Source organism: Cryptomeria japonica, chromosome 6, assembly GCF_030272615.1.
Source record: "Cryptomeria japonica chromosome 6, Sugi_1.0, whole genome shotgun sequence".
Lineage (NCBI taxonomy): Eukaryota > Viridiplantae > Streptophyta > Pinopsida > Cupressales > Cupressaceae > Cryptomeria > Cryptomeria japonica.
In genome coordinates this window covers 155616308-155760486 of record NC_081410.1, presented here as the reverse complement: position 1 = coordinate 155760486, position 144179 = coordinate 155616308, and the positions used below count along the sequence as shown (strand labels likewise).

Below are 144179 nucleotides of genomic sequence, written 5' to 3'. Positions count from 1 at the left end.
ATTTAAGGGATATAAAAAAAGAAGAAGTTGAAGTTTGGATTTAGGTGGTCAATGGGTTCAACTAATCCCTAAAAATAATACATGGATTTCTCAAGATTTAAAAAGTGCTATGCCTTTTGAACCAATCAATTCATCATTAGGTTGCCTCTCAACATTAAAGTAGACCTCTACAATTGATGAACTCATGTTATTAAGGAAACAAAGATAAAAACTAAGTATAATATAGTATATATTTAACCTCTCTATAGTCTAGAGATGAACATTCATAGAGCACATTGACTAGTAAAAAAACATATCCATGACTATTCATAGGAACCAATAGTATATAACTATACAAGACAAAAAGAAGGCAAATTACTATAGCCAACCCTGTGCCATAGTCAAAGTCACAACAAAACTAAGGAAGCAAGGCAAATTACGCAAGCCATCTCTCGCCACCCAACATATACATACATTTATGACATTTATCACCCTTCTCCAACAATACCTACTTAGCTTCTTCATCTAACTCAAATTCATAACCACAACTAAGAGACTTGACATGACCATTGATATGAAGATTTACCTTGAGATCCTTTGCAACTACTACAACCACCTTGTGGGCCATGTCCATTAAATCATGGAAGTGTTAAAAATGACAACTAAAGAATGACTCCATTTCAATAACAATGCTATCTATATCATTATGGAGAAGATAAGTGTCTACAATAATAGACAAAATAGAGGTGCAAATTAGGGATTGAGCTATGTCAAAAATATTGCATCAACGATTAGAATGGTTGGGAGCTAATGACAACTTCAACATAGCTTCTCTCATGCTCACATAGGGAGTACATTCTATGTTTTTGGCCAATTCCCAAATGTGCAAAATCAATGTCTAGAAATCAAGATCTACGATCTTTTTTTCCAAGTACTTCACAAAGTTGTCGATCATATCTTCACCACACTTCCTCTCCTTCCTCATCTTGCCCCATATGCCTACTTTCCTCTTATTCTCTAGATTATAATTATTTCCTTTGTCATTGCTAGCTAAGGAAGCTATGACAATGAAGCCAAAAGGCTAAAGACGAAGCACCAAAAACACTCCCCCCTAAGCTAGAGATATCATACTATCTTTGTAAAGAAAGAAAACAACTCAACACTTCAGTCAACGATTTCACACTTGGGAAATTAACGATAATGTCTTCTTGACCAACTAGTGCGATTACATAAATGTAATGACCCCTTTATGTGTGCAAGAAAGGTGATGAGTTACGACTATTAAAGAAAATATATCAACTTATAGCTCATTCACGTCTCATCATCTTGTGTATGTCATACTATAACTTGCCCACTATCCATCTACCTATTTGTGTGTATATTTGTGTAAGCACTTACAAATTTAGATTAATTATGCTAAGAGGTATTGCATAATAGAAGTAAGGCATACACCATTATGTACTAATCATGTGAATAAAAACTACTACCACATTAGACAATTTTTCAAAAACTAAGTCTATACAATAACTATTAAGTAAATGGAATAAAATAAAATAACAAAATAAATAAAAATTAACCAATTATTAAATAGCTGTAAAGTAAAATAAAATAGCTCATTAGCAAATAAAAATAAAATAACTCTAAGCAAAAATAGTTCTTTAAATTTTAAAAAAGTAAACAATGTAAATAATGAAGAGCACTCAATTACACTGAGAGGTGGGGTGAATCAGTATAACAATAAACCTTTTCTATTAAAAACATTAGTTAATCATATGAATAATACTTTTAAAAACTTAACCATTAACAACAGTAACACAAATGCAAGATCTAGCAATTAGGGACAAAAGAAGAAAACACGACTTACATGGAAACCCTTATGAGAGAAAACCATAGCAAAATATTGCTAATATTAGAAAATTCTTACAACTTCATACGTACCAACTCATAGGAGACACCAATCCCATTTAGATGATTCGTAGGCACCAACTCAATGCAAACACCAATCCCCACAACTAAGCACCAACTCAATGAGAGACACCAATCTCCTTGAATATGAGGCGCCAACCTCCAAAAGAATGATGTGAGGAGTGTGTCGACTTGGATTTCATCCTTAGAATGCTACCTGTAACAAGTTAGTTTCACAAAATACAAATGGAAATGCTACAGGAAATCCAAACTCAACCAATGAAACTACATGAAATACATATGAAATAAAAATACTAATATTACCTTCATGGTTTATGTCTCATTGTGTCCTAACTCCAGTGTTCCTGGTTGCAGATGGTGTGCTCTCAGACAATGCACTGATAGCTTCCAAGATGGCATATGAAGAATGGACTAATAACCGGTAGTTAACTGATGCTATGATATGCAATACTACATGATTTTGCTAAAATGATTATGATAAATGATAATTGCTATTTTGCTTCAAGATTAAAACTCACGGATGCATAAGTTTTACAAATGATTTGCTTGAAAATGCACGTGAAGTCTCTTGAAGTCTAACTCTCTCTCAACTGAAGCTCTTGATTTTATAGACTTTGAGAGGATGAGATGATGTGGCTTAGATCAACGGTCATGATCAAATCTACAGATTTGGATGGTTGTGAGCAAAGGTGAAGGTTGAGAGAAAGGTGGAAGGAGAAGACAAGTGTCACTCATCTCACCTTGACTGGGTTGCTGACTGAGGGAATCTAGGGATGGTTGGAGAAGATTTAGGCATGATAGGACAAGTGGACTCAAGTCCTTCCTAAGATGTAGGGGGTGTTGGAGAGAATATAGGAGATGGTTATGAAATATGTGTACGTACATAATATTCATTAATTTTGGAAGTTGGAGATAAATGATGAATTAATATTTAAGAAATATTAATTTCCTTAGCCACATGTTTGATGAGTTGGCAAAGGGAAGATGAAGTGGAGATGGAAGGTGAGTTGGAAAAGGGATTTAAATAATTTAAGAAATTATTTAATATTTGAGACTATAGGATAGAAGAATAACTATTAAATATTAGATATTTAATTGTTTGGAAAAGATAATTAAATATTAAATATTAAATTAACTTGGTTAGAAGAATAGATATTTAATTATTTTAGAGGAATAGAATAGATGAATTAATTAATAAAATATTTCAATTAAATTAAATAATAGAAAGACATGAAATGAATTAAATAAATTAATCTTTTCAAATTAACTATTTAATAGAAGAATAATTATTAAATAAATATATAATATTTATTTAATCGCTCATAGCCATTTTTATGTGTATACAAGGAGTACTCGATCTTCTTCTTAAATTAGACATAACTCTCCTCCACAAATCTACTTAGAAATCATCTTCAAATATGCTTATAATCTACAATAATTTTCTGCTCATAAGTTGTAATGATTCACCTTACAATCTACTCATAATATTCATTAATTCCTGCCCATAGGTTTCCAATAATTCACCTTAAAATCTTCTCATACATGCACCTGAGATTTGCTCCAAGGTCTCCTCTAAATGAGAAAAATATTCAATGAATGCTTGATAAGAAGAAAATCCAAATGATTTTTTTATACATGTAAATGCACCCCTTCATGCAATAGATGCAACCCTTAGTTATATTGGTAGATCAAAGAACATATTTAAATATTTTGTTTAATTTATGTTTGCTTGCCCAAAGCGGGTGCTCTAACCAAGGGGGGTTAGCAACAAGAAAACTATTTTTATTTAATTTTATTGCAACCCAGTTTAGGGCACACACCTCTCAAGGGGTTGTCCCGTATTAAATAATATTTAAATACATTTTTGGTTCCTATAAATGGGTTAGACCAAGAGGGGGGTCAACTACAACAAGGAATAATTATTTTGCAATTTTGAACTCAATAATAGATATGCAATTTGTCTCCTCCTTGCTTGATGACATCTCGATAATGGTGTCATAAATTTGACACAATCTAACCTCTATCAAATACGTCATAAAATACACTTTTTGACATCAATGACAATAATCCAACAATCTCCTTCTTTGTCATTTATGACAACCTTGTAAAGAAATAATCTTGGAATGCAACAAACTTCTCGCCCTAACTGAATGCTCCCCCTGACTCTACTCCCCCACCTTTGACATCAATGGAAAAGGATTGCCATAGTTAAAAGGTAAGAAAATGAATAGCTTACCCTAAATACATGTTCTTCCTGAAGAACTTAGTGACTAAATGAGAGTGATATCATTCCCAATTTCTGCCTTAGATACTCAAAAGTCTCTTTTGAAATAGGCTTTGTGAAGATATCCACAATTTGTTCATTTGTAGAAATATATTCCAACTTTATTTGTTGATTGACCACATGCTCCCTTAAGAAGTGATAATGAGAATATGCTTTGTTTTGGAGTGAATGATTGGATTCTTTGACATGTTGATTGTACTTATATTGTCACTGAATATAGATATAGGATTGTCATACTCTACTTTGAGATATTTCAAAGTTTGCTTCATCCACAAAACCTTAGTGCAACAAGTTGTTGCTGAAATATATTTTGCATCTATTGTAGGTAAAGAAACTAACGCTTTTTTATTTCTAAACCAAGAGACAAGATTATCTCCTAGAAATAATGTATTGTCACTTGTACTCTTTCTATCGTCAATGCAACCAGCCCAATTTGCATTTGTATATGATGTTAAGGTGAAATATTCAGCTTGTGGATACCATAAGCCAAAATCCAATGTGCCTTTCAAATATTTGAGTATTATTTTATTGCTTGCACATGATTTGTTTTAGGTGTAGGTTAATTAACCTTGCTACCATACCAATTGCCTATATAATATTAGGCCTTGGAACTATCATGTATAAAAGGCTTCCAATCATCAACCTATAGAGTGTCTATTTTTTCTCATGTAATTCATCATCCTAACTTTACATCATATTACCATCGGTATGCTAACAAGATTACAATCCTCCATTCTGGACATCTTCAACATTTCCTTAATATACTTGGTTTGTGTAATGAAAATCCCTTTGTCTGATTGAGAAATTTGTAGCCCAAGGAAGAAAGATAACTTGCCAAGCATAGACATTTTGAATTCTTTTAGTATCTCCTTAGCAAAGTCTTGCCACATATTATCATTACTTCCCTCAAATATAATATCATCCATGTAAACTACAACTATCAACTAGTCTTAATCAATAGTTTTGACATATAGGTCGCTATCCACAACTCCTTTCTTAAATCCTTGTTGTTTTAGGTATTTAGATAGTTTTGCATCCCAATGTCTTGGAGCTTGTTTGAGTCTATAGGGTCCTTTCTTTAATTTGCACACATAATCCTTCTTTTCTAACAACAAGAAACCTTCTTGTTGTTCCATGCAAACTTGTTCCTCTAGATTGTCATTAAGAAAAGTAGACTTCTCATCCATTTGATAGACTTTAAAATTCTTGAAGTTAGCAAGATCTAAAAACATCCTTATTGCCTCCATACGAGCAATAGGACTAGAGGTTTCTTCGAAATCAATTTCTTCAACTTGAGCATACCCCTTACAAAGTAGTATTGCCTTGTTTTTTCACAATTTGTCCATCCTCGTTTATCTTGTTCCTAAGTACCCACTTGGTTCCAATCTTGAATTCTTATCCTTGGGTCTAGGGACAAGTTCCCTAGTTTCATTCTTTTCGATTTTATCTAGTTCCTCTTCCATATCCTTTATCTAATGCTTGTCTTCACTTACTTTTGTAAAGTCCTTTGGTTCTATGTTGGACAACATGTGTATGTTTGTATCTTTTGATGTACTAGTAAATCTCCTTCTCATGTGAATCTTTGTATCTTTGTCCCCAATAATGAAGTCTTCTATATGATTCTTTTGGACAAATTTGGATTGAGTCTTGAGTGGTGCTCTTTATGGTGTCTTTGAGTTCCCTTGCTCAACTATCTCTTTCTTAGTTTATTCCTCAATTTTCTCTTCTTTGTAAACTTCCTCATTTTGAGAAACATATTCTTGTACTTTTTCTTTGTAGTATCTTCCTTCATCTACTTTCACATTAGCACTTTCAATAACCTTGCCCAACCTGTTATTATAAAATTTATATACATTTTACTTCTTATGGAGTAGCCTAGTAATATTTCTTCATCAGCTCTAGTATCAGACTCTTCTAGATCTTCTTCTTCATCTCTCCTTGTCTAACATGTGCTTCCAAACACTTTGAAATACTTCACAATTGCAGACCTTTCTTTCCATAACTCATATGGTGTTTTTCTATCACTTACTCTGATATATGGATGATTTAAAATATAGATTGTTGTATGAACCACATTTCTCCAAAAAGGGTTAGATAACTTCGACTCATTTGACATGGATCTAGCCATTTCTTGGACTATTCTATTCTTTCTTTCTACAACTCTTTATTTTGTGGGGTTATTGTAGATGAAAATTGTATTCTTATCCCATAATAGAAGTCTTCAAATTCATTGCAATTGAATTATCCTCCTCTATCTAATCTAAGACATTTGATCTTCAAACTTGATTCATTCTCCACTAAGGCTTTAAATTCTTCGAACTTGTCAAGTTCTTCATATTTTTCTTTTAAAAATGCGACCCAAGTCTTTCTATAATAATTATAAATAAAAAACATAAAATACCTTTCTCTTTGCATGCTTCTAGTTTTGGTTGGACCACAAAGATTTTTGTGTATAAGCTCCAACAATTTTGATGCAATCTTTTTTTTGATTTAGAACTCACTCTAGTCTATTTCCCAAGTTGGAATTGCTTATAGGTGATTTTTGCGAGCTTTAAAATACTTGTCATGTCTCTCACAGTTTCCATATGAATAATCTTGACAAGATTGTCAAAGTTTAGGTGCCTTATTCTCTTATGCCATAACCAACTCCCATCTTCTTCCACCATATAACATTTTTTCTCATTTTATTTCACTAAGAATGTAGAGATTATTTCTTGTTTTGAATGCATCTATTATCAATTTCCCATCCTTCTTGATTTCACATCCTTGAAGGTTAAATGTGAGAATGTGTCCTAGGTCACTCATTTGACTCACATTTAGGAGATTTTACATATAGGACATTAATAGTTCTTGTTTTCCCATTATCTATATTAAGAGTGTCTTTTCCTTTTATATTTGTCTTACTCTTGTCTCCAAATTTCAGTATTCCTTCATCTACTTGTTCAAAAGTAAGAAATTTACTCTTATCACTTGTCATGTGTCTTGAACAAGTGCTATCAACATACCATTTATCTTCTTTGTTCATTGCATGTAGAGCTATTTGAAAAAAGACATGGATTATTTTTTGTTTTCTTTCTCATGCTTTTTCTTCTTCCAAACCTTTATTGATTCATCCTTCCTTTTGTCATGAACATCCACCTTGTTTTGTCTTAGAGGCTCGACAAAAGTAGTTTTGCAAAGCATGTTCTGTGCCAAAAACTGTTGCACCTATAGCATATAATGTTATAAATCATTAAAGGAGAAAATGAATTGAAGTTCCTTTTGAAGAAACCAATATTGTCATTTGTATGGATTTTTCAATCTATTGCTTTATGACAAAAATGATTGCATGAAAACAATAACTATGAAAGGAATAATGGAACCTAGTTATATTTGGTTTTCTTTGACAAAAGGGCTTTTGGAAGTTGACCTTGTTCTCCTTTGGAGATGGATTGTTCTTTTATGGGACTTTATTCTCCTCCTTCTTGTTGCCTTCTCTTTTGGTGGAACTCTTAAGAGCCTTAATGTAGTTTTTTGGCTTTTCTTCAATTGTCTTTTGTGGAAAATCTACATAATTGGAATTTGTAGTGTCCTTTTTTTTTTTTTTTCAACAAAACCAAGATTAGTTGTAATAAACAGTGACCTTTGTAAATTGGTGATATTATGCAACATTTCAATGATTTTGTCAAACTTCAAGCTTTGATTCAATTGTTCAATAAATTTCACCAACTCATTTCTTAAAGAAATTATTTGAAGTGCTAGCTTTCACAATTAGATTCTTTTGCCTTAAGCCAATCTCTTGTAACCTCCTCAATCTATTTTGCCTCTTCTAGTTGTACTTTCAGATCTATAATCATTTAATCTAATTTTTCAAGACTCTATTTTAGTTTATCTTGGGCATCAACATCCGATTGAATTCATACATTTTGTTTTGAAATTATTTTCTTAAGCTTTTCATTCTCTTTATATGCACAATGGAGTTCTTCTTACACCCCACTGTGACATTACTATTTACTATTACTTGTTTGAGTTAGAATGGGAATCGATACTCTGACCAAACATTGACCCATTTCACAATGCTGATAAGCATAGTTAGACTTGGTCGATAGGAATGTATTAATTGGGATAGAAGTCTAAGTCAAATAGGTAATAGGTAAGCTAGTTAATCATATCTGACTAACCATAATATTAAGGATGATTCATAGTAATATTTGATAGGATTATTTATGTGTTGACTTTGTGATTAGTAGAGAAGCCACAAAGTATTGGTGGTGGCGATAAAAGGGAGATTGGTGGCAATTCATACAACTTAATTATAGCTTTAAGTCTCTCATACTTTTGTATAAATAGAGGAGCTCTCTTAGAGCATAAAGCATTCCATCTCATTTTATCATGTCTCATTTTTTCATTCCCATAATCATTTGTCATTTTGCTTATTGTTCTTATTTTCATTCTTTTTCATTGAGAGAAGGAAATAGTTCATTATTGTGAGGGAATATGATAGTTTCTATTATCGAAGGCTTGGGAATTTCTAAGCTAGTGGAATAGTGGTGAAGCTAGCATCATTGGAGGAAGGAATCGATATTACATAATAGCTATATTATAGGCATGAGGATTCTTCCTTTCTTTTATATTGATATGTTATGTATAGATTAAGATGTTGTATAGGCCCAATCGAAGCAATGATAGAAATTGTGTTCCTTGAAGTGCATGTGTTCTTGAATGAGAGGAACTTATAATCTTATGAATCGATTCATGTATGTGATTGATAAGTTAGAATTATGCTATGATGTGATTCTTAGTAAATATGAATGATTGAGTTGGTTAATCCTGGGGTTAGGACAATTCATGGATGAGAATAACCTAGACCATCATTCTATTATTATCTCATGGGATAAATATGGGTTTAATAAAATGGTTAGTTTACCAAATAGAATAATTAAGTGGGTGGACATACGACTCTCACTCGAAGTACTGGGTGATGAATTATTTGGCCAAAGTAATGTAGGTTGCCTCTGTCTATATTGTGGATTCACTATGATCTTGGTTTTTATACTAGCCAAGGAATGTCATACATGTAGGTTGTAGCCAATGTATGATAGCTCTAGTTATGTAGGACACAACACTATGCTCATAAGGCTATATTATTGTGAGCTCACCAAACCAAACTCTTCGTCAAAGGGTCGAGCCACTTTAGTTAGAAGAGGCACAAGGGACTGTAAAGTCTTGGTTGGGTGGAAAATCTCTTGAGTGATGCTCTTCCTCATGTAGATGGCAGCCAATATTTGAGGATGTATGCCATGAATGAAATCTGGACCACTTTGTATAACTTATGTTTTCATTAAGCTCCTAGAAGCTTATGTGTATTCAAATATTCCTAAAGTAAATGGAAGTTTGAAAAGGATAGTGTAAATGCATTCATATGTTTATGAATATGATGTTGTATATGTTTCATGATGAAATGAAAATTGAAAAGAGATTTATTTCAAATATGCATCTTGTTTTGAAAAGAAAAGGGAAATTTTTTATTACTTGTATTTTGAAAGTGTATTTCTTTTACTTGTGGGTTAAAACTTAGTAAATCGAAAGGGTGGAATTTTGGGCTTGTTACGGTTTCTCTTCAAGATCTACTTCTTCTTCCTCTTCATTGCAAACCTTCTTTAATCATTTTTTTCTTTCTCAAGTCATCTCTATCATTCTTTACTCCCATTACCATGAAGAGTATTTCTTCTCCATCACTGCTATAACTTTCCCCATTGCTTCCCTCTGATAAGATATCAACTTTCCTTGAATAAATGACTTTTTTATTTGCGAGAATCCCTCTTCTTGTTTTCATATTGACCTCTCTTGTGACTCTTCTTTTGATAATTATTTCTTCCTTTATTTATGTAGTGATCCTCTTCATCCTCACTAATTTCATTCTTATCAAATAGACATTTAGAAGAAAAATGTCATATTTTGCCACAATTAAAGCATTTGAACAGTAACTTACCTTGATATTTCTTGAATCCTTTTTTTAGCTTTTTGAGAATGTGAGCTTCTTCCTCATCTATTTCACTACTTGAATTCTTACTTGGTTCACAAAATCCATTCTTTCCCTTCCTTTATACTTTAAAGGATACCACCCTGTTTATGGCTTGTCTTCAATCATCATTTCATAGGCAGTAAGAATTTCATGCAACTTGTTCTTTATCATTTTGTCTAGATCTTTCATTTCTTCAATTGTTGAAACTTTGGAATCAAATCTTAAAGGAAAGGACCTTAATTTACCTTTTGAACAATCACAACTTCATCAACTTCTCCACCAAGACTTATTATAGTATTTACGACCGCATTAACATGAAGCAAAGAAGAGGCTATGTTATCTTCTTCTTTCATCTTGAGGCTTTCAAATTGTCTTTGATGGGTTTGAAGGTTTGTCTTCTTCACTTTATCATCTCCCTCACAAATATTCTTCAACTTATCCTAGGTATGATTGGTTGAATTGTAATGCATAACAGTGACAAAATTTGATTTAGATTATCCATACAAAATTGCATGCTTGGATTTTGCATTGTTCTTACTTTCTTTCTTTTCAATCTAATCCATTGGGGGAGTTGAAGGGGCTCGGTAGTCATTTAAAATTAATTTCCAAATATCATACCCTAGGCCATTCAAATAAGTTTCCATCCTTATGCTCCAAAAGACATAATTTGTTCCATCAAACAATGACATCATATGAGAATCCATATCCTTCTTGCTTGGCTATTTGTGCTCTTTTAGACATTCCTTCAAGTGGTTAGGTTATATTTAAAGGACTAGATCTAATACTAGTTGAAGAGAATTTAGTTATAGGATCACCTTTTCTCTCGTACTTGTCAATATTAGGGGGAAATGGTGGCATGGGTATAGTTGTATCGAAAGGACAAGGACAAATATCATGAAGTGTGTAATTCTTGATAGGAGTATGCATACTAGCCATTTGTTGTTGCAATTACCTCAATTGTTGTTGTAAACCATTGTTAGGTGGTATTGTATTCCTTCAATTTATCCCTGTGCTCGAACCATAAGGCGGAGAAGGAGGGGGAATGAAATTAATGTAATGATCATTGGGAGGATGAACATAAGCATGATATTGAGTATTAGGTGGAGGAATGTAACTATGTGGGTCTTAAGTATATGGTGGAGGAGGAATGTAGTTGTTGTGTTGACCACTTGGGATACAAATTTGATACTGATTAAAAGGTCTTGAATGGGTATGAGCATCCTAATCATGAGTATGATTGGTATTGAAAGCATGACCTTGGTTGTGATCATCAAATGGAACATGAGGTTGTCTAGTGGAAGCATGACCAGGATTATGACCTTGATTAGGATCCTGATGTTGACATTGGTTGTGACCTTGGTGTTGGGAATTAGTATTTCTTCAATCATGAAGGTTATTGGCATGAGATTGGTCATGGTTTAGTCGGGTATAAATCTGCCAGGTACGCATTTGCATATGAATATCTAGTTTTTCCAAAATGGATGAAGGTTACTCATGCACATGGATAGCTCCATATCTATTTCCACTAGCACTAGCACCATTTCGGTTTTCCTTTGCAAGTTGAGACACATCAAAATCAAGAGGTAACTTAACACCATCTTGAGAAAGCATTAGGAAATAATTCTAGGGTTCCTTGCGTAAAACTGCCTCAAGCAACTTATTGAATTTTGAGCTGGACATGTGATCTTCAAGACCTGTTAAGATTAAGGACTCATTATTTGAATCTTGCACACTATTGTGGTTTTTGAAAGTCTCGGTGTTGAAAAATCATCCTCATCATATATTATTTCATATTTTGAGATCTTTGAGCTTCCTAGGCTTCTCTTCTAAGCCTTTGGGCTTTAGTTTCAAACATACAAGGGAAAATGTTTGACTTGGGTGAACATAAAGATGATAAAAGGGTAATGATGGAGTTAAAATATGACAATGACCAGGATAGAAAAAAATATGGGTATAACCTAGGCTCCTCAAAGTCCAAAATTTAACTGGTCTTATCATAAAAACGAGACACACTCAATATTTCCTATGCCTAAGGGCAATGTCTAATGAAAACTAACTTAGGCCCACACTTGGAGTCTCCTTCGACACAAATGCATAATGCCTTAAGGAGTGCTTTGCAATCTTGTCTTTGTGAGAAAGGACATGTAGTTGCCTCTAGGATTGGAAAGATGACCCAATCACCCTCTCCCTGGAAAACTATGGGAAAAATATGTATAGCTTATGCAAAATTAAGGATTTTTGTCTCATCTCAAGGGAGCCATATGGTGAGTAACTTCAAGGTGCGATGCTACACCTTTGCACTAAGCAAGGCACCAACAATCTCAATCAAAAGGTTGTTCCTCTAAACTAAGGTTTTTAGTCGTTGTTCGGGGACTTAACGTCTTACTAGTGCCCATTAAGCTACTTAAGGCTATAACTAATTCCACTTGGATCTTTATATACCTCACATATGTAAGGAATATAATCCTTAAACTAAATTTCATCGTTAAATAATAATTCATAATTACAATAATAAAAATAAATGATAGATAGTATCTAAATATCCACAATTGATTTCATTACATCTGAATAAAGTAGTGTTTAATCCAAGTGTTAACACATGTACAAGAGATAATTAATAATTACATCACATGCCCTCATGCCTAAGAGATAACTCAATACAAGAATTTTATACACTATACTAGCATATACAAAGAATAATAAAGATATGAAAAGTAATCATGTGCCTTTGAGTGCCATCGACCACATCCCTTATCCGCAATTCGAGAGTCGAGAACATGGTTCAGGCGCTTTTCCATCCAACCATGAAGCTTACGCTTCCCCAACATCTTTCATAGTATGAAAGATACCCATCCCTTCATGAAATACCTAGCTACCTGGAAACAATAGGCAAGAGGGAAACCCGATGCAACTTGATATACCTACATGCATTTGTTTCTATGAAATGCAATGTCCTACTATCAAGATATGGCAAAGAAATATATATTAATAAATTTTGCTAGGCTAATTCATCTATTTCAATGAATACATGACTTTGGCCAAAGTACTTTAATATTTTGGGCAAGGTCTTGAAAAGATGACCGACCTTCTCTGTTATTCCATATTTGACACTCATTCCCAAAAGCGTAAACTCATAACTCAAAGATAAAGAAAACTTCTCTCTTGAAAGGAAACACTCAAACAAACTTGTATTTTGCATAATTTTATATGTTCAATAATGATGCAATTAACAAACATGCATGTGATAAATAACAATCTCTCCTTTTGATGGGATTATATATCTACATGCATCCTTTTTCCTATTGTGAATCATGCACAATTTTTTAAAATGAATACCTCTTAACTATCTATCTTTCATGCTTTTGAGGAATCTACATGGTTGTATGCATTTAATCATTTATAAAGATTAGCTTAATTTAACCATCCCTACATCCAATGATATATACACATGTCAATCAAATCCCATTGATACATTCATGTTTATTTTTATACCCATTGAAAAGTTTTTCAACTATAAAGCAACAAAAACTAGTATGTACCAAACAACATAAGTGTTCATATGCATATATATAGTTATGTGTATATATTTCACGTAAAATAAAAGAAAATGAAGTATTCCACATGTCTTTATGCTCTTATCTAAAATTACTAATCCATTTTTCCAAGCAAGTTTGGTTTATAAAATACAGTCACATAAATCTGAGAATAAAAGTCTATGAGATTATTTTTTTATTCATTGTATATAATTGTAGAATTATATGGAACTGTGTATTTCATTATTTTTCATAATGCTTGAAGCATCAAGGGTGCTTGGTTTAATTTATGCACACATATGAATATACTCTTGTATATATATACATAAATTTGAGAAAAATAAAAATAATGAATATCTACCCATAATTTTAGTTTTCTTATTTTAAACCATATTTCCACTCCAAAATGAAATAAATTCAAGAAAATAATAAGAAACAAGGGATAAATTAACTTCTTTCAAATTTGATATTTGGTGGAAGAGGGCTTGGAATTGATGTTTCATCTCCTCCGAAAACCCCCAAACAACTGGTATTTAAACCCCCAAAGCTAAAACTAATACTCCCAATAAAAACCCTTCAAGAATGCTTAAATATTTAATGTAAATAAACTCTAGAGAGTGCTGTAAATTTCAAACATAATACTGATGTAATGTTCCCAATCTATCCTTCTAAACCCAATAAGAAAAACTCTTTCTAAAATAATGGTTCTGCTCTGTAAAAGAAATTTGATATTTTGTGTATTATCATTCCCAAAATATGCTCTCCTTCTGTGTTTTAAACATATTAGGCACTAATAATAAACCCCCAAAAGAAATATTGGTTGGATGCATGCATGAGAGTTGATTTCTCATAAAGAAAGAGCTCAAGGCTACTTCTTTTACTCTTGAGATCAATTTAGATTTTATTTGGAAGGACTCGATTAAAATTTACACTAACCACCCCAAAGGTCGAGGAGGAGCAACCCTCCTCATTCACCCCAACTGGGAGCCCTTCATAACTTAAAAAGGTGCCTCCCCCTGCAATAGAGCTGCTTGGGTTATCATTAAACATAATAGCTCCATATTCGAGGTTTGTTCTCTGTATGCCCCCAACGATCATAGGGAGAGGGCCGAATTTTGGCAGTTCCTGGCCTCCCTCCCTGATGTGCCCTAGATCTTTGCTGGGGACTTCAATATGATTGAATATCCTATGGATAAGATTGGTGGTAATAGATTCTGTTGGAAGGCTGATGAAAAGCCTAACTGGGATAGCTTTAAGCATAGTATGCATCTTTTTGACCCCCTCCCCACCAATAAGGCTAACAATGTTGGCATCTGGCATACTTGGTGCAACTTCCAACAGGGAGCTAACAGGATTTACTCCAGATTGGACCGGTTCTATGTGGATAGAAACCACTTTTCTTTTCCCCTGGGGCTGATGGGAATTTTGTCTCCACTTCCCCCTCCTCCCTATCTGATCACCACCCCATCTCCGCCCTCATTAACCTCTCTGCCCCCCCCCCCCCCCCCTTCCCCTCCCGATCACCGGGAATAAGTTCATTCTCAACACTTCCCTCCTTAAGGACCCCACTACTGTGGCTGCCATTAAGATGGTTAGATTCCTTAACACCCATAACCGCTCTCCCACCCCCCACATCTCCAGATGGAACACTAATATCACCTCTTGGCAAAATATGCTTAAAACTATTGGTCAGCAGCAAGCTAAGGCTGCCAGATCTGTGGAGAAGTCTCTCTCTATCCTCCTTTCCCGGCTTGAGGCTGAGGCCCAGTGTTCCCCTGATGACACCTCTCTTTCCCTTCTCCTCTCCAAGACTAGAGATGCTCTCCGAAATCATCAAAATGTCAAGATTAGAGGGGCCATGATTCGTGGGCACCACCAATGGCTGCAATTTGGAGACAAAGGTTCCAAATTCTTCTTTAACCTTCTCAAGCAGAAGAATATTAGGGAGAACATTGATACTTTACTTGTTGATGGTGTTCCCATCACCAACCTCGGGGATATCTCTGAGGCTTTTGCCTCCTTCTATCAGAACCTTTTCTCCTCCGAAGACAATAGCCACTCCAAGGCTCGTAGGAGTAGGTTTCTCTCTATCATCCCCCAAAGAATTTCTAGGGAGGATGTTGTTTCTTTGGATCAGGCCATCAATATTGGGGAAATTGTTAGGGCTATTCACTCCCTTAAAGATGGTAAAGCCCCGGGACCCTATGGTCTCCTGGCTGAATTCTACAAATCTAACATTGACTGGATTGCCCAAGATCTCCTTGATGTCTATACTGAGTCCCTTGTGTATGGTTCCCTTGGATCTGACATTAACAGAGGCATCATCAAACTTATTCCCAAGCATGGAGATATAACCCTTATGAAAAACTGGTGCCCTATTACCCTTCTCAACGTCTCCTATAAAATCCTTGCTAAAGCCCTTGCTACGAGGTTAGAAAATATCCTCCCTAAGGTCATCTCTTCCACCCAAACTGGCTTCATCAAAGGCCGCTACATCCTAGAAAACCTCATCACTAGTTGGGAGGCCATGGAGTGGGGACGGTTCTCTGAACAAAACTCTGCTATGCTCCTACTGGACTTTGAAAAGGCCTATGACCAAATTGAGTGGGACTTTGTCCTATCCATGCTCAAGGCCTTTGGCTTCCCTGCTTCTTTTTGTAACATGGTTAAGGTCCTCTTCCAAGATGCCTCTGCCCTCATTGAAATCAATGGCTCCATCTCTTCTACTATCAGCCTTTCCCGGTCTATTAGACAAGGATGCCCTTTGGCCCCGACTCTCTTCGTCATTGCTTCGGAAGCCCTTGGCTTCCTTCTGAAAGACAATTCCCTCTCCCCTTGTATTCGGGGCATCATGCTCCCTGATGACTCCCAACTCCTCAACTTGCAGTTCGCTGATGATACCTCTCTTTTTCTTGAGCTTTCTAAGACCAACTTTGAGAACTTGTGCCTTAAATTTCAAGACTTTAGTGACATCTCTGGAGCCAAAATCTCGCAAGCTAAATCTATTCTCCTCGAGTGGGATGATACTCCTCTTGATTGGATCCCCCAAATTGGGTTTCAATGGGGGGGCCCTAACAAGATTGTCAGATACCTGGGTATACCCTTTGCCATCTCTCCCTCCCTTAAAGACATGTGGTCCTGGATCAAGGAAAAAATCTTTAAGAAACTCCTCAAATGGAACTAGAGGTATTTATCTCTCGCTGGCAGATTCCAAGTCTATCAAATTTTTTTATCTTCCTATAGCATTTATTACTCTTCTACTTGGATGTTCCCTAACTACCAAATCTACGAAATCCAAAAGGCTATCAGGCGGTTCCTCTGGTCCGATGGTAAAGGTGGGAGGAAAAAACAGGCTGTCAACTGGAAATGGTGCTCTACTAGCAAATCTCTTGGAGGCCTGGGGTTGAAAGACCTCCATCTCCAAGGTATCTCCCTCGCGGCCAAATGGATCTTCCATGCACTTGATGGAGATGAACCCTGGAAAATCCTCATTCGCAATAATCTTGAAAAGGCTGTCCCTAGGAAAGCTAAAACATGGAAAGGCCTCCCTCTCAGTGACATCATTACTGGGAAGTTCCCTGTGAGCGTCCATGGCTCCCCCATTTTCAAATCTATCTGGAAATCTTGGGAGGTTGTTAGGGGTCTCCTTAAAGATACTGAGTTCTTTAATGATAAGATTAACCATGGGGAGAGATCTATCTGGTGGAACCTTGAGTATAACTCCAAACCTCTTGCTCTCACCAGGGGCTGTTCGACCCGCCTATGGGCTCAGAAAGGCATCAAGCAACTTGTCTCTATTCTTGAAGATGGCTATCTCATCCCTTGGGAAGACCTCAGAGATACCTTTAACCTCCCCTCTTCGCAGAAAAGAACCTACAAGCTTATTCAGATCGCCTGCTCTAACATTGGCCTCCCCAAACTCTGTGAGGTTGACTCCCATAGCTTTCTTGAGTTTAAATAGCCCCAGGGGACTCTCCTTCACAAAACTAAAGCTAAACAAATATACTCCGCCCTTTCTTACAATGACTCCATCATCAAGCATGTCAACGACCTCTGGTATATGGACCTAACCCGCCCTCAATGGCACAAAAGACTTGACAGATTCTGGAAAAGGCCTATTGCCCCTAAGATCAAATGCTTTAATTGGCTGATTCTTCTTGATAGGCTCCCCCTGAGAAAGGACTCTATTGATTATAATATTTGCACTATTTGCAAGTTACCTGAGACTGCTAGACATATTTTTTTTGACTGTGTTATTGCTAAGGAAGCGTGGCTTATGTTTGGTTTACAGATTCCCTATGCCGTGCAGACTTTTGATATTATATCTGGCTTCATTCACGATCTTAAAAAGGATGCTAATCTTCTCTGGTCTATTCTTTCTGCCCATATTCTGTGGTATCTCTGGGATATTAGGAACAAAGAGCTTTTTCAAGGTCATGTGAGGGTTCTTACTAAGTCTTTTTGAAGATTGACTCTATCATATTGCTATGTAGGTCTCTATAATACTGGATCTGGAAAGAGACAAGTTGTTCAGGTTCCTTCAAGATGGAGCTGCTACAATGTTTGTATTCGAGATGCGGGATGGCTACGAGTGGATGAGGTGCGCTAAAGACCTCGACAAATTCAACCAAGCTCTCACTAAGTTGATACGTGAGATCCATGGATCCAATGCTCCCTCATATGAACAACCTCATATGCTTGTTAAGATAATGGAAAGTAAGGAGATAGCTTGGATGGAAGGCCCTGCTGGATGGACTTCTTGGGTGGATAAACTTAGTCATTGGTTATCCTAGTTGTAGGATCACTAATCTGATCAGGGAGTTAGCCACCCAGGGAGATCAAGCAGGGAGTTCTAGCCATAGCAGGGAGAGCCCTAAACTAATATCAGGGACTTAGCCGCCCTAATCTGATCAGGGACCGGGGGTGTAGGATAGGGAAACTAATCACCGCCCTACGGGGAAAGCTATTTCTCGAAGTTTATGTGACCTTGTTTGGAAAGCTATCTAGAAGAGGAGATCGAGAAACGGGGAGAGCCATCTTTGTGCTTGCTTTTGTCTCTTGACTCTACTTTTGTCCGTTGTGCATACTCGGCTGATCAGTGATTAGGCCTTCTTTTTGATGTAATTTTTGTCTATACTTGATATGAGGCAGTGCCTCCCCCTTTGAACTTATTGTATTTTGATACTTTTACTCTCGATTTCCAATACAAAAAAAAAAAGAAGTATTATTTTAATAATAAAATATTTATTTAGTAAAAAAAAAAAATTCTTTTTTTTTTAATAATAAATAAAAATCATTTTTATAAATGTTTTATAATAGTATATTCTTAAATGAAAAGAATGTATTTAAAATGTACTTTTAAACAAAGAATTTTGTTATTGAATAATTTTTTTTGTTTCATCTAATATTCAATATATATATATTTTCACTAAGTAAAAGTGAATATATACATATTATTTATTTCATTTTTCTAGCTTTATAGAAAACAATTAAGATTATAAGTATTTGATTTCATACATAACAATAACATTAATGCATAAAAGTAGCAATTTTGTAATCATGCAAAATTATGATGTATTCTAAAGGTGGCAATTTAATTTTTCTACCATACCATTTTAAAACAAAACATAACGTAAACACGACATCTTCATAAATATCATTTGCATTCTACATTCAAATTACACATTAAGATTACCAAGAATGCAAAACTTAAACATCTCAAATGCAATTATGAATATAGTACATGAGTGTGTGCAAGTACGTCAGGTTTCATCATGCATATTCTTACCAAGTGGCTAGGGCACTTCTACCTCAACCAAGTTCTCGTCTTTGACTTGTACTTGCACTCAGATTTGCACTAGTGGGTCAATACAATAAACCATGTATTCAAAGCATGTGTAAGATATTAAGCTCATAATCATAATTTAACTTTATTTTAATTTCAATTTTATTTTCATGCATTTGAATTCAACCATCTAGTTTTACCAATCACACTCATGTTAAAATCAAAATAACCAAACAACATGAATTATGTCTAATAGTCTATCAATTATACTACTAATAATGTAAGCATAGGATTGAGATGTGACAACATGAATGTGGATATCTCCCCTTTTAGATTGACATTGTCGACAAGGTACTTGCCAATTAGACCTTAGCTTTTGCCTTAATCTTTTATATAGCGGTTGAAAGGAAAAACCACTATGGGTCATTCCCCTTGGAGTGATCACTTTTCCAAAGGTAGTCCCTCTACAAAGAAAAATAATATGTTTAGTGATTTCTTTTACAACCAAGATCCATGAAGGTGAGAGGAGAGGACACTTTCATAAACACCTTAGGGTTATGCAACATAAAGCATGCAAGTGCACAAGACACTTCAAACAAGGGATCTTTTTAATACACCAAACCCAAATGTGAGCTAATCTATGAAATCACAAGCACACACAACTATATATGCAAAACTATAGATTAGTAGTTTCAATAATAATCCCACAACCTACAACACAAGGATTAAAATCAAGGTAATAAAAACAAGGAAGGAAAAGGGGGCCTTCTATAAGTGAATGAACAAGTGCACCACTTCTAAAAATGTAGACAAAATTAATTGGTAACTTGCAAAATCAGAAAACCTTGCAAAACCACACATGTCAAAAAATAACATATATGTGAGAATAGCTGACCACAGATGCGTCATAATAGATTGTAGAGAGGACATAAATTACCACACACACGGTTAAAAAAAAGTTCAACAAAATTTGTTAGAATTAATATGTAACGAGAAACACAACTCTATTGACCATAGACACAACAAATAGATACCATATACGTTGCAATAAAAATCCAATACGTGCCAAAACAAAACAAAAAGTTGTTAGATTTGCAAAAACTCCTAATCAACCACAAATGTAATGAAAACTACTATATAGACATGTTGACAAAGACCATAGATGCACCAACAACAACCAAGTACACAATGACATAAAATTTCGGCATAAAACACATAAACATAACAAAATTTCCAAAAATGCTAATTTGTCAAAGATTCGACCTGCAACTTTCGAAAAATGCTACAAAATTGCAACAAATGATTAGAAATAAAAAGGGACAAGAGTGCCATCGAGCATGCTAAAATGTCCATGTTGAATTGTAACCCTATTGTACACCTTACAGTTCCAGCCACAAAACCCTAGATCTACAATGAAATTCAACAAAGCATTACTGAAGAACCATTAAACATGTAAAATCATAAACGAAACCAAATGATACCTTCACACATTCAATGGTTTTGATCTTCATTGTTCTCCTATATCCATTGATCTTGCTTTCATGGGTTGCTCTTAGATTTTTATGAATGCACAAGAGCTCATTGAAGAATGGATGTGGTTGTGATGATGTAGACTATAATTTCAACAGAGTGTAGATACTATTGCTATGATATCTCCCGCGATGAAAGAGAAATGTTGCTTTTATAGAGATCCTCATGAGAATGAAGGGTAGAGATTAAGAGGTGAGATAAAGATGGATGGCTAAGATTAAAGAGAGTAGTTAGGAAGAAATAATGTAATAAAGGAGATGGATTAGGACATGTATCCCACTTATCATTTGGATAATGGAAATAGGAAAAAGTTAAATGAAAATTAAATAAATTAAAGAATTTATTTACTTAATAGAGAAAAGACCACATATATTAAATAAGAAAAATATTTATTTAATAGACATTAAGTTTCCACAATCAATGAGATATTAATTAGTTGTTTCTGTATTAGATCGTGTTTAAATTGTTGTAAAAAATTACACACAATGTATTCCAGAAACAACTGATTAATATATTTATTTAGTTTAAGAAAAAAAGAAATTTAAATAAATAAAAATATTCATTTAAATTAGGATAGAATAGGTTTAGTGAATAAATTAAATAAATTAGAATATTTATTTTAATTAATAGAAGGAAAGGTTAATGAATTAATTAAATATTCATTTAATTAATAGAAGAATATAGAAGAATATAGAAGAATATTTAAATAATAATAAATATTTATTTAATTGGGCTAGGACAATTTTAGGGGTCTACACATTCATTTCAGTATGGTAAATAAAATGCAAAGCAATGTACAAGATGATGTAGCAGTTCACATATTTATTTATATGCTATTTATTTGCTCTATAAACTTGATAAGAATTTTTAATAAAATAATTTTATTGGCATGTAGAGTCGTTATTGTTAATTTTATAATTTAATTTTTATGCTACTTTTTATTTTTATTGTATTTGTTATGTTTTTACTATATGTTAATCTTCATTATTAATGTTATGATATGAAATGGTCTCTGTCCTTTCTGCACTTAAAATCTCAATTTGTGTGTTTTGTCAAACACTTGGCATGAATTCTCCTCTGGACAAATTTCCGAGTTTTTTCATTTGTTTCAAGGGTTAGTTTGTAAAAAGTCGTAGCAATGCCTAAAGCTAACAATGCAAGATTAATGATAATAATCATAAGCCCTTTCTTATTTCAGATTTGATCCTAACTAGTAAACATGAAAATCACAGTTTTTAGGCAACAAGTCATAGTAAATTGCTTCCAGAAACTAAGTATAGGTTTAATAATACTTTTATCCTCCTTTAGAAAACATCTCTTCAAGATATTGCATTTACAAGTCAATGTTTGACATATCCATTAGGAAGTGTTGTAGAAATGATTATCAATCTCCAATGAGCATACAAACCTCGGGTGCAGCTCTCTAAGGACTGATTCGACTGTAGTAATCTTCTAGCAGCAACTTCAGTGTTTTTCAAGAAACCCCTACTGTAAATGATCAACTAGCTCAACTCATTCTGATTGGAGTGGTCTTCTAGTTTTGACAAATACGACCCAACAAATGACACACACAATCAACGGATAGAAAGTACAACCCAACAACTCGAAGTACGTCCTCCTTGCAGTAATAGTATGACTAGAAAAGGTATACAACCATAGTAAATACTCAACACATTAGATAGCATCTTTACACTCTTCCCAAGTCATTCCTTAAGTTGAGGATGAAGTCATTAACCACAAACTTGGAACCTCTAAGAAATCTTTAAACCTTCCAGACTATATCTTCCAATGGCGTAGAAAGTGTTACTAATGAGGCACAACATCCTCAAAAGCCTTGCATTAATCTGTTGCGATTACACATATGAAATCTCCAACCAAGCATATTAGCAAACAAATGGCCAACATAGGAAAGCTTTATTTTACCAATATCAGCTCAAACCTAGCTCTCATATCCTCAAATCGATCCTTCCCAAAATATCTGAAAAAAAACTTGAAAATGCAAACAGATTATACCTTTTTCTTTCACCATACAAATCTCCATGTTGTATCATTCAACAATGTAGAGATTGTCAACCAAGAGGGATTTTGTCATCCAAGCCCTATGATTAGATTCTCCAGCAAAAATCCAATAGAATAGAAATATAAATCAACCAAGGATATCAAGAATGAGCTCTTCAATTCATTTTATAACTTCATCTTGGAAGTTGCCCATTCGCCTTGCTAATGCGAGAAAAATAACTTTTCCTTTATTTTATTTCCCCTTTTTAGTCACCCACTTAAGTGTCTCTTTAATAAATATAAAGAAACATTAACTTATGTCTCCCAAAACCCCCTTTATAAAATAAACTCCTTTAAAGCTCTGAAAATGATCTCTTCATTAAAATAATGAAAATTCGATATGCAAGGTCCTTGTTTTATGCTTCCAAGATTTTAAACTCCTTCCTTTGGTTCCGACGAGCTATCACATTTAGGTGCATTTTAAACATTTTAATTAATTTTTGTGACCTTAGTAAAATACTTAAAAAATAAGCTATTAATGCACCACTTTGACGAAAATTCTTGAAAAGCATTGAAATTGAAATCTGATTGCACTGAAGTGACCCCGATGAAGAATAATGACAAATGAAGCCAATTGGGTGACTTACTAAAAAAAAAACGCTCCCTCTAATAATCTCGAAGCCCAAACCAAAAACTGAAAATAACATTTGAAAGCGTCATATGACTCCTCTAAACCATCTGAGCTCTTGGTCACATCAAATTACCTCCTTGAACAAGTTGACACAAACCCCGAAAGTTAGCGACAACAACACTGCTAGAGAACTTGAAAATTGGGAAATTACATGATATGTAAACTGTCATAATGGTTAAGTAATGTAATTTCATTTCTGATATTCGTTATTTAAAAGAAGGTTTTAAAGGAAAGGAAATAAAATAATTTTAAAATCTAGACTATAATGAAACTGAAAATAAGACAATATTGTGAAAAGCAATGCCAAATTTGGAGATAAATTAATTGGATGTATAATTCTAAATTTATGTATTTCTTTGTTCATTCCAAATAAATTTGGAAGTGTCTACCATATAATATTATATTTCTTTATGTACATTTTTTTACATCCTACTATGTATATTTGTGTCCTCTTTTTAAACTACTTTTGCTTTATGTAAATTGGTACATGTGCTCAATATATTTGTTAATTGAAATATAATAGTAGAATTTGTATTGGAAGCTCTTCATTGCGGTTTGTCATCGTGAGATTTTATGATTATGTTCAATTTGGACCTTAGAAATATCATTTGCCTGGTATAATTGAAATTGTACGTTAATAATTCAATTTATATTTGCAATAGAACTTCATCTAATGTAATGTTAAAATACATTTAAATTTTACCTTTAATTTCTTATGAGCGTATCCCTTGATTCTCCTATAGATACAAGTGCTAGTTAGTATTTAATAAATATCATGTCACCATATATTTATTGGACTTTTTAAACTTAAAAAAAATTAAAAAGTAAATTAATATCAGATTTAAAAATATAAAATAATTCTTAACTAAAAAATAAATTTACATGTTCATAATAAATTAAATTGTTTTTAAGATATTGATATATGTATGTATTTTTTAATTTTTAAATTTAATTTGTTTTTTATTAGATATTGCTGAAATAAGCTCGACAAATTAAAAAATATGATAGCACTCTGCAAATCATTCAAAATTGAATTCAATAGTGCCGTTTGGGAGTAATTTGGAAGGACTCCGTTTTAATCAATCAGAGAAAATTGGACTTCCACGATGATTCGAGCTGTAATAGTGATGAATACCCAGGGCAAGCCCCGTATCACCAAATTTTACGAGTACCAGGTTAGGTTTTTCTTTAGCTTTTCTATACATGTACTTCAATTTAGGTTTTTCAGTAGTTTTTCTACACGTCCTTCAATTTAGGTTTTGATCTGCAAAACAGATCAGCTAGGTATGGGCGTTTGAATGTCGACTTTTCGTTACTGCACATGAGTTAATTATACGATTGTTATGGTTTACTGCTTTGTTGTTAGTATTATTTTTGGCCCATTGTTGTTTGAATTTTTTGGACTGAGCTAGTTTTAAATTCGCTGAATCATTCGTAGAGAAGATGAAGAAATTAGTATTATTTTTGGCCCATTGTTGATTGAATTTCTTTGACTGAGCTAATTCAAATTTCTCTCTAAATCATTCTTAGAGAAGATGAAGAAATTCATAGGGCATCGAAAACGTCGATTTCATTTTATAAGGATTCTATCTAAGGGTGCCAAACTATGTATGATTATTTTAGAAATGTTTGCTGTAATCATTTACTCTTTCTTGCTGTCGGTTTTGCAAAATGTGTAGAAATGGCACCAACGACGGTGTCAAGCTTTGTAGTCGTGGTCCTATAGACTGTTTGTATTTTCATCGATGAAAATTAAATAAATTCATTTAATTTCAATACACTATGGGCAAGATCTGAAAGCATTGTTTGCAACTTTGCACTAAGGACTTTGTATCACCTACTGCATCACCCAATTTGCAAAATCTAGAACTGAGAGTGCGGCGAAAAGAGGCCTTCAAACTTTATTCAGAGTCACAATGAAATTGCTTATGCAACAGAATTGAAGCTTCCATCTGCTCATGCAAAATCAATTAATAAACCAAAACGCTGCATTCTGTGCAAAAGATGAAACAACTCTAAATTATTACTCATGCTTAGTATAATTATGTCTGATCTTTTGATAAATACAGTGCTCAAGTTTAGATGTTCTTGGGCCTCATTCAAACTTTAGCAAAAACATGATCTATAAATAAAGACAGAAAATTTCCACATTCCTTAATGTTTGCTTGTTGATTTCTAGATTAGACTATGTGATCATTTTTCACCATCTAGAAGTCTTCAATTGGACATGATATGTAATGTAATTGAAGCCAGTGCTTAATCATGTAGAAATGTTTTACTGATTACCATATCTGAAATTTCAAATTGTCATTCCAACTGAACTCTGAATTTTTTTTTCTTTCAAAAACTGTTCTAGAAAGAGGAAGCGTGCATATGTTTAGGTCTGATTGATCTTCATTATCCATTTGGATGGATCTTGCTTCATGTATTTAATTGAAGAGATTCTTCAGTGTTTACCACACTTCTTTTGGAGTTTGCTTTCCTGGAATGCAAATCTCAGCTTCTTAGCAATATGAGAAGTGATGTAACTGTCCTTAAGTGGTATGGCCCACTAATCTTCAGTACTTTATGCTTGATATTTTTTGGAATTTTGTTAGAAACTGCCCTGTAGCTGTTGGAGTGATCATTTGGTGCCATTGCCATTTTCTAGTTTTTTCAGTTTGTTTTATGAGGGGGTGTGTTGCTGTTCTCGAGTGGTGGTCTAAAGTTTTGGGTGAGACAGTAAATTTAATAGATCAAAATGCTCAGCAGTATTTCTTGTGTATCTGGGTTGGTTCTGTCTTCTGGTAGAAAAAAGAAATGGTTGGTACAGTGAATAAATTGAGTATTTGTCTCCTATGGCTATGCTGTATTTTTCTGTTGTCTGTTTTGACTTATTATCAGCTAGGATAGAGTTGATGCAGGCAGCTTTAGAGAAAATATTCACCAGTTTTAACATTGGATCAGTCTGTGATGGCCCAAAGGAGAGTCCACATGAACTGGGAAAGAAGGGCAGGGGAAATACAGGCCTCAAAGGTATGTTGTTTGAGGCTAGATTACATGTGGATGAGTCTAAAGAGGAACATGAGAACTTGGGAAATGCTGCTAGGTCAGTAGAGCCTATGGAGAGGTTCATTGAAGCCTTGACCAGACAAAGCTCCAATTTAAAAGTCAATATTGCAGAGTTTAAGGGTGAATTCAATCCAGATTTATTCCTAGATTGGGTCAAAGAGTTGGCAAAATATTTCTAGATACAAGACATTGATGCGGATGATCCTAAAAGAGTGGAAATTGATTCATCCAAATTGAAGTCTCATGTAGCTTGAGAATGAGACAAGGAAAACAAAAAATCAGACTATAGTCTAAGATGCTGAAATATTGAAGAGCCCGATTCTTGCCTTTTGATTACTAGAAAAATATAGTTAAAGAGTTTTAGAACTTAAAATAAAGGGATAGTCAGTGTAGGCCTATCCTGAGCAGTTTATGAGGCTTCCAATTTGAACAGATATATAAGAGAGTGAAGGGCAAGCAGCATCCAGGTATGTTAATGGTTTAAAGCAGAGTTACAGGACTCGCAGAGTCTGGCCTAGACTCGGCGAGTCTTGAGGCGGGTCGCCTATGCTGAGGCTAGAGGGCCCTTGACTCAGACTCGGCCGAGTTTGGCTGGGTCTGCACAGACTCGGTAGACTTGCCGAGTCCTGAGCCCCAGACTTTGCCACCCAGCAAGTAAAAAAAAGGCAAAAAAACTTAAAAAGTCAGTGTAGTCTCCATTAGAGACAAATTTCAAGGACGTGAGGAGTGATAAAGCCAACGCAAACCTTGGACTTTGATAGATATTCTACAAATATTATTTTCTGAGCATTAGATATCATCCAATAGAAAAAATAAATCCCGCCGCCTATATAAAATAATAAAAGTCGTTTGAGCTTTCGGGGGCATTGCCCCTTGACCCCGCCCAGTACCACAACAGGGAGCGCAGCAGGGGTGCTGCCGCCAAACCCCCGTTGAATAATTTGGGGTGAAACTGCGCAGATAAAAGTGGGGAAAATTTAACCTTCGAGTCTGATTAGGCTCCATATAACAACATTGGTCAATATTTATATCAAACTCAGATTTATGAAATTCTCTATTAAAGTTATTTCTACAAATCTGTCCAGTAATTGTTGTTCATTTATTATGATCTAGTTGCTATTCAGTGTGCAAATATCTTTGTTTAGTTGAATAAGATTGGATGCAAATATGTTGGAAGACACAGCTGAGAAGGTGCACCATGTTGTAATACTCCGAGTTCTTATAAAATGTCAAGCTGGTTACAAACCAAATCTGCTTTGCAAATATTATTTTCTGAGTATTAGACATTTTGCACATGTTTGTTATAATTGTTTGGAATATATGACAAGGACTCGGGGTGAAATCAGTAAGGGTATCTCACAGTGGTATCAGAGATTTGACCTGCTAGCCTGTTGGGTTAAGAGTTGCAGTTGTTAGACAAAGATGAAGTCCAATCAGAATCACATTGAGGAATTCATTACAGAGTTTATAAAGTGTTTGCAGGTGTTCCACAAATATCAAGAAGATTTTATGAATTAGATTCATCAGATTTCCATAGTTCATGTTGTTGATTTGCATTTATACTTATGTGATCAGTGTAAAGTGTAAACTTGTGTATGTGCTTCTATTTGATGAGATTATTGTGTCTTTAATGTTTATTTATTAAAGGATGCATGAAACAAGTTTTAAATCCTCGAAATTTTTTGAATTTCTTGGGTTTTTCAATTTACCGAGTCTTGGCCGAGTCTAGGCATTGAGTCCAAGTCCGAGTCAAAAATCAGCTTGCCGAGTCCAAGTCTTGTAACTGTGGTTTAAAGTTTAAGCTTCAAGATGAGCTTGCCTTGGCGAAGGTATTAATACTTAATTGTGGATAAGGCATATTAATATGCAAGGCAAAGAAGATATTGAACCAAAAAAGCAAGATGGTGAGTAAAAGAGGTGATAGTAACTAGAGTAGAGGGAAAGAAGTTTCCTTAGAGACTGCCATGAGTGAAGAGCTATAAGAAGACAAGAATGTGAAGGCCTACTTTAGAGGAAAGGAGGCTATGAAGGTAGAGGACAAGGATGTTGATTTTCTTGAGATTGGAAGCTCTTGAGATGTTTTATTTGTTATGAGGCCCATAAGGCTATAGACTGCCCTCAAAACCTTAAGGGTGGTGGTAGTCCAAGAAGAAGAGAAACCTCTGATAAAGGAAGTTGAAGCAGAGATGGGAGAGAATTTGATGTTGCAAAGAATTTTGATGCTTGGGAGCAAAGAGGCCCCAGAAATTTGATTGGAGGAGAAAGGGTGTCTTCTGAAAAAAATGCAAATGTAAGGACAATGTGCAAGGTGGTCATAGATGGTGGTTCTACTAACAATTTGGCGACTATAGAAATGGTTAATAAATTGTAGCTTGCTTGCATTCCAAAATCTAACCCTGACAAGATTGCATGGTTGAAGAAGTTTCATTGTGTACTTGTGGATAATCTTGTCTTGTCTTGTTGCTTTCAAAATTGGCCCTTATGTGGATGAAGGGTGTGAACAAGATGACAATGAATTTGGTGTGCATATTTTACAACCATCAAAAGTTCATGTCTCCAAAATCTGTTTTCCCTTAAAATTCAAAATTGCAGAAAGTACACTTGATTCTGTTGGTATTTTGTTTCCTGCTGATTTTGTAGCCACTTGTTAAAATTTCATTGGCTGATTGATTCTGATTGGGCACCCCACTGGATCCCCTTAAATATATATTTTTAATTTTTCAGCCAATTGCCATGTAACACATGTTGGCTGCATGAATGCAACTTTGATGGCCAAGCTAAAGTCGTCGCTGATGTCAGTAGTGGAATGCAAAAAACAGGCCTAGCTTGAACCCAAGACCTCCTTTTGCTAGCATCATGACCTACCCGAGTCTGCTAGTTGGTGACTTTACCCCTCCGGTAAGGTCTGCTTGGGGGCAAAGCCAGTGGCACTTTTGCTGCTTTATTCCTCTTGAGTGGCACAACTTTGGTTGTCTGCTGCCCATCATGCCTGCTTTTGAGTGGATTGGCTGGTCATGGGAACCTTTCACCTCCACCAGTAGATTTTGATGCATACTTTTGTTAGTCTTTGCTTGCACACTGCTTCTTTGCAGTTCTGACTGGTGGAGTTGAGCCTTTGCTTCTGCTGTGTCTGACTTTTATAGTTGCAGTGACCTGCTTGGCTGATCATAATGACCTGCTGCTTAGGTCATCTGTCCCTTCAATCATATAGATACATCGACCTTTGATTTGTGAGACAAAGTAGCATTTCTAGAACAAATGTGAAAAATGGACATTTGGCCCATTTCTTTGTAAGGAACCTAAATATGCTAACAGATTTAGAAAATTCTACCCCAAACTCAATATTTTAGGATGTTTGTGAGAAAATCCCATTTTGGCTCCACATCGTAGGATCTAAAATTTGTATCACATTAATGCATTCACTTTCAATCGTCATACACAAATTTGATTTTAGTTCACAAATTATGAAGAGGAACAAATTTCTTCCTCACCCTAGATTAAAGCTCAAATTTTTTCACCATAGTTGAACCTACTCGCCAAAAACAAAAACTTGTCAAGGCCTGAAAAAAAACTCGGTGAAAACTCAGTGAAAACTTGGCAAAAACTCAGCAACTTAAAAAATTGCTTAAATTTGATTAGAAATGCATTTTTTTTGCAAAATTCAGTGAGGAGATGCATCAAATGAGTCATTAAATGAGTACACAAAAAAATCAAGCTGAGTCTAGATATATTTGATTAATTTAAATGCAAATTGGGTACAAAATGGCATCCTCTTGTGGAATGTTGATGGTTGACAGACTGAAACAAAATGAAATAGCAAATTGTTTTTGTAAAACTAAAAGTAAATATTACATCAAAACATTTTACATCTTCCTCTTCCTAGCTTAGTGAAAACCAGGGGAGAGATAGAACTAGAGGGTCTAGTCCCAGGTGTCCAATGTGGCTCCTCCACCTCGTCAAAATGAGGTTGAGGGTAGCATCCCTTGTGGGGGTTTGAGGGTGAGAGAGTGAGGGGTGGAGAGATAGGTCTAGATCTTGAGGGAGAGAGGAGAGATTGAGATAGAGAGTGGTAGAGAGACGGGACAAAGGAAGAGTGATAGGGAGATAGAGAGGTCTAAAATTTGGGGCAGATAAAGTGAGTGAGATAGAGAGAGCGAGAGAATGCTGATAGGAGCCTACTGATTACTAAAATTTGACTAAGTTTGAAAATTTAAAAGATCATCTAAAACTTAGAATTTGCATTATAACTCCTAGAGATCGAAAACCACTCTCAAACATCCTACCAATATATACATGAAATATAACTTAAAGTATAAGAATACTTAAAAGTTATATTTCATGTATATATTCTGATGAAGAGAATGAGACTGACTTGGAAAAAAAATTTGATAGTTTTTTGATGTGTTTTTTATGACATCGCCTAACACAGAATAAAGTTGCCCAACAGTCACTTTACTCTCTCTTGATCAAAGTATGATTGTATGCTAAGATTGCAATAAGTTCAAACAATCAACTCCAAGGTTCCTATATGCAACATATGTGACTTAGTTGGCCGATGTGATTGCTGGTAATCCAAGGGGACTTATGTTTGGATCATTCTTTCACCTCTTTGATGTGGCTGGAACTTCATCATTGGATATAGCAATTTTGCGATGCTTCTGCTTCGAACTGATTGAACTGAAATTAAAGGGGAAAGGGTTAGAGGATCTAAATCTACTCCTAAGGGCAGTGATATCACTGGATAGTGCTCTGGTGGACAAATTCCAAGTAAACCAAGCTCTGCTTCGCCAAGATTAACTACAAATTCGCAAGAACCAGTGCAATCTTTTGAGGATGTTGAAGGATTTTCACATTGAGAAAGTGCATTTGAATAACCAACACGACGCAATCCAAACTACTATTCTCAATCTAAATTAGCATAAATTTGGGGGTTCAGGCTAACTTTACACTGCATCTTATAATCAACAAGATACAAAAAGTATGAACCATGGAAATTCATCAAACACCATTACATACTTCATTGAAATCAAAGCACTTTATCTAACAATTGAGAAAATAAAATTCTACTCTAAGTGAAGAAGGTGAAACCATGTAAGTTTTGAAAAAATAACTTAAGTGGACACCTTCAAAGAACAATGTTTCACTGTTATTATCTCAAAAACTTATCGCAAGAATTTCATACAAATCTCCTTGCTTTACAAATGAGGGGGGTCACCCCTTTATATAGGTTTCATGCCTTGGCTACATGCAAACCCTAATTAGGGGTTTCCTTAAAAGATCCCCACACATGATGCAACAAGGTGGGAATCTACAATAAATACCCATGATGCCCATATACAATTAATTTGTCCATTACAATTTGAATCCCAAAATGCATTAAATGCGCCATCCTCTACTAAATTTTCCTGACATGCAAAGAATATTCCCTCATGCAAAATCACCCATAATGCTTTAAATGCTCCACCATCTTCCCATGTGATGGCTACATGCAAAGGAATATACCATAATGTCATAAATGTGGCGGCTACATGCAAAGGAATCTACCATAATGTCATAAATGTGGCAGCTACATGCAAAGAGGTGCTCCATCAATTCGGCATGTGTTGACCTGGCTGCCACTTGGTGAGAAACCCTTGGAGAGAAAATTTCAGGAGAGAGAAACTTTTGATTCATGAAGAATCTTCTTGAAATTTTGACTTTTCCTTGATCTAAGGAAGCTTTTCCATCGTTTTTACACAGCTCCTATTTTTTAGGGATTTTTCCAAATTAGGGTTCCAGGGTCCAGGAGAGAAAATTCTCTCATGAATCTAAATTTGAAGAAATTTCAAAATTCTTGATGAATTTTGATGCCTGAAAGTGGATTTTTCAAAATTTTTCTTGAGGGGATTTTTTTTGTTCAGTTCATCCTTGACCTTGAATTTCCATGCCTTAGAAAATTTTCTCCAATCCTTGACTTGGGTGTGGAATTCATATTTTGAAGGAAATTTCACCTTTTTTCATTGATTTCCCTGACACCATCATTTTGGCGCCCCTGTATCTCCTTAGGCGCTGAATTGCTATGTAGGAGGAACCTTGGTTTTGACACATTTTCCTTGACCTCTACATTTTGATGCCTGACTTCTACCTTGGGCGCTATTTCCCCTTGAGCTAGGAATTCTACCTTTTCATGTTTTTTCCTTGGCTCTCTCTATTTGGTGCCCTTCTCCTTGTTTGGGCACTAACTCACCTTGGAGGAGGAATTTTTTTAAAATTTTGAGTTTTCCATGACCACCTCTATTTAGCCCCCCAATTTGGTACTTGGGCGATGTTTTGCCAGTGTGAAGGAATTTCAACCTTTTTGATTTGTCCATGGCAACATGAATTTGGCGCCCCATGACTGACCTGGGTGCTGAATTGCTTTAGGGATGGAAATTTGGATTCTCTGATTTTTCCATGCTTACTTCATTTTGGCGCTTTTCTCCTGACTAGGGTGCCATTTGGGCTTGAGGGGGGAATTTCGCCCTTGAATGTTTTTCTATGGTACACTCAATTTGGCACCTTGCTTAGCACTTGGTCACTGAAAACACTTAGGCAAGGAATTTTGCATTTTTGCCCATTTTCCATGGCGACCTTAATTTGGCGCCTCTCCCTATGCATGGGCGCTAGATCACTGTCAAGGAGGAAATTTGACTTGTTTTGAATTTTCCATGACAACCTCCTTTTAGCGCCCTTATTGGGACTTGGGCGCTATTTTGGCACTAAGGAGAAATTTGTGATTTTTTGCATTTTCCATGAGCACCTTGTTTTGGCGCCCATCTTGGCTCTTGGGCGCAAAATAACCATGGGCAAAGAATTTCCCATTTTTTGACTTTTCCATGAGATACTCATTTTGGCGCCTCTTCTTGGGACATGGGCGCCATTTCACCTATGCCAAGGAATTTGGCATTTTTTCATCTTTTCATGACTTAAGGGATTTTTGCACATTTTCTAGATTGGGGTACCACCTTGGGGAATTGAAGTGATTTTTTTCCAGATTTAGAAGATTTTTCATGTTTTCCACTTCTGGAATGGATGCCCACACTTAACCATTTTTGATCCTTTGAGCCTGCTTTTTGACTTTTCCAGATTTAGAAATGTTCAAGAATAATTAGTTTTCAGTGTTTGCCTGTGAGGAACTTGTCAGAATAGGCTTTCCATAAATAGAAAGTGTTTCAAAATCTTAGAGTTAGGGCAAAACAGGATGCAGGGACACTTACTAAAAATAGTAAGTTTGATTTTCGGCAAAATTAGACCAATCCAGGAGGTAGTGAAATCCCTAAAAAATAGGAACTTTCTAAAACTAGAAAGTTGCTTAGAATTCGCTCAAATTTCATGTGTAGGTTCTTTAAAGGACGTCGATTCCAATGCAACACTCAGTTTTTCCAAAACCCTAAAGGAAAGGCCTCAAATCCAAGTCTGAAGGATGAAACCCTAAAATGGACAAAATAGACTCCAGACTTAGCCAAATTTGCTCAAACGAGCTGCTAACTCGATCAAATTAACCCCAAAACACTTGCAAACCATGGAGATCGAAGAGATTGCCGCGAAAAGACCCGAAGAACAAAAGCCAAAAGACCAAGAGGGCCTAAAAGGTAGGGGGTCCCCATTTGCAATGGGGAGATGTGTGTAAACGTCACAACATCTAGACCCCACCCGAATAAATGTTCTTGAATATTTCAAAGATAAAAATACCCAATCCATGTGGGAAGTGTTGAAAAACACTTCAGGGCTAGAACCCAAATTAAAGCACATTCATCTAAGATTGCTTAAGTGTGTGCATATGCATTAATTCCATCTCACAAGACCATCTAGCCTCCTAGAATCAGTCATGGCAAGCTAAAGGTATCTATACTTCAAAAGCATCTTGGACATTGCCTCGCTGCTAGTCAAGTGTCCATAGCTCCGACAAGGTTGTCTTTGAAATTCCCACGAATATTGCTCCATTGCTAGCCAGGCATCCATAGCCCTGGTGGAGTTATCCGCATATTCCCAAAGCCTAAAATTTGATATTTCTTTTCATTTTTTCATCTTTTCTTTCTTTTGATATTGCATTTTTGTTTTTGTCAATTCCTTTGGCTCGTAAGCAGTGAAGCCTACTATGGGCTTGGAAATTTCAGTGGCGCAGAAGCAAAATGTAAGGTTTTCATCGGCCATGACTTCTCCCAGGAAATCTAAATGACTCAAAGTAGTTGATTAGGCGTGTAAAGCATGACAATCTCAAGATTCCTGTGTCAAGACATAGCTTAAGTGGAATATAAGCAGGCTTGCACAAGGGAAACATCATCACCCGACTCACAAATAGGGACTCCAAACATTTACGCCACTCAAAACCCTAAACCTAAGAAAAACCACTTGAGCGGACAAGCTTAAGGGAAACCAGCACCAAAGGCTGAAAACCAAAACCGAAACCCAATTCAAAACAAAACGGAACAAACCAAAACCAAAAAATTAAAGGGAGAACCCAAAACAAAACAAACCAAAACCCACAAAAGGGAAACCTAGTCTAAAATGAACAAAAATTTCGAATGGACAAAACTCACAAGACCTAAATATATACAACTCCGCACATGATTTCTCAGGATGTGTAGGAGCAACATGGCATTAGTCATGGTTCGAAGCCTTGCAAATTTATCTTTAAACTTAGAAAAGTAATCTTTCACAATACAAGTCTCAAACTCAAGCAAAACTTTAGGAATGATTAGCAATTGTGACAACTCATCGGGACCATGATTAATCCATAAACAAGTTGTTCTTCCTAAATTTCCATAATCAAATTCATAGATTTCAATCTTAGGAGCAAGGAGAGAGACAACCTGGTGGTTTTCGTGCGTGGGTGGGAATTCTTGCATATCATCCATTGCTTCATTAGGAGGTCAAAGATGGTGATGTACCATCCCATTTGCATCTGAAACATGCAGATCAAGATCACACTCAATAGCAAACAAACCATGGTGTGAGCTGGATTTGAATGGGAATTTGGAAATATAGGACATTTCTCCAGCTAACTCCTTTTGAATATTTCATAACAAGTTGAGCCCCAACCCAAATAAATCTTCATTCTTTATCACGACAACTTGTTCATCAATCCGCATCTCATGTATCTCAATTTCTTTTAGCAGTTCTTCTTGGATTTTGAGTAGGGGATCAAGCGCTGACCCGAATTGCATTTCACATTCTACTTCCATCTCAGCGGCCCATTGACTATCACACATTCCTTCTTACCTTGAGCTGCTTATCATTTCAGGTGCAAGTTCCTTAAAGGGCCCCGATTCCAATGCAACACCCAATTTTTCCAAAACCCTAAAGGAAAGGCCTCAAATCCAAGTCTGAAGGATGAAACACTAAAACAAACAAAACAGATTCCAGACTTAGCCAAATTTGCTCAAACAAGCTGCAGACTTGATCAAATTAACCCCAAAACACTTGCAAACCACGAAGATCAAAGAGACTGCCGTGAAAAGACCCGAAGAACAAAAGCCAAAAGAGCAAGAGGGCCTAAAAAGTAGGGGGTCCCCATTTGCAATGAGGCGATGTGTGAAAACGTCACAACAGATCTCTTTCAAAAACAGACTCGTCGAGTAATTGCCAAAAACTCGCCAAAAACTGGACGAGTTTTGGTGGTGACTCAATGGTGTTATTTCTCGCTTGAGCCAAAAACTCGCTGAGTTTTCGATGAATAGTGCATCAATGATTTTCACAACAAAACATTGTAGCTTGTCCACAACTTCAATGACACCAAAATCTCGACAACTCCTGCAAAATATTGGATTAAGCCTTAGGGTGCTATCCTGGGCTCTAATACCATGTAAGAACAAGTTCCTATATTTCTTTAAGATCGATTAACTCCAAAAGGTAACATAGTAAAGGTTTGACAGTATGAGAGAGAATAATGCACAAGAGAAGAAAGCATATCTACACAATGTACCAAATTTTCACTTCATCACTTTAGCAAAGTATATCATGTTGTTCTTAATGATTCATGGCTCTCATCTTAGTAACAATGGAAGCGGGGGATAGGTTGTATTGGAGTTAGTGTGTTTAGAAAAATCCCTTGACATAAATTTGATGTCTCTTAACATGTCAAATTAATAATTATAATTTGGACATTTAAATAATATCTTTTACATTATATTCTATTTTAAAATTTTGCACATCGCATAATCTAAAAGATTATTATTTAAATATCTAAATACACTCTATTTAAATTTTAAATACTGATTATTCTATTTAATTATTATATAATAGAATAGCTAATAATTTATATAAATAAATATATTCTATATATAAATTAATAATATATTATTTATATTTCATCTCATAGATGAACACAAGTGCTCAAATTAAGGTCAGAACTTGATGAAATGGCTGAAATATGATTGATGAAGTTGGTTAACTTATATAGAGGTTGAAAGTCTAGCATGGGCCCAAATGTGTTGAATAGGGATTTGAAAGTTTCTTGTATTTTATTGCATTTAACTTAAGGCCATTAATGGCATCCTTGGTCAGCCATGGTGATAGGTGAAATCATTTGTTCAAACGATGAGAGTCACGAGAAAGGCATGTTTGAAGGTCAGGGTGTGTGAAAATGCATACTTAATGATGGAATGGCAAGAGGGATGGGAAATTCAGAATTGAGATGCTACTTAGTTGTATTTTCATTTGGTACATCGACATTATGAACTCCAAAGATTTGAATTAGGGGGTTTGGGGAATGGGATGCAATGATGCCTAGGTGCGAGGGGATGGAAAGGTTTGCAGGCTTGAATAGGTATAGTGGTGAGACAATAGGGATCAAACTTCAAAGAAATTTGATGTTGGAGGGAGTGGGTGTTGAGCTTTAGAGATATTTGACACAAGAGGGAGTGGGGATTAGGATTAAGAGATACACAATGTTGGAGGGAGTGAGGACTAGGAATTGATGATACTTGATGTAGGAAGGAGTCAGAATCAAAATATTGAGTTCATAGGGAAGCAAAGGTGAATGGGGAAGTGAAGGTTTGTGGGTTCGCAAATGGCAAGGGAATGGGAGGCAAGGGATTGAGGCTTTTGCATATCCAATAATAGTGGGAATTGGGGAATCAAGGGAAAGGGTACCAAGGTAAGGAAATCATGGAAAACCATAGATGACAAAGAATTGAGAAAGTGGGGGTGCAAAGAATGAATGGAAGGCATGATAGTATGAGAGAAGTTGAAATCCCATCGAGGGCTTGAAAGTGACTTAGACACCTTCATACTTAGCATTTGGGACATTACAAGTCCACCCTTTCTAAAATTGCTTGCCTGCAATTTACATTTGGATGCTTCAAGTCTTTAGTCCTTCCCAAGTAGCATTTTGTGTAGGTTAATTCTTCCAACAAACTGGATACTCTATAATATCAATAAAAACATTAGGTACCAATATGAGCTTTCCCTAATCATGCAAAGGTGGCAAGTTAATAGAAGGTTTGACATGTTGTCCAAGGTCTTTCTTGAGGTGGGACACATGGAAAACATTATGGACCCTTCTATTTTCTAACAATATTAACTTGTATGCAACTTCATCAACTCTCAAGATCCTATAAGGCCCATAGAACAATGGTTGAAGTTTTTAGACCCATTGCGATTGATGGAGGTTTGCCTATAAGCCTACAATCTTAGAAATACTATCTCCAACTTAAAATGACCTCTTGGTGTGGTTTGATTTTGATCTACATAGAATTTTTGTCAATTTTGGGCTTTTTGGAGGTGATTTTTGAGTGATCTTAATATTTCTTTGCTAGGCCTGGCCTAGTCATTAGTTTTGGCACTCCGCTATCAGTGAACACCAAATCAATAAAACACATCATAACCATATAATTGCATGAACATTGACATACCATGGGACATATGGTGAGTGATGTTGTAGTAGTATTCTCCTAGATTCAGCTATTTAACCCAAGTTGATGGTTGGTCTAAAACATAGTTCGTCAAACACCACTAAAATCACTTGTTCACTATCTATTTTCGTCCATTTGTTTGGGGATGATTGCTTGTGTTGGGAATGAGTTTGTTATTACTTAAATGCGACAACTTTTGCCAAAAAGAGTTGAGGAACCTACTATCTCTATCACTAAAAATATATTAGGCAACCCGTATAGCCTAAACATTTATTTGAAAAATAAATCAACCATGTGACGTGCTTTGAGTTTGAAAAATTAGCAAATATGTGTGCATACTTCGTTAGTATATTCACAACAATATAAATGCAATCTTTGCCATGTACTTGGGGAGGCTTGCAATGAAATCCTAGCATATGCCTTTCCACTTTTGATTTGGGATAGGCGATGGCCAAAGCAAGGTTGGTGGAAAAATATATTTTGCTTTATTTTGCAGATAGGTCATGCTTTCTTTGATGTGCCTGAGGACATCTTTTTTCAGGCAATTCCATGACAACCTTTTCCTAATTTGCCTATAGATCTTATAGTGTTTTAGATGTCTTGCTAATAGTATCATGTAAAGTCCTTATTATGTACTCCATTATGGATTTAAGAATTAGGAAGATTCTTTTTTTATAGAGAATGAGATCATTTGCTACTACAAATTTGTTGTCATTAACATTTCCATTTAGTAGATATTAACAGAAAAAGATGTAGGAAAGAAACCAACCCACTTTTTTTTTCTTCAATAAAATGGAACTATAGATTCAGAAATTACAATGCTACAACCATATGGGCTTGATTCACTACAAAGAAAATCAACTCTTTAAGAAATCTCTACAATTCAAAGCCACAATTTGCGTTAAAGAAGCTGCCTTTTGCAACCTCTTTTCACCTCTTTATTTGTCACCAATAACCGCCTTAGAATGTTCTAGAAAGTGTATTTCTCCTTTTTGGATGCCCAAAGTTCTAGCCATTCATTTTCTTGCCTAGGAAGATTTTTCATTTGAAATTTGAATTTTGGTAGCATAGCTTCCGGGAGCCATAACTTTTGACTCGGGCATCTTATTTGCTATTATAATATAATGTTGGAAAGCTTGCAAACAGATCTACAATGCTGAAATTATTTGAAGATTATTTCATCCACTTTTGAGCTTTTATGAGGCTTCTAAGGGCTCCAAATTTGAGTTTGAAACCTTATAGAAGAAATTTCTTGGGACAAAAACTTTAATATCTCCCAAATGGTACAATATAGTTATGATATTTTTCCTCCATTCACTTCATTTTTCAATTCCGCTTCTTGTGTAAGTTTTCACTTCCATATGTGCCTATATAGGCGGACTTATTAAAAATAGTAGGTGATAATGTTTGGCCTTTTCCGACTTCTGACTATCCTACACCTTGTAAGTATCATCATGGGCTCCAAAACAACTAAAGAAACCTACAAAACAAAAGGAAAATACAATTTTATTTATCAAATTTCCAGAGTCCATGCTAATGATTGTGATATATTTCTGGATTGAACTGTGTAAGAATTTTTGCATCGATGTTTCGCGTCACACTCCATGAACCATCATCAAGATGAAAGAGAACAGACGAAGGAGAAAATTGATAGATTGCAGACCAAGACAGAAATAAAAAGATGAGAGGGGTAGCAGTGTGAAGTGTGCACACAATTCAAGGTGTAGGGAATAAATAAAACCATAAAAATTAGAAAAAAGAAAACTAAGAAGATACTTGACCAATAAAGGAGAGGAAGCAAAAGAGATAAAAGACTACAATAACACAATAAAGAGGAAAACAATAAAAAGAATAATAAAAATGATAAGAAAAATAAAATGACAAACTAAGAAAAGAAAAGAAATGAAGAAGAGGCAATAATAATAAAAGCCTAAAAGATGAAATACCAAAATTAAAAACCCTTAAAAAAAGGGAAAAGAAAAAATAACAATAAAATAACATTAATTGGAGAAAGATACCTTTTAATAATACCTTGTCAGTGATATTATTAATGATATCTTATCTAATTATTGTTGTCTTGATAAAGATAACCCACCTAAAAGACTAAAAAACTAAAAAATAATGAGAAAGATAACAAAAAGGTATATAAATATATATGAAAAATAAAAAAAGGTATTCTCAATGATTTTCTTATCTCATAAGTGTTCTCTTATTGAGAAATAGACTAAAAAACATAAGTCAAAAGACAATCTCCTGAGCAACTCAAAGGGAGGGAAACAAAAGAAGAAAGGGGGGGAATGAATTAAACCTAACCCAAAGGGAGAAAAATCAAGCTAAGAGTGAAATGGGGGGGGGGGGGTGGGGGGGGAAGAGTAAGGAGGAGAGAAAGGAAAGAAAGGATGGAAGACCAATAAGGAGGAAAGAGAAGGCTAGGAGCAGAGGAGGCTGTGGGTTATGAGATTATTTAATAGTGGAATCCAAGAGAAACTAAGGTTCCAATCTTCAGCTCTATTAAGATTAGATGGGTGGTTGTGAGTTTAAATCGCTTCTTTGAGTTTTCCCTTGAATAGGTTATCTTCTTTAGACAAGATTTGGGTATCTTCTAAGCAAATATGGTGTTTGGTGGAGGTAGAGTCGTCGAGAAGGGCTGATTTGAGAGCACGCTCATGTTTGATGTCAACATTGTGCTCTTACAATCTGGTTTTGAAAGAGCAACCGGTCTCACCTATATAGGGAATGCCACAAGAACAAATGACTTTGTAAACACCAGACTTGAGATAGATGTCCCTAGGGTCTTTGAGAGGAGGGATGGGGTTTCTTAAAGTCAAGATGGGCTTGAAAGCACAAAGAAGGCCTTTTTTAGAAAAGATTTTGGAAATTTTATGAGAAACCCCTTCAATATAAGGGAGGGAGGCAATGGGTAGGCTAGAGGGTTGGATTGAATTAGGTTTGGAGGAGAGATTAGATTTTGCTTGGTTGAAAGTTTTAGAGATGATTTTATTGCTATAGCCATTCAAAAGGAAGACTTTATGGAGATAGGACAATTCATGGGGTAAGTTTTCTTTGTCACAAACACGAAAGGCTCTCATGGTAAGAGTTTTGAGGATGCTAGCTTTTTGGGTGGGGTGATGGTGGGAAGAAGAGTGGAGATAGAGATCGGTGTGAGTGGACTTAAAAAAAATTGACGAGAGAGGGTACCATTTGGTTTCCTAGGGAGCAAAATGTCAAGGAATGGGAGTTGGTTGTTGGATTCAATCTCTTTGGTAAAAGAGATGCAAGGGGCTAAACTATTAAGGTGGGCATGAAATTATTCTAAGTTTTCAAAGCCATGCGGCCAACACACATTGGTGTCATCAACATAGCGTTTCCACCACCGTGGTTTAAGAGGAAGAGATTGGAGGGCCAAATCTTCAAACTGCTCCATGTATAGGTTAGCTATAATAGGTGAAAGAGGGGATCCCATGGCTACACCGTCGACTTGCTCATAGATTTCTCCTTGAAAAGAAAAGAAAGTGGACCCGAGACATAAGTCAACTAAGAAAGCCACTTCCTCATTCGTCTTGCTTCTAACAATATCGACGGCATCAAGAATAGGAACTTTAGTAAAAAGAGACGCTATGTCAAAAGTCACCAAGATGTCCCCAATTTCTAATTTCTTATCTTGATTGTTGGCTCTCTTTTATTCTAAATCAATAAATTTTTCATCAAGACATAATAAAGCCATGCTGTACTAATGTGTGCATTCATACATGTATCTGTCACTTTAATGCCTTCAATATTTCTTTTAATGTCAATGAACAATTTGGTTTATTATGAACTTGAACTTTTAATAGTACATGTGAGTGAGTAAGAAGAGCTTCTGGGAAAAACTGTGTTTGTTTTGTTTGCATCAGTGTCTTGGATAATACTCTGTGATCCATCTTCAAGATGAAGAAGTAAAGACAATAGGATTGCATGAGTAGCTCTATAAAAGCATGGAAACCAAGAAAATTAATTAAGAATGTGAAGACGAGAAATTACACAAACAAGCATACAGTTAAGAGAGTCAATAAATTGCTGAAAAAGGAGATTAGTTGTAATTTAAAAAGAAGATGAAAATAGTTATAATAAAATTGCAGTGAACCTATGCAAGGAAAGATAGATGGGATAAGAGGGTAAACAAATTAGGTAAGCAAGGAGGGATAGAAGTAACTGTAGGGGTTGGTATAAAAGAATGATGTGAAGATTTGGTGACTATGGTTAAAGTTTCAATATGGTCATTGTACAGTAATTTCTCAATCGAAAGTTTTAATTTCTTTAGTTTCTTTCACAATAATTTTAATGTAGCTCATCACTTCTAAGATGCTTCTATTAAGAATGCTTGTCAATGGGTAATGATTGGAATAGAACTGATTCATTGCTGTTTATGTGGAGATCAGTCTGTGGAGAAGCAACAGGAGCTGATTCGAGACATATATGGGGGTCAGTATTTATAGAGATATGTTTTTGCGTATTGTATTTCTTTTTCATTCTTTTTCTTCATTAAATATCACCTACAGATATGCATATACATATTCACATACATATTCATGTCCACATACACATGCACAGCATATGCATATTCAATAGATATGCACCCCTGTATACATATATGTATTCATATGTATTAGTGTACGAGACATGTCAAATTTGGACGAGGACATGGGATCTGGGCCTGAGGTACACTTGATGATGTTGTGGCTTGAAATCTTACGAGATTTGCAGGCAATACTTGTGAATCTTATCAGATTTTTGAGTTCTGTGTTGAGACCCATGCTTTTCTATAAAAAACAAAAATGTTATATAAAACACTAATAAAGTTTACACCTGCCACTAAATCTTGATCCATGGCTAAAGAAGGATAATAGGACCCTAAATAAACAGAAAAGACTTGGGATTATGAAAACAATCAAGCATTGGACCCTAAATATTGAGAAAAAGACTAGGATTCACAAGTAATGCAAGCTGCTGCATTAGAAGTATTTCCTTTTGCAGAGAATTAGCTATGTTTCACTGAGTTTCTGGGATAGGAATGACAAAGAATGGGGGGATGCATTTTTAGGGCAGATTTTTTTGAGGCCATTTTTGGGGACGACAAAGGGGAAAGCTACATAAAAAATAGGGAAATTTTAAAGATTCATATGATAACATTGATAAGACATTCATCATTTTGACATATACATCATAGAATCCTTAATACAAAACATAGAGTTTTACATGCGAGTCAAACAAATTAATATTAGTAAATATCAAAACTCAAAACTTAATTGCTTCTAGAATTCATTGTCAATGTGCATAGGATATAAAATTAAAAATAACAACAAAATGCTCAAAGGCTGCGAGTTTGAACTTCAAATGTCAAAATGACAATGCCACCAAAACATAGTGATAGAAAGTATGAGGCTACCCCTAACTGGCATTTGGCAACATTACATTAAAACCAGGGTTTGACTTTGAGTCATTGCGACTATAAGGGACTGCCTCATCCAATGGAACTCCAATCAATCCTTCTTGTGTCTCATCAATTTGGGTGGCATCTTTTGGATCAAACTCCCGATGTAAAGTTGGAGTTTGCCAATACTTTGAAGTCTAATGATCTTCAAGTCACAAAATACTTTGCATTGCCACCAACTTCTTTGCTTGTCTAGAGGTCATCTTATTCCTCTTGATAGAGTGAATGAAGTTGTGTATGGACCAATTCCTCTCCTCAATAGACGAATCGACAACCTATGAAAGGAAGCGAAAAGTGAGTGAACCCAACTTTGGTGTATCCTTACTGTGACATGTCCACCATCCAATAGGATCAGTTTGAGTTTATGTAGCTCTATCTTCGTCTTTGGTTTATTGAAATGCCGGACTTTGAAAATTAGTAAAGGAAAGCCATTGTGTGTGAAGTATACTCGACTCCGGACTCAAATACATCTTTGGAAGGGCCTTCACTAGCCCTTATTTCACCTCTTCATCATCACAAGGAGGCAACTTACCAATCTTTGGTGCATACTATTTGGAATTTAGAGAAAAGGTTGCCATATGAAGCGAAGTGTTAATGGTGTTCTAGCCACACATGACAATGGGCTTAGTGTGTTGCTCATATAATCCTAAATTAGGATCCTTGTTACAAATTGCTTGCTTCATTTTTCCAAGCATGTTGTCAAATGTCTCATAAATCTGTCCAATAATGGGAGAGTCTGTATTAGCATATCTATTGATATCTAGAACATGTGTGATGAAGAACCAAATATGTCTACAAACAAAAATTTCAAAAAAGACAAGTTAGAAAATTAAAATAAGAAATTTAATAATAAAATTAACGAGTTATTAAAAATCAATATTTCTTACCTCATAGTGGACCACCAATCATCGTTAAGGATCATATGTTTTTCTCTCATTTATTTCTGACATACATTCAACCCATATGTCTTGTAAAGCCTAATAGATGAGAATATACTCTTGTGTAGCTTCCTATATAATCTGTTTTGCAATGTGATACAACCACACTCTACAACCCCCCCAATTTTTTTTTTGTCTTTGTCTAGGGCTGTCGCTAATTGGAGAAGAGGTTTTTGGGGATTAAATGGGCCTTTTGCATAAGGTTTTAAAACTTCGGAGGGGCACTCCTAGATTTTGTGGCTGCTGTTTTAATCAAGTAGGAGTTTTTGCTAGGAGCACTTTGGGATGAAATTTTGGTAAATGACACTATATTTTTGAGATGATTATTTTTGGCCATTTTATGAGAGCTTGAAGGATTCTGGCAGAGGATTTGTTTGTACAGTTGTATGGAGTACATATGATCTTACGGACTTGACAGGTCATATGTGGGTGGGCACAGTTGGAGGTCTATATATTTGGTGAATATTCTTGTTTGCACCAGACGATCATCACTTTTGCATTACTTGGTATAGTTTGTGGTCTTTTTTTATTAAAATCATTTTTTTAAAATTAAATGTTGCCAAGGACAATTTGGCTCAAAGTTCAAGTGCTGGTCACAATGATCAATTTTCACAATTAGCAAGGGGCTTAGAGTGAGCGACCCATGTGTGGTATGTGGTTTGTTGCTGCCATTGGCAACAAGAATTTTTAAACCTTAAGCCTTGTGGGTGGTCTTATGAGGGTTTGGGTGCTAAGTTCTCGGTGGCCAAATTTTGCCCCTTGATGCCCAAATAAGCCATTTTTTGAGATCACTATAACTTTTTGCTAGTGTCAAAATTTTGCAAATGAAATATTGAGGGAAAGTTGGTTTAAAGCACTTAGTGGCTATGTCACAGGGTTCACCGAATTTTAGCCATGGAGTTTGAAATTTGGTGAACTTGAAAACGTGAGTAAAAATTTGTTAAAATTCGCTCTATATTCGTATGTGTTAAGGGCATAGTTTTAAAAAAAACAAAATGTTTTTTAAGGGTTTTTCAGGTTGAGCGATGTGATTGTCCTCATTTGTGAATGATTTTTTAACGCTTTCACTGTCAAACAGCGTGAATGAGCATATTTACCGCTGACCAGGATGAAGTTTCATATAGTGCTTTACAATGTCGAAAAACGGGAGCGGAGCCTCATACTTCAGCTGCCGAAACCTTAAAACAAATAAATTAGCGCACGGAAATAGGGTCAACGATAATAGAATAGCACAACTTTTATGCTTTGTGGTTGGAGAAGGATTGACTTCTCTTTTAACTTTAAATACTTAGATTTAAAGTTTAAGTTTTGTTTTTATTTTAAATTTAGTTTATTAAAATAAAATTTAATATCTTTAATTTCATGTTTTAAATCATGTAGATTTGTTATTTAATTTGTTTTTTTATTAAATATATTTTTGTATTAAGCATCTTAAAATCAGCAGATACAAAATTTGAGAGTTTGGGCTGGAAACCACATAGTCAGACTATAGAGTTAAAGCATAAGTTGCAGTAGCTAAACCAGGCAGGAGATCAATAAACGATATACAAACATTTAGATAGGAGCTGATTACAAAATTATACAAAATGATGGACGTGTCCCATCATCACGGGGGGTACAGCTAACTGAACACAAAGGAGGAAACAGGGTCATTGTTGTCGCCCACTGGGGGGATCCAGGCAGTCCATCCTAGTTCTCCTTCGCACCAAACCAGTACATTCCCTTCGGCAAACTGATCTCTGTAAGGGTGAGAGGGAAGTCCTTCCAGCTCCAGCTCTATGAAGTCTTCTCTCTGCTGGCGTGCCTCCATCTCTTGCATGAATCTCATCAGCCCTTGTTCAAAATGAGTCTTATTGCTTCCCATGCGGTCCCATGTGAAGCCATGTGAGAGTTCTCTTATAAAGACTAGAGTAGAGCCATTCTTTAACCACCTATCAAATTTGTCCTCCTCCATTCTTAGTACCACTGTGACCTGCATAGCAACAAGGTAAAAAATGAGTCTCCTAAGAGACTCAGTGAGGTTCCTACTCTTTCCATTAAACACATCATCATTTCTATATTTCCAAATGATCCATATAATTTCCAAAGAAAGAACAGACCAAAAAAGATTAGCATGTTTCTTGCCACCTCTAATATAACCAAGTACCATCTCTTCAATAGAAAAATAGTTGTTATTTAGTGAGATCCCAAACAGATTCCAGATTTCTCTAGCAAAATGACAACCAAAAAAGATGTGGTATACAGATTCAGGGATGCGGCAGAGTTTGAACAACAAGGGGTCTCCGTTGAAGTCCTTAAGAGGTAGTTTATGCAGAAGGAGCCTCCAGGCAAGAAATTTCTTCTTTGGCTCAGTCGGGGAAGACCAGAACCTCGAGAGGGCAGAGCGCCAATGCAAGGAGTCCCAGGAAAGGTTCCAGGAGCAGTTAAGGTGGTCAAGGATATCTCCAAAATCAACAAGGGCAGAGTAGATCATTTTGGCTTTGATTTGCAAGAGGGGGGAACCATCTAACCAGCAGAGGGAGGTTAAGGGGGGCGGGGAGGCTGGGGAAGGAGCAGGTAGGATGGAAGCTAGTGCAGATTTGAGGACGGAGTAGGTTTTGGCCTGGGAGAGGGGGAGGTTGAATTTAGAGCTAAGAGATTCCCAGGAGATGAGGGTGCCTTCCTTCAGAATGTGTTCAAATGAGACTAGCCCCAGGTTGTGCCATTTCAGGGCTGAGCATCCTTGAAGATAGGCTAGCTGTTTTCCATTGTGCAGAACATTCCACCAAATAGACCTTTTCAGATTAAGGGTTCCTTCCTTATCTGTTATGCCTTTATTGCTAATAAAATGTTTAACATGGTTCCAGGCTTTCCAAATCGATTTGAAGACTTCTGACCTTGCAGGGGAGACCTCAAAACTCCCAACAATCAGATCAGTGATGGGTAGGTTCTTCCATTTTTTTCCTGATTTTGGGGTGGAGCATTGAATATTGTTTCTAACAAGCACTTTCCAGGGTTCGTTGCCATCAATTGCTTTACAAATCCATTTGGCAGCCAGGGCAATTCCTTGAAGTTTGAGGTCTTTGAGGCCAATACCTCCCTGAGCCTTAGATCTAATACACCAATCCCATTTAACTGCATGTTGTTTCTTTTTGCCTTTTCCATCTAACCAGAGGAAGTTCCTGATCTGTTTTTGAATGTAGTTGAACTGATAATTGCTGAATAACCAGGCTGAGGAGCAGTATATGTTATAGGAAGATAGCAGTTTTTGGTAAACCTGATAGCGACCTGCCAAGGAAAGGAAGTTCCGATTCCACTTGGTGAGCTTCTTATCAACCTTATTTTTGAACCATTCCCACATTTCTTTTAGGTTCGGAGAGATAGAGAAGGGGATTCCCAGGTATCTAATGATGGTATCTAGGCCTCCCCACTTTAGGTCAAACTTAGACAACTAGATAGGAGGGGCATCAGTCCAACCTAACAGGGTAGACTTGTGTAGGGCAATTCTACTGCCTGATGCTTTGCAGAATATCTCTATATTGTGAAGAAGGTGTGATAGATTCTCCTCTTCTAGGGAGAAGAGAATAGCCGTGTCATCTGCAAACTGTATATTGATGACTTCTTCTTTGTTAGGGAGTGTTATTCCTTTAACCTTAGGAGATAAGCTGCAGTCTTTTAGTATGTAGTGCATAGCATTCGCAGCCAGGACAAACAGGGCCGGGGCAAGAGGGCACCCCTGCCTAATTGATTTGGACAGAATAATGTTATCAGATTTTAGTCCGTTTACTTCCACAACTACATTGGCATCAGTAAGAAGTGTCTGAACAATCCTGCAAAAGGAGTCTGGGAAGGCCAGACTGTCTAGCATCTGTGTAATGAAACCCCATTCTATCCTGTCATATGCCTTCTCGAAGTCTATTAGTAACATAGCCCCATTCTGACCGGAGGCTTTGGCCCAATCTAGAGATTCCCAGCAGATGGAAGTTCTCAAGGATAAACCTGCCTTTCACAAAACCTATTTGGGTAGGGCTGATAATCTTAGGTAGTATTCTGATTAACCTGTTTGCTACTACTTTAGCTAATATTTTGTAAGAAACATTTAGTAGCATGATAGGCCTCCAATTCTTGACCAAAGTCTTGTCTCCCTCTTTGGGGATGAGTTTGATAAGCCCTTGATTGATCTCTTTACCAAGAGTTCCTTTGGAAATGGCCTCCAAATATAGGGCATGGAGGTCATCCACAATCCATTTCATATTTTTCTTATAGAACTCCACTGGGAATCCATCTGGACCAGGGGACCTGTCGTTACCCATAGAGGAGATGGCCATGACTATTTCTTCTTTTGAAATAGGGCTCCCCAAAACCTCACAGTCCTCCTCATTAAATTTGGTTGGGGTTAATTGCTTAATAAGGAATCTAGCTTGTCCGTGTTCTTCACTTACTTCCTCTGAGGCGAAAAGCTTTTGATAATAGAGGGAGAAGCATTGCAGGATCTCTTGGGAATCTGTGATGTGAGTGTTATTGTCCCATATAGCATTGATGTTGACTTTAGCCTCTTTAACTTTGAGCATGTGAAAAAAGAATTTGGAGCCCTTGGCCCCCAATTCCAGCCAATTTAGTTTGGCCTTGGTTTTCAGCCCTTTAATTTTCTGGTTCTGAAACTTCCTGAGATGGTCTTTGATTGTCATCAGAGTGCAGGTGAGGTTGTCATCATTCGGAGAGTTTTGAAGATTCATTTCTGCATTACATAGATCCTCCTGGAGAAGTCTTTCAACCCTCTTTTTATTAAATATATTCAAGTTTAATATTCTAAATTATAATACATTTATTATTTAGTATATAAATTTTGACATAATTATTATTGATATATTAATAATATTTAAATTGAATATTAAAATGTTATAATATAAATATGTTCTAAAATTTATTATAATATATTCAAATTTAACATAATATTATTTTATTTTTATGGAATTTATATTTAAAAAATATCAAATTTATTTAAGGCGAATTTAATGATGGATTTTTTTTCGAATTTTTTGATCTAGCCGAACTTCATCCAAATTTCATTGTTGTCGAACACAAATTCTAACTCAAACCTTGTGACTTAGCTTAGTGGTGTAGTCCATTTTGTGAAATTTTCTTGTTGGTGCATCTAATTGCTAATTGAAGTTAGATGTTCATTTTTGGCCTCCGAGTTCATAAATTTTTGTCTCAATCATCAATTTTCACAATTCTTGCATCATTGCAAAGGTATTGAGAAGGTCTATCAAGCTATCCATGCACCTTTTCCAGATTCAACCCCAAGTACATTTTTTTCAAATTTGTTCATATTTGCATTTGGATGGATTATTTGGACATTTTGGCACTTGGGAAAGTGTTTTTTTGATCAGATCACTTGTTCAGTTGCATAATATGATTTCATCTTTGATTTTATCATTGGAGGAGCATATAATTGTTCTAATCATAGGTTATGCATTTCATTCTTCCGTAATCATTCTAAAGACAATTATGAATCTTAGCAAAAAGGCATCTTGATGCATTGTAGGTGGTTCAATCTTTTGCCTCATTTTTATGGAATCATCCTTGAGCTAGAGACACATTGGAGTAAATCAATTTGGGGTGATAAAAATGATCACATCATAGGATTGATTTGTACAAGCATTGTACTAACATATTTGGGACACTTACTATTATACCATAGGTATCATGTGCCCACGTACAATTTGGACCAAATTTTGAGAGAACTGTGAAGAGCCACATAATCATCCATTGCCAAATGATCTTGCATTAGATTACCTCATTTCTGTTGATGATGTTGATAATCTACTCTTTCATGATGATATTTTAGAGGAGCTTTAATATGATGGAATGCTTGAGCGTCTTGATAATCAAGAGACCTCTCTTGTTGCTCCCTCTTCTTTAATTAAATCCAATTTTCATTGCTTCATCAGAGTATAAAGATTCTTCTTCGAGAGCTTCCAATGATTCTTTGCATTAGGTAAATCATAGTCTTTCAAATTCATCTTTGTGGGATGGTTACTTGATAGGTATTTCAGATTTGTTTGTGGAGTCTCACATTTCAAATTTGGATGAAATAGTTGAGGGGTTATCTCTCCTCGATGACAACTCCATCATAGTAGTTATATCATCTTCGTCTTTGGATCTAGTTCAACATCCACTTCATCTTGGTTTGTCACCTTCTCTACTGATAGCACATGTACCTGATTTGATTGTGGCATCATCATCTTCCATGGACATGGTGACACATGAGCAAATTTCAGAGACGCACTTATGATACATCTAGATTCTTCTTCCTATCAATTCTTATTTGGAATGGGAAGCATTTTTACATCTATTCTTGGTCTTGTTTCTTTCCAAAGGGAGAAATGTTGTTTGTAGGCATTGGATTGTATTTTCTTTTCAAGCATTCACTGTGTCTGCAGTAGATAACTCGTTGTAGGGGGCTACATAGTCTGTCTCTTTCCCTCTTATAAGACAATTGACCATTTACTTGTGATGGATTTCATTTTTGGGGGGTTTGGAGTTCTCCTTCTATCACTTATGTTTGTTTGTATCTTTTCTCTCTTTGGAGAGGAGTTTTATTCCACTGGGTTTTCTCCTTGTCTTTGTTTGTGAGAGATTGTAGTAGATATAATTTATATGCCATTCCATTTTTTCCTAATGTTTTGAAGGGCAGTCCACAATATTTAAAAGACAATTTTGTACATTTTATAGTTAACAATGAGCTGTTTGTTATACTTTTCCATATTTTTCTCCATTCTTTTTATTGCTTGTTCATTTCTTGTAACATTTGGTGTCCAATGTAGGTTTTTCCTTGAAATTGTATGAGTTTATGGTTATAGGTTTTGGAGGTTCTTATTTGTGCATTGTTTTGAAATAATTCATCCATGTTGCTTAATATATAGTTTTTCTGTAAGAAAAATGTATGAATTCTTGTTTTTCCCCCATGATTGCCTTGTTGCTATGAAATGTTCACCCTTGATTTTTTTTGACTTTTCCATTGAAGAGTTTGATAAACAATACTTTGCCCATAGAAGCAAAAATCTCCAAAAAGTCCTGATTACACCTGATTTTTTGCGAATTAGTCTCATGGATGATTTTTTACCCCCAAAAATCGCCGATTTTAAAAATGATTGACTACGATTTTCAACAATTGTTTTACATTTAAGTTGCGTTTGAAACCTTAATCAATCTCTTGTGAACTTGTGAAACCCTTGAAACCTATGAAATGGTGAATATTTTACGAATAATGCAATTGCACGATATTTTTAGGGCATGACTACAAATGGGATCTCGCCGGGCTGTGCATAGGTTGAACTAGTTGCAAATTTGTAGGGAGTTGAGAGGTGGTACAAAAGTAGACAATTTTACATTTTATAACTTCATGGCATATAAATAGTATTTACACAAAATTCAACCAGTGCATACAAATAGCTGAATAATTTTTTAAATAAAATTTTCAATGTGCACATCCCAAGGACCTTTCAATTCAAATGCACAAAATAGAAAACATTAAATCTATTTTATTTTGGTGGGGCTTCCATCCAAAGAGATAGTATTTTACTATTATGATAGGTGAATGATCTATATTTCGAGGTTATATTTTAGCTCGTTGTGCTTAATTCATATGGTGTGCTTACTTTGTCATGGTTTCAAATGTCGAGGTTTCTGTCAATGCTGTTAATACGGTGTCACACATGGTTTTGTTTTGTGTCTTCTTCTTATCTACATCGAATGTCAAATAAAATTTTTGATGTGCACATCGCAAGGATCCTCCAATTTAAATTAACAAGATAAAAACATTAAATCTATTTTATTTAGGTGGGGCTTCCATCCAAAGAGATAGTATTTTACTATCATGATAGGTGAATGGTCTATAGTTTGAGGTTATATTTTAGCTCATTGTGTCTACTTTATATGTTATGTCTACTTTATCACGGTTTAATTTTGTGTCTACTTCTTAACTTGAGTTTTTGCACAACTAAATTGTTATTGTGAAGATTGGTTGGTTATTTTGTCCAACCAATATTTGATGATCGATCTTTTTTTACAGTGGTAGTATTAATATTATATTTTCCTAAGTTAATTATTAATGCTCAATCATATAATATATTGTAATTTTAGTTTCTTGTTAGAAACTTTCTATTTTGTAAATCCTTGTAATTTATTTATTGAGCGTTCTTGCTCATTGTTAATATATCAAAATTTTTACCAATTGCTTGCGTAATATGGTATCAGAGCAAAGGCATTAAAAATTTCGTCAATTTTTTTTGGATGCAATTGTTTTCAAGGAATTCAATTTTTTTTGGAGCACACAGTCTACATTCTCTTTGGTCTGTGCCGTCGAGTTTGGCTTTAGCGCCACTTTTCCGCTATTCCTTGTAACGCAATTTCTTGTTTTTTCGGTGGATGCTTTTTTTAGCGGTGGCTTCTGCTTTGGATCTTGCGTGACCTCCTCGTTGTGACCTTTTTCACACATCGCTCCATTGCAAATGGGGACCCTCTCTCTTCTCTTGCTTTCTAGGGTTTTTGTTAGTGTCCCGTGACCTTCCGCTTCGGTTTTTTCCAAGCCTTGCTCAGTATTGAACAATTCAAGTCCTAAGGATTGAAAGTTAGTTTGTGCAAATCATGAGATTCCAGAATACCAACACCGTTAGAGTGCTTAGAAAGGTCAAAGGACGAAAATTGCAATTGATCTGGACGAATTTGGACAACTTCCTATTTTTAGAAAGTTTGCTTTTTTGATTTTTCCTATTTTTTAGGAAGTTTCGTTTTTGGCATTTTTAGCCCAATCCCCGGTATGGCTATTTTTAGAAAGTTTTCCCTATTTTTTAGGGATGCCTACTTTTTGCTCTTTCGGGATGGGAATCTAGGGTTTGCCCGTAGACCACTGACCAGCTTCGATCGGGACCCAAAATTTCCAAGTTTCGACCTAAAAAGCCAGTTCCCTACATTCTAGGAATTGTACTGCTTCAAATGGTTGTCTAAATATAGATTTCAAATTTCAAGTTAATCTGGTTAATTTTGGTTAAATTGTGAAATTTTGAAATTTTCCAAAATTTTTATCTAAGTATGGCTAATGGATAAGGTTGAGTGTCATGACAGGTGTGGAAGCCTCAGCAAAGTCCGCCCATGTTGGGGACCCTCCAAAAGTCCGCGATGTCTTGGATAAGCCATGAAGAGGGGCTCTCAAAGTCCTCTATACCTTGGAGAAGCCTTGGGAGTGGTCTTAAAACTCCGCCCTATCCTAGCGAGTTGATGGCCAACACTCAAAAGTCCGCCCTAGGGGAGGTGTTCAAAGTCCACCCTATGCATTGGGGGCATATCAATAAACTCCACCATGTTTAAGTTGGGGAGCCCATGAGGAGAAGCCTTCTAAACTCCGCCCTCCTTGATGCCACCTGTAAACTCTGCCCTATGATAGAGAGTCATCAAGAGAGCCTTCCAAACTCCGCCCAAGCATGTCAAGTGGTGGTCACGCTTTGTCAAAACTCCGCCCTATCCATGAGACCTTCCAAAGTCCGCCATGAGGAGATGCCATAGAAGTCCGCTCTAGGAGAAGATAGTTCAAACTCCGCCTTGGTTGAGGTCTCTCCAAAAGTCCGCCATGTTGAGAGAGGTGTCTAAAGTCCGCCATGAAGTTGGAGGCTCAAAAGTCCGCCCTCATGAGAAATGAAGAAAGTCCGCCATGTTGGAGGGAACTCCAAAGTCCGCCATGCATGAGGAAGTAGTCAAAAGTCCACCTTGGTGATGTTTTAAAACTCCGCCCTATGCCTTGAGTGGGGTCACTTCAAAAGTCCGCCCCCTTGGTGATAGACTAAAAGTCCACCTTGGCTAGGAGAGGCATCTAAGACCACTATACATGATGAAGGAGGTGCCTTCAAAACTCCGCCCTCCAAGCATGTGGGAGCCTTCCTAAAACTCCGCCCTATGTTGATGACCAACACTTAAACTCCGCCATGCAAAGGAAGGGCATCAAAGTCTGCCCAAGATGCTAGCAATGAAGAGGTTCGCCTTGTTAAGGTCACCCAAAGTTTGCCTTGGTGGGGGTAACACCAAAGTCCGCCCTATCCAAGGAGATGATAGAGAGCTTCTTAAACTCCGCCATGCCTGGGAGAGGTAAGGAAAGTCCGCCAAAGTTTGATGAATATGAAGGTGAGTCTTCAAAAGTCCGCCTAAACATAAAAGTCAAACAAAATCAATGAAAATACAAGTGATGTCATAAAAATCCTCCAAGATTTCGAACTTAAATCCAAAATAGAAAGTTTTCAAAAAGAGGATATTTGAAGAGTGATAAGGATTTCGAACTTAAATCCAAAATGGAAAGTTTTTAAAAGAGAATATTGGAAGATTAATAGATATTTCGAACTTATAACCAAATTGGAAACTTTTGGAAGATATTTTCTTCAAACTTGGAAAGATGACGACACTTTCCTAAAGAGTGAAGTTAGAATTGGAAGTATGAGTTGGAAGGTTTTAAGTGTTTCTAATTGAGGATTTAACTTCATTTACAAATACTTCATTGTAAACCTCATCTCTACACCAAGAAGTTCGAAATTACTAAGGAGAGCTTAGTAAAGTATTTTCAGTTTGAAGAACATTTGGAGAAAGTTTTGAATATTGCTGGAAGTTGGATAAACTTTTTTGACAAAAGTTTCACAGATTTTTTTGAGAAAGACAACCAGCATAAGGAAGAGTTATTGAATCGTTCTTGAATTTCCTGAGTGTTCTTGATAAAATTCCAGCCTTACTTCGATTTGTCCGAAGGTGAAATTAAATTCATGATGCAGATTTATGAATTTTCTGAGTATTTTCCAGAATTTGAGAAATAATTTTTAGTAAATTTATTCGAATTTCTAGGGAAAGAAAATCATTTCTTTTTCTTTTGGCTAAGTATAAGAAATTTTCGGAGTTATAACACTGGGTGTTGATTCATGATCACAACCACCCTTGAAGGTTGAAGGGTTTTTAAGGATGAAATTTCAGTTTGGCCAAGTATGAGAATAAGATAAAATTTTCCAACACTTCGCCATTTCGCAGCCCCGTTTTTTTCAAATTGCGAATTAATTTCTAACTTAAAATTTCATTGTTTGCTTGCAGATCTTGGGCAGTATGAAATTTCAAGTGGATAAAGATGCTCCTCCGGAGTCAAGGATGACTTCAAAATGGAAGAATGTTAGCGACACCAACCTCAGACGCATCAATCTGAGGGAATTTAAGAAGCGAATGTTTGGTCTGGACAACCTTGTGCCTACCACCATTGCGCGAAAGATGATGAAGAGTGGCATCATGCATGCTGCTGGTTTCCTCCCCACCATGCAATGCAATGAGTTAGTGGTTGAATGCGCTAAACATTACAACCCCACTAGTAAAGATATTGTTGCATCTGATGGAAGGGTGCTAGCAAACTGTAAAGCGGAAAATCGAATCCTAGGTGTTCTCCCCCACTCCAAGGAGAAAGGGGGTCACTGATTGACGGTTTTCACTTAGGAGGGACTTTACATTCAAAAGAGGGGTTGAAACCCACAAGATCCAATCCCACACAATGCAAGACTGGATTCTAAATGAGTTTCAAGGGTTGAGACATCAAGGATACCCTCTTTTGTAAAGAATGTAGATAGAAAGATTGAACTAAGAATGCATGTAAAGTAAGAAAGATTCGCTTATAAACAGAGATAGGGATACGGGATGAAGCTGCGGACCTGGAAGTAGCAGTAAAATGTCGAGATGATGCTGTTCTGCAAATTCGAGCGAAAGTTGACGGGACGATGGCGTCCGGCGTGCACACGGTCCTCCGAAAAATCCGCGAAACGAAGGGGGATCTGTTCGTCTCTGCACAAGGGTTCCAGATCTTCAATTACAGCCGCGTACCTGCAACCTACACACAGAAAAGAGAGGACGATTGGGGGGTTAGGGATTAGGGGTTTGCCTTTAGGTCAAACCTCGGTTTTGGAATTAACCAAGAAATGAGAATGCTGTAAATGTACATGTTTGTAATGTAAACAAGTACTGATACCTTGTTGTAAGAATGTTTGTATTCTTACATGCAAAGGTGTAATGAATTTTGTATTTTGTATATTGTAAGTGATCTCCTCTTCAATGGTTGAATCCTTGTCTTGAATGCAACACTTAGCCTTGAATGGAGACTTAGAATGCTCAATTGCTTGAAGGAATGCTTGAATGCTTGAATGTTTTAAATATCGCTTCCGCCTCTTGCTTGCATATATTTTCCTCTTTTTTCTTGCCTCCTCAAATGGGAGGGGAAATGTAGTTTATATACTTGTCAATTAGGGCTGATAGACTGATTTTTCCGACCTTAGGCCGACTAGGAAACATTATTTCCCAATTTGCAAACTTAAAGACTCGATGCCCAAAAGAGACCGGGCCCAAAATAGGGCCAGGGACCAGGGCGCTGGGCGCCATGGTCCCACCTCCTGGGACAGCAGGGTGCAAGGAAGGATCAGGCCAAGGTGCAGAAATATGCCGTTTTTGGTGCCGTCAACAGGTTTCGGGGTCTCCATTCAGGTTTAACGTTGCGCCGCCATCGTGAAGACCCAAATGCAGTCGAAATTGCAAGTGTCGCAATTTTAGGATGCTACATTTAGCCCCCACTTTAGCGGGAGTATAAGCGTACGCCCATACTTTCGGTAAAGTACAAGGAAACAACATTGAAAAACTTTCACCATGTCAAGAAGGCAAGATATACCAAGCCCCTAGTGGACTAAGGATCTTATGACTTCAATTGACAAAGTAAAAGGGAAGATCACGAGGGAGAACCATGACTGTCAGTAGTAAGGTTCCCTCACTATGAGTCATGCAAGAAAGATATCAAAAATTTTCAAGGCAAAGCTAAATTTGTCAAGAAATTTTCAAGTATCTTGAAGAGATATGAACGGGGTGTATGGCCCCCTACGTTAAAGCGATCGCACACGCCTCATCGGGGGTGATTGCTTTAAGGTAGTGATACACATAAGAAATGAGAAGGTAAAGGAGCACGTTATCGCAAGGATTTAGCCCCCAAGTGTGAGATAAGCCCAAGGATAATAGACACAAAGCACAAAGCACGAGGTGACTTCGCTTTCCTTGGGTTCAGTATGCTGTATGATAATTCATGTATATCATATGTATGTATGCATAATTGTTCTTCATTCCCCAATCAAGGAAAGTCACCTAGAAGGGAATACCTGTGTCGTTTGAGTCAACATGAGAGAGACCAAAAGAGATCTCAATGCTTTGCATTGTCCTCAAGTAGACAACACTAAGGACAACGAATAGAAGAATGAGAATAACACATAGAAGAAGTAACAAAAGAGATCAAGAGAGGAGGAGAGAGTCTGCTATGCTAATGAAACTAGTCTAGCATGTCATCTACCCCCCGATCTTGCTGATCAATGTTTCGGTGAGGCAGGGAACACGCTAGAGGAGGAACATCTAACACAGCAGATGGAGCTATCACAAGATCCAAACAAGGGCTATGTGCATGTTCCAAGCCACGTTGTTCTTGTCTAGGAGCTAAGATAAGTGCTTTAGAAAATTCGTTAGATAAATGGTTATCAACATCAACATATTCATAATCACTATCAGAATGAAGAGAAGTAATATTTTCATCATGAATAACATTTTCATCTATATCATCATCAAGATTTATAAAAATAGGATCTTTAACTCGCACAGGATCAAGACCATCATGCATCTTATGTTTAGGAGATTTTGGCTCAATTTCTGGTTGAGGAGAAAATGGAATAATGCTAGCTGAAGGTGTTTTTGGGGATTGCAAAGTTTGAGAAGCAGCTGCCTGAGCTCTAAGACGACGCTTTCGTCGGCGTTCACGTGCAGAACGATTTCGTCTAGTCTTAGTAGGAAGTTGAGAAGATTGAGGAGGAGGAATGTTCTCATCCTTATCACTTGGGTGTTTGGGTTGTGATCTCTTAGGTTGGATAATAGAAGAAGAAGAAGGTCTCTTCTCTCTATAAGAGGGAGGAGGCGGAACTGCTCCATATAAAGGAGGAATATTTGGTTTAGGAAGGAGACCAAGTCCATCATGACGAGGAGGTATAGGTCTACTTTTGGAAAGTTTATTAGACATAGACATAGTCACATCCATAGGGATGGGTTGGGAATCTTCTTGAGGAAAGACATTAGTTTTATCTTTCAAAGGAAGAACTTCCTTCTCAAGAATGATAGGAATATCAAGTTTGGGTGTTCTAGGTTCACTTAGAGATAGGATCATATCTTTTTTCCACTTTTGATAAGATTTGAAAAGATGATCACTTCGCGGTGGAAGAGATCGGAATTGTTTAGGCCAGAAATAATCAATAGGAACGCTAGAAGTTCTTTCGGCTGGTTTAAAGAGACTATGATTGATAGTAACAACTTCACCATTATGGGGAAATTTCAAACACTTGTGAATAGGAGAAGCAATAGCTTTCATGGCAGATAGCCAAGGATAGCCTAGCTTCACACGAAATTGTTCGGACGATGGAATAATAGCAAAGATCACATCAAGGGATTTATTATGGACCTCAATAGGTAATGTAATAGAACCAATTGCAGGAGAAGAAAATGCATCAAATAGTTTCACAACCACATTTGTTTTGTCATAGATCACTTGATTCAATTGCAAAGTAAAAAGAAATTCTTTAGTAATGATATTAACCATGCAAGAAGGATCAATAAGCACTCCACGACAAGGTGTATTCTTGACTTTTGCAACTATATATAGAGGACCATCAGGTGCCCTGATAGTTTCACTGGAATCAAATGTGATGGAAGGTTCTTCAGGGATTTTCTGCTGTTCCACAAAGTTAATCACATTCGGAGTCATAGACACAAGATCATCAGGTGAGACCGAGGAATCATTAGTATCAATTGCATCAGAGGTATAAGAAGGCCATGGATCAGTAAAAATCTTGAGATTTTGGTTAGGAGGAGCTACAGATGTGTTGCCTTTATCATTCACACCAGAAACAGAGATAGTATTATTATCAATCAAATCTTGAATTTTACCCTTTAAAGCAAAACATTTTTCAGTATCATGCCCAGGTTGACGATGAAATTGACAAAAAGATTTGTTATCAAAATAGGGTGAATTAATCTTTGTAGGATCTATTTGCCTTATAGGAGGAAGAGTAAGCACATTTTGTTCCAATAACTTATTCATAATACTATGCAATGATTCATTCAAAGGAGTAAACTTTCTTTCTTTCTTGAAAAACTTAGAAATAGGAGGCACACCTGATGCTGCATTCACATTGTTGTTGATGATGTTTTCTTTGAATTTAATGGACTCTCTGTTCGGTTTAAACTTCCCAAATGGTTGTTGACTACTATCACCCTTATCACTCGGAGCCATAGGATTTGCTTGTTCCATTTGACTCACAGTCAGTTGATAATTGTGAAGAGTTGCGCACAACTGTTGGAAAGAAGTAAACTCAGAAAACAGAAGTTTTTCTCTAATATCTTTTTGTAAATTAGAAGTAAAGATTCTTTGAATATCATTGTCAGGTACTGGAAAAGAAATTTGAGCATCCAAATGCTTATATCTACCAATGAAATCAGTCACTTTTTCTTTAACACCTTGTTTACAATGCATTAAATCAATCAAAGTAACTTTAGGAGTTATATTGTTTTGAAATTGTTGAATAAAAGCATTTGCAAGTTGTTGGAAAGAATTAATAGAATAGGAAGGCAACGAGCAATACCATTGTAGAGCCTTGTCTCTTAACGTTCTAGTAAACAGTTTTGCAAGCAACCTTTGGTCATGAGCAAAATCGGTACATATTGTTTGAAAAGTCTTAACATGTGTTAGAGGATCACCTTTACCATTGTAAAGCTCCAATTGTGGGAGTTCAACATGCTTAGGGGGAATAGCTCGAACAATGTCAAGAGAAAGCGGGCTCGCAACATCAAATGTGGGCACACTAAACTTAGATTGATTCATAGAGGCAATTTGTTGTTGTAAAGAAGAGACAGTTTGTGCAAGATTGTTAATGGTCGCTTCAGTCGAAGAGTTCATATTAGATGTGTTAGATTGTGAAGGAGGTATTATGTTATTGAAAGAAGGTATTGATTGAGAGTAAGGTGGCGGGACACCATGATAGTTAGTCATAGGAGATGATTGGAAAGGAGGAACACTACAAGGAGGAATGGAATGATTAAACGAATTGCCCCCTTGCGCCAGGTTCATTTGTGGAGATGTAATAGGAACACTTATTGAAGGAATGAATGAAGAAGTTGGATTAAATGAAGGAAGAGGGTTAATTGAAGAAGGAGGATTGCCCCCATGACTGGTGATCATAGGTGGAATGTCTTGTATTGAAGTAGTCATTATGTTTGATGTAAAAGTAGGTATACTAGCAATAGAAGTCGTCAAAGGGATAGAATGATTGACTTGAGTAGGAGGTTGTGTATAACCCAAAGTTTTAGCACAACTCTTCATAGGCATCACATTTGAATCCACAATGTGTGCAATGCTACGCAAAATATCAATTTCATTCTTATCACTTTGAACCATATGTTTTAGACCCTCAATTAAAGGAAGAGCTTGACTATCGGGGTATTCTTGAGACATCCATTGTCGAAAATCATCAAATTGGTTATCCAATTTCGAAAGTTGTTCTTCAGAAACCTCATGGAGAGCTTCTTCATCATTAGGAGGATTAGAGGAATTACCCGTGTCCTCGTTAAAAAGGCCATTCAAATTAGGTTCCATCTCCTCAGTAATTAAACCTTGGAAAGACTTAATTCTAAGGCTTCGTCTAACGGGAATAGTGTAAGTAGGGCTTATTGTTGTAAAACTCATGCACTAAAGAGAGAGAGAAGATTTTGAATTTTAGAGGTAGCAAATTTCAGTAAAATCAGCCAATCTCCTAGATTTAAGCTGTTAAATGCAATCAGGACAATCTCCCGAAATTTTGGAAAAAATGTCCGGGACCGTGGCGAACGGAGTGCACACGGTCCTCGCAACTTTTTTCGAAATTTTCAGGGATGAAAGTTATGATGATTTTAAAGCTAATCTGAAAAAATTGAGTGATTTTACGATCTGTAGATAGGCCAAATTAAAGTTGCAATCTCAAAATTGAACCCTACCAAGATTGTTGAAAAATGCAAAATTTGAATTTTGAAAAAGAGAGGGAAACTGAAATTTTGAATTTTATGATTTTAGAGGGAATACTAAAAGCAATGCAGGTTTTGAAAATTAAAAAATTGACTCAATTTCATACAAAATTCAATTTTGAAAGTGGAAATCAAGGTTGTTGCAATTAAACATTTAATTTCAAAAGTCACAAACTGCAAAAATTTGAATAAAGCACTGAAATTTCGAATGAATGCCAACACACTTTTCAGATTTAGGATAGTAAGAAACACAATTTTGACATGAATTTCAATTTCAATAATTTTTGAATGATTATAAGCCTTAATCCAAGCAATCGCTAGACCAATTTTGACTTTAATTTTGAAAGTGTTAGAATTAATGAAATCAGCCAAAATTCTGGATTTTAGCAGAAAAATACAGTAAAATCTAGCTCCCGAAATTTCGGAAAAAATGTCGGGGACAATGGCGCTCGGGGTGCACACGGCCCTTGCAACTTTTTTCCAAATTTTCAGGGATGAGAGATATTATGATTTTGTTGCGGAATCCAAAGTTACAGCCGATTTGGAGGTGTTTTGATCAGTGAAATCATCAGTCAAAGGCTGAATCAAGAGGGTTTTAAAAATTAGGGTTTTAACACTTAACCACTTAATTTTCAAAATTAAAGCACAGATTTGATTTGATAATTTGCAATAGGAGGGCAGATCTGAAACAAGCATTAACAATTAAACATTTCACAAGCTCAATTACTAAAAAGAAAATTTTAGGGTTTTTATGCAATTAACCTCTAAAATTTGCAAAAGATCAAACATGGAAATGTAATTAAGGAAGCAAATTTTTTTTTTTTTCAGATCTAACCATGAATAATCGGAATTAGGATGTTCACGTCGGGTTCACCAAAATGTAAAGCGGAAAATCGAACCCTAGGTGTTCTCCCCCACTCCAAGGAGAAAGGGGGTCACTAGGATTGACGGTTTTCACTTAGGAGGGACTTTACATTCAAAAGAGGGGTTGAAACCCACAAGATCCAATCCCACACAATGCAAGACTGGATTCTAAATGAGTGTCAAGGGTTGAGACATCAAGGATACCCTCTTTTGTAAAGAATGTAGATAGAAAGATTGAACTAAGAATGCATGTAAAGTAAGAAAGATTCGCTTATAAACAGAGATAGGGATACGGGATGAAGCTGCGGACCTGGAATTAGCAGTAAAATGTCGAGATGATGCTGTTCTGCAAATTCGAGCGAAAGTTGACGGGACGATGGCGTCCGGCGTGCACACGGTCCTCCGAAAAATCCGCGAAACGAAGGGGGATCTGTTCGTCTCTGCACAAGGGTTCCAGATCTTCAATTACAGCCGCATACCTGCAACCTACACATAGAAAAGAGAGGACGATTGGGGGGTTAGGGATTAGGGGTTTGCCTTTAGGTCAAACCTCGGTTTTGGAATTAACCAAGAAATGAGAATGCTGTAAATGTACATGTTTGTAATGTAAACAAGTACTGATACCTTGTTGTAAGAATGTTTGTATTCTTACATGCGAAGGTGTAATGAATGTTGTATTTTGTATATTGTAAGTGATCTCCTCTTCAATGGTTGAATCCTTGTCTTGAATGCAACACTTAGCCTTGAATGGAGACTTAGAATGCTCAATTGCTTGAAGGAATGCTTGAATGCTTGAATGTTTTAAATATCGCTTCTGCCTCTTGCTTGCATATATTTTCCTCTTTTTCCTTGCCTCCTCAAATGGGAGGGGAAATGTAGTTTATATACTTGTCAATTAGGGCTGATAGACTGATTTTTCCGACCTTAGGCCGACCAGGAAACATTATTTCCCAATTTGCAAACTTAAAGACTCGATGCCCAAAAGAGACCGGGCCCAAAATAGGGCCAGGGACCAGGGCGCTGGGCGCCATGGTCCCACCTCCCGGGACAGCAGGGTGCAAGGAAGGATCAGGCCAAGGTGCAGAAATATGCCGTTTTTGGTGCCGTCAACAGGTTTCGGGGTCTCCATTCAGGTTTAACGTTGCGCCGCCATCGTGAAGACCCAAATGTAGTCGAAATTGCAAGTGTCGCAATTTTAGGATGCTACACAAACGTCAGTGATGAGGCCATCAAAGAGGCCTTCCGGATCCCAGAATATCACAACACGGTGTATGTGACAAAGGAAGAAGCTGATGGCATGTATCAGAGCCTCGTGAGGGCGTACTTCAAGGAAGACATTGGGGACATGATCGTTCTACTCAACAGAATAATGGGAAATCCTCAAGGAGCTCCATTCGAACCTTGGATGTATTATTTCATTAATGAAATAATGAATGGAGTAAAAATGATAGACTGGGCTAGGATGATCAGCGACAACCTAGACAGCCAGCTGAGGAACCTAGAGGCAAACAGGACTTTCTTCATGAGTTCTTACCTGTTTTATTCTTTGGCTAGGACCTACAAATACAGAGGTCTCACTTGGAGAGGAGAAGTAGGGAACAAGGAGAAACAATTTCCAGTGTATGATTGCTATCCCCAGCTCCACATGGAAGAAAAATTCCATTTCAAAAGAGTGAATGATACCTTCCTCATGCACATCACTTGGACATTGCAAGGTGGACTGCACTAGAGACTCTCTCCAGAGTCTATGGACTTCATCAGTCGGTTTGGGTATTGGTACATCAAATATCCAAAATTCACTTACCTCTGAATTCAGGGATTCTCTGGGCCTCCATATAAGCTTCCAGCTTACCCTACCAATCGAGTGGTGTTGCTCGAGGTTGTAAGGCAATTGGAAGAATATATGGTGATTCAAAGGGATAAATAAAAGAAGGTAGGGACTTCCTCACTCACAATTGGTAGTGGACTGGAAACATGTCCATCGGCACAGGCTGCTGCGACAGCTGAGAAGGAGCTAGCCTGGTATCCCTTTTATCAATACAAGGCAAGAAGGAATTTCGATCCATTTCATCGAATAAGGAAGGTTGAAGGAAGGACATTTGAGCACAGGCTTGATCTAGAAGATTATTGGGCTAACGCAGCCGATAGTTTCGAAGTCAGGAAGAGATTTTGGTCAAGAATTCCTTTAAACATGGTGAGAGCAACAGAGCTATTCAAAGTAGCTGATCAAGTAGAGGATAACCTTGAGCTTTAGCAGCTGGGCTTTGAAAAAATTGAAGAATGAACCATTGGTTTTGATAGATTGGACGGAGGGAGAAAAGTCAGACCTAGCCGATCTCATGAGGACAGTAGTTGAGTATTCTAGATGGTGGAGATCTGAAAGGACAAAGCATTTAAAATCCAAAGGTGTCACCTTAACCAACGAACTGATGGGAGCGGATGAATCTTTGCCCTCCAATCCTTGCACTTCTGCAGGTAATGCCCGGAATCCAGAAAGTGTTGGATCTCGGAAGAGGAAGGAGTTAGTGGGGAGCTCCGTAAAAATCACAAGGAAGAAGATCATAGGAGAAAGAAGGGAGTCCAGCGAAGGTCAATCCATTCTAAGTGCTGCTTCTATCGTACTCGATCAGAATGCAGTTAAGGAACAGGAGATGAACATCTGCATGGTTGATGATGAAGAGAGAATGCCTTCTCCTTCAGTTGAAGAAGTAATGAAGGAAGTTGTCCAAAGTCAGGACAAAGAGCAAGCTGAAGCGCCTACAGTCTTCTTGGACGGCATACCTGCAAACCCAGGAGGGACAGATGATGGATTTGACTAGAATCTTGTAGAGCAATCAACTATTCTTGATTGGCTAAGGGAAAGAATAAAGGCTAAGGTCCCCAAGGAGACCTGTTCCGAAGAAATCACAACAGCATTCCTAGAGAAGGTGAATTAGCCCACTATAGCTAAACCACCCAAGCTCGCTAGAAAGTTTTCTCTGATTCAGAGAGACAGTGCAGGATTTAGGACAGTCCAGATAGCGGTGCCCAAAGAAGGAAAGACTAGGGATAATGTTGCTGCAGATGATTACAAGATCACCACCATAGAGCTGGGAAAGCCCACCCAGGACCAAGAGGTCCAGTATTTTGACGACTCTTGCAACGCTCTGAAGACAAGTCTGGCTCATGAGAAAGAAAAGAGGAAGAAGGTCGAAGAGGAGAACCAGTAGTGGAAAAAGTACGTTCTCCATCTTACCAGACCACTTAACCATGAGATCCCGGTTACCCCACCACAGTCTCTCCAGCAGAGATCGATGAAAGACTATGATGATATGAAGGGCTCGTACACACAAGCCAAGGAATGGATTTCAGACGCTTCAACACGTGCTGACATACTGGTAGAGAATTTAGTATTAGCACATGAGTCAGCCTCTTCATTGATCAATCATATCCAGGATCTAGCCACCAATTGGGAGGATGTGGAGGAAATTTAGGATGAAATACTCCCACATCTGAAGGTAATCTGAGGCTTGTAGAAGAGAAGCCTAGTGGATGCAGGTATCATACAGGCCGGAGACAGGTACGACTTCAGCACATGGTATTACGTCTTGGTCACCTGGATTGAAGTTCTGAAGAAATCCGAGACCAAGTGCTTTGAGACCAAGGAAAGTGTCAGGGAGATCTTGAGCAAGGTATTTCGTGTGGCATCTGAGATCTAGAAGAAAGAAAGTATATGAGAGAAGCATTTGCAGGCAGAGAACCTGAGAGCTAGGATTCAGTCAAGCTTCTTTAAGGACTCAAGGATGATTGACAAAGGCGATCTCTCGAGGATTGCAAACTTTCTCTTCATCGATGAAAGTTTTCTTGCCCAAGCGGTGGAGTGGGAGAGCATCCTCGCCACATGTACCGATGATATGGACATCATCGACTTCCAGATTGGCAGTTTGCCAAATGTCACCAGGGAGGAGGTCAAGCTTATCGTGTCTAGATACATCGAATCGACGAAAGAGGAAAGTGGGCGCTTACCCCGGTGAGATTAGCCGCTAGGCCATGTGTCACTTTCTCATTCACTCAAACTGATGGTGTTTTGGGAAACCCTAATTAGGGTTTATTGCTTTCAATCTAGGCCCTTGATCACTGTTCGATCTCGACCGTTTATTTATTTTTGAAAACTATATAAGGCTACCTCCTCTCATTTGGAGGGTGTGAGGTTTTTGATGTATTGTTGCATACGGTCATTTCCAGATAATATATTGCATGTGCGCTTGCTTTGTAATCCCTATTGTTTGAATGATTTGCATGGTTTCAATTTCCTCAACACTTAGTTAAAATTAATTTAGATTTGCTTTCATCGTTGTTAATTTGAATGAAGGATTTGATAAGTGTCAATTGATGGTGTATCCCCGCTCATACTTTTGGTAAATGGATGATTTCCATTTTACTGTGCAAAGTTAGTCTGAGCCCATCCTTTGTGCATCCCAACATCTTAATCATAAGCACAATCCATCGAAGATTGCACCGGCTTTGTGTAGTTGTCCTAGTGTGGCAAAGCAAGGTTTGGTTTCTCGAGAGCACCCAATTGATACCGTCTCCAGAGTTCGTAGGAGTAGATTAGCCTTCCTAAACCCTATCTCTTTTCTCCTTTTTCTTGAAAGTCTAAATCCCCCGAAAATCCCCCCCCCAAAAAAAAAGAGAGCTTAAAATTGCTAAATCCATGTAAGTCCAGCAGTTTAAGATACTTGTTAACGTAAGTCCCCCTTGAGATTTTTAGCATACACTACCCAAGAAGCTATTCCACTAAAGTCACTTGTGCGCACATATAGACCTTGGAATCAGTAGTGATTTTTCAGGAGAGGATAGAATACCTTCGGGTATCCTATTCTAATGTTTGGTAGATGATAAAACAGACACCAACACTCCTGTGTTCGACTCTCTCTGCGTTGGTATTTCTGTTGCTCGTGTTTTTTCTCTAGCACAACGCAATTTCACGGTTTTTCTTTTGCAACCCGCGATTTTTATTTTCGTGTTGCCTCTTTTTTTTTTGACGAAAATCTTTGGCAAATTTTTTCTTTAACGGCGACGGATTTCGTCGCTTCTTTTGCTCTTAGCTTGCGTTTTCTGCATGTGTTTGGCGACCTAGGGTTTCTCAACCCTCCGTTTTTTCTTCATCAAACCTGGAAATTTTTTGGCGACCTAGGGTTTCTTCGAAATCTTGTCATTTTTTTTTGTTAGGTTCAGATTTTGACTTGAGATTCGTGGTGGGTTTTTTGAATCCTCAACTGGGTTGTTCGATTTTTTTGCGTCAATTGATTTTTTTCTTGAAATCCATGCCAGCCGTACTTCGTTTTTCGAAGTCTATACCTGATTCTGCCTCTGTTTCAGATTCACGCCTTTTCAAAATTTCTTGTTTTCTGTGCATTGGGAAACGTTCAAGATGGCCCATGTAATTGACCAACTTGATGTTGGAAGGAAGTCATAGATTTGATGGTAAAAATTATGACACCTGGAAGCAGCGCATGCTGACAATCTTTGAATATCGGCGCCTTGATGACCTTGTTTTGGACAACGAATCTTGTCCTACCGTAGCCATATCAGATCGGGACAAATTTGATGATCGCAATCGAGAAGCTGTCATGCTTCTTAAGCTCTCTATCACAGATGACCAGTTACCTCAGATTCCTTTTGGCAAATCAGCCTCAGAAATCTGGAAGCATCTGAAGGAATTGCATGAAACATCCGACAAAAGCCGAGCGTTTTTCCTGAAGAACCAGTTGTTCTCCATCATGATGGATGAACGCATTTCCTTACATGAGTATCTCACAAAGATTAAGGACATTCGAGATCAACTCGAAGCTATTGGTCGGAAAATGGAGGAAGAGGATGTGGTAGTCGTAACCCAAAAGAGTCTACCAAAATCCTACGAGCACTTCATAGAGACTCTCAACATTACGTCTACGAATGTTGGTTTGAAATTTCCAGAGTTGTGCACCAAACTTCGGCAGCAGTATCGTTGGAAACAACAGTTTGGTAGCGGTGCCACTTCATCCTCTTTAGAGCAAGCATTTGCAGCCAAATCCTTTCACAAGGATAAAGGCAAATCTCAGTTCTCCCAGTCATCTCAGTAGAGGGGCTCTAGTTAGTCTCAGGATGGTTCAAAGAAGGTGGTTCAATGCAATTACTATCACAAATATGGCCATATGATTAAGGATTGTCGCAATCACATAGCTTCTGAACAACGGAAGCAGGGGGGTCTCAGCCTAAAGTCAATGTCGCTGAGCACACATGGCAGAAAGGGTCTGCCTTGTACGCCTTCATGGCTAAAAGACCTGCAGACCATGTGAAATCTTCTGCTTGGTATATTGATTTTGGTGCTTCTTGGCATTTCACTCATAGGCGTGATTGGTTTACATAATTCTCTCCCTATATTGATTTAGTTAGTTTTGGAGGAGGTGAAGAGTATACCATTGTCGGCAAGGGCAACGTTCAAATACAGTCTGTTGGGAGGAATCTCATAGTCCTCAATGTATACTACGTTCTTGGTATGGAACTGAATCTTCTCTCTGTGAGTCAGATTATGGGGCATTCTCTTTAGCTTGATGTCATCTTCAGTGCACATAAGTGTTCAATTGTTGATCTTGCGACCTGCACTACAGTTGCTGTTGGTATTGAGGATCATGGTCTTTACAAACTTGTGGATACAAGTGATTCTCTTGAGCATGCCTTCGCAGCAAAATCCTCCTCTATCACTCATCTATGGCGTCAACGATATGGTCACCTAAACATTCAATACCTTGCTCAGCTTGTTCGGGAAGATTTAGTACGTGGCCTACCTGAAATTCAAACTCAGAATCAACGAGTTTGTGAAGCTTGTCAGGATGGGAAGCAACACAGGACATCGGTAAAGGATGGTGACTCATGGCGAGCATCTAAGGTACTACAGTTGGTCCACGCTGATGTTTGTGGTCCAATGAATACTTCTTCTGTTACTGGGTGCAGGTATTTCTTACTTTTTGTTGATGATTTTAGTCGTAAAATGTGGGTGTACTTTCTTAGACAAAAATCAGATGTGTTTCCTATATTTCAGAAATTTAAGGCCTTAGTAGAAAAAGAGTCTGGTTGTTCTATTATTACTCTTAGGTCTGATAATGGGGGGGAGTTTTGTTCTACTGCTTTCTCCATTTTCTTTGATACACATGGCATAAAACGATAGTTAACCACACCCTACAACCCTCAGCAAAACGATGTTGTAGAACATCGCAACCGCACCATTACAGAAATGGCTAGGTCTATGCTGGAACACAAAACTGTTCCTAAGAAGTATTGGGCAGTGTTTATTGTAGTCTATCCCCTTAATAGGTCTCCCACTCATGCTGTTAAGGGGAAGACTCTCGAGGAAGCCTGGACTGGTCGGAAACCCAGGATCAGTCATCTAAAAGTTTTTGGCTCTCTTGCATATGTTTGGATTCCAGATGCCAAGTGCTCTAAGTTGGATTCCAAGAGTCAGAAGCTTATTTTACAGGGTACAGTGACAACCATAAGGCTTACCGAATGATTGATGTAGACACTGATCATCTCATCTTCAGTCGTGATGTTGTCTTTGATGAAGATCGAGGACCATTTCAACTTTCCTCGTTTGAGCAGAATTCTGAGGATCAGCCTTTGAAGGCTTTTGCTTTGGGTGTCTGTCTTCCATTTGGTTCACCCGATGGGAGGGATGATGCAAATTCTGTATTTGATGATGCACTACTGTCATGTCCCCTAAATAAACATTTGACATATGTTATAAAATATTAATTATTTTATATGAACTTCCCCATTCAATCATATAAATGATTAATATTACATTTGTAATGGTTAAAAGACATGTTTTTAATTACATGTGTTATTGTTTAACTATTACAGGATTTTTAACTACCAAATTGGTGTTAATAAAGAATGGGCATCAACGATGAGAGACATGGAAGGTTTATGAAATGAAAATAAAGTTGGGAAGCAACGTTTGATTATCCGCGTGAAATCAAACACTTTGGTTAATTCCTTTCGCCAGCCTGCAACTGGCCTATTGGAACTGGGACGTAACATAGCCGGAAAGAAACCTGTGCATTATCGCGGACTCCATCTGCGCATTGCCGTGAATTTCAGAAATCATCCTTGGTGGGAAGGCTCGCGACTCTGGGCATCAACGTGAACCTCAGGCAACCTCGTACATTGCCGTGTATTTTAGAAACCGTCCTCTGTGAAAAGGTTCGCAAGTTCCGGGCAATACCGTGGACTCTAGGAAACTGACGGTGGAAGTCGCACTCGGCACGTGAACACCATTCAATGGTGTCGACGGTAGAAGCCCACACATCCATTCATCCCATCGTGAATGGAGAGACCCGATATCGGGTGCGTGATGTAATTTGTTCTTGCGTGGGGAATTTTGAAACTCTTTGAAGACGGCTAACCACGTAAAGGGACATTGACAGCTACGGATAATCTACAGGTGCACTATTTTGTAATATAAACTCTCTATAAATGTTTGTTCAATACTTGTTATGAAAATCAATAAAAATGAAATGAAGTTTGGGCTATACGGGTTACATTGTTTAATTAAATTCATTGGCCTTTCACCTATCAAACAGTTAAGTACAACTATATCTCTGTATAAACTGGTCTTTGCAAACAGTCTCTAGTAGCAAATTTTACAGTGGTATCAGAGCTTTTGAATTCTGCCAGCCTGTAGGGTATTGAAATTTCACGAAACCTAATGCACAGTTGAGTATGCACCAACGGAATTATAATTTCCGAAGTACTAGGGCCCGTCAAAACAGATTTCCAAACTCTCCTTTAGCACAAAATAGCTCATCAATTCCATTTGAAATTGAGGATAGCCACACAGAAATAGACGAGGGATTTATTTTTGAAACCAACATGGGAGACCCGGATGACAATAGGGATCTATTGGCTGCATTGATCAGAAGTCAGCAAGATATGCAAGATAATGTTAATAGAATGACCAACTTGATGACCCAGTTTATGGCTAATAATATTAATCAGCACCAAAATAATGGAAGACAGAATAATCAACATCAAAATAATGGGGGAAACAATGGGGGTAGAGATGAACAATCAGTTAATAATCAGCCAGAAAGAACAGGAACAGCTAGACCATTTATGCCTACATTTACTGCTAGAAACCAGCCACCTGAAAATGAACCTACAATAAGAGAAATACAGGAAGAAATACATTAGGATTGGTTAGGTTCAGGGGAAGAATTCAGATCAACAATGACATTTAGAGAATATTTAGATGTCAGAATGAAACATAGGCCAAGAGGACAGCAAGGAAACAACAGTGAATTAGAAAGGAAAATTGGAAAAATGTCTATTCCTTATTTTGATGGTTCAGGTAAGACAACTGCTCGGGCTTGGGTGCAAAAATTAGATACATATTTTCAATTAAACCCTATGATGGAAGAGGAGGCAATTAAATATGCTGCATTACATCTTGATGGTGTAGCACATGAATGGTGGCATCATAGACAAATAACCTTGGGTCATAACTTGATAGGCACTAATGTTGAGTTCACTGAGAAACTTATTGATAGGTTTGATTCCAAAGATCCTGAATTACATCTTAAGGATTTGACTCAGCTTAAGAAAACTGGAACTGTTGAACAATATATTTCCGAATTTGAAAAATTGGCTGTCTTAATTACGGAAATTTCAGAAAGACAAAAGATTGTGATATTTATAGATGGATTGTTTGATTCCCTCAAAGGGTGGGTTAAATCCTTACACCCCCTTACTTTACAAATAGCTGTCAAAAGAGCAAGAGAATTAGAACCATCTTCAAAAGGAAATTTTTTTAACAAAGGACCACCTCCTTGTTGTGACCATTTCACACATCGCCCCATGGCAAATGGGGACCCCTGCTTTTTTGCTTTTTAGGGTTTGTTTTCTAGGTCTTTTAGGGTTTTGTCTGTTAGCCTTTAGCTTTCGAGTGTCGCCAAGGGGATCACCTGGATAGCAGGTTTTGCTTGAGTTAGGTCAAGTTGATGAGTGATTAAGTTTGAAAGTCCTGATCTTGAAATTTGGCTAAGTCTGAAAGTCCTGATTCTGAAATTTGGCTAAGTTTGGAATGCCCTGATCCTGAAATTTGACTAAGTCTGGAAACTGAAAAACCTCCAAAAACTTTAAGTATATATGGAATATAACTTTAAGTATAAGAAATTCCTTCTATCTTTCTTCTTTCTTATACTTAAATGTTATATTCCATAAAATTATCCTGACGGAAAGTTCAAAAAGTCAAATTTCGCTCTTGACCCTTGCTGAGGATCCAGAGCGAATTTCGCTTCTGACCCTCTCAAGAGGTCCAAAGCGAATCTCGCCCCTGACCCTTGCCGAGGGTCCAAGGCGAAAATCAACCTAGGACTCATTTCTAGCCTTATTGGACCAAATTTTGACTTACAAGGCATTTTGTTTGGACTTTGGAGTTGATTGAAAACCTTGAAGAAAATGATGAATTTTGGCCAAGATTAGGAATTTCACTCCTGACCCTTCCTGAGGGTCTAGAGCGAAATTCATTATGGACTTCATTTGCCACCTCGCTTGAATTTGAAACCTTGTTCCTGGCCTTGAAAATGATCTTACCTCGCCCTGTGAAGTGGTTTGAAACTAAAAGATTGAGCAATTTAGCCTAGATTGTAAATTTCGCTCCTGACCCTTGCTGAGGGTCCAGGGCGAAAATGTTGTTCAAGTTTATTTCTCGCTAATTTTGGCTAACTTGTTTTGTGCAGGGTTTCCCGGAGAGAAGATTGGACGTTACTGGATGCATTTGAAAGTTTGAAAGTTTGAAAAATGGTGAATTTTGGGCAACAAAGAGAAAATCGCTCCTGACCCTCTATGAAGGCCCAAGGCGAAAAACCTAATATCCAACCTTTTTCTCCAAAATTGAGCAAAGCTAAGCTTAGGCACAAGTTAGAAACGGTGTTTGAAATGCCTTGAAGTGGAATTGAGATGCTGAGAGTGCAAATTTTGATGACAATAGGGAAAATCGCTCCTGACCCTCTCCAAGGGTCCAGGGCGAAATTTCCAAGAGTTCTCACTTCCCTTGTATTTCGAGATGGTATTTTTGTTTCCAAGACTCAAAAGGGAGTGAAGAATGACATTCTACGCCTTGAGGGTAATTTGAAGTTGAAGTGATCAAGAATTTGTGCAAAAAGACTCAAAATCGCTCCTGACCCTCACTGAAGGCCCAGGGCGAAATTTGCAAAACCAACAACTTCCCTTCAAGATTGTGCTAAGGCAAGGTTGTGCTAAGGTGGAGAGGTCCTCCAAAACGTGATGAACAAGGATTTACCTCCAAATTTTGATGATCCTAGCCTAAATTACAAAAGTCACTCCTGACCCTCACTGAAGGCCCAGAGCGAAAATCTTTGAAGCCCCTATTTTGCATTGCAAAAACAAATCAAGAATGAGTAAAGGAGATCATTGCTTACCCCATAAGGAGAATTGACAATTAAAAGATGAAGGATTAAGAGCAAAATTGAAAAATCGCTCCTGACCCTCTTTGAGGGTCCAGGGCGAAAAGGTCCTAATAGTACTTTCCTCCTAGAGATCAAATGAAATCAAACTCAAAACTCCAGTTAAAAATGCCATTTAAATGTCTAGATGAAGTTTTGGGCGGAAAAAGGGAGGTATGCAAGGTCTAGATTGAAAAATCGCTCCTGACCCTCACCAAGGGTCTAGGGCGAAATTGGTGATATCCTTCATTTTTACATTGTTTGAGCGTTGATATTCTTAAAATTCACCAAATTTGTTCACTTCGAAGCCTTTGGAAGATTAAATCAAATTCACATTAAATTAAAGGCATTTCAATTTAATAAATTAATTTTACCTTGAAATAATCAAAATAAACATCTTAGAGGTATTAAAATTATTTTAAATAATTAAAAGATTAAAGGTTGAGTGCACAAGGCATTATTTTGTCTTTATTTATCAAGTCGGCCTTCTTCTTGGTGGTTTTTTATTTTATTTTAAGGCTTAATTGCTAGGTCGGCCTCAACAAGAATCAAGGTAAGCGCTCTATATAATGGGAGAAGTTCTTTAGCAAATTCAAATCATTCTTGCATTATCTCTCATGCGAACTTGAAGAGCATATTTTGAGGATCGAAATCCAGAAGATTGAAGGTGAAATTAAGCAAGTTTGAAGGTGAATTTCCAGATTTTGGAGAAGCTAGTGGAAGGTGAAGCTCTTTTGAAGGCTAAAGGAGGCGTACTTCATCCAAGGGAGGACTATAAATCTTGCCCAACAAAATCCGGTCTTCTTCCTTCATTTTTCAAGGTTTTGTAGTTAAGTACTCAAGGGAAGGTATGAAGAATTACTTTTTTGAAGATCTCATTCAAGACTTATTGTGATCCCATTGCAATTTTGTAAAATCTAAGTCTTGAAAATCCAATTTCCATTCATGGTTAATTTGAAAATGTATAATTCTTGATTTATCATGACTTTTTTCAAATTAATATCTTAAGTTTTACCTTTGAAAGGTCTTAAATTTCATGCTTTGAGGTTTGATGCTCAAAAGACTAACTTCAATATTTTGTGTAGGCATCAAATGGAGATCCCGGAGTTGGAAGATCAAGCAAGGATAAGGGCGACCTCCTCCAGTCTAGCATCGACAAGGACGACCTTCTTCGGTCTAGCATCATCAGGAATAACTTCTTCCAATCCAGCATTCCAAGGCGAGGTACATCATCATCTTGCACATCAAAGACAAAATAAGTCAGATCAAGGGTTCGTTGAAGAAGCAGATAGTTTCAGAAGAGTTAATTAAAGCTAGCTTCTCAACATCATCGAATTGGATATCAACCAAGTGTCAGACGAGGTGGCATCCCAGTCATCACTCCTCTCCTCCAGTCGGGTTGGTCCACCTCAACGTGTCCAGATTCAATGTACCTAACTCATGGAAGGTTGCACAAACTTCGATGTACCTACCCCAGCTATCCATTGGTCGAATTTTCCAGAGAAGACATGTGTCCAATTAATACAATTTTATCATTGGTCAAGCATTAAATGTTATGTAATGGTTGTAACAAACCCTAATTAGGGTTTTCATTGTTGAATCTTGGCCATTGATCTCAAATTCATCTGAGCCATCGAATTGTATTAAGGGCACTATATAAGCCCCGACTCTTCATTTGTAAAGGCTAATATATAAGAATAGAAAGGAGTTAGCGAATAGAGAGTAGTTAGAAGGTGATTAGCTAGTTGATAGAATAGCAATTAGAGTAGAGTAGAGGGAGAAGGCAAAGATTGTTGCCAAGACGTTGTTGTAAAAGACTTGTAAAACTTCATTGAAGAAATGGTGAAATTTATGGGTCGATTCAACAATTTGCATGGTCTCTATACTTCTCATATTTGATTTCATGTTATTAGATGAGTGGAAGAGATGTGCTTGATTGATGGTGAAATTCGTATATGCATACTAGTAGCAGTTTGTTGATTGCAGACTTGCCTTGTGTAGTCAACTGGAATCATTCAGCTTAAGCTTAACTTCAATTGTCGCTTCTTCATTGATATGCATCACCCTGATGGTGTCTATGCCAGGAGTGATGATTTGAACATCATAAAGCTTTCCTTCGAAGATCGCACTAACCTTGTGGAGATGGTCCTGGGATGTCAAAACAAGACTCAGTTAGAATTTCATCAAAGATCATTCATTGCTCTTACATTCTTAGTGTTAGGATTAGATCCTTTCCTCGCCCTCGTCTTTTTTCCTTTTTTTTAAATCTAAGCCAGTAAAAACCTGTGTTCCAACGATATTCAAAGCAAATCAGACGTTCAGTCATCAAGTGTAAGTCCCCTTGTGATTCCAGCAAATCACATCATACCATAGAGAGCTTATCCACACGTAGAGATCCTATAGCAAAGAGCCTTGAAGTCACCCTGATTGATCCTTTTCGCGATATCTTCAGCATTCAGAGACTTTATTCAAGAGAGGATAAGGTACCCTTGGGTATTTTATTCTGTGTTTGATAGTGTACAAAATACACGTCAACACTCCTGAACCAGAAAAAGACAAACAACCTTTCAACAAAGATAATTTCCCTAAAAACAGGCTAGATAAAGAGGAAAGAGAAGAGCTCAGAAGTAAAAAACTATGTTTCAGTTGTAGAGAAGCGTGGCAGCCTGGACATAGATGTTTAGGGAAGGGGAAAATTCATTATATTGAGGTTATGTCTGACAGTGAGGAAGAAGGGAATGTTGATCCTAACATAGAACGAACACCTCAAAATACTGAGTCAGAAACAGGTACCAAACAAGGAGAAGGAGTAATAGCATCCATGACAGGAACCCCACATTATAATATTTTCAGAGTTAGAGGAGTTTTGAATGGACAACGTGTAATTGTTATGCTTGATAGTGGTTCTACTCATAATTTTATAGATGCAACACTTGTGGAAAAACGTGGTTTGCAAATTGAAAAACATGAGGGGTTTGATGTTAGAGTAGTAGGTGGAACTAATTTGTCGAGCACTCATAAAGTTCCTAAATTGAATATTACTCTTGGCAATTACACTATTATTGATGATTTTTATGTGATTGGTTTGGCTGACACTAATGTTGTCCTGGGTATATAGTGGATGGAAACACTAGATGAATATACATAGTTTTAAAAGAATGGAATTCTTTTTTAAAAGTAGTCCTTTGTGGTATGTCTAACAGTGGTCCCAGGATAGTCAGTGCTAAAAGAATGGAGGCCATTTTCAGATATGGAGATGTGGCATGGTCAACACAATTTTTAATCTCCAATAAGGTATCAGGCTTTGAATCTAAATCTTATCAAAATGATTTGTTAACAGTATTAGATTCACATCATGTGGTTTTTAGTGATATCTCTCCAGGAGTCCCACTTGATAGAGGATTTGAACATACTATTAATTAGAAGAGGGTGCTAAACCAGTTATTACTACTCCTTATAGACACCCTAAAACATTCAGAGATGAAATAGAAAAAGCAATTAAAGAATTATTGGATATAGGGCACATCAGACCTAGTTCTAGTCCTTTTGCATCATCTGTAGTATTGGTCGAAAAGAAGGATGTAACTCTTCGTATGTGTATTGATTACAGAGCTCTTAACAAGAAAACAATCAAAAACAGGTATCCAATTCCTCAAATTGATGAATTGTTAGATGAATTGCATGGTGCTATTTATTTTTCTAAAATTGACTTGAGATCTGGTTATCATCAGATTAAGTTAAGAGAACATGACATTCATAAAATTGCTTTCCGCTGTCATTATGGTCATTATGAATTTTTGGTTATGCCGTTTGGTCTAACAAATGCTTCGACAACATTTCAGTCCTGTATGAATCATATTTTTAACAAACAGTTAAGGAAATATTTGCTAGCATTCTTTGATGATATATTGATTTATAGCAAAACTTGGGAAGAGCATTTGAAGCATATTGATATAGTTCTTGGTATTATGGAATCACAATCACTGTATGCAAAGGCATCTAAATGTGAATTTGGAATGACTGAAATTTTGTATTTAGGACATATGATCAGTGCAACAGGGGTACAAGTTCATCAAGAAAAGATAAGAGCCATTTTGGATTGGCCACCACCATGGAACCTTACAGAATTAAGGGGATTCTTTGGTTTATGCAGTTATTATAGGAGATTTGTTGAAGGATTTTCACAGCTTGGGGCACCCTTGACAGATCTTACCAAAAAGGGGGCATTCCGATGGACTAAGGAAGCTCAACAGGTATTTGAGAAACTTAAAGAGGTAATGAGTTCTTGTCCAGTACTTGTTCTTCCAGATTTTAATCAGCCTTTTGTGTTGGAATGTGATGCTTCTGGTGATGGAATAGGGGCAGTTTTAATGCAAAACAAACATCCTATAGTTTATGAAAGCAGGAAACTTAATAAACTTGAGAAATTATATTCTATCTATGATAAAGAAATGTTGGCAATCATGCATGCATTGACAAAATTTAGACAGTATTTGGCTGGTAGCAGATTTGTGGTGAAAATTGACCATAATAGTTTGAGATATTTTTGGGACAAAAAGATTTAAATGACAGGCAACAGAAGTGGATCAGTAAAATTCAAGCTTATAGCTTTGAGATTGAATATGTAAAAGCTAAAATAATGTTGTTGCTGATGCTTTATCTAGAAGGCCTGAAATCAATGCGTTATCTATCGTAATAGCTGATTGGAAATCTTTATTGCTGATTGAGTATTCAAAGGATTCTTTTGCATGTGATTTGTTAGATGGTAATATACAGGATGATAAATATAAAATTGTTAATGATGTTATTTATTACAAGGACAAGATTTATTTAACTCTAGGATCGAATTTAAAAGACAAAATTCTCCAATGTATGCATGATATTCCTCTAGCAAGGCATCCTGGATACTTCAAAATGTATCGTCAGGTAAGAGAAAGGTTCACTTGGAAAGGCTTAAAAAACGATGTCCTACGCTATGTCAAGGAATGCACCACCTGCCAGCAAAATAAAGCAGAACAAACGTATCCTGCCGGGTTACTACAACCACTACCTATACCAGATCAGAAATGGGAAAGTATATCCATGGATTTCATCACAGGTTTACCGAAATCCCAAGGTAAAGATTGTATATTTGTTGTGGTTGATAGATTAACTAAATTTGCACACTTCTTTTCTATCACTACAAAACTTACAGCAGTTCAGATTGCAGAGTTATTCTTCAGAGAGGTTTTCCGATTACATGGTTTACCAAAGACTATAATCAGTGATAGAGATAGCAGATTTTTGAGCATATTTTGGGGGGAGCTTTTCAGATTGACGGGTACAGAGTTGAATCATAGCACCAGTGATCATCCGCAAACCGATGGGCAGACGGAAATAGTGAACAAGTGGATTGAAGGTTATCTTCGTAACTATGTAGCCGGTCGTCAAAAGGCTTGGGTTCGTTGGTTATATTTGGGTGAATATTGTTATAATGCTACCTTTCATATGTCAATTGGTATGTCTCCTTTCAAAGCATTAGATGGCTATGATGTACTTTCCTTTCTTGACCTTGCTTTTGAATAGAGCAATGTACCTAGAACTCGTGATTGGCTTCAAGAAAACCAAGAAATTTTGTCAGCTCTTAAGGAGAATTTCCAATGTGCTCAGAATCAATCAGAAACTCTATGCAGATAAAAAGCGAGTTGAACGCCATTTCGAAGTGGGAGACTTGGTATTTCTCAGGTTGCAACCTTATCGACAATCTTCTCTCAAACGTAGTGGGTCTGAAAAATTAAAACCTCGGTTTTATGGTCCATATCGGGTAGTCCAGAAGGTTGGTGTTGTAGCCTATGAACTCGATTTACTAGTGAATAGCAAGATACACAATGTATTTCATGTATCTTGTCTCAAGAAAGCTTTGGGCCAGCTGGTGTCAGTTTCCGAAGATTTACCTCCTCTGAATGATGAAGGGAAGCTTGAAATGATTCCAGAAGTAATTTTGGAGACTCGCGACAGGCATTTGCGGAATAGGACAATTAGGGAATATCTCATTAAATGTTGGAATTTACCATTAGATGATGCTACTTGGGAAAATGAGCAAGTTCTTCAACATCCAGAACTACAGTTGCTAAAAATGCCTTCAAATTTAAAAAAACAAGTATTCTTTCTCTTTTTCAACATTTTTTTAGTTTTTTTTTTCTGAAATCCATTTTTTTTCAAAAAATCATATACTTTTAGTTTGCTGATTTTTTTCCCAAATTTTTTTTGTTGCTATTTGCCAATGCAAGAAAGATCTAGCAAAAATCTGATCTGTTTTAATTTCATGCATTCAAAACAGAGTACATATCTTGTCAAACATCATTTGTGACATCAAAACTGAAAACAACAATACCATACTTCATCGCTTAATAGTTTCAGTCATTACAATGAAAACAACAATACCTTCGGATGATGCTAATCTTCCACCTGTTCCAAATCCTCTTCCACTTCCAGTTCCAGTTATTCCTCCTCTATTTGATGTTGGCACATCTACTCTCCGGCCTAAGTGGTGGGCCAAGACAATTAGTGATCTTCGTCTTGATGAGCTCATTGAGGGTAGATCTTCTAGAAATAAGAGCAAGCAACAAACTACAGTTAACTTTGCTCTCATGGCCAACATTCATAGTATTTATGAGCCCTAGACCTATACAGAAGCAAAAGGGATTCCAGAGTGGGAACAGGCAATGGATGCAGAATACTAGAGCCTTCTAAAGAACAACAACTGGGTTCTTTCTGATCTTCCTCCAGGGAAGAAGCCCATTAGCTGCAAATGGGTGTATAAGGTCAAGTATCATGCAGATGGTACTTAAGATAAATACTAGGCCAGATTAGTTGCTCGAGGATTCACCCAGCGGGAGGGCATTGACTATGAGGAGACCTTTTCTCCTACTGCAAAGATGAGTACAATTCGTCTTCTTCTCGCTATTGTAGCTCAGTTTGGATGGAAAGTCCATCAGATGGATGTTAAGATTGCCTTCCTCAATGGCGAGTTGCAGGAAGAAGTCTACATGACGCAGCCTCCTGGTTTCAAGGTTGCCGGCAAAGAACATCAAGTATGTAGACTTGTTAAAGCACTTTATGGACTTAAACAGGCTCCTCGAGCGTGGTACATTAAGATTGATCAGTACTTGGTTACTCATGGTTTTCAACATTGTCCATCTGACAGTAATCTGTATATCAAACACTCTGGTGATGATATTCTCTTTCTTGTTGTCTATGTGGATGACTTGATCATTACTGGCAATTCAACACATTTGATTACATAAATCAAACAGGACCCGTGCAAGGATTTTGATATGATAGATTTGGGGCTTCTCCATTATTGTTTAGGTGTTGAGGTTTGACAGACTGATAGTATCATTTTTATTTCCCAGTCTAAGTATGCCAGGAACTTGCTTGACAGGTTTCGAATGTAGGATTGCAAACCTGCTTCCACACCGATGGAGATAGGACTGAAGTTGTCAGCCAAGTCTGGTTCTCCTCCTGTAGATGAAACACAATTGAGGCAACTAGTTGGCAGTCTCATCTATCTTACTACTACTAGACCTGATCTCAGTTTTGCAGTGAGCTACATTTCATGCTTCATGACAACCCCCAAGGCTGATCATTGGGTAGCAGCAAAGCGTGTGCTGCGTTATGTGAAGGGTACCTCTGATTATGGACTTCTTTATACTAGGAGTCAAGATCCTAGACTTAGTGGGTTCACAGATTCAGATTGGGCAAGTTCGGTTGATGACAGGAAGTCAACCTCTGGATATGTGTTCAGTTTGGGATCCAATGTAGTCACATGGACTAGTAAAAAGCAACAAGCAGTGCCTCTCTCCTCAACAGAAGCAGAGTATCGAGGAGCAGTTAAGGCAGCATGTGAGGCAGTTTGGCTTCGTCGGATGTTTGCGGATATGCAGATATCTCAAGCAGGTCTGACTCCCTTGTTCTGTGATAATCATGGAGTGCTCAAACTTGCCAAGAATCTCGTCTTCCATGAAAGAACCAAGTATGTGGAAACTCACTGTCACTTCATCAGAAAGCTTGTTGAAGATGACTCGGTTCTGTTGTTGTATGTTCCAACAGTGGAGCAGACATTAGATATTCTCACCAAGTCGCTTAGTCCAGATAAGTTTGTCAAATTCAGGGGGCAGCTTGGTGTTGTTGATAGATTGAGCATTAAGGGAGGATATTTATATTATATTTTCCTAAGTTAATTATTAATGCTCAATCATGTAATATATTGTAATTTTAGTTTCTTGTTAGAAACTTTCTATTTTGTAAATCCTTGTAATTTATTTATCGAGCGTTCTTGCTCATTGTTAATACATCAAAATTTTTACCAATTACTTGCATAATAGGTAGCATTGGAAATCAGTTATTTGGAAAGAAATAATTTGTAGTCTTGGCTAAATGGCTTGAATTTAATGCTAATTTAGGCTTTGTCATATCATTGTTTTGTTGATAAATATGACAATGCTATAGTTTCATTTTTTTTACATAGTCTCATTACTAGAAGTGAATAGGTAATGTTATGTGTAGGTCATCTTTGTCTTCATAACATTTTGATTTTATCCTTTTCTCTAAGTTGTAGTAAAAATACCCTTGGCTGCATAAAAGCATCAGCTTGATGTTTATATGTAACCCAGTATTGCACCAAGATGTCCAATCTTTATGACATGAAAATCTTGGTCATTGTGATTTGTATGTGTATTTGATATTATGCGTATCTATCCTAAAATGTGTTTTGTGTCTATCTTCTACTTTATATGAGTCAATACTTTGACTAAATTGGAATTTTTGGTTTAATAATAAAGCTTTTGAATGTGAATTGGTTTTGATTAAATTTGAAGGCTTGGTTTAATAGCAAAGATTTTTAATGTGACTTGCTTTTGTATCTTGAAGTTTTGAAAATGCATAATTCATGCCCATTTGATTCCACTTGTTATAAAAAATAGTTTTTCTTTTCTCGATTGATTAGATTTTTATTTGGATGATATATTCTTTGAAGTTTCCTGCTTGAAAATTTCTCAGCGATAAAATGTTTTTTCTTTTCAACTTCTAAGATGCAAAAGATGCAAATATGAAAATTTCTCAGCGATATTAATAATAATTTGGAATGCAGTGTTGTTAGTAGGATTTTACTATATACTCACATCATACAACAAGACCAGAGGTTTACTCGCATATCATTCAGTGACATGATTTATTGTTAACTTAGCAATAACTTTATCAACTTCATACAAAACTTACCAAGAATCATTTTCTAGCAGAGCTTATATGCTACACTACATTCTGCTATTTTAGACCGACTTTTCATTTGGACAATTCATGGGCTAAACTCTCTATTTTAGACAATTCATGGGCTAAAATCTCTAATTTATTTGCTCTTTATATCTCTATTCTATAGAAATGCCTTTAAATTTAAAAAAACAAGTATTCTTTCTCTTTTTCAACATTTTTTTACTTTTTTTTCTGAAATCCATTTTTTTTTCAAAAAATCATTACTTTTAGTTTGCTGATTTTTTTCCCAAAAAATTTTGGCTGCTATTTGCCAATGCAAGAAAGATCTGGCAATAATCTGATCTGTTTTAATTTCATGCATTCAAAACAGAGTACATATCTTGTCAAACATCATTTGTGACATCAAAACTGAAAACAACAATACCATACTTCATTGCTTAATAGTTTCAGTCATTACAATGAATAAATACCTCATGAATGAAGTCAGTTCAGTCTTCTCAGGCCTGATTTTGAGATCACATATGGAACAGTCAATAACAATGACAATGCTAGGTCTTCAAGTGACTGAAATAGAGCTCCACGAGGCTGCTATGAGGGAAACTTCACCCCTAAGCTTGTGGTCAGGCCTTTAGACTGGTCGGAAACGAACAGCAGCAAGGATTATTCCTATTTTGACAATCAAACACTCAGAACTCCTGAAGTATACTCTGCTGTAGCTAAAAACTCCCCTTTGGTACTTGGATGATTAGCATATTTTACTCTCAAATATATTCCGAACACTTCAAATCGCCTTTCAACTTCTGAAAACTCTTTTCCCAACTAGACACCAAATATAGGATGATTTGCAGCCATCGTAAATTCTGAAAACACCTTGCAATTTCAACTTATCAACGCCCTGAGCTGGGCACTATCTCCTAGGGTGATTTTATGCTAGAATATTCAATACCAAACCAAAATCCTCATGTAATATATGTAAAATCATCACCTAGCAGCAAGAGAAATGTTGTGCCAATACCCAGAACAATATAAAAATAATCCAATGAGTTATGAACAGAAATATGGATCTCAGTATCTCTGAAAAAAAGGTCCAATACTCTAAAAAAAGCTTCAAAAACACCAACACTTGATCTTGCACTCTAAACTGATCATACCACACCAATAAAATCTGAAAACTCACATTAATCTGCAAATCTAAATCAGAAAATTTCAATACCTGAAATCTAAAATCAAACCCGAATCACCAAACTTAAGCCAAAACTTTATAAAACTCAAACTGTAGATCACCACTAGCTAGGGTGGATCTTTCACCCCCCAAAACAGGCTAATTGATGAGGGATTTCGTCCTCAACAATCTTCAGGAGAACTCCAAGTTTGTTCTAGGAACATTTCTTTATCTTCACAATATTCGAACTTAGAAGAATGAGAGGTGAAACTCTATTTTATAGAGTTCCACTGAAAAGTTAGGGCAACCAATCTAGGGCAACTCAAAATAATAAAATAATAAACTTTAGCCCCCTTATAAATATTTCATTTTCCCTCCTCAAGCTAGATGTCCACTTTTGCAACTCAAATAACATTTAATCTTTTATTTTGAAAAAAAAACTTTGTCCTCGTCATGCTTGACGTCCACCTTTGATTGACACTTAAAGATATTAAAATATTATTTCCTCGCCTTAGCCTTGGCATCCACTTTTGGGGTCCACTAGACAATTTAAAAACAATTTAAGTTTGTCCCCCTTTCCTAGATGTCACCCAAGGGGTCACTTTATGAACACTTTATTTCACTTTAGTTATAAAGTCGCTTTATTTATTCACTTAAGTGAAAAAATAAAATATTATTCTTTAAACCTTAAAAAAATGGTTAAGTCCTGAAATCAAAGACACTGCACTCTGAAGCTGAGACAAGTTGCCAATAAAAGAACTTACTATAAATAGTATATACTGAAAATAGAAATACTGCCAAAAATCACTTAAAACACAGGCGCAAGCTCTCCTCCGAACACTAAGTCCCCTAACCAACTCTGCTTAGCCTACGGGAACCCGGGTAATAGGCTAACAGAAAGTCAAACTGATCAGGTGCAAAAGGGGACATGACATGCTACCTATGACTTTAGCATGCCCTTTGTATTTTGTCTAACTATTTTAAGCTGTCCATCAATTGTTGGTAACTATCACTATTAAAGTATAGCTGTGTACCTACCTGTTGGAAAGTATCTTTGAATAGATTTTCATAGAGATTATGTTAATATTTTCCATATTAATTGAGTTTGTTTTCATGCAATATTAAATGGTGGTCATGTCCAAGCATAATTCATGGATCTCAATTGCATTACATGCTGGGGTTATTTCTTTCTATTGGTATTAGGTGCAATTATTAATGTGTTATTTTGGGAAGGGTTGTATTTTTAAGGTGTAAAAGTTTTCTGTTATTCTCATTTCAAATAGAACATTTTCTACATTTTTTTGTTCTTCTGTTTTCTGTTTTACTCTTGTATTTCATGAATGAAGAAATGGATTCAATATCCTTCGTAATTTTTCTGAAACTTTAGTAACTGAGAATCTAATGTTTTGCTAGTTGATCTGTGCTTTGCCTTTTGTTTATGATATGTGTTTTGACATTTTCTGGTTCCTGTTATTTATTCAAATGCTCTCTTTTGGCAGTGCTTTGCAGTAGAGCTGAAAACGTTAGTAATTTCATTGAGGCTGATGGTATCTTTGGTCCTGTAGGTACATCTCTTTCACAAACTTTGCAAATTTATTTGACATCAATAAAACTTGTTTTGTCTAAGTTATATTAAGAATTTAGGTAGTAATTTTTCCTTATATATTCATAGAATTGGAAATCCTTTTTTGTCAGCAGTCAAATTCTATTTGTTTTGTTATGATTGCAAGCTATGCATTTATTGTGTTTGTTTGTGCACTTGATTATTTAAAAATTTGTTATTAGGTTCTTGATTATTTTTTACAATAATCTTATCTGTGATGTAGCATAGGTCCTTGCCTACTTCTTCTCCTTTTTCTGGTAAATTTTGTTGGTCTAGGGCCAATGATCTGAAATAGCCTAATCTATTAGAGTTTTTGGAATGACTGGTATTACTATTTCTCAAAGTTGCATGGACACGGATATGGTATCCGATACGGATATGGCTATTTTTTAAGACCCCTAATATGGATACGGCTGGACACATCATTCATAAAAAACACATACACATATATTTAACACAATTTTCTAAGTTATTCGAGGAGATTTTCATTACTTCAAGAGCAATATAGACACATAATTGCTACAAAAATAATGATAAGTAGATTTAACATTTTACAATATGCAAAAATAGAAGAGTTGCATTGGAAGATAACCCAAAAAATGGGTCACTGAAATAGAAAAACATTTCATTTGTCTTTCTCATTTGGTGTATGTTTTGTTAATACCATTTTTTTTTTAAATGCATTAATGAAGTTTTTAAAATTAAATTTAGGAAGATTTACGTCAATTTTTATTAAAAATCAAATCACATTAATATTTAGCATGGTTGGAAATAAAGTATTTTTGGGCATGCGTGGGTACAATATTCGACGTGTATCTGGGCTGTATCAGATACGTATCCGTTTCAGAAACGGGAACGGATACGGGGAAACGCGTTCCCGGGGAGGGACAAAGGAGTTTCCGGCAACTCTGCTATTTCTAGATCATAGCAATTTCTGCTGTCATATCCTATTGAAGGCGCCTTCTTTTTCTGTGGTTGATTTTGCTTTCCTGTTCATGAACGTGGGTAAAGCTTTGGCCTTGCTAGAGTTTAGGGTTTTGGTTCTGCAAGATATGTGGCAGTGCTTTTGTTTGTGTGCGCGTAGGATCTAATATGTCGTCGTTTGTGTTTTCATCTCATCTATTCTGTTACGACTTATTGTTTATTCTTCAAGGCCCTATTTGAGCATTAATACCATGACTCAATTGTTAAAGATATTATCATGATTATTAGTCATGATGTTGTGGTGAACCTTTTCTTTCTTATTTGTACCACTAGTTCAATGCACAAGGTTAACCTACAATCCACTTAACACTAAAAATGTAGAGTACACAAGTGACCCATTAAGACCTTTGGTGGCAAGGATAAGAATGCAGCCATGATCAATCCACTGTGACAATCATCGAAGGGTGCCATTTGACATTTGCTATAGTAATCACATTGGGAATAAGACCTGCCACCTTATAGCTCCTACCAATTCTGACATGCCCATCTTACCCTATACCAATGTTTTGGTGAGTTTGAAACTGCTTCTTAGATATCTTGTCCCCCATACTTTAAAAGATAAACGGTTATGTTCTATTTTGATCTTAGCTAGGATACTAATAGATGGGATTCTTCTATGAGTTGTCTATGCAGGGCATGATTAATACATTTTTCATTATGAAAATGGCATTTTCTGCCAACTATGACTTAAGTTGTGTTTAACAGTACAAGGACTGTAGCATGCCAACTTGCCTATGGCAGTCCTTGTATACTAAACAAGTTGTCCAAGACTCCAATGTATGAAACAAGATAATCCTTGATTGTGGCTTTGATTGTGAAAATGCAGAAATTTGCAACAAGGGATATGTATTTTGTAGATTTTTATGATCATGATTTATCATTGGCCTATTACTTGCTTAGACTTATAGTTTGATGGCGGTTTGGGGGCAACACCAAAACAGGGTTGAGGGGCAGCACCCATTGTGGGGTCTAGGGGTAGCACTCCTAGCGGGGTTGAGGGGTGGTGCCCCTCACGGGGTCCTGGTGCACACCATTTTCATAATTTTAAAAAATCCTATATGGGCATGTCATAAACCAAACAAGCATTGAAATTTTGTAAGTTATTTTTTAAATAAATTAAAGTGGCCGAGTCTCTGGGTTGAGACTCAGTGAATCCAGTGAGTCTGGCAAGTACTTGGTTGCTGAGACTCCCAGACTTGATGAGGGTGGCTCGCCTTGGGACTCACCGAGTCTAGGCAAGTCTTGACGAGTCTCGTAGCTCAGATACTAACACTACTAGACCCATCAAAACCTTTCTCTTTCAACACCAATACTTATGGAATTACAATTGGTGCACTACTATCACAAGATAGATAATGGAAGTAAAGTTTGAATGATGCCAAGAGCAGATATCTAGTATTTGGTCGAGCACTTATAGCTGTATACCCAAGTCACCTGGTTAAAAACTCAGTTTGAATTCAAGAACACTATAGAATTCAGAAAAAACTTTTCTGGGGCAAGTAAGTTCAATGAAAATTGGGATTAAGTTTGACATCTTAAGGCAATCTCAATATTATAAGATTTGTATCCTACAAATTATAACTAAAAAATGTATTGATATAAAATATTTGATAGCTAGTTACATTTAAGACGTACGTCTTTGATATGACATTTACAGTATGCAATTTATAATTACTGAATCAAGATTGAAATTTAGTTTATAGACTATACATATTACATAATACTATAAAATACCAAATAAAAATAAATTGAAACATTAAATAAAGACTTCTGCAGTGGAATATAGTTAAGTAAATGGACAATATCTAGAAACCTTTGGTCCCTGGTGACCATATTAATGGGAATAGTTTAATCAGACTTTCTGAACCATTTTCCTCCTTTAATGTTACGTTAACAGTGACGTTAAATGGACAAGTAAATACTGGTGAAATCTCAGCTAAGAATGGGTATAGGGAAGGCAGACAAGGTGTAACGTGCTTTGCCATAGTTTTTCTGTTGTTACACTCTGGCAAAGCATATTACACTTTGTCTACTTAGATTTCTTTTACCATTTCAAAAGAGAAGCATCAAATCAGATGAAATAGATAATGTTAGTAATTTAAATCTTGAAACATAATCTCAAAAACAACAATCTCAAAATCACTCCCTTCTCGAACCAAAGCGAGTGTAGAATTAACCAAAAATCAGCAGTATAAGATTTCTCTGCGATTTTTGGTATATTGGACACTGATTGAACCTTGGAGTACCTACTGATGGTTCTATGGCTTTCTTTGATCCCTTAGACAAGTTGACTATCTCTTCCTAAAGCGAGGGGGAAATTTTTAGAATGTAATTGTTGTTGTTTCAAAAATATTTTATGGTTCCAAATTCTGTTACAAGATGGGTATCACCACAATTTAAAAAAGACAGGTCAGATATATAATAATCATAAGCAGGATGATAAGTGTCAATATGACATAGTTGATCCTTGATTATTGGTGGAAACTGGAAAGTACCATTGTCTTCAACCGTATTCCCCTATATATGATAGTCATAAGCTTCCATTCATTATGATCTTACCTTTTATGTTTAGTTTTCTCATGTATAGAGTTATTAAAAGGAAATTTTCATTTCACGTTTCTTTTTAATTAAATGATGCATCCCTGAAGCTCTTCTCATTCAACTAATCCATTCCTGAGTGCCTCCAGTTAAGTTGCTGTTCCGGGTTTTAGAAAATAGGACACTGGTAACTACAAAAAATTGTTGGTTGTTCTTAGCATATAGTGGGAGGCCAATAGGAATTTTTATGGCATAATAATTATTTGGACATTGAACTGAATAATTAATTTTAATTAATTATAGCAGAAACTGAAAAATCCATGCAATTTGTACTAAACAGTCAACCTGAAACATACTTTTTGCACTATATAATCTGGTTGTAGATTGTGCAAGTCTTTGGGCTTGGACTGATCTATGTTTTAGTCAATCATAAGTTCTATCATCACTCCAGGCCACGAGCAGGGGATCAGTCCAAGATAGAACCTGACCATGTGAATGCCTGTATCCTCTTCAACCATATATAGAAACTGAAATCAGGGTCTAGAAAGGGGGCTTGGGAGTAGATAGCGGAGTGAGGAAAGCCATGCCAAGGGTGGTGGAAGTCCGAAAGTCATTCATGGCTTCTGTTTGCTGTGGACCTCTTGATCATTGCCACTGGTTAAATTTGGTGATATTCTTACTCTTTGTCATCTTTAGTCTCTTTTTCTCCTATATTCTTTATGATTTGTTGTTATTCAGTGGATAATATATGGGACTATTTTGCACTAGGTAAGTCCTTGATTTTTGTTCCATATAATTTTTATCTCTTTCTGTGTATGTCATCTTTTTATGTTTACCACCATTTTGGGTGGGTTGTTGGCTTTATAAGGAAGCTAGGTTAAAGTGCTTAAGGGCAGTAATATCTCCTTGTATGGTTATTTCAGAGAGTGTTGACCAATCAAATGATACACAATTCAGTTGTGAGAAAGTTATTGAAGGTCTTAAAAATGTAGAAGCCAAACAGTCTAATGCTCGCAATACTGTAGAAAAAGAAGGTGGTAGTGGTGTCAATTAGGTTCCTAAAAAATATTATATAGAGGCCATGCAAGCAGATGAATCAAAATCTGTCTCAGAGGGGTACTTTCTTCTCTACCATATCTTATGATGGATGAGAGAACAGCAACTTGTTCTAGGATTTCTTATCTCCCAAAGGAGAGAAAAACGTTAAGCATTCTTACTTTTCTAGAAAAATAATGGTATTTTCCCCTAATGATGAAATGAAAAAAATTTGTTAAAAAGGAGGAGAGATAAAGAAGTGTTGCTAGCTTTTTTGCTTGTTTGAACAAGGAGACTCTGCTGTCTAGGAATTTTTTTGGTGATCGGGTCCATGGGAAGAAAGTGGGTATTTATGTTTCATTTTACAGAATTCATAGTGGGCCTTTTATCGTTGTGTTTAAATCTTCTAGCATGCAAACACAGTGTTTTCAAAAAAAGTTTTTGGAATGTGTGTAGGTCAGTATTGAAGACTTTGTCTTGGAACCCTGAAATTGAACCAAAAGAAACAGCTGTTAAAACTGAACCTAGGTGGGTTGAAATTGCAGATGTTCCTCCCCAATTGTGGCACCTACTGAAGGTTGCCCTTCAACCTTTAGGGGTGGTGCTACAAATTGAAGAAACAAGATACACTAACTAAGAAAAATAGAAACCACCTAAATGACTAAATAACCATTAAATACAATATAAGAATAACTACTTTTATACCCTCCCTTAATGGTCATTCTACTAACTACACCAAGTTGCCCCCTAAATTTTACAAACTTGTCCGGGCTCTGAGACTTGGTTAGAATGTCTGCAGTCTGGTCCACAGTTGGAACATACTGCAAGATCACAATTCCATCTCGAACAAGCTGTTGGATGAAGTGACGATGAAGCTCTACATGTTTTGTGCACTCGTGGAAGACTGGATTCTTGGCCAGTTTTAGCACTCCTTGATTGTCACAAAACAAGAGGGAAGGCCCCATTTGAGACATTTTCATGTCAGAGAGCATCCTTCGTAGCCATACTGCCCCACATGCTGCTTTATGTTGGAAATGTTGTTATTAATGTGAATGGTGATTGTTATTGATGCCAAAGCCATGCCAAGAAAGGTCTTTGATATATGGACAAGTTTGGAGACAGTTGTGGTCATGCATTCAATGGTTATTTTGCCATGGACGCAGCTATTCTGGCTCCAAAATGTTATATTCGTACGTCGTGTTATATGACATTCAACACGCGAATGTCATATAACACGACCTACGAATATGACATTTTGGAGCCAGAATAGCTATAGCCTTTTGCCATCCTTTGTGGAATGAGTTCAAGTATGGCCAACTAAAAGACAATAAGACAAAAGTATTATTAAAAGAGCAGTGAAAGTGCAATAGATCGAAAGCACAACAGATATAAGGAGCAGATATATGATAAAGATTGACCTTCCTTATGCAAAACAATCTTGCTATTATCGATGACAAAGAATAGAGATGTAAATGATTTGATGAAAAGGAGTAGCAATGTAATATGATGATGGCCGACTGACCAAGATCGTTAAGACAATATGGAGGTGCGAATTGAAGTAGTAGTCATCATTTCTATAGCCGACTTCATCATATAACCTGGTCAACTTATTAAAGAGCAGTGATTTAATTAAGACTATGGAAGAGAAATTGAAGTTATAGCCAACTATGAAGATTTTATAAATGAAATAAAGGCGATTAGAAGTTTGAATTAATACACAAGTCAGCACCCAAAGGAAATCTGTCCAGAATAAATATACTATTTCAGCAACTATATTTAAGAGTAAAACGTTGTTAATAAAGCAATGTTAATAATGGTGACTGGTGTATGACAGCGACTATATTGAGAACCAGAAAGTCAAAAATGAGAGTAGGCAATCTTACGTTCTTCCTGTCAGGTTAATGTATTGGGCAGAAATATATTTTCATTCTCATGTCAATTACCGAGAAGCAATAATCCAAATTCTTGGGCATGGATTAAATTGGCAACAAAATGTTGAATTAAATAAAGCATTTACAATGGCTTATGATTGATGTACATGATGTCGTTCTTGATTGATAATGAACTTGAAGATGATGAAGACATTATAGACCATGTTGAAGATGCTGGTCGATTCTCATAAAGACAAAACAAGTTAAATCTAATCGCTTCATGATTAAATTAGTTGAATCACCCAGAGTCAGCGATAATAGAGGAGATACATATCTTTAAGGAAGCATTGATTAAAATGAAGACAAAAAGGCTGCGATTATATGTGTGAGGAAGTGTGCGATAAAAATAAAATGTGGAGAACAGCAATTCACATAAAGCAGCGGTGAAAGCGTAACAAGAAGCAATTACAAAGGGATTTGTGATTAACACTGATTAGTTAAAGAGGCAAATGGTGCAATTTGTTATGATTCTCAAAAGCTGTGATTTAAGGTGTAGAGAAAAGTTTATGGTGAAGGGAAGCAATTAAGAATTCGTAAGATATGTCTTCTAAATAAAACATTTATTCAAGAGGGTGTGACTCTTAGACATAAAGGCATATATGTATGGAAAGAGATTGGAATTAGAAGGGTGTGTGGTGTTGATAAAGAAAGAAAAATAAGTTGCATACACCAAGAGCAGATATACATATACAAGAAGATCATTGCAGACCTGAGAAGAATATAAAGAAAATATTATTGCAGATCTGAAGAAGAATTTAGAACAGATTTTGGGAGAAAATTTGTGACCACATTGTGGTAGATTTGTGGTCTGATTTATATCAGATTTGAAAGTGGTATAAGGAACTTCATTATAGCAAAATAGTGAAGAGAAGTTTGTGGGTGACTTATAGTCATTTCATAGCATAATTGAAGAAGGAATTGTTGCAGATTTTGAAGGAGGTTATTGTGGTCATTCTGTGATAGATTTGTGGAAGACTTTATAGCAGATTTGAGGAAGACTTCATTGCAATTTTGAGAAAGATGTTATAGCAGATTTGTAAAAGAGATATATAGTGGGTCCATCATCCGTTGAATTAGCAACATTAGTAAGATGGAAATTTGAATGAGGGGTTGGTGCCTCTAAAGAGAATGAGGGGTTGGTGTCTCTAGTGGGTAAAGCACGCACGAATTGAATGAGCGGTTGGTGCCTCTAGTGGAAAAGGTTCTCACAAATAGAATGAGGGGTTGGTGTCTCTAGTGGGTAAAGCACTCACGAATTGAATGAGGGGTTGGTGCCTCTAGTGGAAAAGGTTCTCACAAATAGAATGAGGGGTTGGTGTCTCTAGTGGGTTGATATATACGAATTTGTAAAAGAAGTTTTCTATATATAACAAAGCTATTTTACCATGGTTTTCTCTTATAAGGGTTTCCACGTATATATTTTGTGTTCTATTTGTGTTCATAATAGTTAGATCTCATGTGAATGTTAGTATGCAATGAATATGTTTTGAGATAAAGGTATGTGCTTTGTTTATTAAGTTGAAAAAGTAAAAGTTTATATTGATTCACCCCCCCCTCTCAGTATAACTGTGTTCTCAACACTTTAACAGTTCCCCAATACTCTGATTCTGTCGAGGAAAGAGCTACCACTTGCTGCTTCTTGTTGGTCCATGTGACTGCACTTGTACCAAGATTGAAGACATACGTAGAAGTAGACATCTTGTCATGAACAAGACCTGCCCAATCTAAGACTGTATAACTAATCAACTGAGGATCTTTGCTTTTGCGGTACAAAATGCCAAAGTTAGGTGTCCCTTTCACATATCTCAATACACACTTTGTTGCAATCCAATGTTCTACCTTAAGGGCTCTCATGAAGCAAGAAATGTAGCTCACAACATAACTTAGATCCAGTGGTTGAAAGATAGATGAGGTTGCCAATTAGTTGCTTGAATGCTGACTCATTCACCATTGGTGAATCTGATTTGGCTGATAGTTTTAGCCCTTTCTCCATAGGTGTAGATGAGGGTTTGCAATCTATCATCCTGAACTTGTCCAACAAACTCCTAGCATACTTCGACTAAGAAATGAAAATACTGTCACCTGTCTACCAAACCTCTACACTGAGACAATAATGCAAAAGTCCCAAATTTGTCATATCAAACACTTGACACAAATTCAGTTTGATTTTCTCAAGAATTGTGCTCCATTACTAGTAATGATGATATCATCCACATAGATGACAATAAGAACTATGTCATTACCAACGCTCTTGACATACAAGTTGGGATCTGAAGGACTTCTCTGAAAGCCCTATGCAACCAATATTGATCAATCTTGATGTACCATGCCTTGGGGGCTTGTTTTAGCCCATAAAGAGCCTTCACCAGTCTACATACCTGGTGCTCTTTTCTTGCAACCTTGAATCCTTGAGGGAGCATCATGTAGACCTCCTCCTCCAAATCACCATTGAGTACTGCAGAAGCTGAGTACATTGCGTCAAGTGTGGCGTCAAGAGAAGCAGTATGGCTTCACAAGCTTCTTGCTGGGTTGTTTGGACAACCTTGGGAACCCACAGTCATTCATTGTGACAATCAGAGTTGTATTAAGATGTCTGTTAATCCTGTGTTTCATGATAGGTCAAAACATGTGGAAACCCATTATCACCATGTTTCGTGATATGGTAAAGATGGGTGCCATTCAGCTGAAATATGTCAGCACTGATGAGTAGATTGCAGATCTCCTCACCAAGCCTCTTGCTTTAGTGAAGTTTGAGTACTTCAAAGAGAGACTTGGAGTTGTTGAGAACACAACTTTGGCTGAGAGGGAGTCTCAGTCCCAATGATGCATGCACTAAGTTGCATCTTCCACCCTTTGCGGGCAATGCAAGGTGGAGTCACCCTCTGCGGGCAATGCAAGGTGACATTGAATCCTTCTCGGGGAGAAGGTTGAGGTGAAAGACCTCCTCCACCCTTTGCGGGCAATGCAAGGTGACATTGAATCCTTCTCGGGGAGAAGGTTGAGGTGAAAGACCTCCTCCACCCTTTGCGGGCAATGCAAGGTGGATCCATCCTCTACGGGCAATGCAAGATGGATTTTATGGAAAGAGTCCATGAATTTTCTTTTATCACCCTCTGAGAGTGTCATGGTGATGATCACAATATAACTTGGTTATTTTTTTTGGGGGAATCCTCTCTAGCTAAGAGGGAGTGTTGAAAATAGCTAGGTCGAATTCCTAGCATATTAAATTTTAATGTGGCCCTTGGCCATTAAAATTTATTGTATATTGTGATGACTTATGCGGTCACTTAATGTAATTGGGGCTGGGCCCAAAATTGTAACTTGTAATATTAAAAGGGCAGGCCCTATTTGGGCGCATAAGCAAAATGTAAAGGGTAACTTGTTATAGGGCAAGACTCAAAGTGGATGTAACTTGTAATTGTAAATTCAAATTACATCTTGGCGCCAAATTCCTTGTGGCCGACCAAGACTATTAGATCATTTGTAACTCATATATATGTAAGGCAAGATAAAGCCTTAGAACACAATCACTCCTCCAGCAAAAATCTACTTCTGTTGAGCAAATATCTTCTGCTATACAAATTCTGATCTGCTAGCATTCAAGACCAGTGAATTCACTTTGGAGAACAGCGAATCTAATTCCTTGCATAGCGAACTTGTTTGGGAGGTCTCTTTGTCATGCGAATCATCTCAAAGGTGGTGACTTCCCTTCATGCTGTGCGTGCATCTTCAGGCTGAAGAAATCTAATTCTACTCTGCCCTAGGGTCTGCTCATTATCACATTGGAATTCAGCTAAGTTCAGATCTGAGTTTAACATTCAGATAAGTCTGCTCCTATCTAGCCCTAGCTGGGCGAATTTGTAATTGTTTATTTTTGCCCTAATACAATCAGATCTGAGACCTTTTTGATGCTGGGTTTTTCCTTCAAGAGGGAGGTTTTCCCAGGGTATCTGTGTGTTATGTGTTTGTTCTTCATTGCATTCTGATTTTCTGTTATTTATTGATTAATCTGATTGCTAAAATTAACATGAATCACGAACACAAATGCGAGCCACGAACACAAACGCGCAAAAAACTGAAGGTGAAACCCTTGCGCGGCTAGACAACTGAGAATCATGCTGGTTAGTGCTCACAAAAATGCAGACCAAAAATGATCCCAGAAAACCTTCACAAAACAGTCTCATGCAATTTAAAAATCGTGGATTACAAATAAAAAATGGACTCTGAAGAAATTCAAAAAATTTCTTAGTAGAGGTCAAGAAAATTTTCTCGCTCTGATACCATGTTAATTAAATAGTAATTTCCTGATTATTATTGAAAGAATGATATTTACATATAGCAATTATAGATACAATGTTTCTAAAAGAAACAATCGATCATAGACGACAGAAAAGGAAATTAGCTAATCTAACTAATATTACAATATTGATCATTAAAGATATAATAACAAATTATTATTCTAATAACATGCAAGTACATGCAACTCACATACATGGACATGCAAGTTATTTTGCATGAAAATTCCTACACAATTTATAAAATAAATCTTCTCACACAAAAAAAGCCAACCTGTGATTTAATCTTCAATCCTTCATGAGTTTTTCTGCAAGATTCAACTTTGTTTCACGTGACCCTCTGCTTAGATAACATAGTGCAAAAATTAATAGAACACAATATTTTAATATTTTATTAATTAACAAGATACAATTGCAATGAGGTACATCTCCTTATATAGAGATTGGAGAATGAAACCATCCAAACGGATAAGCAGTACAAGACTCACTTAAAAGTTAAAAAGCGAGCTTTTAAAAAATAGAAATAAAACTTGTCACTAAGGTGACTTTATTACAACTGTAAGCCTTATATTTTAATAATTTAATATTATTCTAATAATTGATAAGGTTATTGCTCTGAGGTTGAGGAAAATTCTCCCAAAGGTGGTTTTTGGGTTAGAAATTGGTTTTGTCAAAGGAAGATCTATATTAGAAAATTTAATTATCAGTTGGGAAGGCCTTAAATGGGCCAAGGATTTTGAGCAATCTATATGTACGGTTTTACAAATTTTGAGAAAGCATATGAGAGGATTGCATGGCCATTCATACTGCCTATGTTGGAAGCCAGTGGTTTTAAAGAGAAGTTTCATAGGTGGATTAATATCTTGTTTGAGGATGCCAATGCTCAAACTAAGATAAATGGTAAGCTACCATCTCCATCGAGTGTGCAAAAATCCATTAGACAGGGTTGTCCTCTTGCCCCTTCTCTGTGTGTTGTTGCTGCAGAAGCTTTACATTTTCTGCTAAGGTTGACTTCTTTTTAATTGTCTGGAAAAGGACTTAAACTTTCAAAAATTGAGCTGATTGATATGCAATTTGTTGATGATATTTCCTTTTTCCCTGCTATTGATGAGAATAATTTTTCAAATTTAAAGATCAAACTGAGCTTGTATTGTATTGCTTTGGGATTTAAATTATTTGATAAAATATTTGGTTGTTAGCTGTATTAAGCAGTGTTCCATGGGGACACCTCCGCCCCCCCACAAAACCCCACATCCCTGGGACAGTGAACGTCCCCCCACAACACTGCCACCTCTGCCAGCTCCGCCAGGTCGCTTACCATATGGCACATACAATTACATACTGATTGCAGCCTTTTACTCCTTGAAATTTCATGTTACAGTTGCCTAGTGGAATGTATTTGTGTGTGAAATTCCATTTAACAGTATCACAATAAAGCTCAGTTTGTAATATACATTTTAGACCCAGATTAGAGAGAATCTTACTTTGTCAAAAATTTTGTTGGTTAATATTTTCCATGTTAGCTTTATCAAGTTTGTTTTCTATGATGTACAGCCATAAATTGACAACCATAAATATTCACTCTCATTGAATGCAGGATACAAAGCTGGTGTACAAGCACTATGCAACTTTATACTTCGTATTTGTATTTGACAGCTCTGAGAATGAGTTGGGTATTCTTGATCTTATACAAGGTGATTTTTCTTTTATTTCTGTAGAATTATTGCAAATTTTTGTTCCATTCAGAAAATGGCACTACTTACTTCGTGCGAATTTATACATGGGCAGAGATTGTGCAACTGCAGACATGCTCACACTAAGGAAACTTCTATTGTTCCATTCTTCCATTTACTGTGAATTTTTTTTGTATGGAAAATAATATCAACTAGGCACTACTTCTTCTAGCAGGTATGTATAGTTCTCTTGTCATTAGTGTGTGCAATGCCCAATTAAATCAGTGACACTGATCCCTTTTAGATTTTATACGGATAATTGTGTACACCACTCTGGAGCTACTGTTGTGACTTTACAGGCCCTTGGAAAATTGCCAGTTTAAAGGGAGGGATGATGATGCACTTATTTTGCAAACCTTAAATTGGAAAGATAATATTCTGTTCAATAGGCCATCATATTGGTAATTTTCAGTTTTCTTGTACTAATCAAAGAGTATCATTTAGATACTTCCCAGAAAATTGAGACTAATGGACTGATGAAGAACTTTCAATACAACACAAAGAGAAATGTAAATACAAGTGAAGGTCAACCTTTTTTATTTGATACATGAATTGAGGGATTGGGCTCTTCTTTCATTTTAAATTAAAATTCTAAATAACAAAAATGATCTGCCATTTACAGACAATGACTCCATGAATTTTTTGGAATTATCAATATCCTGCTATGATGTTCAAGAGCAGTAAACCTTCCATCCACTTGTAATGTCCCTACTTTGAAATATAATTTAATAATAAATAATAATAAAATTAAAGTACAAAAGAATAAATATAAAAATTAAAATAAAAATATAAAAGAATATAATTAAATATAATTAAAATTTGATTAAAGTTAATGAAAGGTCAAAAGGCATGAAATGATAAGTTGTGACTTACTCAAATGTGAGATATAAAAGGGATAAGAGAAACTCATTTGAGGGGGGGAGAATTTGAAAAATGAGAAGTGCAGATCTGATTTAAATAAGAAGTGCAGATCTGGTTATGAAAGGTTATGTCCCTTTCAAGGGGCAGAAATAATGAAGAGTTGCACTCTTTCAAAAGGTGCTAATGGTGAAAGGGTGTGTCTCTTGCCAAAGGGAATGCATGATGAAGAGGTGTGACCTCTCCCTCACATTGAGAGATATAAAGGAAAGGAATCAAAGCATCCAATAGCATCACCATGGATTGATAAGATCAGAACTGTTATTAAGTTACAAGCAGTAACATCTTTGTTCTTGGTGGTATGCATGGGGATGAGCTGAGTATGTATGCTTAATATATGAAACCTGATAATGTTCTTATGCAGAATTAATAGTAATATTAATATGGACTGCAATATGTATGGCAGCCATACTTAATTTCATATATATTCATAATACATAAGAAATTAGTATACTTATAGTCTAAATCATGTTATTACTGTCAGTATTTAAGAAGATGGGAATGAGATGTTCCAAAGAGGGGCAGTCTAAATCCAAGCAATAGGTTAAGTCCCAAGATAGGGTGGGGATCAGCGACCCATAAGTCTTGAGGGTATAGACCCAAGATAGGTAAGGGCTTGGATCTGTAAACTTTGAGGGAACCTATTGTATTTGGTCTCTAAGCGCTTTGGTAACATACATAGACCCTTCTCCCTTAAAACTGAAGTAGTAGCAGGGTCTGATATCTATATTAGAAACTATGAATACTGAAATTAATCATCTAATGAGCAAAATAAATAAGAACTTGTTAATAACTAATTGAAGAATATCAATCAATTTTAGTATATTGAAATAGATCAAGTAGGGGACATTACACCACTAACCAAAAAACCAATCAAAGTTGATTTACCTTTCCTAATCTGGGAATGGAGCATCATTTTCCTTGCAGCTTGCTTCTTTGAAGAAGATTTCTTTTAATAACTGTGGTCCAGTTCCCAGAACTTAAACTTGTTACAATAACAAAGGAGGAGTCCGTGATTAAGTCCGAGGTTCTCAAAGAAGGCGAATCTGCACAGTGTAATGTCTCCAACAAGTATTTATGCAAATATTCTGGCTATTTAAATTCCAATCTTAAATTATTAAAACCAGAGCCTTAGAAACCCTACACCATACTAATGTAAACATAGTAGCATTAACGACTCATTTAATGCTTCAAACTTCATTATTTTATCCTAAATGACAAACCATACTCAAGTCTACATCAACACTAGCAAACCCAGGAATTTCTGATTATCATCATCCAAATAACAATAAACTCTAATATTATTGGTTGGTCCACAAAAAATGATAGACAGCAGATATAAATGTATTTATTCTAATCCGCTAAACCTAGATTACAATCAGACTCACAAAAAAGGAAAATGTATTGTAGAGTATTTCTTATATTGTGGAGATCTGTATTACATTACAAAATGCTGCACAACAACCATTATTAAATGTAAATCCACTGCTTACAATATGACCACTCGCAACTTGGATAAATGATGCAGCATTGGGGCTTCCAGTACCGTTAAAGCTCCAATACGATCTCAAGGTGAGACTGTTCCTTTATCTAAGAGGGGTTTCGTCCTTTGGTGAATGAGATCGTTGGGTTTTCATTCTTTGACATCTAATAGATCTACTGATTTTTGTCCTCATAATCGGACGCTTGAACACAAGTGCTCACAATGAGTTTTGCTAATGGTTTTTGTGTATTTTTTCAGTATAATTATTCCATGAAGCCTTTGAATCTTTAATACACATAGAAAGGGCATCAAAATTTGCAGCAATAGTTTCTTGCTCAAGGTTGGTATGTAGCGAGGATTGCTTGTACCTATGAAGCACCATTTTCCTTTTGAATTGTGCTTGGGATTGCATGTGCATGTGCAAAAATGTGACTGGGAGGCATTTCAGAATGTTCCCTATGAACTACAACAATCGTTAGCGATAATAGTGAGGTGTCCTGTAGGGTTTGAAACTCTAACTATCTAATGGCGATTGAAACTGTCTTCCCTTTCACATAGCTGGAGGTATAGGGATCCACATGCTTAACCTTGAATACCATGTCCTAAACCTTGAATACTGTGTTTGTGTTGGTGGGTGTTTTTTTGGAAGACCTGTTATCATTTGGGTATTAATGAAGCTGTAGATGTGTAGTGAAATAGGCGAGGATGAATGGTGGAAAGAGGTGGGAGAGTTGGATTTTGGGTGTTAGAGTTCAAAGGTGAGGCATGCTGGTGAGGGGAAGTGTAATTCTTGAAAATTTTTGTGAAGGGGCAAGGTTTTGGTGGAGAAGGTGTAATGGGAAAGTTGGAAACTTTGAAGCCTTGATGGAAGAGGGAACGAAGGTGAGGAACTGTAATAACCATCAAGTTTTACCAAAAAAAATCACCCTTTTTTTGTTATAACTTTAATCATTTGTTAATTTCTTAAGTGTTCATTCAATTGTATACTTAGGTAATTATCTATCCATACGGGATAGGCATCCGTCCATATAGGATAGGCATTCATCCAAACAGGGTAATCATTTGTTTATAGAACTTAGGCATCTATTCAAATGTGATAGGAAAAGCTTGGCCAAAGCATCCTTAATGGAAGTGCATCAAGGCCGCTTTCTTTAGGATTATATACAATAAAAAGGCTTGAATTGTTTTGGAATTTGGCCTAAAGCCTTGGGGAGTCAAACAGATCCATTTGGGATTCATTAGAGTATACAATGAACTTGTTTTTATCTTTTTACAATTCTACAATAAAAATTCTACTAGAATTGCATGCAAATTTAAAAAAAAAAGGAAAAAAAAGACTTAAAAAGCTATGCTAGAATTGTATTGGTTGAAACTTGAGAATGGGTCCGAGTTTGGCTTGGGTACAACTAGGGTACTGCTTGGGTGAACACATGCATATTTGTGGCATGTGGCCTAGAATATGCATTAAAACATTTAAAAAGCATTAAAAAAAACTCTCCCAAGAGGAATTGGTCGCCATAAAGTGAGGGCATAACAAAGTTTTCAACTCATTTGATAAACACAAAAGGCCAAAATTGCATTTTTCTTTACCTCTAAGTTGCCATTTTTTTGAAGGTGAGGGCTATAGGAGAGTTAAATCTACACCAATAGGAAATAAATAGCTGCAGAAAAAAGATTTAACCGTCAAAGTTGAGCAAATCTTTCATTTTCTTCAAGTTTTGAATAATTTATTGAAGATGTTTCATGTTTTTTTCAAAAAATTTCAATTTTTTAAAAATGTTTTTTGGTGAGTTTTGATTTAATTTTTTTTTTATGCATAAGAGGTGATGATGCCATTTTTTTTTTCTTTTTTTTGAGTTGTAGGGTTGTTAATTTAATAATTTGTAATTCTTTTTGTGTAGGTCCATACAAAATGGTTGGTAGTTCTAGTTTGTTGACCCCAAATGTAAAGAGTTCATTTAAATTTGATGTATCATCACCTCTTTGGCGACATACAACAATGATTAAATAATTTTCTAGTGGTGGGGGATATCTTTGGCATTTCAACCAACGTGTAAATGAGTATAAGAACTCGTATTCTTGAGTGAAAACACACTTGTGCGCTATTCCTTTACAAGGAATAAGAGTTTGTCTAAGGCCAAATAAAAAGGGTTGCCAAAGCATCAAATATTGGCTTATATCAAAGAATAGGATGACATTGACATAGCATATAATAGTTCAAATACTCTTCAACACCCTCTTGCCAAGAAAAACTTGCAAAAACTGAATGGCTGACCTACATCTTTTCATGCCCATGCCACCTACCATCTTCAGGAGGTGAGAATGTTTTGGATTTACGTAAAGAGGTCCATAGGAGAAGGCCTTAAAGAATGAAGCGAGAGAGATTGCAGTTCAAAGAATTGCTCATTGCATTTATGGCATTGGGCTTCCTTTTAACCTTGTTAGATCACCATATTGGTGGGATATGGTGATGGCTATTTCCAATACACCTTATGATTATGTTAGTCCTAGATATGAAAAGTTGCGAACCAACTTATTGGCAAAGGGGAAAGCTTCAATAGAGGCATTGTTAAGAGCAATCAAGGATATATGGCCTAAAAGAAGTGTGTCCATTTTTGATGGATGGAAAGATTTCAGAAATAGACCATTGATCAAGGCTATAGTAGTGTTCCCTAAAGGGGCGATGTTTGTGAAGGCACTCGATTATGAGGGGCAAGTGAGAGATGCAACTTTCATTGCTAATATCCTCATAGAATCCATTGAAATTGTGTGCCTTGAAAATGTTGTCCAAGCAACAGTGGACAATGTTGAAAATTGTTGGGCAGCTAGTTGTATAGTGGAGGGTACATACAGTCACATTTTTTGGACACCATGTGGGGTTCACTCACTTTATTTGTTATTGGAAATGATTGGCTCACAAATTGAGTGGGTCAAACAAATCTACACGGAGGGCAGGGATATCCAAATATTTGTGACTAATCATCATATTTCACAAGGCATCTTCAGGACCTTTTCCAAGTTGGAGTTGTTAAAGGTAATTTTACTAATTCAAATTTTATTTTTTAACTTTTGTTTTTAATTATTAATATGTTGCATGCATTTTTTTATACCATGTTAGGTTGCTAAAACTTGATTTGTATCTCATACAATTGTTTGAAGATGACTTGTGAAGGTGTGGGAGGCATTGAGTTCTATGTTCATCAACAACCCATGGAGTGTATGGAGGTGCTGAAGCACAAAAGAGCCCTAAAAAATAAACGAATTGATCCTAGATGATGAGTGGTGAGCATGTGTGGAATATGTTTTGAGTTTCATTGAGCCTATTGTCACCATGATTAGGTATGTTGATACAAATTGGCCATGTTTGGATAAAACTTATGATGGCATGGACTTGATGGCTGAGAAAATAAGAAATATAATAGAAGCCGAGGAACATGACCTAATGGAAACTTTTTTCCAAAGTATACAAAAGATCATTGCTGACCATTGGAACAAGATGATGACCCCATGCATCTCTTAGCATTTGCTTTGTCACCAAAGTATTATAGCAAAGAGATACTTTCCTTAAATGTTTATTCTTTTTCATTCTTGATGATGATGTAGGTGTTCTTGCTATCATGGATAGATTTATTGTTGTATTGTCATGGTCTACCTAATATAATGTGACAAGATCCATGGGTATAATATCACACAATATTTCATCTTGATATACCTCTATATGAAATTCAATTAAGCATTTTTCATTTATCAAAAGTTGTTGTTCTTTTTGCAGCGAAGATACCTTGTATGGTTTTGGATGTGGGATTCGTTTCAGTTTTAGCTTCTGCATCATTTCATTGGATACCGGGTTATCCACGCCCCCATTGTCAACCACAACTTTGCAACACTTATCCTTGGACTTGCATATAGTCCTAAAAACATTCTTTCTTTGAGCTGCTTCATGCTCTTTCTACTTTGATTTCAGCAATACCCTCATCATGAGGGCCTCCCCTTGCTTAGGTTTTGTTGTGACTTTCACACATCACCCATTGCAAATGGGGACCCCCTCTTTTCGCTTTCTTAGCTTAGTGTTTTAGGTAGTTGTCTTGGCTTGGCAGTAGTTTCGTAGTTTTAGTCTTTTGCTTGTGAGAAGGATGAGATTGTAAAAGTTGTCAATATGGTCAAATGTTGCAAAATCTTGTCAAAGTTGTCTAAGTTGTCAAAAGTTGTCAGGACTTGTAAATGTTGTCAGAATGCAAGACGTTGTTGAGAATGATTCATGAGGAGGTAAGAGGTGTTTTGATTATTTTTGGGGGGGAATAGCAAGGTCCCCTTGCAATTTCGCCCAATATTAAATTTAACTGTTGCAATGCATGACTTTTGTGGAATTCATTGCACAACCTTAGAGGATTTCCACACTTGTAACCTTTTTCGTTGCATGAGCATGATGAAATTCTGCCCTTTGGTTTATACACAACCATCCTTAAATTCCAACCTCTTTTAATGCACACACATGGTGGAAATCCGACGTTACCTTAGCAAGAAGTGCATGGGATGTGTAGAACTTCGACTTAGCAAGCAGTGCATAGGCATGATGAGAATCTGACTTCGGCAATTTGTACATGAGGTTTCTCAAAACCCAACCTTGTCATTTGATCTCCAATGCATGCTCATAGCGAAATCCCGCCCTTGGTGATCAATGCACAAGCATTCTTAAAGTCCGACCTTGGATAATCAATACATGAAGTATGTTAATTTCCACCCATGTCTTTGCACAACCCTTTGTTATTTCCGACCTTTTTTTTATGCAAGACATATTTCTAAGTTCACCCTTGTTATGCATGAGTAGCATGGAATCTTGACCTTGGTAGTTGTTATACATAAGCATTGCTAAAACTTGCCACCTCTTGCCTTGAACAAAACATGTAATTGACTCAATGAAAGCTGACCTTAATGAGGTTGTCAATGACATATAGGTGAAGGCTTTAAAGTTGATGAAGTCAGCTCATAGCAAGATCCCTTAAAATGCAAAGGTATGGCACACGTAGTACATGGCACCCTCAAAGGTCTGAAATCCTACAAGAAGATTTGAAAATCCATATTTCTTACATACCTCCTCCAAACTTCTGAATTTGTACACAAGATGCCTAAATCTCCGATTTCTTACATGGGGAGGCCAAAAGTTCAAAATCATCCATTGTGACCCTAGAATTCCGAAATTATACATGCAGTCAAAAAAATCCCGAAATTGTCTTTGCACGATTGCCTCGAATCCCTGCTCTTGAACACATATATATACAATGCAAATCTTGCTAGGGAATAGGTCCAGGTCGGCTTGGTAAGTAGTTTAAAGTGTGTGGAATATAGAAGTAAAACAAGGCTGACATAACATTATCTCCCTTTAGCGCAAGGTTTTGAGAGTTAAAACAAAATTGAAATTAAAGCAAAAAACAATGAAGCCGACTCTCTTTGGAGTTGATAAGTTCTATATAAATATAAGTTGGAGAACAATCATTTCTCATTCATTCAAAGCAATTTGAAAGTATATTTCAAGAAGAATTATCAGCAATAAACCTGAGTTTGATCAGGTGATTAGTAAGGGGATAAAGGAGCTGATGATTAAAATTGCAAGATGACCTTTAAGTGCTGAAAATCAGATCACAATAGGGCAATTTCATGCAAAAGGGAGTTAGAGATCATGAGGAGTTGATTAGCACAGGAATCCATTTAAAGTTGTCAAAATGAAAAGCCTCAAATTCACACTTTAGTTTTATATTTCATTAGCATAAAGATCTCATTATCATTATTATTCATTTTGTTCTCTATTTTTAGGTGATGTACCCAAGGAATAGGAGCAAGGTTGATGTTGGAAAGGCTTTACAAGGAATGATGGATGCAAGAAGCTATGCATGGAGGGGGAGGCTAACATTGAGGACAACATCATGATAAAAGAAGGCATCAACATATTCAAAAGTGGGATAGTGAAAGGCAAAGAGGAAAGACTCAGTTGCAACATGAAGAAGATATCAAGGCATCGAGGAAAGTTCAAGGAAATCACATCACAAAGGGGGTGCTATTACACATCAGAATTGCAAACCTGCCCTTGAGTTTTGAGTAAGGATGAGCACAATTGCAAGACAACCCTGCAATCTCGCCCACTCTTCTTCAAGTAATGCATTTGCCTAAGTTTATCAAGGATGGCACAATTGCAAGACCTCTTTGCAATCCCTCTCAAGGGTTTGAAAATCTTGCAATTCTACCTACAACATTTGCCATTGCTGATAGGAGATCGATCACATTCAAAGCTATACAGTCTCCTTCCCAATAATGCAATAAGGGATTCGATCACATGAAGTCAAGGATCTTCAAAGACATGTTCCAAAAAAATTTACCTAAGTATGGGCGCATTTGCATGCAACCCTTGCAATCATGTCCAAGCGAAGGTTGCCAAAGATGGAGTAAGAGAAGGGGGCACAATTGAACATTAGGATTGCAATCCCACCCAAGGAGGGCGCAATCTCACGAATGTCATGCAATTTTCATATGAAGAGATTGTGATTGCAATTCTGCCCTAGTCAATGAGTGGGAGCATCAAGATTTCACAAAGCAAAGGGTGAGGTTGTGCATCACAAACAATGGTGGCAAATGAGGAGTTCATTAGTAATAAGAAACCACATTTATATATGCAATGAAGAGCTCAAGATCTTCAAGCCAATGCAATAATGATGAAGGAATGTTGCAACAATCTTAAATTTCCTCCGGAAATCCAAGATCATGGTTAGTACATCAAGGAAATTCCAAGACTAGCTATACATTCCAAGGTGAAAGGATTTGGGATCAAGGATTGAAATGCATCACAATGAGGTGAATTCCCAAGTTAGAGGAAGGAAGAGTGAAAGTGATCAAGTATATAGTTTTAGAAGAGTTAATCAAAGTTAGAAACTTGATCACTAAGATGATACAATTTGGGAATATGTCCCATCACATTCGGCAAAGGATTAGATAATATTGAGTATCAAGAGATATTGCTCAAAGTATGATCTACAAGTTGTGCATGCTAAGTTGGCATCTAGTCACTATCAACCCAATCAAGTTATACCACATCAACTCGTCCAGATTCACTGAATTTGACTCATTCCAAGATGACAAATCCACACGTGGAGGGCACCAAACTTCGATGAAACAACTCCTATTGTCTCTTTGGTCCACATTCAATGTAGCATATGCATCCAAATTGTGGTAATGATCTCATTGGTCAAGAGGGAGTTAATTGTAACCAACCCTAATTAGGGTTTTATTGTTAAATCTTGGCCGTTGATTTGAGAATCAATCAAAGCCATTTATTTGTAATGGAAGAGCAATAAAAGGCCTAGCATTCTCATTTTTAAAGTTTAACGATTGATCAATAGACAATAGACAATAGTGGATAGCCTTAGAAAGTAGAAGTAGAGGAGGAGGAAAGAAGAAATTGTTGCCAAGATTATGTTAACATCAATACGTAAGTTTCATTGAAGTTATGGTGGTTCTTTGTGTTGTGTTCTACATTTTGCATGGTTTCTTGTTACTTCTCAAAGTTAATTGAAGTTCATTGATTATGGTTGATGTATGCGATGATATAATGATGAATTCTTTGGTTCATACTTTTTGTGGTTTGCTGATTGTAAGCTATAGTGCAAAGTTAGCCTGAACCTCGTTATTGCAATAATTCAATTGTGAATGTTTTATTTGGATTGTGCTAACATTGGGTATTTGAATGAATGGTTCACAATGTGGAGATCTTTCATTTCCTTAGGAGATTGCACCAGTCTTGTGTAGTTGTTGTCATCATGATGAAGCAAAGCTTGGTTTGAAGGAGTTTGTCTATCAAAGCATAACACATTATCATCATTGTCCTTAGGTGTTACATATATTTTCTAAACCCTTTCCCTTTTGCTTTTATTTGAGTTTGAGTTAGTGTGTGAAGAAAGCATCACTGAATTGCTACATCAGATGATCAAGTTCCAGCTACAATTCATAAGCGTAAGTCCCTTTGTGATACCAACAATATCGCATCATATTCACCGAGTCTATCCATGTGCAAAGTCAAGACCTGACTAAAGAAACCTTGGGGTTACCTTACTTGGTCATATCATTTAGCACGTAAGGTTTCCTTTTTCAAGAGAGGATAGAATACTTAGTATTTTATTCTATGTTCGAAGTGCATAAAAAACACATCAACAGGTTCCTTTGCATGTCATGACAGTGCTACATATTCTTTGTTAGATTCAACAATATGATATCTTCCACAATCTTGTTGTGTTTGTGGACACTCAAAGGCCCTATGGTCAACTTCTTCACATTGGTAGCAAGTGAATTGTTTATTTCTTCCTCTTTTTTAGCTCCCCCTTCCTTTGGAGGAATCTCCTCATTCTCCTATTTCTTGATTGTAATTGTCATTTCAAGAAGTGCTAGACTCCCCTTGACCTTTTTCTTAACTTTTATCTTCACCAAATCATTTTATTCCGTTGGAATTGTTTTCTTGCTTTTTAGCTAGCTTCTCCTCTACTCTCAAGGTACATTGATAGGCATCTTATATGAATCTTACTTGAATCATACTAAACTGATCTTGGATAGCCTTGTAGAGGCCATTAATGTACTGCGCAATTTTTTCTTCATTGTTGATAAAAATCTAGGTATAAGCTTTGGCACTTAGCTCTTTATGCTACAGTTTTTGTTCAACAAATTTAGGTGGTAATTTGCTAGAAGAAATTTGACTTTATCTTTGCTACCATTCAATCCCACAATTGAAAACTTCTCTTTTCCCCTTCTTTATTGATCCAATTATATATATTTTCACCAAAGGGATGCATGATCCTTCAACTTGGTATTAGCAAGTTTCACCCTTTTTGGGTCTTCTATGGATTTCAAACTCGAAGTACTCCATCTCTGCAATCCAATCCTTGAGCTCTTTAGCATTCAAACTTCCATTCTAGCAAAGTCCTTAACTGTGATCTATTTTCAATAAGATACAGAGCCCTTATGAAAGGCTCATTCATATATTTTCCTCCTTGTTCAGTTGGTTCTTTTGCTGCTTCTTCATCCTCACTTTATTGTCAATGTATACAACTCTCCTTAGAGTTGTTTCCAAGGCTTCTGACCTTGGTGCCACTGCCCTTAGCATCTTTACTTCTTCAACTTTACAATGAGACAACTTTTCTTCTTAGCCCTCTGTAGTTATAAGATCCACACACCTGCAACAAAATGTAATGTCTCCTTTTGGGAAATACTGGATTTTTGCCTAAAAATAACAAATCCCATTATATAATTTATTTACAAGAGTATTCTTTCACTAGATTACACAATATTAATTGAATTTAGGAAATTAATCTATTAACATCAAACAAAATGATAATGAAGATTCCTATTGTAAACGTGCACACTATAGCTTTTTAGTTTTTCCTAATAACCAACCATATTAGAAGCTTGAGGGGAAAGCACAATAGGGCACTGGGAGACTGTCCTCCACAAGTAAGCCCAAGAAAGCCAAACAACCAAGTCAATCCGATCCCTTGGCCCACAAACAATCCAACTCAATGGGTGGTCTACTTAATTGAGGGAATCCGTACTCTTTCATCTCCCTATTATGTTTGCTTGCCAATTCCTAATATGATTTCTTTATGAAAAAAAAATGAATAATTACTAATCCCAAGATTCTTGATGGATTGGCAATCAATCTCTTGAATAATCTTATTTAATGATTCTTGAGAAACTTGCTAAAATTATACATGCCTATGTATATTGCTGGTTACTTTTCAGAATTTCCTATTTCCTGATTCCATGGACAATCCTCTTGATTGATCCTTTATTAATGATCTAAATTGCTGATCTGTTCTTTTCCTTCCTTGCACATTAATATCTTACTCCCTTTATATCCTCATCTCTCATTGAGGAGACACATCTCTTGAAAAAGAGGTATCCATTTAAAAGATCATGTCCTTTGATCGCTGCCTTTTGAATGTAAGTAATTGCTATCCTTTACTCACTTATCGCTGCCTTAACTAACATATAACTATAAGCTTAAGGGCTGTCTTTGTGAAACTCTTATTACACATATGACTTGAGTGGTTAAATCTTTATTTTGCTCAATGAACTCAATGAACACAACCTTACATATGCTGGTTGACCATTCTTAACAGTTTAATCTTTATACAATTTCTCTTTTGTACAATATTAATTATCTTCTTTTGGGCGCTGCCTTAAACTTGTTTTAAACCTCTTCAAAGGTGGTGGCTGAGACAATACATAAGATCACAAACAATTATCAGATCTTTAATCGAGTCTTCTAAAAAGAGAAACGCCTCTTGACCATTTAAGGGATTCATCTCAGACGTCATCAGCATATTGGCCGGCATAAGATATTTCAAACACTAACTGAGTCGATAGTTTTTGAAGGCTTCAAAGGAATTGGTTGCCACCTCTGCTCATCGCCTTTTAGTCATGTACATTTTCCCACCACACTCATGAATAATACCCATTATTTGTGGATGAGATAATGCAGATTTAATAGAAAGCGCTGTTTGGTACAATTGCTTTGTCTTCTCTTTTTTCTTTTTTTTGGATCTCAATGGCATAGACCACCTCTCTTTGACGGGGGTATGACACAAAAAACATCAGGGTCTTCAAGATCGACTTCTTTAGTAATCCCACAAGATTGACCAGCATTTATACCAATTTATGTAGTCTAGGATTTGGTTGCACATAAATAGACCAATGAATCTAGGCAGCCACACACAAATTTAGATATATTGCATTAGAAAACTACATAAATGAATATCGTATATTTCATAAATAGGTAAGTAACAACATTTTAATGATTTAGGAAACATAATTTGAGAACTTCAATTCCTAACTCAGTCTATAAGCACACTAGAAAACACTCTCAATGTCATAGACACATGGCCTAACTAGGGACAGATAACAAAGCCTGGAGTTGACAGTCCCATTCAGACTGATATCAATAAGCTTGTTTTTCTTGATTGCATATGACTTACCTTCCCCCTTCTACAGTCTGCACAAATAAGATCTCCAATCTGATCACCCAACAGAAATGATATTCAATAATATTCATGATTTGAATGCCCAACAAATAAAAAAATGGTGAAATGCCTGCTGCAGAAATTTTATGTTTTACCCAACCGTCTAGACGTCATGTCTTGATTTGTGAACTGCCAGTTAGGATAAATTAGTGTGAAGTTGCTAGGGGTGGGGAGTTGTGGTTTGTAGCACTAGCCACCACTTTATAAATGAGATCCCATACTAGGAATGAAATGACAGGTGCAAAGGGAATTTTCAATTGAGCCTCTTTTTTTATTGAAAAAGCTGCTACCTAGTATAGAGAAGAGTTGTAATAGATCTTGATCTTCTACATATTGTAGCACCTAACAATGAAGACCTAAGTTACCGGTTCAGGTACATATATGGATACGGGTATGAGTATAGATTCACATGTACGACAATTTTTTTTCCTTGGGTACGAGTACGGGTATGTCCATATATATATAATATAATATAATATATATATATATTTTTTTGCTCGGTAATGGGTCAAAGCTGAATTGCTTTTGAATGGAACTATGAACTAGTGAGACTACATTTTTTGAGGGGCCTCATCCTCAGATTTGATCGGCAATAACACCCTTATAACTCCTTGTGCCATCCTATCTATATCTCCATTTTTTTCTCCTTATCCCTTCAAACACCAATCCTTATCTCTCCATTGAACTCCTTATCCCTTCGGTCCTTATCGCTCCAATATTGCGTCCTCCTTATCTCACCACTAGCGTGCTTCTCCTTATCTCTCCAAGGCCACATCAAACCGTGGCATTGCCTACAACTACAATCTGCATCTACTGCTACCGTGTAGCACGCCACTTGTGTATGAATCAACAACATCCAACATCAGCGTTCGAAGCCCCGAGGCTCAAGGGTAATACTGTGTGAAATGGCCATCTCGCCGCGAGGAGTTGTCCAACCATAGCCTTGGTCAAAGTGCCTGCCTTGGTCGAACCAAAGTCTTTGTCAACACTTTTCTACCACCGTGTACGCACACACGAGAACTTGCATCGGTATTGGACTGGCATCTTGCAGCTGACATAGTTTGAAGCAGCATGTCATGCTGCGAATCAAACCCACAACCTCGCAACCTTCCATTGCGGTGCGGGGTCATCCCATAATATATGATAATATTATAATATAATATAATATAATATAATATAATATAATATAATATAATAATATTATAGTATAATATAATATATATTGTAATATTATTTTATATGTGAATTTATAAAAAAATTAAAATAAATAAATAAATAAATAACATATTCTACTAAACATTATTAAAGATAAATGAGGGCAATCAAATAAACATATTGAATAAAAATAAAATTAAAAAAATCATTTAATAACAAAATATAAGGATATTAAATTTTATTTAAAAATTAAAACAAAAGACTTTAAACAAAAACAAAACATTATCTTATTGTGGACAACCAATGCAATTGACTGGGAGTTGTGGGAGAGGAGTCATACACGCCTAGCTAGCAATGCAATTCAGAACAACTCCTCCCATGCTCAAATGTATAATGTTTGATTCTGCAGCAATCAACATGTCACCCAAAGAATTGAACATAGCTAGCTGGAAAACACCGAAAAACTATCTTTTAAAACCTATATTACCTGAGCCCTAGCTGTATGGATTTTTTGGCAAATGACGGGGAATTATTTTGGTGAACGACAGTGAATGAACCTGCAACGAACCTAGACCAAACCATACCCAGACCCGTTGTGACCTAATCACACATCGCCCCATTGATAACGGGGACCCCCTCTTTTCCGGCTTGCTGCGTTGTTAGATTAGGGTTTTGGCTGCTTAGTGGGCAATTTTGTGTTTCTGATGCTCGAGTCTCGGAGTTTTGATCATGCCTAGTGCCTTCTAGGGTTTTTGAGGTTATAGGATCAAGTTGCTAACATTGATATTCTAATGATCCTAAATTTTGTCTAAGTGTTGACCTATTGAGCGTTAACATGTTTTTTTTTCAACACGCGCATCAGCAATTTTAAAGTGCCAAGGTATTCCCAGACCTTTTGGAGTTGTTTTCTTGCTCCTAGGTATTATTTAAATTGATTTCGCACTTTATCTCGATAATTTCCTAGCGTTTCGCTCATTTTTTGGGAAAATTTGCCTAAGTCCAGTCTAATTTTGAAGTGTCTAAGCGATTTTGAGTGGTTAAAATGCCAAATTTCTAAGGGAAATCCATTATTCCAAGGGTTAGAAGGTCAAATTCCATGCTAGAGGTGCTTTTCCCCTCATATTCCAGACTACCCACCCTTTTCCCCCACTCAAAATCCACACTACACATGGGTTTCCCCTGAAATCCATACTGGCTATGATTTTCCACCACTGTTTATACATGCCTGGGTCGATTCTCCCCTGGAAGTGCTAAAATTTGGCTAAGTGTTAGGATTTTTCCAAACTGCCATCGATTTTCCACCAGGAGTGCGGACTATAGTGCGGACAATGTTACGGATGATTCCATGCCTGGGTCGATTTTCCACTAGGATGTTTTGTGACAAGTTAATGTGGATTTTTGTGTAGACTCTCAGTCCATACCCAAGTCGATTTTCCATTGAGAGCATTTTGATGAGTTATAAGTCTAGATTTTCATCCAGACTGAGGTCGATTTTCCACCAGGGAGTGTTTTTTGCAAGTAAAGTGAATTTGGAGTGTGGATTCCTTGTCCAGATTGCCATCGATTTTCCCCTGGAGTGTTTTATATGCATTTTGATGAAATTTTGTATGGATTTTTGTCCATACTAGGATTGATTTTCCCTTGTGGGGATTATTTTGACATTTTAAATGATTTTTAATGGGATTTCTTAATCCCAACTTATACCGATTCTCCTCTGGAGGCTCAATTTGGACTTAAAATTGAAATATTTAATAAGTGAGCCCCATTTTTAATTGTTTTTAAATGATGATTAATGATTATTTAAAATTTTAAAAACAAAATTAAATAACTTGCAATAAGCATTTAATGATTTTACCTTTCTAGAAGCAAGTTGTTTGTTACCAAACAAGTATATAAGCAAGTGTTTTATCCCATATTGCTTGTGTGGTGAAAGTGAGAGGCAAAAGCAAGTATAAGAGAGGAGTCTCCAGCAATATTTTATTATTTAAATTTGCTAGGTATCTCCATGAAAGGCGATTTTTCTCTCTTATTGGCGAATTTTGGCAAAGTGCTATAGTGAAGTGTTGGATTGAGGATTCTTTCCTCCATTTTTTCCAGCTTGCTGTTCCATCCCATTGCTGCCATTGAAGACCGTTTCCAGATTTTTTGATTTTCCAAGTTTGGCGTTTTTTCCAAATTTGGCATTTTTTGGTGAAAGATGGCGATTTTTGGTGAAAGATGGCGATTTTTGGTGTTTGGTGACTTGGGCGATTGTATCCTCCATTGCTGTTTGCTGTTCCAGACCTCCATTGTTGCAGATTCGAGCTAGATTGAAGAGATTTTCAGAATTCCAAAAAGGCACTGTAGCTGGGAAAATTCGATTTTTATTTTGCAAGTGTTTGGAGCATACTTTGGTGAATTCCACGCATGTTTGATGCCACCTTTGCCTCCCTACTTGCTGTCATTGTTTCAGATCTGAGTTTGCTTCAGATTTAGACGTCCATTGTTGGCTGTACATTCAATTTTCAGACTTAATTTTTATTGCCCAACCAGCTGCAACTTTAGCGATTTACATTTGGAGAGTGTTTGGAGGCATTTTGGAATCATTTTCAGACCATTAGAAGGCTGTCCTAAGGTCTGCAACTGTGTTAATGGCTGCTTATCCTCAAAAATTAATTTTTTTTACCAGCCATAACCATGTATCCAAAATTAATTATTTTTATCATCAAGACTGATTTTTATCGAGTTTGTGCATATTTTTAAAGGATTGCAACATGTTTTTTGAAGTTAATTTATTAGTTGCAGGTTGTCTTCAGATTTGTTGACCTCCATTGTTGACTGCGGAAGGTGTCTTCAGACATACCTTGTGTGAAAACACAACCTTTCACACCTTTCCTTTGTCGTCATTGATCCGGTATACTCCTTTGCATTTTAGTTTGCATATTTTCTAGGCATAAGGAAGTATTAATGAATTTTATAGAGGGTTTCCATGCCCTAGCGTTGTCACACTTTGAATCTAATTGTCAAAATCTACAAAGAGTATGGATTATCCTCCTGACTTTATGTTCTAATTAGCTAAAATCTTTAGAAAGTCAGGAATTTTATCAAGAGCATTATTTATTTTCCTAAGTCTAACCCTTTCCTTTTGCCCTTTTTTTTCAATTCAAGTTAGTTTAGGACAAAAAGCATCGCAAGATTGAAATATCAGATGATCAAGTTCCAGCGATTCAAGCATTCGACAATTCAACGTAAGTCCCCTTGTGATTCCAACATAATCACATCAAACAACATAGCTTATCCACAGGTAGTGACCCTACATTCATGAACCTTGGAGTCTTCTCAAGTGATCCTTAAGCTAATCTTCAGCATTTGAGAGATTTTGTTCAAGAGAGGATAAGATACTCTTGGGTATTTTATTTTGTGTTTGCATGTGCGTAAAAAACACATCAACAACAATTAAGTAAGCTATGTCGGCCCATAGAAGGATCCGGCCATAGCTACAACATCAACATCTGGAAATACGTTCTTGAGCTGACATCTACCTCTTGAAAATCATGAAAACATTCTAAGTTAAAAACAATAAAGGGGTTCCCATCCTAGAGTGTAAAGTTTGAAGGAATTTTCAAAGGATAATTCTTATTTAACTTATGAAAATTGAAGCATTTGCCCCTAAAAGCATTTAAAAAACCAAGATGATTTGAAGTGAAAGCAGCTTTGCAAGTTTGGAAATTTGGAGATCCCGACCGAAGGTTATCCTAAAGTTCAAGGAAAATTGGAAAAATTTGCTTTCAATCCTTTGTGAACCTAAGAATTTTGATGAAATTTCTTAAATTCTGTAAAGAACAACTTTCAACTTTGTCTCCAAATGTAGGAATTGGCTTTGAAATTCCCTCGGAAGATGTCTTGGAAATTTGCAGTTTCGAACTTTTTCAACACTTAGCCCAATTTTCTTAAATTCTTTCCCTTCCAAGACTTACGTGAATTTCTCTTTGACTTGTATCTTTTTTTGCTTTAATCATTTATGCCTTCAACACTCTCTTCCAACACTTGGGTGATTTCTTTTGCTTCTATCTTTTTCGCTTTATTTCACTTATACTTAGTTAAAGTTTCAATTTTTTCTCTTTCAACACATACGCAAATTCTTTTCTTGTTTTCATCCCTTTTTGCTTTTCTTGTTTTAATCAACCTCAAGTTAACCACATTTTCCCCTCTCAACTTGGGCGAATTTCCTAAATGGTTTTGACTTTTGCTTTCCACACTAGCTTTCATCTTTAGCCAAACTTCTGATTTATCCACCTAGGGTGGACTTCATATGGGCTTAGGGAACTTTCTCACCAAGGGAGGCAGACTTTGCTAGCACTTGAGGAACATTTCCTTCACCTTGGGCGGACTTCATGCCATGATAAGGAAAAATGCCTCTTGATAGGGCGGACTTGGTGGTTCCACAAGGAACTTTTCCTACACCTTGGGCAGACTTTGCATGAGCATAAGGAATTTTATGCTTCTCTAGGACTGACTTGGAGTCTTGACAAGAATTTCTTCCCCACTAGGAGAGCAGTCTTCATGCTAGTTAGGAAATTCTTCATGTGCAAGGCTGATTGAATACTTGACCAAGGAAATTTCTTGGTTTACAAGGCTGACTTAGCATTTGGATAGGAAAATTTCCATGAGAACTTCACCTTGACTTACCACTTTCTTACAATCTACCAACACTTAGCCATATTTTCTGACTCTTTCCTTCATAGTGCCAACACTTAACCTCTTTCTTCACCCACTCATTGGGTGGACTTAACACTAGGAAAGGGAAGTTTATGCTATCCCGATGAATACTAAGAGGGGGGGGGTGAATTAGTATGCCAAAACTTTTCACACTTAAACACTTTGCAAGACAAACAGTAAACCGGTAAAACAGTTTAGCAGACAAATCGGTTAGTACACATGCAAACCAAATAGCAAATAGTGCATTTACCCACAGAAGCACAAACACCATAACACAAGGAATTTTGACATGGAAACCCAAATGGGAAAAACCACGGTGAGATGGAACTCACAAGTAACTATCTGCAGAATAGGAACCAAACCGGTTAAGGTCAGACCGGTTAAGGTCTTACAATGTTCTTCACTAGAACAGATCCTGTTAGGAATCTCAATCTTTGTTAGGAGATAAGTCCGATTAAAAACTACCTTGCTAGAGGATTTTGGATCCACAGATGTGAACCACCTTGTTAGAGGATTTACAAAAGGCTTTTGGGCCTACCCGGTTAAGGGCTATAGACTTGTCAAAGGTGTGAGTAATCAACAAGTATATGATCTATCAGATAGCACAGCTTGCTTGGTTAGATCCTTGATAGCTCGCTTCTAATGCATTCTAGCATTACTTCAGTCTTCTACACATTCAGACTCTCTCTGTCTCATCAATCACCTTAAACCTTAGCAATAGCATTGACCACAACAACTCTAACACAATAACCTCAACTGTAGCTTCAACAACATAAAAACCCTAGACATGATGTCCTTATAAAGGAATCTGATTTCATGTCGGTCCAATAGGATTACAATACAATTTCCTAGGTTTAATGCATCTAGACATGTTCTTGTAACACGACACAAAAAGCACCGTTTTAGTGTCGGCACCGTCAAACAATCGGTGGATGGTAACTCATCACAAAATGCTGGTTGGTAACTCATCACAGAGTGCCGGTTCATACAAAATACCGCTTGCTGGTTTGTCAAAAATGAAGACTGGTAAAAATGTGTTATGCTGCTTTGATCCCTCGTACCGCTTGGGATCCATGAACCGCTTGGGGTCGTCATGCCGCTTCAGACCAGGAAACACATTCTGCAAAACATCAATAGTCTAGAGACTATAATACAACATATCGGTTGGAATAAATACCGGTTGTGATCTAACTCATATAAAGGAGATCTCAATGCAAGTGTGTGTCCATCAATGACAATCACAACATAATCATCAAAAATGCCAACATATCCTTGGGTAGACTTTGCTTGATGCCAAGGAAATTTTCACCTGGCTTGGGTGGACTTGGATGTGGCATGAGGAGATTTTCCACGTCCCAAGGCGGACTTTGCATGTGCTCGAGGAACTTTCGACCACGTTGGAGCGGACTTCATGTTGCTTGAGGATTCTTCCTCTCCATGCCATGTGCGGACTTGGTGTTGCGTTGGAAATTTCTTCATTGCTGAGTGAATTTTGACATTTAAACAAGAAAATTTTACCATTCTTGAGCAAACTTCATGCTTAGTCAGGAATTTTCTTGACTCGTAAGGCTAACTCATCACCTGACCAAGGAGATTTCTTCTTTTCCCATAGCGAACTTCATCATGAAACAAGAAATTCCTCCATGGATAGGCATTCTTCATGATTTGAACAAGGAATTTCACGATCCAAGTTCTAGACTTAGTCAAATTCTTGTGATCTTCAATTAGCTTTTTAGAAATTTTCCTCTAGATTCGAAAGCTATTTCCATACTTGGTTTGTTCTTGGATGAATTCTCCTAACTTGACTCTTTTTGTTACCTAATGACCACTAGTGACCCCGAAAAAGCAAAAAGCAGCTTTCTATTTTTAGACAAAGCAACTTTCTATTTTTAGGAAAAAGCAACTCAAAAAAGTAGGTTCCCAGATTGGCCCCAAAATGCCAAAAAAGCTTTCTAAATTTAGAAAAAAGCAAAAAAACAAATTTCCTAAAAATAGGAAGTTGTCAAGAATTGATCTTGGGAAATTGCAATTTTACTCCTTCGACCTTTCTGAGCACATTTGTAGCATTAGAACACTCTTTCGACCACTTTTCCTCATTTATTTTGGTGATTCCTCCAAATTTTGAAAAACTTGACTCATTTCCAGAGGTGAGAAATCGAAGACAAAACCCTAACATGCCAAAACACTACCCTAAAAAAGCAAAATAGAGGGGCTCCCCATTTGCAATGGGGCGATGTGTGAAAACATCACAACATCTAGCGCCACCTCGAATAAATGTTCCTAAACATTTCAAAGATAAAGACTCAATCCACACTTAGAACCTTTGGAAAATTCAACCCAACCTATTAAAAGACTAGGATATATATATATATATATATATATATATATATATATATATATATATATATATTGCTGTACTTGTACCTAAAGAAAAAATTGTCATACCTTCGTACAAGGTTTCGATTCCTATACTCACACCCATACTTGAATCAACAAATTAGGAATATACATGAAGTGCATTTAGTGCACGGATCAAAGGCAAAAGTAGGAAAAATACTGGAAGTGTATCAAATGACTCATTAAGAAGTAGTAGCACATTAGGAGAACATTGGTGAGTGCCTTGGGTATTTGAGTTGTGTTGCTTTTGCACTAATTTGTAAGCAGAATAGGAGTAATTAGATGTAGAGAGCAAAGTTATACATTCATTGGCCATTGTGAGTAATTAAAGGCATATAGGCTATTGGATGGCTCTATGATTAAGATTTTGATTAGTAGAGATGTGGATGTGGATGAGAGCATGTCCTCAAATTATGGCAAATCTGGAAGAAGTCTTGTATGGGAAACTACTAGTGATAAACAAGGTTGCCAGGAGATTGATATTGGTACTGTATGGGAGATTGATACTGGTATGTCTATTTTTGAAAAATAGGAGATGGGGCTACTTGGAGGCACCATAATAAAAAAATGTTTAAAATATATGAAATGTAGTAAAAAGTAATAATAAAAATAATACTAAAAGTAAAATATAATAAATGAATATATTTCCATTGTCTTGTCCTATATTCATATGTCGAATGAATATGCAATCCCCAATCAGAAAGAACAACCTATACCTCGCTTTAAATAATGAGTAATGAGTAAAATAATACCTTGCGTGACGAATATCCCTTTTCTTGACCACATTTTTCACATTTTTTATGGTTTATTTTTAAGGGTTCTCATTTTAGCTAGAGAGGACTTGAGATGGCAGCGGGACATCTCCTGCAAGCAGGATCATCTCCGATTGTGTCTTTGGTATTGGAGATGTGTCTTGGTCCACAAGATGTGTCTTAGGGGGTTGTAGATGCATCTCCCTGCAGCCTTGGTGATAAATATAGTCTGAAAATTGAAGGAGGATTGGAACAAAGCATAGAGTTGAGAACATCAAAGGGGTGAAATTTTGATGATGGCTCTTAGCCTCTTACAACCCAAAAGAAAGTCGACCTGGTAAACTGAAATGTCATTACAATTGTTTTTTTATGATTTTGTGGATGATGCAGAATTGGATGACAAATAGCATAATACCCAGTGTTTAAAGCAAGGTCAAAAAATGAGCAACAAAGACCGAAGTGGTATTATACCATGTGGAAGGATGTTTATGAAGATGAAATGCCAAAATCAATGGAGGGTAGTCTACATGATTGGGAAAATAAATTTTGTAAGGTGATGAGAAGGTAAATTTTTTTATGAAGTATTTTTTTTTTTAATATATTTGAACCTTGCACATATGACGATGCCAAAGGCAACCTTGATTGGGAGGATGCCATGAAGGCATAATTTCAGGCCTTGATGCAGAATAAGACTTGCTTATTGTCTGAATTATCCCATGGGAAGAAGCCTATTGGTTGCACATTGGTGAATGAAGTCAAATGTAAATCAGATGCCTCTTTGCAGAAGGATAAATCTAGGTTTGTTACAAAAAGATATGCATTGTAGGAAGGGGTGGACTGTGAGTAGACATTTGCCCCTGTTGCAAAGATGGTATCCTTTTGGCATAGAATGTCTTTTGCAACACAATTTGGATGGGAAGTCTATCAAATGGATGTCAAAAGTGCCTTATTGAATGAAAATCTAGCAAATAAGTTCTACACAAAAATATTTGGTTTGCAGGTTGGTTAAGTCTTTGTATGGATTTAAGCAGGCTCCTAGAGCTTGGTAGAGAAAAATTGATCAACACCATTGAGGTTTAGGATTCAGAGGAAGCTGTTTTCATCCAAATCTTAATATAAAATCATTGGTGATGACATTGTGAAGTTGATTGTTTATGTTGATGATCTTGCTACCATTGACAGTGGAGCCAACTTAATTTAAAAGGTGAAATCTGATCTTTTTTCTACTTTTGAAATAACTGGTCTTAGGCTCCTGCATTGTGGTTTAGGTGTAGAATTTTTGCAACTCAAGGATGTTATATTTGTATTATAAACAAAGTATGTCAAATATATTCAAGAAAGGTTCAAGATGTGTGTAATCCACTATCCACGTCTATGGAAGTTTTGTATTAAACTTTAAACTAACACTGATTTACCATTGGTCAATGAGTTAGTGAATCGCCAACTAGTGGATAGTTTGATTTATTTACTGTCACTTGGCTGAACTTGTGTTTTGTAGTAAGCTCCCTCTACAAATTTTATGCTCAGTCTCAAGAAGAACATTGGCAAGCTGCAAAATGTGTTGTTTGATACATCAAAGGAACACTCACCTCTGGCATTTTTTATCAACACTGTCAAATTCATACTATTTGGGTATATTGACTCCAATTGGGCTGGATTAGTTTATGCTCATTGATCTGTAATTGGACATATCTTCGTTCAGGCCAGGAGTAGTTTCATGGCAGAGCAACTTACTATATACAGTTTATTCACTGAAGTAGAATATAAGGCAGCTGTCAATACAGAGTGTGTGCTGATGTGGTTGTGATGGATCGTAGTCACTCTTCAACTTGTTCTCCCTACACTGACTTCACTCTTATGTGATAATTAGGAAGTCTTCAACATGTTGAAGAATCTAGTATATCAGACCAGAACAAAACATGTTGAAGTTAATCACCATTTCATCCACCAGTGCTAGACTCCCCTTGATTTTTTTCTTAACTTTTATCTTCACCAAATCATTTTATTCCGTCGGAATTGTTTTGTTGCTTTTTAGCTAGCTTTTCCTCTACTCTCAAGGTACATTGATATGCATCTTATATGAATCTTACTTGAATCATACTAAACTGATCTTGGATAGCCATGTAGAGGCCATTAATGTACTGCGCATTTTTTTCTTCATTGTTGATAAAAATCTTAGGTATAAGCTTTGGCACTTAGCTCTTTATGCTACAGTTTTTGTTCAACAAATTTAGGTGGTAATTTGCTAGAAGAAATTTGACTTTATCTTTGCTACCATTCAATCCCACAATTGAAAACTTCTCTTTTCCCCTTCTTTGTTGATCCAATTATATATATTTTCACCAAAAGGATGCATGATCCTTCAACTTGGTATTAGCAAGTTTCACCCTTTTTGGGTCTTCTATGGATTTCAAACTCGAAGTACTCCATCTCTGCAATCCAATCCTTGAGCTCTTTAGCATTCAAACTTCCATTCTAGCAAAGTCCTTAACTGTGATCTATATTCAATAAGATACAGAGCCCTTATGAAAGGCTCATTCATATATTTTCCTCCTTGTTCAGTTGGTTCTTTTGCTGCTTCTTCATCCTCACTTTATTGTCAATGTATACAACTCTCCTTAGAGTTGTTTCCAAGGCTTCTGACCTTGGTGCCACTGCCCTTAGCATCTTTACTTCTTCAACTTTACAATGAGACCACTTGTCTTTACCATCATCCTATAAAGCAGACTGCATATATGATAAGAACCCCTTAGTAGATTCAAATTTGTCAAATTTAGAGGCAACCTTGTACTTGTATCTAGTTTATTTATTAAGTTGGGGTGGAGGGCTTGTTAGATATATCATGGATGGAGTTGGTGATTTTTATTAGCATCCAATTGAGGAGCGTTATTATTTTGTCGAGATTTTGTTCTGTTTGCTTGTAGAGATCATTTCCTGGATAGCCAACTTGGTTACCCTTTGTGAGCCTATTTAATAGGCCTAATTACAATGAATTTGTATTGCTTGTTTGTTGAGTTGATTCTGCTGTTTTTTATATTATCAAATTGAAAATGCAGCTCACTTGAAAGAATGAAGATATCACAGTGATTTCAAATAATTGACATAGGTATTGTCATTATTGCTAGTTTGTGTTCATTTTGGTAGTCCATTACTTGGATTGATGCTTTTTTTAAACATTACACACTTGTAGGTATTGAATTTAGTATTACTCTATTAGTTGGATTGATGTTTTCTGTAGAGGTTTCTATTTTTTATTCTGTGTTTTTTGTTTTGCAGTATTTGTTGAGACATTGGATAAATGCTTCAAGAATGTTTGTGAACTTGACATTATATTCAATTTCAACAAGGTGCTTGTCTCTATCCTTGCCTTTCCTTTCCTTTCCTTTCCTTTCCTGATTGAATAATGTCTTGGACACTTTCTAAATGGTAATTACAAGTCAGGGAACAATTTTAAAAAGAAAGAGGGTTGAACTTATTAATTGGACCCTATGCCTTGTACAACTAGTTAAGGACATCTTGAAAATGTTTGTGACATAAATGAGAAATCTCAAGAAACAAGATATTTGACATATGTAGTTGGTGAGTCTTCAATACACAATTGTATTTATTTGTCAATGGCTAAAATAAATGAATATTAATTTGCTTATCCAAGGAAAAATGGCAAACTCAAGTGATATTTACAATCAATATTGTATAAATCTGTGATTTTATTGGATTCTATTGACAATTTCTTCTTTCTAAATTGTTGTTTCAAGTTACTTGGCAATAAAGAACTGGACAATTTTCTTTATTGGGTTAAAGATGAATGGGTACATAGTACATACACTTTGTGCCGTTGATAAGGTGCTTAGTATGTTATATCCTAGCAAATTGTACACATTGCAGCAACATGAAGCTTGGCTTGACTTCTATTACTTGTCTAGCAAAATGAGGAGGCTTATATGAATTGGCGAGTTTAATGATATTGCAGATTGATGTCTTGATTGTATGACACATTTACAGAAAAATTAAGCAAATAGGCAATCATCATCTTTTTAAAGAGTCTGAAAATCAGCGTTTCTCTGAGTTTCTGGGACATGGAGACAGGTTTCAGGGATGACAATTATTTTTTCCAGTTTTTAGGTATGCCATATGACTATTAAAACAATATAAGAAAATGGATATTTGGAATAATTATGAAAAACTGTAAATGAAGCTACAATTTATCGTTTATGTAAAGAGCATGAATAAAAGAAGTTGAATTATCATATGACAATATGCATTAGTGACAGTGAATCTTAGCATGTCTTCAGAGACGAAAATGTATAAATGGAATTTAATTAGTTGGGATTTAATCAGGAAAAACTTCAGAAACAAAAAAGAACTGAAATAATAAAAAAAGAGAAAAAAGCTACTGTTGTTATTATTCGCAAAATAAAGGGAAAAAGTGTTGGTTTTAGAAATTGGAGTGGGGGTTTGGGGGCAACAACCCCTAGTGGGACTGAGAGGTAATGCTCTCATAGTGTCCTGGGCTAAGTTGGTGATCTTGGTATGGGTTTGAGCCTTTGAGGTTTGACAATTTTTTCCCTTGGGTATGGGTTTATTTATATATATACAGTTATATTATATGATATCATATATAAATCTAATATATTTAATAACATATAATAAACATGATTTTATAATATTATATAATATGTTTAAATATTTATATAATATTTAATACTGCATTAATAATAATTAGAATCTATAAATCTATAAATAAATTAATAATCTATAATCTATTGTATATACATATAATATTTTTGATATTATATAATACTTGATATTATATATAATGTAATATACAGGGACATTTGTGATTCTGATTTAAATGCACATCTAATGAAATATTACACCAAGATTTACCAATATTTATGCCATTGACATTTTGATTCATAATATGAACTCATGGTACACCCTTTGTCTGATATTTACATTGATATAGTAAAAGAGAATTGGGGATACACCTCCCTCTTGATTTCCTTGCAAGCATTGTTGTTTTTTGGTGTTCACGAGTTCATATACATGGACATTTACGATTTGGGTGGAATAAATTGGCATTGAAATGAGCCATTTTAGGGTTTTGTAATACATAGCCAATTTTTGCAGAGTTTTATTGAATGGAAACCCTTAATTGGGATTTTGGGCTAGACCTTGAGCAAACTCAAGGTCATCTTGGACTTGAACCCAGTGAAGAACCAGATTTTGCAATACATGGGCTTATATAGGTGAACCCAATAACATTGGTCATGGGGCCACAGTTTATTATTTTATCCCTTTTAAGAAAGCTCCCTATCCTTTATTTTTTTTTTTTTTAATATATATTTTTCTCTGTTAAGGGGTGTTTTCTATAGTTCGTAGACAGCATCCTCTTGCTGTTCCTCTTTTGGTGATTGCAATAGAGCATGAGTTCGGGTATTTATATTTTTTAGGTTGTTGGCCTTGATTGACCCCCTTTTAGGTTTAGCTTTAGTGTTTTTCATTTTTTATTTTATTTCAAGGTTTGTTTTTATAAGGATGTTAAGGAACTTCTTATCATCCTTGGGATTTTTGAGGGATGTCATCCAACTGTCTTGGGGATTTGTTTCAAACTTGCAAGGATGGGCTCTTATGGGGGTTTGTACATAGGGATGATGAGGTTGCTTTGTCTTTGCCTTCAAACCTAGGGAACAACCCCCGTCCAAGGAACAACCCCAAAACGTCAGGAATGTGTGGAACACTACTAAAAATGTTAATTAAACTATATGCACATATAAGGTATGCATTGACATAACATCACTGCTCATAGTTAAAGAACTTGAGTACAGATTCAAGTGTCTAGATTCTACTTGCTGAACAAACTTGTTTGATATTAGATTCCTTCACTTGCAATTATTTGAATCTATTATAACACATTAGGTATGTGCAAAAGTGAGAGGAAACTATCCAATCTTTAGGCATATAAATTTTTCACTAGACTACGTACTTGAGGCCTCCATGACAAGATAGCAATATCTACTCACTAAACTCATGAAAATTAATTAGCATGTGTTCCAACCAAGGACTTGATAAGTATCTTAAACTCAAATTAGATGCCTTAACATGAAATCCCAAGCTGCTATGCTGTGTTAGTAATATGCAACTATGAGGAAATTTATATTCCTTTTTTCGGGCATGACAGAAATTTCTTTAGTATAGGTATTTGAGTTTTCCATCTCGTGAGATAGCAATATCTACTGCCTAAACTCAAGAAAATTGATTTGTAGGAAGTGGCACTCCCATAGTGATCGAACTAATCGAATCCATCGAGGCATTATTTAGTAGTATATCATTAATAGTAAAGTTGTGTTTAGCAAACAAATAATGCCACAAGAATTAATATTGCAAAGCTCAATCACAAGTACCACATAAGGAATAACTTACATTATCCTCTAAATATTTACAAGTTAATTACATGCTTCAAAAGTCATCTTTTTGTGTTTCACTAAAACCTTATGATTGCAACCAAAAATTGTTATACTAAGATAAAATATATTCCCAAAAGCTTATAGGCATAAAAACACCACAAGGCATGACAATAATATCACATATGTATAGAACATAGATGGAAAACTCGGCTGGGGCTTGCCGGGATTCGTGGGACTCACGAGTCTGACGGCATTCCGAGTTGACTCGCTGCGGACTCACGAGCCACATCTTGGTGAGTCTCCTCCCAAGACTACTGAGTTTTAGTGTGTGACTTGTGCGAGTCCTAGGTGGGGACTCGCGAGTCTTGAGCTAGAACTCTTATGGCAGTGTGAAAATGGCCAGTAAGATAAAATTACAGAAAGTTAAGGATTTATTTCATTTCTTTCTGCTCCTTGGTGTGCAAAACAGGTCTGAATTGTGAAGTTACATTAGAAGAGGAAAGAGGAGGATGTAAACATTTATTTTGACATTGGCTTACATGTAAACATTTATAAACTTATAGTTATGATGCTGTTATTATGTTATACATTTTAAAGTTTGAAAGTTGAAAGTTGAAACTATGAGTATGATCATTGATTATGATCTATGAATGATGAAATTTCAAATTTTGAGTGTTTGAACTTTGAAGATCAAATGACGTGTAATGTTTGAATTATGGCTCTTATGTTCTCTCATTGCATTAATTTTTTGACTAGTCCTAGCCGAATTTTCTGCCGAGTCCTGAGTTGGAGGCCTATTTTGGGCTACCGAGTCTGCGGTGAGTCTGAGTTTTCAAACCTTGTATAGAGTCAAATTTGAATATGAAATAAGGTGACATTCAATATCAAACCTTGTATAGAATCAAATTTGAATATGAAATAAGGTGACATTCAATATCACTTGATCAATTTATGGATATTTTGTATGATAACAATTATCAATTCATATTATTTTGGTTAAAGTTTATCATGCTAGATTTTGATTTGTTCATGTGGAAGCCCATTAGAGAAATTGGCATTTTTTATCCACCCATTGTTGGCAAGGGCATCAATGATGCTGAACATAATGTCATAAATCCTACATGGGGAACTACGAGCGACACACCTTTTTAATAGTAGTTTATTTTAATAGTTAACATGTAAGAAAAAATTATGATAAACTTGTATGGTGATCAAACACATTCTATCCATGATGGGACTAAAATTCATTCATAATAGGAGTTCCACTCGGGAGATTTTACACAAATTGACAGTATTAAGAAATCATTTTGAATACTATATGAAATCCTTTTAAATGTAAATATTACACAATACAAAACACATTGCATGGCTTGTTATTGGTATTTAGAATGCATCATATAATGTAAAAAATTACAAATAACTTAAAAGTTAAAAACAAACTGTAGTAAGGTCTTCAACATCTGCTATAAAGCTTCATTTTAGAAGTTATGACTTCTTGTATCATTGTTTAAAAAATTAAAACGTGTCATAATAAATCATAATAGTATTAGATAATTCAAAAATAATCATTTGATTGCCCTAACTACACACCTTTTGCATAGAATTTATGTGTCAACTCCAATAAAAGAAAACAGGTAAAATGAAAAATAACTAAATGACGATAATCTTTAGGATTATAATGCTTGTGTAAAATCTCTAAGATATGTGGAATATACCACTATATGTTTAGATACTCAGTGCTCTTTATCCATTTTCTTCTAGTACCCCACTTAGAGAATCTGTACCCTTTCTCTTTAAGAGCAAGAGGGCTTTGGAGCTGTTAGGAATCAAGATGATTACTTTCTATTTCTGCCTGTTACAGGCATTGGAGGTGGTGAGCACCTGTTGGCTACATGAATTTATAAACAATTAAGGACACATTAGTGAGACAATGTTCCTCTTTGTTTACATGTTGTAGGTCATGTCATAACAAACACATGAACATGGTGTACAAGATCCCTCTTGTGGGAACAAGGGAAATTTTTGATTTCACCTAATCTATTATTCATATTTTGTATCCCTTAGATTTTGAACTTCTGACTTGGCATGAGAATAAGTCTAGTCTAGCTAATCGACTTAATATCAAAGTATCTTGATTCCCTTAGTCACATTCTAGGTGGAGTGAATTTAACTGGTTTAGATGTTGAGGGCCTTCTAGTCCTCCTAACCCACAACTTGGTCATTGGGTAAAGATAGTGCTATAAGGTTTTTCTTTAATTCTAAAGTTTCATTGGCCTTGATTGTTAAGGTGTGGTTCTATGTGCATTACCTTGAACTTTGTTTCTCCCTAGGCTTGTCTAGCTTGTCCCTCTTATCACTAGGCATTCTTTGATTTGCATCATCTAGTGACCTTGGGACCCATCCCTAAGACCTTGGGCTATTCCATGAATGAGGATATCTTGGCTGTGGTGGGATGGGGATGGAATTCCCTACCTGCACCTGGGCCTCCAAAGGGGGTTAGCCCTAGGATGACCCTATATAGGTAGAGATGTCTCAAGGGATGTTTCCTCAAGGGGGGCATTAGGGAACATCTTAGTATCCATGGAATGGCTGGGAAATGTCTAGACATCCCGTGACTGTCTTGGTGAAGTTAGACATCCCTTAAAGCCATTGAACAAATGAACATAAAAAAATTGAAAAAGCTAAAAGGTTTGTAGTTTGGATAAAAGTGATAAAATTATGAAAAATGCCAAGTACCATGAAGGTTCCTATGACCTCAAAAGCCTTAATTTGGGCTTGGTGGCAGGGGCTTCATTCCATAATCTGGAGGATATGGATCCCACTAAGAACTCTGCCCCAATCATCATTCTGGTTTTAAAAAGCAAATTATAAAAATTGTATTGAGCTGTGTCAGATAAAAAAGCAGCATTTTTCCTTGTTTTTATGAATATTCAGTTTTTTTTGGTTTCCTGAGATTTCATAATTAAATCCGGATTAATTGAAATCCATTTATACTTTTAGTTTGCTGAGTAAATACGAATTATGGTTACAATCAAATGATTCATAAACAAAATATAATGATCTTAGTGAAGATGCTTGGATTTCTGACATGTACATTGACACTGCACCTTGTTGTGCACCTTTTTGTCAAGTTCTACTCTCTAGTGAATCCCTTGCCTGGAACCATGCCGAACCTCCTGACTGATAGTATAGAACAGCCCATTCAAAATTTGGCTGGCATTGGTGTATCTGCTTTTTTTCCTTTGATGAATAACCCTGGGGCTTGGTACTCATTTATTCATCTTGAAAACAACAGCCACAGAAACAGTGCAAGAATTTGCTCAGATTGTAGTGTGGCGGACATTGAGACATTGAACATTGCAGAAAATGATCCTACTAAGTCTACTAGTAGAGTCTTGGTAGATAGTACAATTTCCACTCAAAATGCTGAAGATATGGTAAAGACATTAAGATTCACTGTCTGATGCAAAATGTCATACAGCAATACAAATTTGTGTAGTTTTCAGCTTCTTTTACTCATAGTGTTAGGATAAATGATGAATTTCAATCTATATAACTGCCTTTTTGTAATTAATTCTTCAAATATATATTTTTTAATAAATTATTTGAAAGCTGTCTCCAAATCCAGGGAAAATTTGCTGTCCCTGAAACCATCCCCTTGTCCCTGCATCTCCCCGGTACCAAAACTTGAGAAACACTGACATTATCAGACTTCATATCAGCCCTCATATATTACCAAATATCATCTTATCTTTAAGGTCGGTGCACTTGTAAAAGGGTTCATTAGAAGAAAATACTGGAGGATGTAAAAGAGTTCATTACTGTCACAAGAGCTGCATGTTAACTACTGAAGGAGATATGAAGAGTATTTTATTGTACATAATTAATTCCTTAACATGCAAATATAGTCTAGTAGTTTAATTTTCTTATTACAGAGCTTTGAGTTTTAAATAATCTCATTTTTCAAGGAGCTGGAGAATGCAACATTATAAAGAAAAAAGCTATAGGGTACACAAAACAAAACATTAAAATGGCATATAACTGTCTTAGTAATGTTATCTTAGTGCATTCAAATCAGAAAATAATAAGCCCACATCATAAACCAACATGTATCCATAAATATAATCACATCTTTCAATGCACAAGTAGTTATAGGGGTAAGTAATAACTAGCAAATTTCCTCTGAAAGTCAGATCTTGAATTGTTATCATACAAATAAGGCATTTGATGTAAATCATTAGGATACATGAAGGATTTGGTGTTGCTCATTAGCTGTTTTATGGTACAAATCAAGCTAAGAAGTTTTGAAATTTGTGTCCAGCTGCATACTGTTCTAGATGAGATTATAATGGGAGGTCAAGTGGTGGAGACAAACTCTAATGATGTTATCAAGGCTGTCCAAGAAATATTGAAGTATGATCTGAAGCTTGAGTATTTTCCTTTGTTTTCTTCATTTAATTGGCTCTACACTAAATCTTTGCAGACAATCAATTTTAGTAAATCTTTGAAGAACTCACTGGCTGACTTGTGCATGGTGAATTGGGCATCACCTTATTCAACAGATTGGAGCGGTCATCGGAATCGACATCCCTTGTAGCAAAAGCTACAGGCAGGCAAGTTCGATGATTTTTGAGGCTGATTGCTTATGGAATCTGCAATTCAAATCACTACACTAGTATATCTCTTCTTTTCCACACCCTCCAAAATTGAAAGACCTGGCTGTTACACTGGAAGGGTAGAGGAACCACTGACATTTTTAAGTGCATTGGATGGAGATTTTTTTTCCCCTGCAGCTATAATTAGTTAAAAGAACAGTTGTGTTTTAAGGGTGCTAATGGTAACAGATGTTGTATTTACCAATGCATCCAGATTTTTTTGTTTTTGGATGAAATGATATTGTTGTTAGTTTGGAGTGTTTTACGTTGATAGTTTCTTGATACAGAAGCTTTTCATTTAAATTTTGGGTTCCAAAACTCTCAATTCACAGTGTACGTCTTTCATTTTTCTAATTGGATTCATCGGTTTGGTTAAACAAATTGAACCAATGAATAATGGACCAGCAACCATTGTAGTTATAATTTTTATGTGCAGGATCGGTATCTTTGTTATATGGTTAAAACTTGCAAGCTTTTTCTTCTACCTTTAGAAGATACAATATTGAACAACCCTTAATTACTTTGATCTCAAATGCTTTACTTAGATGCTTATTGTTGCAGCTAGACATAATCAGACTTCGTGGATTTGGGGAATGTATTATGCAAGGAATTGTATTTTTTGAGAAAACAGAATGAGGAACTGCAACAAATGATTTGCAGTCTTCTTACTGGCGTAATTATACCATATTAAATTTGCCTCATTTTCTGCAATATTTTTAGTTGTTGAAGCTACATTTATATACATTCTCTTTGTTACACCGCAAATGAGTATGATTCTCTACCTTTTGCTTGAATCCTTAGGTTAATGTTTAATGCTGCAAAGCTTAATGCAATGAATATGTTGGAATTAATGACTATTCATCTTAGTTATTAATGGTAAATATGTTTATTAGAACAATGGACCATATGGGTCGTGGCCTGTAATTTATCAACATAACGAGATTATAATGTTGTGTTACCAGTTGGATATGATGCGGTAAAATGTCTGAAATGGTCATGGATGGAATAAAATTATTTAACGTGGAGGGAGTGCGAATTTGTGGAAGAAAGTGATTAATTTGCAAGTTGTCCGAAAAGTGGCACTAAGGATTAATCAACGTATCAACGTATCACCCAGCCATATATCATCACATTGCTCGGTGCTGCTTAACCAGCATTGCTGCCAACCATCAGATCTCAGCTTGATCATTACCATTGCTTGAGCACCCTCCCTGTGCCGTTAGTTAAAATGCTAGAACAATCAGAGGCAGTATTGCTATAGCAACCTCCCTATACTACTATACTATTAGACTGAGAATTGAAACTACATCTAGTATTTTTCCTCAGTCAATGCTGAATTTGTATTGTAAACAAGGACGCTAAGCACAATAGTTTACATTTGGGCAAACTCATATTTAACAAGTCATTTCAAATATTTCTTGTCGGACCTCAGACACATATAGCATTGAAATTCTTTATTCTAATAAGCTTCTGTTTACATGTTGAGATCATTTACAATTAACATTTATCTCGAGTTTTAAAATCTTGTTCTCTGATCCGTATTTGTTGAAATGACCTTTCTGACTAGCTTCATGTCTTACTCGGAGTTTCTTGCATATCATGCATTGAGGGATATCAGGAAACTTTTGCTTAAGTGATTCATTATCTTAAAATAATGTGGTCTTTCAAGTTTAAATACAAGAATTTTTATATTTAATTAAATTATTGGTAAATTAACACACCCTTGATCAAATTCAATATAAAGTTCGATTTAATTTAACCGTGCATGCCTACCCTACTTGCCCGCCCAATTCTTAACCAGAGGCTATTTTACATTAATCAAAAGAGTCTGGTAACATGGGGCCTAAATCTCACACTTACCCAAAATCAAACCAAACTTATTTGTACGCTTTGGAATGTTACATCCTCTTATGGTTATGATCAACTTTGTGTAGGTAATAATTTATTTCAATTTCTCTCTCTTATTTAATATACAAATCATTTTAATACACAATTTATTTATTTAACATACATTGCAATTATTTCTCACGTGCATGCACACAGGAACACACACACGCACACACACACAAACATGCATGCGCACACACACCCACACACACACAAACATGCATGCACGCACACACCCACACACATCCGCGCGCGCACACACATTCACATGGATGGAAAAAGAATATTTAGGGAGAGGACCTAGAAGTTGTTATGGCTTTATTTGGTAATTGAAGGACATTCAAAATTTTGAAGTCAAATGCTTAAACTTACTTTTTGGGGTCAAGCCATTGAAGGAGGCACACCCATATTTTGTTGCGAGACGTTGCTAAGTGGTGCATTAGTAAAGTTATCCAACATATATAAGGAGAGAAACCAAATATTAAATTCAAAATCACATATGTGACTAATTATCCAACCATACCTTTGGTCAACCGCCTCCAAATAACTCCACTACCTCACAATGTGAAATACTATTTGATCTAAAGTGGTTAAGGATTGGATAATGTTCACATAATTTTAGGGTTTAGGGCTTCCATTGCAAGCATAATGTTGTACTATATACATTGTACACAAGTTTGAATGCAACACAAATGATTGATTATGGACAAAACTCTCCTCACGTAACTCTCACATACAAAAGTCCTCTCAACAATCTAGGGAAAACTTGCCTACATGAGCTCACTCAACATGTTGACTACCCAACTTCAAATGACCAAGGTTCGGGTTAGTAATAGTGACTCCACAACTTGGGTTTCTTGGGATGTTCACTAGATTCCAAGGTATTTATATTTTGAAGTGTGGATACAATGTTTTTTGGCCACAAAATTATTACTCCTTGATATTTGTTTTATTCCATAACTTATGTAGTCTTACAAGAGTTTTATATGTCTTTCTTTCACTAAACAATAAATTAATTGATGGAGATTTAGGTTGATAAGTTCATAAAAGAACTTGCACTCATTCCTAATAGATCTCTGTTGCAAAAATCAAACTTGTAAACCTACCTATTGAAAACTAACCATTTGCATCTTACACAAATTGTGACAATGATATAACTTTTTTTGTTTTTAGTAAACCCATGGATTATTGCTAGTTCCTCTTTCTTGGGATTGGCGACTGATTGATTGGTATGTGTTGCCTTTGAAATTGCAATTGGAGTTTGAGCTAGAAGATTGGTTGGTATGGTTGCAAATGTAGGGCCAAGAAATACATGATATAAACGCCTATTAAATAGCATCTCATTTGTAGGGGAAGAGATTCAAGAAACACAAGGTTATAAATGTTGAGCATATTCTTGAGAAACTTAAATGTCTTTGCCTAACAACCTCATTTTTTTTCTTAATCAAATGCCTTTTTCTTGACATCAAGTTCTTATTGATTCTTTATACTCCCTTCACGTTTCTATCTCTTTGCATTGTTGGGACTTTTCTTTTTCAATTATCTACCCTTTCAATTCCTTCTCAAATTTTAGTTATTTTTTCTCATTGTCTATAAAGTGTTGTGCTTTCCTCTACTTGTTCTGTTTTCTTGTTTTGTAATTTTTGAAGTATTTTCAAGGCCCTCAAGCACTTAATTAACATTATCCTTTGTTGTTTGAAGTAAATATTGAATTGAGAAAATATATTCATATATAAGAGTCAAAAGCTTGACTTATATGAATAGGAAGGCTAAAAGATTAAGTTTGAATACCTTCACCTGTTTGGTATCTTGAAAATGATATAATTGTTATGACCATCAAATATGAGATGCCTATTATTTGGTCAAACTTCTTCCAGAATAGATAAAGAAAAATGTTGTGGCTAATAATAAATTCATGTTATCCAAACATGTTTTTGGGCTAATGTTGACATTCTAATCTCATAATTAGGTAAGTCATTTTTGGTGCACCTTCTTGATTTGAAAAGATAAAATCATGGAATTCTCTATTACATTGCATTCATAAAACACAAAACATTAAGATAATTCATTATCTACATTTTGACAATGTTTGTCACACTTTTACAATCCAATTTGACAACGAGTTGCATTCCATTGTTCCTACTTAGTTTAATTCAATTTCATCACAATTCTAAATCCTATTTAGCTCATAATTAAATTTATGATATAATCTTTTCAAGTTTTTATAAAATGCTTTGTCAATTGCATGTACATATTGATAATACACACAAAATTTCTCAATTAAATTCAATCAACATGTATATACTAGCAATACCTTTGGTATGTGATAATATAGCTCATTTGCAACCAAGTAGTAATAATCTAAATTAAAAAAAACACACCCTTCCAAACCCATGAATACCTCTCTCAAGCAATAAAACCACAACTAGGGTCATGTGGGTGTATACTCCAAAGTGGTCTATTCTCTTTATAAATTAGTTATTAAGAATGTTTTTGATTATAAAGCAGCCAAAACTGGGGGTTGACCCGAAAGAAATAGAAAAAAGCTTTACCAGCACACACACCGCAGACACACGATAGTCAGCCAATCCCTACTCTAGTAATCAAAAACAAAAACTGCCTGTCGCTATTGGATAACCCAAGATTGAAACCAATCTCGTCCAACAAGCACCATAACCAACAGTAAACCATCACAATGTCAATACTATAAAAACTGTTAAAAGTAGCAATATTACCATGGAACCAGACGTTCCAACGATAAAAACTATAGCAAAAAGGAAGGAAACCAACCATACAACCTAATTATCAGAACCCGTGTGCTTAGAGAGCATAAGCCCAGTCCAGTCATCAGCCACGAACTGGAACAATTCCTTAGTGGTGTCGCTTCCCAGCCCTTCCGGATCAGCCTTATCCTGGTGGAGCAAGCACAGAGAGGTAGCCGACGAGTGCATCACTTTGACAGCGAATTTCCCAATCTTGTTGACATAGGACTCCAGGTGCTTCAGCTTTTTCTTAACACCATTTAGATCTTCAGAGATAGCATTGCAACCCGAACACTACACCGCCTCTTCCTCCCCTTCTTCAGCAGCAGTCTTCTCGCCGTCAGAATGTCTACCTTCCCCCTCAGAGGTGTGGGGCAGGGAAGTGTTAGAATGAGGGGAGGTGTTCTTGATATCCTCCTTGATGGTCTCCGAGTCGGGGACATTAGTGCCCAAATTGGAGGAATCCGAGCCCTCCGTGGCCTCCAAATCCTCCTCCCCCTTCTCACTTTCCGCTTTTTCATAATCCTCCTCTTCTTCGTTAGCATAATGCTTTCTCACAACCATTTGATTCATCCTGGATTTGTTTCTGTGGGATCTGCGCGAGGTGATACCCTCCTCTACATCAGACTCAACAAGGAGGATTTTGGGCTCCTTTCTAAGTTTCTTGGAGGTGGGTTTTGCAGCAAAAGGGTTGCATTTATTTTTTTCCCCAATTTTGAGGGGACAGGGGGGGCCTTGGTCAGGGGATTGACAAAGAGTCATCGACTTTTTCAAAGACTTTTTGAGGCCTTTTTTAGTGCCTTCAGAGGGACCCAGAATGGAGAGGGCGGGTTGAACTGAGATAGGTTTAGGGGGGCAAAGGGCCTTATGAAAATTGTAAAGCCTAAACATCAGCCCCTGGTGGAGGATGGTAAAATTACCCTCTTGACTCATACAATTGCGGACATCTTTGACAGTAGACTCAAGAGCATGCAACAGAAAGAAAGGAAAAGAAATGGTGTCATGGTGCGAAAGTGGTTTAGCAATGGGAAGTGATAATAGTAGAACACACCATACCTTCCCTCGAGGGTGAAGTATTTCATTATGATTTTGCAAACTTGATCCCACGGGTAGGGTAAACATTCCCTATCGAAACCCCCATGCATTCTGGTCGGTTCCTCGCCCTTTTTGAAGAAGCAGTTCATGCTGTTTTCGTCTGCAACCTTGCTGGTTTTCTTCCATTTCTTGGCTTCGGTGGAGAGACCCGTAGCCTGGGCGATAACTTCCTCACTGATTTCAAATGAAATGTCCTCCATGACCACCCTCCTATCCTTCCAACTGTTGACAAATTGCATGGAGAGGTTTTCGTCGAATCCCTTCATGGCTTCCATGAATGGGATGATTCCTCCTTCCTTAGCATACATCCAGACGCACGGGTCGTTGCGAAAATAGTCATCAAAATTGTCTGGTTCTACCCAAACTAAATCCCCTCCCATGCTAGCTTCCTCCAGAGTGAAGTTGAGATACAATGCAAGCCTGAAAAGAGAAATGCAGAGAGGAAAACTAGAGCTGGAGTTAAGAGAAAACAAACGGTAATTAGCCAAAATATTGTGCAAGGTGTAATAATGATTTTTGGTGTTGTTTCCCAAGGCCTGCGTCCGCCAGCTCCAAGAAGCATGCGAAGGGACACCTCTTGATATCTCCGTCAACTTGCAAAGATCGTCATTATGGCAAGTTCTAAGTTTCTAGTTAAGGTAATAATTAGGGTCCTTGTTGTGATTAATGATCAAAAGTTGGCACTCCAACCCATCGACGATGCAGAAATAGGTGGCCAGCCAAGTCAGCATTTGACAGAGAAGGTGGGGACCACGAGAAGCCAGCATGGCAAAGCCCACCCAATTTGAATTTAAATTTCCCGCCAACAACGTAGCATAGCAGCTGACCCAAAACAACCTATTGATTAAAGGAAAGTGGCACTTCATTGATGGATAGAGGCGATTTGTTCATTCCCAATAAGGTCCTTCTGCTTGTCAGTGAGAGAATTTAAGTGCCTCCAACACCTCATTCCTTTTATCTCCAGTCTCGTCGCAGCCAGTGAGTCCGCCACCGCATTCCCCTCTCTGTAGATATGTTGAATTTGAAATTCCTCCAGCCAGACAATCATGGACCAGATGTCCTTGATGACATTTTTGATTCTCTAGTTGATCCCTAAAGCACCTTTAGTGGCCTCGATAATTAGTTTAGAGTCCCCTTCAATGATCAGTCTTTTGATATTGATGCCAAGGGCTAGCTTAAGCCCCCCAAAAAGAGCAAGGGCTTTAGCCATGTTGCTCGAGACAGAGTCAAAATTTCCTACATAGGCCAAAACCAGGTTGCCCAAGCTGTCCCTGATAATTCCGCCCCTTGCCGCTGAACCATTACGAGAAGCACCATCAAAATTGAGCTTGAGCCAAGGGGGGGGGTGATGACCATCTGGTATTAAGCCTCTCCATCTTTTTCAAATTGTCATATCGAAGGAAGCTATCTCGTAAATTCCAAGTTTTAATCCACCTTCGATCCAAAGCCATAGGGCTAGCTTGTGAGGTTCTCCACTTGCTGATGATGGCGTTCTCCCTGAGGTAATTCTCAGCTATATCAGTCATCGTGTCAACCAAGCTGCTGGTGTCATGGAAAATCGTATTATTTCTTTCCTTCCAGATATGCCAACAGACATGGGGAGTAATGAGTCTCCAAAAAAGTGTGACTGGCGGGTGTGCGGAGGGGCACTTCCAGTGGCTGATAAACTACTGCAAGTCTTCCAAGAATGTCCAAGCCAAATTGAATTTCTGTAGAACTTTGTGCCAAACCCCGAAAGCGAAGGGACAATGAATAAAGAGGTGATTTATGCTTTCCTCAACACAATTACACATAGCACATTTGTTGGCAAGCGTAAATCCCCTCCTCTTCAGATTATCAATAGTAAGGATCTTCCCGTGAAGGGTCGTCCACCAGAAGAAGTTAATTTTAGGGATGAGCTGAGAGTTCCAAACTTCTTTCCAGCTGTAACAATCATTGAAGGAGGCAACCAAGAGATTGTAGGCTGATTTAACACTGAAAGACCGTGAGGGATTCGCGGTCCAAACAAGTTTATCAGTGTGAGTGAAACAGGGGATCCTGATCCCCTTTAGAAGGGATTGCAACTCTTCAGCCAAATTAATCCATTGGGGGGTATTTCCCAGACTATCAGCAAGCCTTAACCAACAATAGGAGGGAGAGATGTAGTTAATCACAAGGGAGCCAATCAAATCCTTTAGAGTGATCATGAGGCAACTGAACCGGGAGGAGGCAAGGGGTCTGTCACCAATCCAGTTGTCCTCCCAAAATCTAATTTTCTCACCATTACCAACTTGCCACTTTAGACCCTGCTTGAGAAGTTTCCTGTTCTTAACAAAGTTGTTCCAAATTTTAGACCCAGGAGGGAGCTCATTGGAAGAGAGGAGGGAGGGTAAGGGGGTGTGATTGAAGTACTTGGCCCTCATAATCATGCTCCAGTCCATTTTGCCCTTCATAAGGATCCATTCGATTTTAGTCAACAAGGCTTTATTCACATCAGAAATTTTTCTAATCCCAAGGCGACCCATGACCTTTGGTTTGCATACCTTTTCCCAGTTGACTAAGCTGATTTTGGCCTTCTCCTCCAATCCCATCCATAGAAAGCTTCTTTGGATTCTCTCGAGTTTCTCAGCCATAGAATTGAAAATCTTGAAAAGAGAGCGAAAGTAGACAGGGCCACCTTGAAGAGAGGCTGCTAGGAGCTAGAGTTTACCTACACTACTCAGAGTTTTTCCAGTCTAGCCCGCAAGTTTCTTTTGCATTCTTTCTAGGATTGATTCCCAAAAGTGGGAGGTGACCTCCTTGGTAGTGAGGGGGAGACCCAAGTAGGAATCAGGGAGATCAACAACACTACAACCCAGGATTTGGATAAGTTTACCTTGGAGAATTTTGTCCATGTTAAAGAAGTAAACCTTGCTCTTGCAATAGTTAATCAGTTGACCACAGGCAAGGGTGTACTCTTCCAGCAGATGTTTCCATTCTTTTGCCTCTATCACAGACGATAGGTCGAAAAGGAAGGTGTCGTCCACGAATTGCTGCATAACCATAGGAGGGAGAGTGGAAGCAACCTTTACCCCTGAGATTCTATTGGTCCTGATCAGATTGGAGAAATTCCTACTCAAGACTTCAGCTACCATAATGAACAAATAAGGTGAGAGAGGGTCTCCTTGTCGTAGCCCCTTCCCAGACTTGAAGAAGCCCCAGGGGGTACCATTGACAATCATCGAATAGTGAGCACTTTCCATCGCCACCCTGATAATATTGATAAATCTTTCCTGGAATCCCATCTTAGAAAGGACCGCATACAAGAATTTCCAATTAACTTTATCATAAGCCTTTGAGATGTCAAGTTTAAGAGCCTATAAAGCGGAAAATCGCGGTCGAACCCTAGTTGGTCTCCCCTCTTCTAACTCCGAGGAGAGAGAAGGGAGGTTCGCTAGGATTCGATGGGTTTTCACTTAGGGGGAAGACTTTACATTCAAAAGAGGGGTTGAAACTCATAAGACTCAATCCCACACGATGTAAGATTGGATACTAAATGAATTTCAAGGGTTAGGAAAGCAAGGCTACCCTCTTTTGTAAAGAATGTTGATTAAGGAAATTAAGCTAAGGGTGCATAGAAAGTCATAAAGATTCGCTTATAAACTGAGTTTAGGTTATAGGATGAAGCTGCGGACCTGGAATTAGCAGTAAAATGTCGATACGGCGCTGTCCTGCAAATTTGGGCAAAAGTTGTCGGGACGATGGCGCCCGGCGCCACGGTCCTCCGAAAAATCCGCGAAACGAAGGGGGATCTGTTCGTCTCTGCACAAGGATTCCAGATCTTCAATTTCAGCCGCGTACCTGCAACCTACACACAGAAAAGCGAAGACGATTGGGGGGTTAGGGATTAGGGGTTTGCCTTTAGGTCAAACCCCGGTTTTGGAATTAACCAAGAAATGAGCAAGAGCTGTAAATGTAAATGACTGTAAAACAAGTACTAATACCTTGTTCTAAGGATGTTTGTATCCTTATGTGCGAAGGTTTAGATGTTGTATGTTGTATGTTGTAGCATGTAATATGTGATCTCCTCTTCAATGGTTGAATCCTTGTCTTGAATGCAACACTTAGCCTTGAATGGAGACTTGGAATGATCAATTGCTTGAATGCTTGAATGCTTGAATGCTTGAGTATAATTTCCACGCTTTGTACACATATCCTCCTCATCTCAAATGAGAGAGAAAAATGTAGTTTATATACTTGTCATTTAGGGCTGATAGACTGATTTTCCCGACCTTAGGCCGACCAGGGAAGTATATTTCCAAATTGCAATCAAAAAGACCCGATATCACTTAGGAAACCGGGCCCAAAATAGGACCCAGGGACCAGGGCGCTGGGCGCTCTGGTCCCACCTCCCGGGACATCAGGGTGCAAGGAGGTTCAGGCCAGGGTGCTTGAAAAATGCAGTTTTCAGTGTCGTGAGCGAGTTTTGGGGTCTCCATTCAGGTTGCGTGTTGCGTCGCCATCGTGAAGACCGAAATGCAGTCGAAATTGCAAGTGTCACAATTTTAGGACGCTACATTTAGCCCCCACTTTAGCGGGAGTATGTATGCTCATACTTCCGGTAAAGTACAAGGAAACAACGTTGAAAGACTTCCACCACGTCAAGGAGGCAAGATACACCAAGCCCCCAGTGGACTAAGGATCTTACAACTTCGATTGACAAAGTAAAAGGGAAGATCACGAGGAAGAACCATGACTGTCAGTAGTAAGGTTCCCTCACTATGAGTCATGCAAAAGAAATACCAAAAATCTTCAAGACAAAGCTAAGTTTGCCAAGAAATTTTCAAGTATCTTTGAAAGGATAGACAGGGTGTATGCCCCCCTACGTTAAAGCGATCGCACACGCCTCAACGGGGGTGATTGTTTTAACGTAGTGATACACATAAGAAATGAGAAAGGAAAAAGGAGCACGTTATCGCAAGGATTTAGCCCCCAAGTGTGAGATAAGCCCAAGGATAATAGACACAAAACACAAAGCACGAGGTGACTTCGCTTTCCTTGGGGTCAGTATGCTGTATGATAAGTCATGTATATATATCATATGTATGTATGCATAATTGTTCTTCATTCCCCAATCAAGGAAGGTCACCTAGAAGAAGGGAACACATGTGTCTTTTGAGTCAACATGAGAGAGATCGAGAGATCTCAATGCTTTGCATCGTCCTCAAGTAGACAACACTAAGGACGACAAATAGAAGAATGAAAATAACATATAGAAGAAGTAACAAAAGAGAGGGGGAGAGAGTCTGCTATGCTAATGTAACTAGTCTAGCATGTCATCTACCCCCCGATCTTGCTGATCAATGTTTCGGGAAGGCAGGGAACACGCTAGAGGAGGAACATCCAACACAGCAGATGGAGCTATCACAAGATCCAAACAAGGGCTATGTTCATGTTCCAAGCCACATTGTTCTTGTCTAGGAGCTAGGATAAGTGCTTTAGAAAATTCATTAGATAAATGGTTATCAACATCAACAAGTTCATATTCACTATCAGAAGCAAGAGGAGTAATATTTTCATCTATATCATCATCAAGATTTATAAAAATAGGATCTTTAACTCGCACAGGATCAAGACCATCATGCATCTTATGTTTAGGAGATTTAGGCTCAATATCCGGCTGAGGAGAAAATGGAATAATGCTTGTTGAAGGTGTTTTTGGAGATTGTAAAGTTTGAGAAGCAGCTGCTTGAGCCCTAAGACGACGCTTTCGTCGGCGTTCCCGTGCAGAACGATTACGTCTAGTTTTAGTAGGAAGTGGAGAAGACTGAGGAGGAGGAATGTTCTCATCCTTAGCACTTGGGTGTTTAGGTTGTGGTCTCTTAGGCTGGATAATAG

At 36.7% G+C, this 144179-nt stretch overlaps 1 protein-coding gene across 1 annotated transcript; it reads left to right on the top strand.

Moving 5' to 3' along the window:
* The first annotated feature begins 24725 nt into the window (after positions 1–24725).
* Positions 24726–134056, top strand: LOC131035107 (AP-3 complex subunit sigma). Its single transcript, XM_057966745.2, has 7 exons — positions 24726–24905; positions 43073–43115; positions 86441–86502; positions 98925–99021; positions 124794–124864; positions 132246–132337; positions 132487–134056. Exons 1-7 carry the CDS (start codon positions 24837–24839, stop codon positions 132548–132550), a joined length of 498 nt encoding a protein of 165 aa, XP_057822728.1. The 5' UTR covers positions 24726–24836; the 3' UTR covers positions 132551–134056.
* The last annotated feature ends 10123 nt before the right edge of the window (positions 134057–144179 follow it).

What these genes read in the sequence shown, in the direction of transcription:
- LOC131035107 (XM_057966745.2), top strand. Translation starts at nt 24,837, where the DNA reads ATGATTCGAGCTGTAATAGTGATGAATACCCAGGGCAAGCCCCGTATC. An exon ending in GATTCGAGACATATATGGGG is followed by an intron (nt 43,116 to 86,440) that starts GTCAGTATTTAT and finishes CTCTTTTGGCAG; the next exon opens with TGCTTTGCAGTAGAGCTGAA. An exon ending in GCTGTCCAAGAAATATTGAA is followed by an intron (nt 132,338 to 132,486) that starts GTATGATCTGAA and finishes CTTATTCAACAG; the next exon opens with ATTGGAGCGGTCATCGGAAT.